At 40.6% G+C, this 115,669-nt stretch overlaps 2 protein-coding genes across 3 annotated transcripts; both read left to right on the top strand.

The window, feature by feature from the left end:
* The first annotated feature begins 1,205 nt into the window (after window positions 1–1,205).
* Window positions 1,206–78,068, top strand: si:dkey-247m21.3 (5-hydroxytryptamine receptor 4). The gene is made up of 7 exons (XM_015976742.3): window positions 1,206–1,478; window positions 24,330–24,410; window positions 24,820–24,993; window positions 26,255–26,455; window positions 27,266–27,419; window positions 28,384–29,048; window positions 77,562–78,068. The coding sequence occupies exons 2-7, from the start codon at window positions 24,388–24,390 to the stop codon at window positions 77,653–77,655; spliced, it is 1,311 nt and encodes a 436-aa protein (XP_015832228.3). The 5' UTR covers window positions 1,206–1,478; window positions 24,330–24,387; the 3' UTR covers window positions 77,656–78,068.
* A 14,124-nt stretch (window positions 78,069–92,192) lies between these two features.
* On the top strand, window positions 92,193–114,028 carry slc26a1 (solute carrier family 26 member 1). Of its 2 annotated transcripts, none has more exons than XM_015976728.3 (8): window positions 92,193–92,545; window positions 106,061–106,538; window positions 106,695–106,895; window positions 109,921–110,167; window positions 110,256–110,487; window positions 110,795–110,978; window positions 111,193–111,480; window positions 111,591–114,028. In XM_015976728.3, the coding sequence occupies exons 2-8, from the start codon at window positions 106,128–106,130 to the stop codon at window positions 112,170–112,172; spliced, it is 2,145 nt and encodes a 714-aa protein (XP_015832214.1). In that variant the 5' UTR covers window positions 92,193–92,545; window positions 106,061–106,127; the 3' UTR covers window positions 112,173–114,028. The 2 variants fall into 2 exon arrangements, with proteins under 2 accessions (XP_015832214.1, XP_015832219.1); XM_015976733.3 differs by lacking the exon at window positions 92,193–92,545 and adding an exon at window positions 101,244–101,630.
* The last annotated feature ends 1,641 nt before the right edge of the window (window positions 114,029–115,669 follow it).

Raw genomic sequence — 115,669 nt, 5'->3', positions numbered from 1 at the left:
CTTATTAGAGGAAACGTCTGAAATGAGGCTTGCTGTTCATTTTGAGAAAACATTTAGAAAATGATTGTTTAGTAATGAAGACAAGTGTCTCTGCTCAGAGTCATAACCAACAAGAAGCTGTTTTTTTCTGACAACATTGCTTCCAGATTTCATGTAAATTGGATTCAAGCCCTGTGTAATTCTAACTGTTGTCACCTTTTAATCCTTAAATCCTGACCGGTATGTTTTGGTTGTCTCAGTCATATCGCTCAGTGCTGCAGCAATGCCTGTCTATACTGTTCTAATAGATTACTTCACTTCTGAATAATTTGATAAGAATTTAATGAATATCATCATATCTGCTACTCTCCTTGCAGATTAAAAAAAACAGTTTTCCTTTTCTATTTATTTAGCAGGTGCTTTGATCCAAAGGGACATAGGTTCAGCAGACAAGTCAGTGGGAGGAAACCAGTGGAGTAACCTTTAACCCCCAGGGCCTGCACCACCACCTGCAGCCACTAGCTCCTCTGCATTTGCTTATACACACTAAACCTAATTATTTTCAATGGAAAAGTAATTGTTGCTTTTTAAATTTGGTGAATGTGAACTGTATAATTTACATCACAATTTACAATAATATAAAGTCTTAAAGAAAACTTCACTAAAGTACATTTTCATTGGAGATGGCTTCGGCTGAGTATCGTTATACACTTACAGTCATTTAGCCTCACAACTTCTCTTAAATGTAAAAAATAAAAATAAAAATACAGCTACAGTACAAAATAATAGTGCTGTTATGATTAGTGTTACCAAATATACAAAAGTACAGATTTTCTAACAACCAGTACAATACCATAAGAAGGAAAACTTTTAAAAATGGGAAGAAAATGTTGTTTCAAACTGACAGATATTTACACAATTCCTCAGTGACTACCTTGTAGTTGTAGCAGAGCAGCTGATACTAGTTATATATTATTACTTCCACATTGTTTCACAACCACCTAGCTTACTGTGTGTGCATCTATGAACTACTGTTGCATATAGTGTCCTGTCTCATTTTATTGTGGCATTTTTCGTCATTTTTGTACTCCTTTGTTATCTGTGCTGAGCTGTGGTAACGCATAAACTTCCCTACCCTGGGAATTAATAGTCATCTCATCTCAGCTTCAATTGCGGCATTTCATCAGTTGGCCACTAGATGGTAGCAACACCTCTCTCTCTCTCTCTCTCTCTCTCTCTCTCTCTCTCTCTCTCTCTCTCTCTCTCTCTCTCTCTCTCTCTCTCTCTCTCTCTCTCTCTCTCTCTCTCTCTCTCTCTCTCTCTCTCTCTCTCTCTCTCTCTCTCTCTCTCTCTCTCTCTCTCTCTCTCTGTCGCCGCATATATCGCGCTGAACGCATCAGAAGACTCGTGCGTGCGACAGTCTGGATTTTCTTCACTCCAGTCAGCTTTTACTCGGAGTCCAATTCTGTTGCAGGAGCGGTGGCGAGGAGCCCGCAGAGGTGAGGAAGGTTACATTATTATTTAGTTTGTCACCAGCTAAGAACAAGGGTTCAGTCATTTATTGGGTGATGTCTGCAGATATTTAAATCCCCTGCATGTATAAATATATAGATTTAGTTACCTGTATTTTAAATGTTATTTATAATGTTGCCACCTTTGAAGCAAAAACTAAAAAGTGAAACTTGAGAGAAAGAAAAACGTTTCAAACTTTTATTGAACTTCCTGCCATGCAGTTTAATGGCTTTATGGCATGAAGTTCATCATTTGACTTTCAGGCGTGTCAACCTGAATCTTTACAGACGTTTAAACACAGCCTGCAGCAGATATCTGTAAATGACCCGGTCCAAATGAGGACTGGTTTCCGCTCAGTCTGCTTCTGTAGACATCCAGTGAGTTTCCACTTGACCTCCCTAAAAACAGACAAATTAATTTCAACCTCATGCTTGAGTGCTTCTGGTTTCTTTTCAGCCGATTAAGTTTTTATTTGTCTGTAAACAATCTAATTACATCAGATAATTAGAACACGATGGATCATTTAACTGTGTTCAAATTATCTAAAGTGAGAAAGAAAGTTATAAAAATGACAACATGGTCCCTCTTTATTACCTTATTTGTTATTTAGTTGTTTAGTTATCTAAACACACAGTTAAAATGATGTTTTGACCTAAATCCAATCATCATCCGCCATGTTGATCACGTGCACTGTCCTAGTTCTGGGTTAAATCTCTAACATTTAGCACATCATTTCTGAGAGGTTCTGGCCCAGTGACATCATACAGCACCATACACATCCATGAGGTGAATCTTGCGTTCTGCCACATCTGCGCGTAAAAAACTGATCATTTAAATTTTAACAGCAAATTTGGGTTCAAATCTTCTACAGGTTTACGTGCTCACTGCAAATGCCCAGTGAGGCAATTTATGGTACTTTTACTGTGGGAAGATCCTTTTCTGTTGCACATTTTAATGTAGCTTAGTAAGTCAATGGGTTAATGAGACCAACATTTCATAAACAATAATAGGGCAAACGGAAAGTGAATTTTGTGCTGCATATATTAATTTCAGCCTGTTTTACACAGTTTTGTAACAAAATTAAAGATTGTCTGGGAAAAGAAATTAAAATAATTAGTTTTTGACTAAAGAGCCCTTAAAGGTTAGGCGGAAGATGTTTCTGAATTTTCAGGAAAGAACTGCCCTCTCCACGTTTTGAAAAAAAAAATGCACAAGAGAGAGAACGCCCCGTTATCTTCGCGCATGTTCTGTTTAGCTGCCGGCCTTGCAGCACTTCTTCTGCATCAGTAATCTGTAATGAATTTCTCCAGTTAGCATGCAGAACTTAAGCTTACCTGTCGAACAGAAAACTGGCAACAGAGGCGTCTGTGGGGAGCCCGACCTTCACTTTGCACATGCGCAGAAAGTAAAAACTACACAACAACGAGCACGTACAATGGCGGCCTTGCATCTAGGCCCAGAATGATTGACAGTTATGCGAATCAATGGTACAGATGATCCACCTGGAAGAACATGATTCTCTGCTATACCTTTAAGACCCTGTTTTAAAAAATGAACAGAAAATGCTATTACCGTAAATCCTCTAATATTAGCCTGTATTTAATTAACTGCCGGGTGTCATATTTTGGCCGGTGTCGGAGTCGGCGGAGGTGAATAATGGCCGGTTTTTTATTGTGGCTGGGTGGAATGTGGTAACAAGCAAGTACAGGGGGCGGTTGTGTCATCCGTCTCACTTTTGATTTGCCAGTGATAGACCGTGAGGGTAACTTTAACCGTGCGGAGACGAAGAGGAGGCAAAATTTTGATATCAAGTTCAAAGAGAACGAGCTGATTATGCTGCAGAACACTCTAGGGAGCAGTAGCAGGGGTTGTATGAACTAGTCACTAGTCGACTTCACCGCTCTATAGTGACTTTTTATGCCTGTCATCGACTAGTCGCTGTCACGTGATAATGACCGGCAAGATGCAGTCCTCGGAAAAGACAGCAGCCTGCTCTCAGCAGGTGACGAGCTCCTGCGCGTCGGGAGGCAACGCGCTGTGCCAGAGCGTCGGTACTAACACCCGCCGTAAAACGGACATTTAACCAAATTGCGACCTTTACCCTCTTACAATTTAACCTTCCCCTCACCCCCATCCTAACCTTAACCAGCTTGCGCATGCAAAGCTCTGATTGTTGATCCGCTCCACATATCTGCGTCCTGAGCATGGCCACAGTAACATTATCAAATCAGGTGTCGCCACCTCAAAAACTAATTTAACACGCAATCGTTCATGTCGGCTCATTTCCTTTTATGTTTTCTGTCTTTTATTCTTTTATTTGTTCCTGATGCGTTTCGCTGCTGTGGATCGGGGGGGCATCACCTGTTTTGTCCTCGGTGACGCACCACTGATTCGGCCGGCGTGCACTCCGCTGTTTTTGCGGTCAGTAGATCTTTTAGAACTGTAGTTCAAAGGTAACTCATAAGGTGAATATATATGAAGCCAGGTAGCAGTTTCTCTTTAGGATTGAGAGGAGATGCAGGAAGATAATAAACAGGCAGGACAGAAAAATAGTCAAATAAAAACAAGTTAGTTTTTGTACCTGGTGGTTGCAACAAACAGACACCATTGAAGGTAATCAGAAGTGAGGAACAGAAAATGAAATAATTATTTTAATGTTTAGAGCAGCAGGAACTCCGAAAGGCTGCAGGCACGTCAGTGAGTTTGCGGCCGCTGCGCAGGGGGAGGGGGGAGAGGGTTGAAGCAGAAACTACCGTTGTTAAAAGAAATGTGTTTAACTTTGAAAATGTGGGCACAATTTTAATTGTCAAAAACTCCAGCGATCCATTAGTTCATTTTGCTCAAATAGAAATTGAGGCCTGTCTCTAATTCTGGTCCTCCTTCCAATAAAGGCCTGGAGCTTGATGAGCTTGAGTCAAATACAGGCCCGGGCCTGTATTAGAGGATTTACGGTATTTTACACTTTGCAATATCCGTGATAGGTTATAGGAATGTAAGAAAATATTTATATGGCAATATATTGTGATATTATTTCCTGTGATATATTGATATTCAAAAGCTGTGTATCACATTTTTGGAAGAATTTACATGCAAACATTTGTGTATTTTCTTTTCTTTTGGTGCAATCCAAACACCGACCACTAGCAGCAGTGTGCAATGTGTTTTGTTTCCACCATTGAAATTTAAATCCCTCTATTATGGTGCAGATACCTCATGTTAAACCTGAAACGTATCAGTTTGGACAGTTTGTTGAATATATTCAGTCTGAAAAAATTGCTAATATCGCCTGGACGAATATCGCAATATATTGTATCGTCTCCCCTGTATAATGATACGTATCGTATCGCCAATATTTCACCAATACACATCCCTAATAGATTATGTGGTTTTTAAAGTTTCTTGTATCTATGAACTGATGAAAATCACACTTGTATCCAGTTTTGGACAACACATTAAGTATATAAATTTAAGGTTTAAACATCTGTAAATGCACTAAAATGTACATCAAACCACATTTTACTCAAAAGCAAAATTATTTTAAGTATCATTCTTGATCTTAGAAATAGTTAATTCCCTGTCACTGCCTGTGATTGCTGTTTTATTTTAGCCACTCCCTGCAGACGTATGAGAGACCCACTATCTTCAGGCTATTTTTGGGCCACCTGTACGAAAGCCAACTCATTAACCTGATTCTTAAAGCCTGTCAGAACTTTTTCCTTGTGCCAGCTTAGTCATATATGTTTATGCTTTGTGCATCTCGGTCCCTGGCTGAGGATAACCTCGACTCAATGCTGTCGACACAGGCAGAAGCATCTGATGCATGTGACATGCTTGTTTATGTTAGACTCAATCCCGGCTTGCAGTTGTTTAGTTTTGTTCAAAATCAAAACAAAGCAAACAACTGTGTTCAATCAGCTGCTTCCACCACACACTCAACTCGACTTAGACTTACAGTTAGCATATTGAATTGTTGTTACCCTTTTTGTCTTGGATTTGTCTTAATGATGATTTAGCAACATTTAAATATAACAAAACTATTGTTTTTATTTAATAACTGTGGGATTGGAAATGGTATGTTCTGTTCATACCAAAGATCAAAACCTCCTACTGTCAGGATCTGCTCCTACCCCTCTGACTCTAACTCTCTCCTGCCCTTGATTAGTTATTTATTGGACTCACCTGCCCCTTGTTAACCTGCCCATGTGTTCCTGATTGTTCCCTGTGTATTTATACCTTCCGTTTTGCATGTGTCCCTTGTCGGATCATTGTTGTTGTTGTTGTTGTGTCTCCACCTTGTCTCATTGCTCCTGCTGTATCCTCCGTCATTAAATCCATTTTATGTTATCTGAGCCTGCATTTCTGCCTTCTGGGTCAGCTCCACCACACACGGTCCGCCACCACCCACACCTCAACGTGACACCTACTAGGGATGCTCTGATCATAGTTTTCTTACCCCCAATTTGAGTATCTGCCAAGTGAGTTTCGATCCAAAGGTAACTCAGGCTCCAGGAGACTGCAAAACCTGACATTTGCAACCATAATCAGTCATCCATTGGTCCAGAATTGAATAACCCTGCTATACAGTAATGTATCAGAGCGGTTGGGATAACATGGCTATGTTATCTACTAGGGTTTAATATAAAACTTGTTGGAAAAACATCGGTTGTTTAGCGTAGTTTGAACTGCTTGATTGCAACTTATTTCTGAGTTATTATACAAGTAGTATTTCTTTACCCAAAAGTTGAATGAGAAAAATGTTTGGGCTGACAAGATCAACTGCTAATGTTAATATAAAAATGCATTTTACACATTTGTGTTAAATATTTTCAGTCAATTTCCTGTGGAACAAGAACTTTGGCTAGATGGAAACAGTGACTTCAGTGTTGAAAAGATGTAAAACATGTAGCTAAAAACACGAAGAATGCTTTAATCGCTTGAAATTTTTTAAAGAGTTTCTGTTATTAAAATTGATTAAAGATGATTTATTTAAAAAAACTCAGAATAAACCTTTCTGCAGACTGTGTGCAATGAGAAAGTCGAAAACATACCAGTATTAACTAAATCCATAGGGAAGCACACAGTGGGCGATAGCCTCGGGTAGATGCTTCATGTCCATGGTCTTCCTGCTTTGTGCACACATGGCTTCTGTGAGTGTGTGCACGCCTGATTGCACTAGTGTGCAACTTGTTTTATGCTCAATGGACTCATATTCTGTTCTTTCTTCAAAATGTTTAACGATTTCTGATTTTTACAGACAAAATGTATTCTTTGGTCAGAATACAACTGGGCAAATCAACACCTCTATGGAGCGTCTGTGTTTTTAGATCAAATAATGGTAACACTTTTCAATAAGGGTGCATTTATTAAAACTACTTAGTGCATTATTAAGCATCAATAAACGATGTAGTAACTACTTAACCATTTTATGTAATGCATTAATAAGCAGACACCCTCTGGCCCTTTGTCCTAACCTAATGGACACTTAATAGTTAACAGTAACGGTAATCAATTTCCCTCTGGGATTAATAAAGTATTTTTGAATTGAATTGAATTGAGTTAATAAAGGGACCCTTTGTTAATGCGTAATAATGTACTAAATAAAATGAATAAAGGGACCCTTATTGTAAAGTGTTGCCCATCCATCCATCCATCCATCCATCCATCCATTTTTTTCAGCAGTCGGGTCTTGGGGGCAACAGCTTACGTCGAGATGCGCAGGCTTCCCAGACTTCCATCTCCCCAGCATAACTAAATGACCAAGACATGACCAAGTGTTGCCCAAATAATTAATTCATTTCCCTTTTTTATATTTTTAGGATTTTGAGTTGATCATGTTTCAGACTAGTCAGCCTCAGGCATAAAAAGTGATACTTTGTCTGTGTGAATTCTGCTGAGTTTTCACCCTTGTTTGACGATTACGCTCAATTACCAGCTCACAACCCATTACTCTCAAACACACATCTTTATCTACAATAAACGCTCCATTTGCTGGAAGTTGCATCTTTCTTCAGTCATGCATGGATCAGGCTGATGTGAGCTTAGCTGCTCTTCACCAAGCTAGAAAATTAGAATGATTAGGTGCAAATTTTAGAGGACATCCTCAGTTTCATTTAATTATGCAATTTAACGCTTTGCTCAATGTTCTTAGGACAGCTGACCGTGTTGATATAAACTTCTGGAGAAAGATAGTTATGCCCTGGCTCTTAAAACTAAACATCACATTTTAACCTCATTTTTTTTCAGCCTCCTTTCCAGACTTTCCTCACAAGTGCCACTTTCCTGACATTCTTGAATGAGCTGAAAGTGTTTGTAAAACACATCAGCGTAGAGTTCAGAACAGATTTAAAATGTTTTCTTTCACGCTGGATGTTTTAATAATTTAGCAATATCCTGTTTTATTTAAGCTGCCAAATATGGTCTTTGTACAGAAGAGAATTGCGTCCAAGTGACCATTCAGCAGTTTGCTAGTGGTTATAAATTACAGTACATGCCACATGCACTTATACAAACAGAGAATTAAATTTTCTGCTCACAATGTCAAAAGGATCTGTCAGCATGAGGTTGATATTCATCAGAAGGTTTTAACCTCTGTGTTTGCTGCCATAAAAGCAGAAATGTCCTTTTTCCCCCCCTGAACTTATATTGTAGATAAGTGATTCCCTCAGGAGGGCAGGAAGAACAGCCCAGCTCTGCAATTTGTCAAATGTTTAAAAGAGGATTTTAAAATAATATTACATTTGGCTTGTTATATGTTTTATATTTGGGACAAAAGTGATGTATTGCTGCACAAATGTGCTTTGCTTTTTCAGAATAAAAGGATATTTTTACATTGAGCTCAGTATTGTAAATCTGTTTTATGATCAAGAGTAAAGCTACCGTTTAAGCCTTTGAGAATAATTTCATTCATTCCAAAACATGATGTAATGGTCAGAAACTCCCCTAACAACCATAGCTGCAATGTTACACAGGTTAGACGAGATTTAATGTTTGTTGGTTCAACAACCCTTCGGTGTACATTCAGGAAAACCTTCTTTCTTATGTTGATAGAGTCTAGAAATGCATTTCCAGATTTTACAGGTTGATTTGACCACCATTCTCACATCAAGTCCCCCTTGACTGTTGCCACTTTTGTCTTCAATTGACTTCCAACAAGATGGTACAACATCTCATACAAGCTGCGTAACACCATTTGTGGTGCCTGCATTCATAAAAAATGTTCCTCACAAAGTCTAGACCACGATTCAGTGGACGATTATGTTGGGGATTCCCTTAGAGATAATACTGTAAATGACCAAGTGAAAGGAGCACCATCTGAGTTGGAAAGCGAGCATGAACAACGCATAAAAACATTCCTGTTTTGTTTACTCACTATTGATGCATTTTATACTAAACTGAAAAGGAGGAATTCTGCCATTTTTACATCCTGTTAGCTCATTTGACACCAGTATGTGTTAGAGTTTGCTGGGAATCACTAAATTTGTGAACCCAGAAACTGCCCTGGAAGAACGAGATTTGACGTAAGCTGCATGCGGTCTCTATGGATAACATTAATCTTGATTATTACATACAAGCAGGAAATACCTCCAAAGTGCTGGCTGGCTGTTTTATGTCTTGTTTTATTTCTTCCAGAGTTTAGTAGAGAATGTTTGACATTTGCCTTCGACAGCACCTACCCGATGTTGTACTGCTGCCCTCTGATTATGTCCTTTTTTATTGTTTTGTTTTAATTAGTATTTTATTCTTGACCGAGTAAAATGTTTTAAACTGGAAGATCTCATTTTCAGATTATTGTATGACTCCAAATATTTCAAAAGATGGAGACAAAAACTTTTTTCAGTTTATAAATAATGTTCTACAATGACATGTTGAGCTTTTATGTCAAAGTGTTCTGTCTAGCGTTTGATTCTTGATGGTTTCAGTGCTCCGTAGTTGTCTGCATGTGAACCAAGCCAGTCCATTCTTGAAGGAAAAAGTAGTTTTCTTATTTACTGTAAATGCTTTACAGGAACACCAGATAGGGATTTTTTATGCTTTCAGTTCAACTCAGGGCTGATCGAAACTGAAAGGGATTCCGCTTTCTGTTCGAGACTCATAGTCACCATTTCTCAAACTGCTGTGAACCCAGTAGAGTGAACTTCTAAATCTGCAAGTGTATGAATGTGTCTTCAGTAATGCAACATGACTGGAAGGTCAAGCTTATAGAGCAACAATTCTCAGAGATCACATGGCTGAAGGCCAACTTGTTAAACCACAATAGAACAGGGATTTCACCAGAGAAATGCTAACCTCAAAACATACAGACCAGTCATTAGTGGCTGCTCATCTTGAAGCAGTTGTGTTCATCCACATGTTCAGATAGACAACATTTTTAAATAAAACCTACCAGATTTTGTTATCAGCTATTTGGAAAAGCACTTTGGTATAATTTTATGAAAGGTTTCTTACTTCAGCACTCAAATCCGCTTCATATTTCTCTTAAAAAATCAGCCTTGAGTTTTTACCCACCTTTGTGTTGTTATGATTAAATTTAAGGTGTGGTTGACTGAAACAGTTTTTATGCTTTTTTTCTGATTATAATCAGTCACTCTGATTTTTTCATATAAACTGAACATGAAAATAGTCTCCTACACCTATGTCCTGCATTAGCTTCTGATAGAAAATAGATGGTGAAACTCCAGGATTTGAAAATCCTCACAGATCTATGTCACACTGATTTAGCATTCATGGACTCACCTATCTAGACTCACGACAGGGAAGGCTGTTGTTGGTTTTAATGTCCGTGAATCAGCAGACAATAGCTGCGTTTTCATGTGGCAAATTTCCTCAATCCGATTGAAATCTTGGTTGATCGGAATTTCCGAATCTCTGTTCACATGGACACGAACTGAAATGATCCGATCATGCCGTGCGTACATATGCACCAAGCATTTAATCCGATTAAATAGGTTGAGCATGCGCAGAGTTGCCTTTCACGAAAGAAAAATTGTAAACAAACGCCATGAAACGAAAAGAAAAATGTAAAAACAGAAATAACCATTCTTCCTGCTTTCCTGATCCATTTATTCAATTTAATATTTTTATTTAGCTCACAGAAGTTACGTTTTCTTCAGTGAATAACTGCAGATATATGCTTTGCTGCATTTTATTGTTGATTAAAATAAGGGAGGGTTATGTCTGCCTCTTGATCAGCTGGTCCGCAGGTCTTGAATTGACAGCTGTTGCGCTGCGCTGCGACACAGAGCGGGGGTGGGGGGTGGGTGGGTTAGCCTCATGTTTTATTACTGAGCTCTGTTGTGGCTTATTATTAATAACATGTGACGATCAGCTGAAACTGTTGAGAAAAATCTGTTCAAACAAAATAACAGAAGATGTTCAGAAAGTTTAGAAGCCTGTGTTCATCATTAACGAACCGCATCTCAGGTCATCTGCGTTTACGTGCTTTTAACGAACACGGACTTTACTGTCGTCCAGAGTATTTAACCGAGGACGTTTTCCTACCCAACATCAGCCTCCAATCAGGTCTGTAAAACCCAGATTATCCTGTGTTCTTTACAAGCGCGTCGTCTCCATCACCTGCTGCAGAAGCTGCTGCGTTCAAAGCTGACAGAAACGGGGATCCGTGCGCTGCAACCCCCAGGGGCGGATTTAGGACTGAAGAAGATCCGGGGCTTAACACACACGCGCGCGCACACACACACGCGCGCGCACGCGCACACACACGCATGCGCGCACACACGTGACACGCACTAGTCAACATCATATATATATATATATATCTTGTACCACATAATGTTTAATCTGAAGCTACATATTCAGCATATTCAGGGCAGAGTATTGTTCCTGTTAGTGTTTAGTGTGAGATGATAGTGAATATTCCCTTTCTTTCTCCAACAACTTTACCTGATAGTAAGCTAACTTTAGGCAAACCAGCAGCACAACAAATATTTTCAAATAAGACTCACAAACCTGAGTCAACACCAGTCTCATCAGAGCTGGGGTTCTGTCGTTGTACTTTTGGTCTAAAAAAACGTCCTTATATCCATCTTCACTCATGCGTTTCAGACAGAGACTGCAGAAGCCAGCTGCTGAAGGGCTTCTCTTCAGTCTCAGGTAAACTGTATACTGACTAAGTAGCCTAGTGGTAGAGTGTCTGCCCTGAGATCGGGAGATCAGGGGTTGGACTCCTGATCGGGTCATACCAAAGATTTTGAGAAAAATGGGACCCAATGCCTCCCTGCTTGACACTCAGCATTGGATTGGGGTTGGATTGGGGGGTTAAACCACCAAATAGTTCCCGAGCGCGGCGTGTCAAAATCGGAGAATAAATTTCACCACACACCTGTGTGTGTGACGACTAAATGGGACTTTACAAACTACTGCCAGCTGCGCCCTCTCTGTGTGACTTTGGTACTGCATGTTACTTCCGCGATTTAGATCCGGGGCTTATCATGAAAGATCCGGGGCTTCAGCCCAAGTAGCCGGGCCTAACGCCGCCCCTGGCAACCCCCACGATAAACCTGCGTATTTCCAGTACAGATTTGAACATCTTTGTCGAATGATTTGTGCAATAATCAGATTTTTATTTTACTTCCACAAAATGCAAGTTCTGAATTAAATATTACTGAAACGGGATGGCTTGTCGTCGGATTTAAAAGCCGCCGCTCGTTAATTACACCGTCATTTTTGAAGTCAGGCAGTCCAAATGACAGCGGAGAGGCCCGCTGGCTGTTGCACACATGCGCAGTGGGCATTATTTTACCCCAACAATCCGAATGGCTGTGTACATGCACGTCAATCGGAATGAAGAACGGAATAAACCACCTCTCTCAATCGGATTGAAATTTCAATCCGATCGGGCCGAATCGGATCAGAATATTCTGATTGACATGTTTACATGCAGAATTTTCAATCTGAATGGGCATTCAATCCGATTAAATATGCGCATGTAAACGTGGCTAATGTCTCAGCTAGTTTAAGCTAACTGTTAGCATTAGTGACTCTACTACACAGCAGAAGCTCCTCCAGGCTGTTTTCCAGGTTGTGTTATTTGTGGAGATTATGGCTGCAGCTATCGAGTATTTTAGTATTCGAGTATTCTATTGAACCCTCCATCGATTATTCGAGTATTCTATTTGACGACGATCCAAGTTAAATGAGATCATGGTCTGCTGCTAAAAATATGAAAATAAAACAGCAACATTATCAAAGGCTCAATACTTGTGCTGTCTAGTTGCCTCTTTCCCAGCTGATGTTTATAGTTAATAAATATTTTATGGAACAAATTTTGACACACATTTCATGAACATTTTAGGTTTGTATTAATATCACTCATCCTAGTCCAAATAACATATTTAATTATGTTCACATATAAAAAGTAGAATTTCATTTATTTCATCAACATGTTCAGTAGTAAGCTGCTGGAAATGCTAATAACATTATTTCTACTGGTAACAATGTACTTGTGGTATATTATAATATATACGGGTTGGCAACATAATGTATTCTAAATTGTATTCAGTTGGAAACCGTTTGTGAATTATATGCACTACAATGGCTTGCCATAGAATTCTGTGGTGGATGGAGCAGACTTCAACAACCAGCCTTCAGGTAGCTGCAGCGGCTCTGCCCCACACCTCTGCAGACATCCACATATAAAAGGGATGGTGGGGAATTTTCTTCCACTTGTAGAGTTTAGTCGTTCACAACCATTTCCTTTTCTTCTGAACCACACTTGCTCATGAGAATGCATACCGCTACCTTAGCATTAGCAATTCTGCTTGTAGTTTAACTCTTGATGCCAAACTTAGGACTGTTTCTGCCAGTTACAATGGGTTGTGTCTTTGCTGGTTTCTCTTTTTGCCTCCACAGCACCCCGATCACCACGCAGTGCGCGAGTTAAATGTGTTCAGACTGTTGAGCGCACATTTCACGAAGCTTTGAATCAGTAAAAAATGAATCGAGAAATTTAATGAATCAAATCATTTGATGATTCGTTTCAGCTCTAGTGAAGATAAAACTTCAACGTTGAGTCGTGTTGCTTTTATCCTATCTGGGGGGAGATGTCCAAATATCACGAAGTAAGACTGCAAAACCTTCCATCTGAAACTCAGCTGTGATGTGGATAGGGATGGGTACCCTTGACATTTGAATCGATCCGGTACTAATTCCCGGTACCTACGAATCGATACCGGTACTCAAGGGCGTCAGTTTGTTTTCAGAATTGCTGGGGACAATAACCATACACTTGAGTGGGGTTTAAAAATTGCTGGGGACAATAAAGTAGGCTAGCACAGGGGTCGGCGGCTCTGTAACCGCATGCGGCTCTTCCATCCATCTGATGCGCTTGTAAAATAATGAATGGATATTTAAATAAAAAGCTTTATATTTTACTGCATTAATTTTACATCTGTATGCTAATTCTAAATGTAAAGATTGTCTGCGTAAACCTGAACAGGTCCAACCCGGTCTTACTGTGAGACCGGGTTGACGCGTCACGCTTGTGCGTAATCATATGCGCTTCCTGAGCTGGAGGATGTCAGATTCTGGGATTCTCCTCAGACGGCTCCTGGATGCGTCGCCACATTGGAGACAGGAACAAGCGCTTTTCAGCCAAAGTTTCATAATCAGGGAACATTTTCTAAGTGACAAGTCTCTGAGAGACAGGGTTTGGAAAACACTCGCTTCAGTGGGAGGAACCTTCTCACATGCGCTCTGGTTCTGAGAGCCTGGATTTGTATTCTGAACAGTCTAAACATGTTTTTAAAAGAAACGTATGACAAAAGTGGTACCTGCTCAGTAAAACCACCAACAGGGTGAAAAATATCAAAATATTGTAGCAGAGACGGGCTACAACTTCTGGATCATCTTTATATAAATCGTTTTATTGATTATCTTCTTATGAAAGATAACTTTGACGTACACGAGCGACCAGGCGCGTTGCAAGATTTTCAAAAGTGTGGGAGATGTTGTCTGTGCCTAAAATAATTTGATGTTATTCACCTTGTTATAACCCTTGTTTCCATAATAGCGGAGCAGGTGCGAATTTTAGACGCGTCACGCATGTCTCTGTTTTAAACATGTTTAAACTGTTCAGAATACAAATCCAGGCTCTGTCTAGTTAGATTGGTGTAACTAAAGTTTGTACTGAATGAAACTTTACATTAAACCATGTTGAAAAGAAAAGGATCCGATTAAATCATTTCCCCCTCATTTACAGTCACGACGTACAGCGCAGTGCGCATGGCTTTGGGGTTAATCAAGTTTAGTTGTTTCTCTTTGCAACAATCTTCACAAGAAGGCAAAACAGTTAAATGGCAGGTTACATATATTTCCATTTGACTGTATTTTGAGGGATAAACTCAAGGATGCTGGCTGTTTTGAAAGAATTACCCCGACGCACACTGATGAGCATGGATGAGCTTGGAAAAATGTTCTTTTTATGAAATTATTAAACTTTGGCTGAACAGCGCTTTTCCCGTCTCTAATATGGAGACGCATGACGCATCCAGTCTGAGGCAGAATAGCAGCGCAGAAAGCACCTGTAGAGACATTTGATTACGCACAAAGTTTATGTGGAGCAGAAGCGGTCGGGCCACGGCAGGTGAAATGTTCCTAGCCTAGATGAAGTGAAACTGTTTAATTGTAACATTAATATGTTACTGGACACGCTGGTCTGGTTGGAAGTGGAAAACACACACACACACACACACACACACACACACACACACACACACACACACACACACACACACACACACAATTAAAATAATGCTGATAGCATGGACTAGAAGACAGGTGATGGTTTTATTTAAATGATGATCAGGCTGCTGTAAAATGTAATCTCCATCCACATCCAGACAGAATGATCCTCTACTCTATCTGCTCTGCTCTTGTCTGGGCTGACGTAGCTGGCGGAGCGCGCGGCGCGCCTAACGGCTGTGGTGCACATTTTACGCATTTGGAGAGATGGGCTGGATGCTTTGCTTTCACTGGAAGATGGTCCACTTAATGCACGGGTGTAGACTACATATTAATGACAAATGAATGAAAATTAAATTGGGAGTTTTTACTTCATATTTTAGAAATAAAAATGATGGGGTAAAACATTTATGACGTATTTTAAACGAAATTTTCTAGCGGGACCTGCCTGCTTCACTTAAGTCACTGCTTATTAAGGTCCATCCAAAATTACCGTGACCCACCCAAAAATGAAAACCTGGCGCCGCGCCAGTTATAAACCGCTGCAAATTGTTGTTCTTCACTTTATCAAACTCAGACTTTGTACAGCTAATGTCAAGATGTAAAATGATGAATTCAGTCGAGCTCTTCCGTCCCTCCCTCTCCTGCTCTCCTGGAAACCCGACATTGGCTGTCAGAAGCGGGAGTTGAAGAAGGAGATGAGGCAAACAGAGTGAGTGTGCGACATAAAGAAACCAGACTGGTGTGGAGGTGAGCAAAACAGCTGGAAAAGTGTGGGTGTTGAATCCCCCACGGGTGCGATGTCCATGCGAGCGACCGGTACCTGCTGCTGTCACCTGGTTGTGAGCAGCTCTCTGCTGTCTGAGGGTAGGCCCCGCCCACAACGCTGCGGCTACTGCGGTGTTTTCTTTACTGTGGGAAACGGGTAATAATGGCTCTTTGATGGGAACAGGTTGCCGACCCCTGGTATAAGATCTGAGCTGGTAAAACAAAAATCCTCATCAGCAGGCTTTTTTGAAAGTGGGGGGGACACAGCTGCCAATCACAAATTTTGCCGGGGACATGTCCCCGGTGTCCCCGGTTAAAATGACGCCTATGCCGGTACTTAACAGTACCAATTTTCGATACTTTTGAGTGTTTATTATTTTAATTCTCTTTTACAATTAGACATATATTTTTCTCAATTTATAACCATATTTGATAAATATCACGATAAATAACATACAACTGTTTGTATTTTAACATCGTCCTTGTAGTTTTATAAGCTGATAATTAAACTGAAGCAAACATCTTTACTGTGAACTAAATTTACTGTGTATCTTCATTCCTTTTGCTGTCCTTTTTCAATTGATTTTTCCTACGGGGAAGTTAGAATTTCCGAGGAGAAAGCGAACGCACCATTAGATGATAACAGTGGTGGCATAGGAAGCTAACATATCAAGCAACATTATCTTAAACAGTTTATTTAACTGCTGGAGCGGATTTAAACGATGATGCCTCACACTTATATCGTTGTCACTGGTTTCATCTTCACCCAATCACCTGTCACATTTAGTAAAGTGAAGCCAAACTTTAGTGCGCATTCATGTTCTTCTAGTCGGAATTTCGGAGTTCCGAGGAGAAAGCGAACGCACCATTAGTGAAATGGAAGCTAACATATCAAGCTAACGTTATCTTACATTTTATTTACCTACCGGAGCAGATTAAGATGAGGATGTCTCACTTAGATCGTTGCCGCTGGTTTCATCATCACCCAGTTACCCATCACATTTAGTGAAGTGGACCCAAGCTTTAGCGTTCGTTCTTTCTACCACGCTGCTCTGTTTACAACTGGCTCGCAGCGACCGATGACTTAACGCTCTTGCGCATGCGCAGCTGTCTAGGTAAGTTCTCGTTGTGAAGGACGGGTACCGAAACGAGGCACAGTTTCAAATGAAGTGAATCGGTGCTCGGTCGGTACTGTGGAATTCGGTCGGTACCTTAAAAAGTACCGAATTCAGTACCCATCCCAGATGTGGACAACTTAGGTCCAAGGAGTCACCAGTATATTTGTTCCCCCCAAGAACGACTTACAAGGCATTCATTCCTACTAGAGACCACTGCAAATGTATTGATTAAACAAGTGTTCCACTCCTTTGAGAAAAAAATGATTCCCGATTTTTTCCACCTAATTTCACATTAATAATCATCATTGAATGAATTGGGCCTATGTTTTCATGAGCTTCTTTCTATCTGCCCTTTGTCTTGACCATAATTTCCAATTCAAGTAAGAGGAAGCAACATCGCATACAAGATGCTTAACACAAAGCACTGACATTAAAGCCTGGCGCATCTTCTTTTACAACTTGATTCATAATTTTATCCTTTTTATAAAGATAACTCCTCTTAAGGTGTATCTGTAAACAGGTCGCCCTTTGGAGCAGACAAAACAGACCGTCTGAAAAGAGTTTTCCTCTGATTTAGGGCATCGTGGTGATCTGTGTGGGACTGAGTCAAAGTCAACTCTGCTTGTTTATCGTGCTGAAAGAACATGTAATCCTGTGCAGCTGTGCGGTTTATCAATGATGTTTTTGGTCTTCTTTTGGGATTTACCATAAGAACCATACCGATTATGGCCAGACAATACACACAGTGTGCAGCAAATCTTCAGGTCATCTGTTCCTGAGGTAGAGATATTTAAGGGGAAGTCTTCTCTAGTCAAACATTATTGAAGGATAGACTGGAAACCATGATTTATCTCCTTGGCAACAGTACAGACTATGCTTCCCCACACAGACTAACAAATATGAGTGTGCATGAGAGGGGGCACACACACACACACACACACACACACACACACACACACACACACACACACACACACACACACACACACACACACACACACACACACACACACACACACACACAGATAGGCCCAGTTCAGCCAGCTCACAGTCTGAGGTGTGAGATAATGTGAGAAGTGTTTATTTAGCTGCGTGCATCAAGAATATTAGATAACGCCACAACTTTTGGACTTTTGACGCTTGGCGACAATCTCAGGCATCACATTTCAAAGTATTTGGGTTTAGATTTTTTGTATACAAGGTGAAAGATGTGTGTTTAAATAGCATGAGCTCTGTGCGTGTGTTTGCCCATGTGTGGATAAGAATCTGTAATCCATTTTTAGTAAAGGCCTACATTAATTTTTCAAAGGTTTGACATTTTTCTGTGTTCAGGTTTGTGTGTGACCTATAAAGAGCATTAGTCCCATTTTTTACAGGTCATGTGTCAGACACGCTAAATCCAGTACCGAATAAAAGCGAACACAAACTTTATTTTACAATAAAACAAATCTGTGGAATGATAGATTTAATGTTAGAATAATGTTAGAAATCCTTAAATGGTCATTAAAGGCTGTACTTGAGTATCTATAGAGCATTTTTTGTTTCTTTTAACAACTTTTTGAACACATAGGAGTCAAGTGGGATGAGGATTGTCCAGGTTTTCCATATTAACACACAAGAGGCAATTTCTGAACATTTTCTTTATACATAAACATAAACCTTAAGAATGACATGCATATTAAACACTGTTAACATGTTGCTGTTTAGCATAAAAAGTGGATCGCTACAGACACTCTGAGGCTGGATTGCATTTTATTCTTGCCCAACCTCACGTTGCAGGTTTGTAAGAGTCTGAAAAATTATTTTGTCAAACTTTGGCAACTCCAGCTGATTGGTAGATGTGCCCCCTTTTTTTTAAAGATCTCATTATTTCAATAAATTTGCTGTGGTCTCTATTATGAATGAATGCCTTTTGAATCGATCTATGTGGAACAAAAGAAGAACTGGGTGCATAGTGGACTGTTTCTACCCAGACCAATTTAGATGTGACACACTTTAGGCCTGATCAGTGCTGACAAAAACAGAAAGTAAAGGGCGATGACTCGTGTTGGGCAAGGAATTAAACTTTATGTGGCTCTAAGGTCTGCAAAGCGGACTGTGTGTGAATGGGTAAATAAGACTTATAAACCCCTTGAAAGTTGTTTACAGCCACACAACGCTGGTGGGAAAAAGCCCCGTCTCCACTCCCACCCACTGTAGTCCACTGTTGAGGCCACGGACAGTTGACATCCATTTTATTCTTAACGAGTGAATTGTGGGATCAATAAAGTTTATTCTATTCTATTCTATTATTGAGCCAAGAACCTCTCACACCAGTGGTGTTCTGCTGCTAAATATGTGTTTAATGAGTGGAGGACCCAGGGAGGTGTGGCAGCTTTAGTATTTTAGTCAAATGCAAGACAACCACTTTATTAATTTTTTTCCATTTTTTAAAAATCTTCATAGTATATTTATAGCTATACTATGTTGAAATATTGTGAAGTGGCATGAAAAATGAAAAAGTGGCATGTTAGGCCAACTTGTTTTCCAAATGAGCAGTTTTGAATCTTTGCTTGATTTTGAAGTGTTTTCTTTGTGAAAGGTTTGCTGGGTTTACTGTAGTAATTTATCCCGGGATGCACCAGAAGTGCTACATACTGGTGACTTGTTTGTCTGGGAATTCTGGTGAAGTTAGAATTCTGGGAGTTCTGGTATTACTGGTGAATAATGGATTATAAATGTTGAAGATCTGAGCCACTTTAAGATGGCAGAGATAAGCTCAGACTAGCCATCAGCTCATCTGCTCTGTTGGATGCAAACTGTATTTCTCAGTTTTTTCTAACTCACAAACACATTTTCCATGCTTTAGTATTTCATTAGCTTTAGATAAAAATGAAAATACTCAGAAAGAAACTGGACTGATAGTTTGTTGTGAATCAGCCAACATGCTTTGTAACACTTTGGAAAGTCTTCAGAAACTTAAGAGAGCTACTGATCAATGCGGGAAAGTCAGATAAAATATAAAAGTATTAAGGACGTAAGCTTTTTGCACATTTCTGTACATTCGATAAATTCATGTGCTGCTCTTTGGACACAGTAAATATCTTGGAGGTATAATTTATTTTTGATCTTAACTGTCCAGTTCCACCTGAAGAAAACCAGAGTAGAGACTGACATTTTAACGAAAACACCAAAGCAGCTGCGATGGACATTGCCATTTTTGATCAGACAAACTGACAACAGGGATGGGTTTGGTTGGGTCTTTGGACCTGAGTCGTCATAACAGTTTTTACAGTTTTTTTCGATAGCTAAAACGCGTTTTTCAAAACTGCACACACAAAACCCCAAACATAACACACAAATTCTTAAACCGTGGCTTCCCTTTGCAACCAAAACCTGCCACCACATTAGTGGGCCATTCCCACCTGTACCGGGTCGGCCCGGGCCGGGTAGCCCCAGTCGGCCCCAGCCTGGCCCGGTTGATTCCACACATCCTTGCCTTAAACCCATGTGGGCTGATTCTACCCACCAATCAGAGGCTTGCTCTAATGGAAGGTGTGAATTTGCTGTCAGCAGTGGGCGTGTTGGCCCTGGTCGGCCTGAAGCAGACCCCCTCGAGAAGAGGGCTGAGAATGAGCCTTGGTTGGCCCGGGAAAATTCCAGGCCACCCAGATATGTAAACAACCTACGCTACCCGGCCCGGGCCGACCCGGTACAGGTGGGAATGGGGCTATAGTAACATGTTCCCCAAATGGAACACATGTTTTCATTTGGTAAACACAGCCACATTTTCACGTGACACACACATACCATTCATTTCTTAAACACAAGTAGCCTTTGGATGAACACTACCAAGCATGGAAAGAACACTGAAGAGCAAAACTGAAAACACAATTGTCTAAATGGAACACGATGAATTACACACTGAATGTACGACAGTGCTCACTTTTCACTGAGGCAAACATTAGACGTCACACAAATTTTGAGACAAAACATTTTATTTTTACAGTTACCCCCCCCCCCCCCCCCCTCCCATTCAAGCATAATCATGGGGCATCATGCCTCCGGTCTCTGTCTGGCCAGAGGGCCTCATCAAAATCCTCCTGGTCCAAACAGCGCTGGAAGTACCGCCTCGAGTGCCTCATGAAGCCCTGACAGGCCTCAAAGGCCACATCTCTACAAGCCTCCTCCATGGCTTGAAGCGGTGGGACCTGGCTCTGTGGATTCCTTTCGTACACCTTCCACCTCCAGGTGGAGAAAAACTCCTCAGTGGGATTGAGGAAGGGGGAAGGTATAAAACAGAAAATCGTGGGTGGTCCTGAAACCACTCATGCACCTGGGTAGCCTTGTGGAAACTTACTTTTATGCTGCAGTCCCTGATTGCAGATTGCTCACCAGACCCGAAAGTTTAGAGATTTGAAATATTTGTGCGTTGTTGATTGAAGCTTTGAGAATTTATGTGAGAAGTGTGTGTAAACCTGAAAATTGTGTGTTGTGTTTTGACAGCAAGGTAATGTGAAATTGACATCAGAGTGTAAAGGAGGAAAATCAGAGTTCTAATATGATAAGGAAATCTTAAGTAGTGATAAACTGAGTCAAGCGATTGGGAACAGAAGTAGAGGTTGTGAAAATTGTGCCTCATTTTTGCTTTTTGAGTTTTAGCAATAGAATAAAACTGTAATTTTCAAGCTGGTTTTCATACACACAAATAATCATGTGGTCAGTTAAGAAAAAGTGTGGGTCTGACTGAAGTTCAGATTTAGATTTTATGGCATCTGAAAAATAAAGGTTCACAGAAAATACACGTTGAAATGTTGGTGGATGTAAAACCATAGGTCACCTGTTTTAGTGGGCAGCACTTTGGGACACCTTGACTGGTGGAGTGAAGGTGCTCAGCTCTATAGATAAGTAACTGGTAATAATGGTGAGGTCTAGCCTTCAATCAAGGGTAATTGTGGAAGTGGTATTGCTACTAGTAACTGTGGCTTACACAGCAAATACAAATACTAGAGACACAAAACTCAGCCAGCTTTTTCCTGCCCTCTGCTTTCCAAAGTTTATTCTGTTCAGCTCTGTGTCGGTCAGATGTGAAATGAACACAGTGAGCTGTGGAAACACTCCTCCCTGGTTACACATCACACAGAAATACGGCAGCAACGTGCTCAGAAAAATGGATTTTCCTGCCTTTTCTCATTCTATCTATCAATCTAAATCTGGTTTTATCCCTGCACCAAAATATTTTAAACATGATGCTGGATAGATTTGGTGTATAACTGAAATAAGTGTTCAGAGAAGAAAGGGCATATATAGGTTTCAGTAAAGACTATTAAAAATGCAAATCTTTAATAAGTTATACCAAGGCTATGGAAAGTGTGAGTGAAAAATGCAGATCTAATCATTTTAAATGTCATGGTGAGAAATGAAATAGCTTATTTTTATTAGCCTTTTGTATTTTAAACCTTTTCTCTTTTAACAATCTAACCCCCTGGATGCAGGCGTTGCAGAGTTGCACCGTTAAAACCTACCTACCTGGTTACTCCACATACGTATTTCATGAGCATTTTTTAACTCAGAAGTACCCCTGAAGGACTTAGTTGTTCGTCCTTTTATCAAAACTTATGTTGAGCCTGAGAGGGTTGAAAGTGATGGGTGTTGGTGTGCGTTACCTGATGTTTATTTCAGGATGGCATGATCGTGTACTGTTTCTACACACAAACACATATTCTACATATCTAACAGGAGCCTTTCCTTATATTCAATAACTGATTTGCAAACTTGATTGTTTTTCTTTAATAGGAAAACTAAGAGCATAATTTTTAATCCTGGGTAGCTAACTTTATTACTTTCATTCAATTTCGAAATTAGATTTTTGTGGAGGATGTCTCAGATTGTTCTTGATTATGAAATTAGATCATTGTGGATTTTCTCTGCAATGTTTGTGCTGTTTTAATAAATTATACTTCAAACAGTTGTCCTAATTCAGGACATTATGGTTGGATCTTTTGGTATAATTTTGTTTTGTACCTTTTGAAGACGTTCAACTCTGTTTGTTTGGCCCATTAGAAGTTATACAGACCTATTCCAATGTTTCCAATGTTAAGTTTTTTAAAAGTTAACTGCTTGACATTAGAGGTTCCATTTAAAAGTACCTTTTAAATCAAAATTGAAATATTTCATGGATTAATCAGCATCTGAATAAACGTCTCTTCTGCTGCACCTTCTGCACGCTTACTGGTCACCCTTTATCTTTGCATTTTATCTGATTCTTAAATCTGAACTTAATTTGATCCAAATGTATTTTTATATTTTAATTATGCAGTCACATTGATTTTCCTGTTCTTGCTCCTGGAAAGCACAAGGATTTGCTTTTGGTAATAAAATGTTAAGCCATCTTGCCTTTCATGAGGGACACCACAGCATCCAGTGTTGACCCAAGGATTGTGATTACAATTCCTTCCACGCTTCCCATTGTAGTTAGTCTTTAACAGTATCCGAGAACTACACAGAAGTGAGAGCTGGATGTGACGAGCTGTAAATGGTGACTTCTCTGCAGGAAGTAAGTGTTGACAGATTTGACTGCTCTCAGTCCATCAGGGATTGATACAGACCCTCAGATGTGATAACACCTGACAGCTGTCATAAAGAGGAGAGGTGGGGATGTGGTAATAGGTGCTTAAAGCTGATAAGACTACTTTAACTGAGCCAATAAAAGGCTCGCTGATGCTCATCCTGAAACAGACGCGTAATGTAACACGACAGAGAGAATTACTCTGACAATCCTGTTTATGTGTACTTTACGTGTTTTCTCTTTATGTTGTACAGTTTTTATATATATATATATATATATATATATATATATATATATATATAAGTAAAAGCTTTGCAGTGTCAAAAAGTCAACAAGAAATATGATGTAGTGACTCAGACTATCTGGTTGCTCATTTATGGTTTTTTATTTTGGGCTACTATCGCCATAATCCACACGTTACAAACTCAACTTTTCACCAGAATCGCTTGTAACGCAGCATTTTCGAGTTTACCAAAACTCTGAAAATCAAATCAACTTCTCCCACCTGCTAAACTCTCCTTCAAAATAAAACATCATCCCCGAACATTAACTATTCAAAGCGAGGTCTTTTGGCCGAAGGAGCTGTCTTTACCCGTTTCCTGATCACATGGGGGAGGTCTCTCCACACAAGCGGGATAAACAGAAAAAAGCAAACTCATTCCAGGAACTCAATTACAGCAAATCTGTATGCACCTGTGTATCACCAGGGCCGTAGCATGGGGTGATGAGGACTCCCTCGGCTGACATTAGTGCAGATGACTAGTGATGGCCACAGCATCACCTGAACAGTAAGTTATAAAGGGTCATGGCTGGTGTTTACTTAATTAAGCCTGACATTACTCTTTTCTGCAGAGTGTCAGATACGTCTGATGTTCTGTGTTATTCTAAATGTCTTTGATGTTTAAAATTCCTGAAAACAACAAACCACGATGGCCTGCTGTGACATTTCAGGTTCCTTTTGCTCCATCTGTAGTTCATATGAGGCAAACCTCAATATTATCAACACTATTAGAGTTGAATGTTCAGATGAGTGACATGCAACTCCCTTCAGGAATTTAACAGTACTCACATTTTAGAAAAACATCACATCAGCCAATTTAAGCATAACCTCTCACACACAGGTTAGATCTTGTTCATTTTGGCCAAAACATTGTGTTTTTTACACGTTTAATCTAGAAGCCTTTCCCCCTCAAACAGATCGTTGGATGACATAATAAACACAGGACAACAACAAGACCAAGAGGAGCAGCAGGAATTCTTCAGCTTGTTGGAGACTGTTGTTCTCACCATCCTCCTCTCCATCATCATCATCATAACAGTGTTCGGCAACCTGCTGGTTATGGTGGCTCTGTGTAAGGACAGGCACCTGAGGTATGTGTTATTTTGTTTTTGTTCTGCCAGTTTGGTTGTTGGTCCAATCTGGGCTAAAGTCCACACATTCATACTCATTTACAGCCAGATGAATCCCAACCACTCTTACACCAAATTTATGTTTCAAGTAATATAAAAATAAATATGATCATGAATTAATAGGATATAGTATTGTGCATTGAGCAGCATTTTTCAATGAAGTCACTGATTTGAAATTTTACTATAATAATCTTCAATTTGAAAAACTTGAAAACCATCCTGCTGTTTGTCTCGCCAAACCGCCACACTTCCCTGGGTCCTCCATTTGTTACATACTCAATTATATCAGAGAAGGGGAAACAGCTGGCTGCTACCACTTTAGGACAAGCTACCAGAGCCATTTGAAGTCACGGACAACAAAGACGTTTGGACCTAGAAAAAAGCAACTGGTGTTTTGCGCTCTCGTTTCCTCTGGTAATGTTGGTTTCCAGCAGAAGCGTCTCAGGGAAGATCCCCGAGGGGAGGTGTGAGTGTTCCAGGACCGTGTTTGGGTTCAAAACTTAGCTTGTTCTGTAGATTCGCTGAAGCAGCTTTAAGTCTTCACTATAAATTAGGTTCCATGTGGCAATTATTTCACTAAGTTTCAAATGAAAATGTATGACACCGCTAATGAATGCTGTAGTCAGATTTACAGGTAAAAGGCAAAATCTTCCCTAATGTTCAAATAGGAAAATAAATGTGGCAGATAGCCTACCAGCACAACGGTTCCAAGTGAGCTATGAAGAATCCAAATTAGGTTTTTCCTTTAGAATATTTAGCTCCTTGCAGACTGTTTCCAAAAATTTGCATCAAACCACTTCTGGCTTTACAGCGTCCAGATATTGTTATGATTTGTATTTTAAACATAAGCCTGGCATATCCAGACCCATACATGTCTGCTGCGCTCTGGGCGAGTGTCTACAGGTGGCAAGGGCCAATTTTATCTCTGTGTTACTGTTATATTATAATGTGATTACATAATAAAAAAGAGAAAAATATATAGTTGTTATATTAACAATGGCCAATAACTATTTTAATTAAAATGTTCAAACTTCTAGTTGTAAATCTTTATGTGAAACTTTAAAAAAACTGTTAAATGTCAAAACACTGAGATAACAATTAGAACTTGGAACCCAGGACAAAATCAAACTTTTTCTAAAAACAAAACAAAATCATAGTAACATAAAAAATAATTTATATTGGATGTATATTGAATTTTGTTTTCCTTTTTTTTTTCTTTTAGAAAGAAGAAAACCAACTACTTCATTGTGTCGCTGGCATTTGCTGATTTACTGGTTGCACTGGTTGTGATGCCCTTTGCTGCAATCGAGTTGACCACTGGCCAGTGGCTCTATGGAGAAATCTTCTGCTTGGTGCGAACATCCCTGGATGTTTTATTGACCACGGCATCCATTCTGCATCTTTGCTGCATTGCACTGGACAGGTTTGTGTATGAGATTAGGACAATTTTACCCCATTAAGAAGAACTCTTGACTTTATTGTAAAAAATAAGCATGTTAGCATGTCAGTTACCTCTGCTGTAGTGGCGAAACTTGAAAATTTTGAATATCATGCAAAGGTTAATTTATTTCAGTAATCCAACTTAGATAGTGCAACTAATGCATCAGATAGACTCATTACATGCAAAGCCAGATACTCCAAGCCTTAATTGGTTATATGTGTGATGATTATGGCTGATATCTTATGAAAACTCTAAGTTCTAAATCTCAGACAATTAGAATATTGTAAGAATGTTCAATATTCTAGGATCAAAGTGTCACACTCTAATTAGCTCATTCATCCAAAACACCTGCAAATGGTTCCCGAGCCTTTAGATAGTAAATGGTAAATGGCCTGTATTTGATATAGCGCCTTCTAGAGTCCTGGAAACCCCCAAGGCGCTTTACAAAACAAACAATCATTCACACACACATTTACATGCTGGTGGTGATGAGCTACGATGTAGCCACAGCTGCCCTGGGGCGCACTAACAGAGGCGAGGCTGCCGAGCACTGGCGCTACCGGTCCCTCCGACCGCCCCCAGCAGGCAAGCGGGGTTAAGTGTCTTGCCCAATGACAGCGATAAACTGAGTGGGGCTCGAACCTGCAATCTTCCGATTACAGGGCGAGCATCTAACTCCTGTGCCACCGTCACCCCAGTCTCTGTCTAAGTTGATTCACTTTTGCATCTTATTCTAATTTTCTTAGTTTCACCTGTATTTGAAAATAGAATTTACTGTGTGTGTTATTCCAGATATTATGCTATCTGCTGCCAGCCTCTAGTCTACAGACTCAAGATGACCCCAGTGAGAGTGGCGCTAATGCTCGGCGGCTGCTGGATCATCCCCACATTCATCTCCTTCCTACCCGTCATGCAAAGCTGGAATGCCATCGGGATCGAGGACATTGTGAGTCCTCAGTAGCTAAGATAAGAAACTGTGGAAGGGGAAAAAGGTGATACAGTAGTTAGTTTGTAAATGCTGGTTTTAATAATATTCTATATTGTTTTTCGGGGATGCAACAACAAAATCCTTGACAACAATCCCTTGAACAATCACATAGTAATGTGATCACAAAATAATTTGAATCCCTGTGGAGTCTTTTTGGTCACTAGCAATGAAAACAACTAAAAAAATGTTCTTTTTTTGTGTGGGTAAGTTTTGCTGTCAAAGCTATATGTAGACGTTGGTAGATTAACTCATTCATGCACATTTTGTGAGGTTATGGGCTGTTTCTTCTCTTGTTTTAATTCAAACAGCATCCAGGCAAAATTTGATCACTGACTTCATTTTATACCACCTGCAGAACTGCTGGCATAGGTTTTAGATTTTACTTTATTTAATGGCGGTGGTCTTAATTTCAACCATGTAACAAAATATTTCTATCTCTTTTTGACTTTTTTAAAGTGTTTGTTTTGTTTATTTTTGAAAAGGTAAGCAGAAATTGCAGATTCAGAATAATTATCTCAAAATCTCATTATAGATCTTAAAGAAGAAAAATGCATCGATGTTAGCACAATGTGCCTTATTGTTATCTTGCTGCACCAAAGCCCAACTGCTAAGATTAGATAAGGCTCCCCGTTTTTGCTTCAGGTGCTCCTCCACCTGTGGGTTTTTAATTTACTCTGGTTTCACCTCAGGATAAAGTTTAAGGGCAGCTTGCCAGACAGACTAAACTTCTTTTAGTTGAAAAGGATATTGCTAAGTACTTATTTATTATAGCATTTAGGGTAATAACTCTTTCTTTGGGATGTCTTAGGACAAAAATTGGAAGCAGAGAAAAACAGCTAGACTTTAAAGTTCCATTGTTTATTCTAAGCTAAGCGAATCCTCTCCGTACACCACACCTATGCTGTGTCCTTTCTTTTTGCAGATTGAAGAGAGGCGAGCCTTAATGGGAGGCTCCAATGACACCAGCTGTGTGTTTCTGGTGAACTGGCCTTATGCCCTTATCTGTTCCGTTGTGGCCTTCTATGTCCCGTTGGCTCTCATGGTCCTGGCCTATCAGCGTATCTACGTCACCGCCATGACTCACGTAAGGCAGATAGAGACGCTTCAGCGGGCAGGTTCTGCTCCAGTCACAGGGACCGACCCAGTTATCACTCTGAGATCCTCCACTTCCTCAGATCCACTGGAGCATTACCGTCCGAGGACAACAATGGGCTCATCTTCATCAGAGCATCCTCCTGTAGCAAACAGTCGCATGCGCATTGAGACTAAGGCGGCAAAGACTCTGGCAGTCATAATGGGCTGTTTCTGCCTGTGTTGGGCACCATTTTTCATCACCAATGTGGTGGACCCTTTTATTCACTACTCAGTGCCTTGGCAGCTGTGGACAGCCTGGCTATGGCTCGGGTACATTAACTCAGGGTTGAACCCCTTCCTGTACGCCTTCCTAAACCGGGCATTTCGAAGAGCCTTTCTAGTGATTCTCTGTTGTGGAGATGAACGGTACACTCGACAGGGCAGCTGGTCCTGTGGATACACCAACAGACCATACTCGGCTCCATCAGTCAATGGGACTTCCATGGCTTTAAGGTAAACACACACACATTTACAGCTTCTCTGATTTTATTTTTTCTGACAATTAAACCAGAGCGCCAAACCAGCCTGCTGACAATCGTCACTGCACCTTAATTTCATTGTGATGAACAGTGAATGTATGTGTGAGTGTGAAGGTGTAAATGGGCTTGTTAGAGTGAGCATCTGCATGTGGGTGTCTTTCTGTTGGAAGAAATCCAGGCCTCTGGCACAAAGAAAAGATCGTTTGTTTTGGCTCTTCAACTGACAAAGATCTACATACCTCCCTGACTTTATATCTGCAGACGATGACTCAAAGTTTGGATTTTCACGTCACAAGATTCAGTCGTATATAAGAATAGCAACAAGAATTTAAAGCTCATTCAGTTTGTAGAACCAAGAGTATTCATTATGAGTGACTGTCAGCTACTGGCAAACCAACCTGCCTAGTATTTGTAAAAGTGGCTGATCTAAACCACATTCTCTGTTTTATGAGGTCAATTGCAGACCATTTTTAATCAGAGCGTATCCAAGAGTTGTTCAATTGTAGATGTACAAACATTGACTTCTTCCTGAAAGATCCATCAAGCTGTTCATGTCATATTTAGCTAACAGGGTTGACTACAACGGTCAATGGTTGACCTCAGGGTACAGATTATACAGAGGCATCCAGGGGAGCCCTGTGAGACGTAGCATGTCAAGCACGAATAAGAGGCAGAAAGTACCAGAGAAAATGAGCAGACACGAACGATCGTGTGTTGATTCTATTTTTTGGCTGTGCGACTTTGAGAGTGATATGTGGCTGTGTGCAGGACGCAGCTGCCTGGAGCGCAGGGAACAACTAGACTTCTCTGTGCCCAAAAGAAGTCCCAATACACGCTTAGAGTCCGTATACATCATTTAACATGGGAAGAAACTGGATCTTTTTGGGCTCCCTCTAGATGTTAAGTTAGGGGCCTCCAGGGAAGCCCATCACCCTTTCAGGGGAGCCAGGCTCCCCTCAGCTCCCCCGTAATTCAAACCCTGGTTGAGCTAATGAAACAAAAAATATTCATTAGCAATTTGCTTTTCAAGTCCATGTTAGTTTATTCTTGAGTGCTAAAAACCAAATTTGAGCTCAAAAGCACTAACTTTATATATTTTTGGTTCTGCATGGGTTGAATACCCATAATCCTTCTCTCTGCAGCAGGGTAGGTTGACTCAGACCACAACTTCTTGCAGCCTTGGCCCAAAGTTTGTGTGCTTTTTTTACTTTAAGCTCTTTTGAGCGAGTAAAAACCAGTCTGATGTTTCCTTGTGTCCTGTCCCTTTGCCTCTAGTTCTGTTTTATTGGGTCTCCTCGCTGTATCTACCAAGACTTGTGTCAATCTTTCTAATTCTTAAACTCCTTTTAAACTTTTTTGTAATTTTCAGTCTTATATTGTAAAACACTTTGAATATCATCTTTTCCAGATTGGAGCAGAAGTTATGACATAAAAAAGTCAAAAGCTTAAAATGTTGCATTTCTTACATTTTCTAGTATATTTAACTGAAATTAGATTAAGATTCAAATGCTATCCAATGCACTATTCCTGCTAATGGTGCTGATTTCAGCTGAAAGTGGTGTTTTTGCTCTCAGCTCCTCTGGGTCAGGAGGATGATGAAGGAGGTGGCATTCTTGTGTCTGCACTGTTTAACTTTATCACAAGTGCTTCACTGCTGCAGAGAGCAGAAGTTCACATACAAACATGCAGTCAGATGACAAACGCACACAAATTCTTTGCAGGCAAGGGAATGTGCCCAAGACCGTCTGATAATGGTGGAAAATCCTGATTCACGCACATTTTTAGCTGCTGTTTTACAAAATAGAAAATTATTCTTTAGTCTTACTAATTTATCATACGCTTGCATGTTTACCCTATGCACATTTTTTTTCCATCTGCGTGTGTAGGAAATAGAAAGGCCAAACAGTGTTAACTCCAATCTGATGTCCTCTGCTAAAATCCGTCTGCGACAGAAAACAGAAATCAAATTACAGCCAACAGGACACTGGAAACTCAAATTACAGAAGGAATTCTGTCTTATTATTTTATCAGGGAGCACAAGGTTTGTGGCAGACTTTGTTAGATTGTCTGCTCATCTGGGGGTTTTGTTGTGGTTTATTTTCTGAAACAACAAGCATGTATCTTCTATGTCTTCTCCTATTTCTGTCCTACATGATGCTTTAAATGGTGCACACACTAAAAATTACATTCACAACTCATTGTAATATTTTTTATATTTTCTATAGGATACTATAAATGTGATTTTTCTAACTTTTTGTCAGCTATATGCTTCTGCATCTGACTGTGATGTAACTGCTGAAGTTAAACAAGCTATTTTTTTTATTACTAATTAGTTTGGTATGAAAAGGAATCCGAGACAGACTGAAATTTATAGCTTTAAGGGAAATACTAAAGATAGAGCAAAATGGGCATAAAGAAAAAGAAGAGAACAAAAGAGAAGGTGCAGGAGCACACGAGACAGTAAGAAGACAAGCAGAGAGAGATAAGCCAGAAATGTGGAAGAAAGTTAGGGAGACAGCAAAGTTTCATGGCATGTTTTTATTCACTGTCTGTATAAATGACAGGAAAGCTGTGGAAGATTTTTATTCAATTCAGTTCAATCAAAGATACTTTATTAATCCCAGAGGGAAATTAGAGTTTCAGTACACACAATTCTGAGATCAGGCATACATACATAGGCATAGACACATGACAAGAATTGGTGACTGTGGTCATTCGCAACCTGAGTGGCGCTATCTTAATAGAGATCAGACGGTTTATATATGAGGATTGAGTCAGATGGAGGAAAAAAAGGCACTTCAGAGTTACCCTCCACAGGGAGGGCAGCTTTGCTATGCAAAAAACACCTCAGACAGAAATGCAACAGACTTCAGACATTACACAACATAAGTGCCCACTAGGTGGGGAGGTAGGGTTGGGGACTTTCCGCACGTCAGTGCGTGCAGCCACGATAAGCGGCGCTCGTCACCTCCGTTTGGACGGGGGGGAAGTCGTAGGATTTAGAGGGCACAGTGACTCCTGGAATGAATCAGCGGCCTTCTCCGGTCGCAGTCCCACCCAGGCTGGGATAGGGAGGCAGAGTTGCCATGGCGACGGCAGCATTCTACATTTCTTCTGAGGGGGGAGTATTTGCTTCAGCTTCACAGGTTCAAGGGCACCAGATTCAGATAAGAAATTGTTTTGGGGCGAGAGATAATTTCCTCTCTGTCTTAGCGTTCCGTTGGTCCTCAACCCCTCTAAATCCAATAATGGCGTAATTAATCTATCCCAATCCACGCTGACCCATCAACTTTCTCCTTGATGGTATCCACCTTTTATGCCAGAGTCTGAATCTCAGCCAAAGTTCCAAGCTTACGATTCATCTCGACAATTATATGAGTCTGTAAGCTTACAGCGCGGTGTAATCCATCTCTGAGCTCCGGGAGCGAGCCAATATTCGACAGCTCCTTAATTTCCGGTAAGCCAGGTAACCGTCATGGTGGGTGGCAATTTCTTGACCCACGACATGCAGAATCACAACACGGAGAGCAGGAATGTAAGTAAAAAGGCTTTATTACTAAATAAGAAGAAATGTAAGAGACGGGAACCGACGAGAGGCAGGACTGGCAGCAGGAATCCAGGATGAGATTCTAAGGAGGGAGACAGAGTGAATATAAGGTGGAAGACAAATGGGAACTTATCTGGAGACTGGTCTTACTGTTATTTGGTAGTGGTAACTGTACAGGAATGATTGTCTGGTCCGGGTGAGCTGAGGAGATCCAAAGGTAAGGTATTGGTTGTCCAGAGGTGGAGGAGCAGGAATGGATGTTGGTAGGTAAGCGGCTGAGAGCGGGCAGCCAGGGGATAAAGCAGTGTGTCAGGTAGACTGAGATCCGGGTTTGTTCTGGAGCTGGTGAGGGATTAAGAGGAACCTGGAGGAGAGCAGGAGAGGCTATTAAGAGGTTTTCAGGTGACAGGTTAACAAGAGCACAAATACAAGTATCAAGGTCAGGTTGAGGCTAGAGCTACCCAAACAGCGTAATCATCCGGCGTGGTGAAGTGTCACACTGCTCCTTAAATCCCCTGGGCCTTGATGAGGAGATCAGCTGCAGCTGGGAGCTCTCAGACACGCCCACCTGTGGAAACAATGTTTAGAGGAGAAAGCCAGGTTACAGGCAGTCAGCTCACCACGGACCATGACAGTAACCTCCCAGGCCAAAGAGCAGGAAACCTGACACCAACACCACGAATATCCAGACACTTCAGAATCCTCTTCAGACGGTTGGGAGAAGCAGATCAGGTTCCACTGTTTCCAGGAGTCCATGATATGCCCAACTGGCTCTGTCCCAGAGGGGCACCTGGGAGCCCCTTCTCCCATTCTCATCGTTGAAAACATTTTGTCAGTCGCATTGAGAGACCAGCTGACCAGGTCTATTTTAGTAATTTCCAGTTTCCAGTTTTCCAGAAAAAATGCCGAAGCGCCATACACCCAGAGACAGACAAAGAGTCTTCAGATAAGATAGGGAGGAGAGGAGTAAAAAAGCATCTGTACTCTCCAAGAGCCGGAAGAAATGTGGAAAAGTTCTACTGAAACAGGCTAACTCTTCTCTGGTATAAATTATAGTCAGAATAAGGGTAAATGTAAATCCTGATACTGTCATTAGAAACACACTGATAGCAGCCTTTAGATCAGGGGTGTCAAACTCAAACTCACACGGGGCCGAAATGAAAATCTGGGACGAAGTCGTGGGCCAAACTTAATATTTTTTGAAAAAGTGACGGCAAATTTGCACATTTTCTTTATCAACATATATGCAATTTTGAACCTTTTGATTTGGAAACAAGCTTATTTTTGCATTAACACTGAATGTGGAATAACCAAATACACACGAGCAAGTCAATTTTAAATAAAACGCATCAGTGGTATTCATTACTTGTGGTATATTCAGCATTTTAAAATCTATTCAGGATTTAAGTTTTCTTGTTTATTCATTTTTCTTTTTTTATTCTCCTTTTTTCTCCTGTAATAAGTGTCATCGCTGCTGTGACATCTAGCTTTCCCCACTGAGGAACAATAAAGGGATTTTCTATTCTGTTCATCTATCTGCAGCCTTTCCACTTCCTGTTTACTGCAGGTTAAATCTTTTCTCACGGGCCAACAACAAAATAAAAATATCATTTTATCTTAAATGAAAATGCAACATCTCACCTGTTAACTTTCATGTTTTGGAGCAGAAAAAGAGCATAAAACCTAAATATTTAAAGCTCAGTTTACTCCACTGATTTACTGTGATGCTCACCTGTTCCAGCCAGATACCTGCATCATGGGGTTGAGCTCTTAGCTGAGGAGGAGACTCCTGTTGTTTTGTTCATCTTCATCATAATAATGACATTAGATGACAACAGGTGCTCACATAGGTTTGTGCTGGTGAACATGGCGAGCATCTGAGCAGCTTGACCACGTTGTTGTGTGTCGGGGAGGAAAAGAAAACGACAGCAGCCACAGAGTCATGCTGATTTGAGCGTGTCGCTACTCGCTGGAGTTATATCAGCTCTGTCCGGAAGTTAGTTGGAAAACTTTCTCTTTCAGTCGTGAACACATTACTGAGCGGTTAAAATCTCCATTTCTGGGCTTCAGCGTCGGCAAATAGCTGAGTAAACTTGGCGCTGAGTGAGAGGAGTGTTTAGTTTGTCCAAGACAGCGGAGCTGCAGACACCGGTACCAGACGCTGGAAAAAACACAAAGGAGAGGGTACTTTGGCTCGCGCTAATGCCGCAAAGCATCACGGGAGTTGTAGTCATTACGGTAAAATCGGCCAGCGGGTGAGTTTTAATATATTTTTGATATTTATCTTGCGGGCCATTCACGGGCCTTGTGTCTGACACATGTGCTTTGGAGTAATTTACAGGACCCATAATGAACTCAGGTCCAACAGTAAGACTTGCGTTTTGTTTAGTTGTGGTACAACCTTGTTGGGATGGAGGATGTTTTTTTTTTGTTTGTTTTTTTAATGCTTTTTTTGGGATTTTCAAATGGTAAAATTAAAGAATTGGGTACTCCGGGTTCCGTCCATCCATTTTCGGCCTCTTATCTGGGGTCAGGTCGCGGGGGCAGCAGCCTAAGTTAAGAGGCCCAGACTTCCCTCTCCCCAGCCACGTGGGCCAGTTTCTCTGGGGGAATCCCAAGGCGGTCTATGGCCAGCTGAGAGACATAGTCCCTCCAACGTGTCCTGGGTCTCCCTTTAGGTCTTCTCCCAGTTGGACGTGTCCAGAAAACAATCTTGTTTTTTTGGTCACCACCCAAAGCTTGTTACCATAGGTGAGGGTAGGAACGTAGATCGACTAGTAAATCGAGAGCTTTGACAGACCGGCACAACACCCACATCACTGCAGACACAGCACCAATCTGCATGTTGATCTCACGCTCCATCTTTCCCTCACTCAACAAGACCCAGAGATACTTAAACTCCTCCACTTGCAGCAGGACCTCATCCCTGACCCAGAGAATGTTGTCCAGGTTACAAGAACAAAATATTTATTCAAAATCTTCCAGGAGAGAATTAAATAATTTTAAATCACAGGTATTGCAAATTGTACATCTTGTACCCTTGAATTTTTTAAGGATTTAAAATGACAAGAAATTTTTTTAAACAAGCCCATAACGCAGAAAATGAATAGCTCCGTAAATATATCTATTTGAATATATTAGTGAAATATTTTTCAGGGTTAACTTAGTGGTTTCTTGGACTTAAGCTAGCGGGCTGTGCAGCATTTTAGCATAAATGTTTTTGCTAACAGGATGTTATTATGCTAACACCATGTTAATAAATTCTTCATGGTCCTTCATCCCCTCTACACACATCCAGCACTTCTAAAGGCTGATCTGTGATCAGTCATAACAAGGACCTTTTTGTTTTGCCCCCAGCAGAGAAAAGGGACATCTAAACCATCTGAGACTGTTGTGTAAATACAGTAGAACATTCCATTTTGGAAACTGTTTATCAAGATTTAAGCTTTATCTCTGTTTATATTTTGTTAGTTTTATGGTTTTATTTATTTAGTGTCGTCGTCGTCTTCCTCCGCTTATCCGGGTCCGGGTCGCGGGGGCAGCATCCCAACTAGGGAGCTCCAGGCCGTCCTCTCCCCGGCCTTGTCCACCAGCTCCTCCGGCAGGACCCCAAGGCGTTCCCGGACCAGATTGGAGATGTAACTTCTCCAACGTGTCCTGGGTCGACCCGGGGGCCTTCTGCCGGCAGGACATGCCCGAAACACCTCCCCGGGGAGGCGTCCAGGAGGCATCCTGACCAGATGCCCAAACCACCTCAACTGGCTCCTTTCGATCCGGAGGAGCAGCGGTTCTACTCCGAGTCCCTCCCGAATGTCCGAGCTCCTCACCCTATCTCTAAGGCTGAGCCCGGCCACCCTACGGAGGAAACTCATTTCGGCCGCTTGTATCCGCGATCTCGTTCTTTCGGTCATTACCCAAAGCTCATGACCATAGGTGAGGATTGGGACGTAGATCGACCGGTAAATCGAGAGCCTGGCTTTCTGGCTCAGCTCCCTCTTCCCCACGACAGATCGGCTCAGCGTCCGCATCACTGCAGACGCCGAACCAATCCGCCTGTCGATCTCCCGATCCCTCCTACCCTCACTCGTGAACAAGACCCCGAGATACTTAAACTCCTCCACTTGAGGTAGGACCTCTCCCCCGACCCGGAGGTGGCAAGCCACCCTTTTCCGGTCGAGAACCATGGTCTCAGATTTGGAGGTGCTGATCCTCATCCCAGCCGCTTCACATTCGGCCGCGAACCTACCCAGCAAGAGCTGAAGGTCAGAGCTGGATGAAGCTAGGAGGACCACATCATCCGCAAAAAGCAGAGACGAGATTCTCCTGCCACCAAACTCGACACACTCCACACCACGGCTGCGTCTAGAAATTCTGTCCATAAAAGTGATGAACAGAACCGGTGACAAAGGGCAGCCCTGGCGGAGTCCAACCCTCACTGGGAACAGGTCCGACTTACTACCGGCTATGCGGACCAAACTCACGCTCCTCTGGTAAAGGGACTGAATGGCCCTTAACAGAAAGCCACCCACCCCATACTCCTGGAGCGTCCCCCACAGGGTGCCCCTGGGGACACGGTCATAAGCCTTCTCCAAATCCACAAAGCACATGTGGATTGGTTGGGCAAACTCCCATGCCCCCTCCATCACCCTTGCAAGGGTATAGAGCTGGTCCACAGTTCCACGGCCAGGACGAAAACCACATTGCTCCTCCTCTATCCGAGATTCAACTATCGATCGGACCCTCCTCTCCAGTACCTTGGCGTAGACCTTTCCAGGGAGGCTGAGGAGTGTGATCCCCCTATAGTTGGAACACACCCTCAGGTCACCCTTCTTAAAGATGGGGACCACCACCCCGGTCTGCCACTCCCTAGGAACTGCCCCCGATGACCACGCAATGTTGTAGAGACGTGTCAACCATGACAGCCCCACAACATCCATAGCCTTGAGATACCCAGGACGAACCTCATCCGCCCCCGGGGCTCCGCCGCTGTGTAGTTGTTTGACTACCTCAGCAACTTCTGCCCCCGAGATCGGACAGTCCATCCCCAGGCCTCCCAGCTCTGGTTCCTCCTCGGAATGCGCATTGGTGGGATTGAGGAGCTCCTCAAAGTATTCCTTCCACCGTCCGACTATAGCCTCAGTTGACGTTAGCAGCTCCCCATCCCCACTGTAAACAGTGTGAGCGAGTTGCTGCCTTCCTCTCCTGAGGCGCCGGACAGTTTGCCAGAACCTCTTTGGAGCCGATCGATAGTCTTTCTCCATGGCCTCACCAAACTCCTCCCACGCCCGAGATTTTGCCTCGGCAACTGCCACTGCTGCACCCCGCTTGGCTATCCGGTACCTGTCTGCTGCCTCCGGAGACCCACAGACCAGCCACGCCCTGTAGGCCTCCTTCTTCAGCCTGACGGCTCCCCGAACCTCTGGTGTCCACCAGCGGGTACGGGGGTTGCCACCACGACTGGCACCGGCCACCTTACGACCACAGCTAGCAACAGCCGCCTCGACAATCGCAGAGTGGAACAAGGCCCACTCGGACTCAATGTCCCCCACTGCTCTCGGGACGTGGTCAAAGCTCTGCCGGAGGTGGGAGTTGAAGACCGTCTTGACAGGTTCTTCTGCCAGGCGTTCCCAGCAGACCCTCACTATGCGTTTGGGTCTGCCAGGTCTACGCGGCATGTTCCCTTGCCATCTGATCCAACTCACCACCAGGTGGTGATCAGTTGACAGCTCCGCCCCTCTCTTCACTCGGGTGTCCAAAACATACGGCCGCAGGTCAGATGATACGACTACAAAATCTATCATCGACCTGTGACCTAGGCTGCCCTGGTACCAAGTGTACCGGTGGGCATCCTTATGTTCGAACATGGTGTTCGTTATGGCCAAACTGCGGCTTGCACAGAAGTCCAATAACAAAACACCGCTCGAGTTCTGATCAGGTGGGCCGTTCCTCCCAATCACACCCCTCCAGGTCAAGCTGTCATTGCCCACGTGAGCATTGAAGTCCCCCAGCAGGACAATGGAGTCCCCTGATGGAGCACTATCTAGCACTCGTCCCAGGGACTCCAAAAAGGGTGGGTACTCTGAACTGATATTTGGCCCATAAGCACAAACAACAGTCAGGACCCGTTCCCCGACCCGAAGGCGCAAGGAAGCTACCCTCTTGTCCCCCGGGGTAAACCCCAACACACAGGCAGAGAGTCTCGGGGCTAACAAAAAGCCAACCCCAGCCCTCCGCCTCTCACCCGGAGCAACTCCAGCAAAGTAGAGTGTCCAACCCCTCTCCAGGTCTCGGGTTCCAGAGCCAATGCAATGTGTCGAGGTGAGTCCGACTATATCTAGCCGGTACCGCTCAACCTCTGCCACAAGCTCCGGCTCCTTTCCCGCCAGCGAGGTGACGTTCCATGTCCCAAAAACTAGTTTTCTTGTCCGGGGATTGGACCGCCAAGGCTCCCGCCTTGGTCTGCCACCCGATTCACATTGCACCGGACCCTTCATGTTCCTCCTGCGGGTGGTGGGTCCACAGTTGGACGAGCCCATGTATCCGGTTCGGGCTGGGCCCGGCCGGGCCCCATGGGCGAAAGCCCGGCCACCAGGCGCTCGCTCACGGGCCCCAACCCCAGGCCTGGCTCCAGGGTGGGACCCCGGTAACCCTCCGGGCCGGGTACTCCGACTCTTCGTTTTCACCGCCATGAAAGATCCTTCGAACCGTTCTTTGTGTATTTAGTGTGAATTATTAAATTGCTAGTTACTGGAAATGTATTTATTTGTTTTACACGACTATTACTAAAGGTAAAATATTGTTGCTGAATCTTAAACTACTTTTATTTAAATCTAATAGATATTATATAAATTGTTTCAGCAAGTGACATTTTCAAAAGTTATATAATTGGACTTAATCTGCGATAAAATTGCAAGTAGTTGAAGAGGGCAAATCATTCTACGGTTGAGCAACGAGTTACTAGTAAGAATTTAGTGGTTGGTTTTTCCATGTTGTAAAACAATGACAAGTATTTTAAGAGGTACTTTGACTAAAAAAATCGTTTTTGATTGCCCTCATTTGCTCAGGTTTACCATCTTTATGTCCCTTAGAGCAGCTGACTATTCCTTTGGAGAGTGTGGGCAGAATGTGAGAGCTGAAGCTCAAAAATAAAAGCATGAGAGTGAAAATCAGGCTTTAAAAGTGTTTGTATGAAATTAAAAATGCTATAATTACTGTGTTGTTCCACGTTTTGGGAAAGTGAAAGTGCTAATGAGATTGTTTGTCCCGTTGAGTGTTAGATGTCTGGTGAGAAACCTCAGGCTGTCAGATGGTTCCTGTAACTCGTTCATTGTGATCTTCAGAGTTTCCCTTCAGCTCTGACCTCAAAAGAGTGTTAATCACAAAATAGAACAGCTTAGCAGCTCTGTGACTGTTACCAGCATGTGTGCCAAAGGAAAATATGAGTCTTAAATGAAAAATGAAATATTTTTAGATATACTCTTGAATTCTTCAAAGGTGATTACTTAAAGCTTCAACACAGGCTTTTCCCCATTCAGGAAGTATGTATGATTTCTTTGAGAAACCCTTAAAAGTGATTGTCTTATCATGTACTGTGATAAAATGTAGGAAATGCATATTTTTTTCATTTATTTTTTTTGCCAAGCCCGCACCCCTTCCTGTAGAGCTCCATGCATTATGAACTGAGCGCCGGTCAGCACTAACCAACAGCATTAGACTACCGCTTACGTACAGACGTCAGTCACAGAGCGTTCTTGAGCATTTAAGGTCGCACCTTGGCTGATGCAGAGTTGGCGACCTTTCTCACGAACAAATAAGTCTTTAAATTACTTGTAAAACAACATGTTTTAGCTCTGTTTTGTTGGCTAGAGGAGCTCCAGTGTTTCCCCTACAGGCTCAGATATGGCGCTGCGCCACAGCAACAAAATCAAACCAATGAGATCAGGGCTCTGTGGGGGTCACACCATCACTTTCAGGACTTCCTGTTCTTCTATACGCTGAAGATGGTTGTCAGTGGCTTTGGCTGGATGTTTGGAGTCACCCACTTTGAATTTTGTAAACTGATAAAAATAAACAATCATTATATTTCTAAAAGCATTCTTGGTAACACTTTACAATGCAGGTCCCTTTATTAACATTTCTTAGTGTATTATTAAGCATTAATAAACTATGAAATAAAGTATTAACAGCTGGTTAATATTAAAGTTAATTAAGTAATGCATTACTAAGCAGACACCCCCCCCCCCTTCCCCGGTCCTTTGTCCTAACCTAAAGGACAATAGTTAACAGTATTAGGAAGATTACTAAAGATATTATTTGTTTATTAATGCATAATAATGCACTAACTAACTTAATAGAAGGACCCTTATTGTAAAGTGTAGCAGCATTCTTCGTTTACAACATTGTTTCCACACCTACTTAAACCTTTTGCAAAACACTGTAGATGTAATACTTAAATTACAATAGCACAAAAATACAAATGGCAAATGAAAAAGGTAGGAAGGATTGTCGAACTTCTTATGTTAACAATAAACACAATCTATACCAGATAAACCTTTGCAAGTGGGACACAGTTTGGCAAATGTGTACAGAATTTCACAATAATAGTTGGAGGTTGGGGAGGGTGGGTGGGGGGAATCTACATTGACAACTGTAAACAATTTTCTTGTCAGAAGAATTACTCCCCGACAAGTCAAAAATATAAGTTTCACCATTTCTGGAGCAACTTTGTGAAACAAACACCAAAGATGATGTCACGGTGATTTAATCATTGGTTTGGTTGGATTTGATGAGAGTCAAAACATTTGTCTCATATTAGAGGCACAGAGGTTGCTGTTGGGGTAGGTAAATAGAAATATATCAAGTTACATTTAGTGTACATGTAATGTCTAATGCATCTGGAGCTAGACTCATTCCAGGAATCAAAAGACTTCATTCATAAGCTGTTAGATTCTACAGCGATGATGAATAAAGCTCCTATCTATTTTGTTTGCTTTTTAATGTCCCTGAAGATTAGAGTCAAATCTTTGGTGCGTCTGCTCCTCTAAAGTGAAAATTTAATGTAGCACCACAGAAATGATGGTTAGAGTGGGAATGAATGTGTTGGTAGTTCAAACATCAACACAATTCACTGATGTGTCTCGTTTAAATTCATATGGGGTTTATGCTAACGTCAGCATAAAGAAGGCTCTCCAGGATGCAGATGTAGGTCTTGTCCATATGGAAACAGTTTTCACCCCTTTTCTTAGATGTTATTTTTTTATTTGATAGTTTGAATCCTGCAGCATTCAAATTTTAGTATTCCTGTTTTTTGTTTGAATGCTTCATCAGCATTTCCGTCTATTTGCTTCTGCTTGATTATGAGCATGTTCATATGCAAGATTCTAGTGAGAAATTAATGCAACAATGGATGGAAATAAATCTTGACATTGCAGAAACTTATCAAAACAACGTCACAGTGAATATGTGCCATAATCAAAGCTAAAAGCGATCCAATGAAATGTTAGAGTGTGACTTTTGGGGGGGCTGGGCTGTGTGTATGCATGCACAAAATGCCTGGGGCGTTTATTAATTAGGGAGATGGGACCTGTGAATATTGGTGGGGACAAGCCTGTAAAAGAGAAAAATTTCAATTCAATTCAAGTTTATTTAAATAGCGCCAAATCACGACAAGAGTCGTCTCAAGGCACTTCACATAATAAAAATTCCAATTCAGGTCAGTTCATTAAGCCAATCAGAAATAATGTTTCGTATATAAGGAACCAGCAAATTGCATCAAGTCACTGACTAGTGTCAGTGACTTTACAGCAATCCTCATACCAAGCAAGCATAAAGGGAAAGTGGAGAGGAAAACTCCCTTAAATAAATTCTCAGATCAGGTTTTTTGCTGCAGATCACCCGTACCAAATTTCAAGAGTGCCGATTATCAATGCCAATCACTGACACCGATAAAGCCATACATTTTTTTATTCAGTCATAATAAGTGCTACAGTCAGAATACATAATCTGGGAATAAAGGAACAACAACATCATCTAAAATGGTCTGCATTCATTTAGACAAAAACATGTTTTTATTTTTTAAAGAGACAAAAATAATGTGTTTGGAAAATAATTGTGTTTGTTTTGGACCACAACTTCTACACCTCCAACTCACAACCCAAGGTTTAGAAATGAAGGTGCCTCTTGGATAAGAGGCAAAACGTCTTCCAGATAACCAGAAATTAATTGTTTTTGTTGATTTTCTCCGTTTTTATGTGTCACTGTGCAGCACTTTGGTGGCATGCCTCATGCCAGTAAGGATCAATAAATAAAGGTTGATGATGATGATGACCTACATCAGTGATACCCACTCCTGGTCCTGGAGAGGCGGTATCCAGCATGTTTTAGTTTTAACCCTGCTTCAGCACACCTGATTTCAATTAGCAGGTGATTAACAGGCTTCTGCAGAGCCTGATGAGGTTTCTCTATAGGAGCGTCCAATAGAGAGTTTGAGGGGCCACAGATCTGCCCCCTAAAGATGTGCAGGAGATGGAAGGAGCTCCAAGTCTCAGAGATCTAGGAGCTGCCCCAGAGTGCAGGGACCCCAGGGAGACTGCAACCAGAAAAGCCCCTGCCCCTCTCAAGAGGCGCAGAGGATTGCCCCGGGGGGGGGGTCACAACCAGCAGCCGGCAGAGTCCCGGGGGATATCAACGGCAAGCCCACAGGCCCGCCCGCAGCCTGTGGGCTTGCACATACACAAACAACCTGAGACATACAAAAATGCATGCCAGACACCCACTCATGCTCCCCATACACACCCTATTCACGCTGGTCCCGGTACTGCTGCACAACCTGCAGCTCTTGAAGTTAACCCAGAAAGCTATGCATTCAGGGATTTACAACTAACCCACAGTTAGAGACTTCTGCTTCTGCCCTTATCACAGAGGGTGGATTACCACAGATTACGTAACTCCACACGTATCAGGTGAGTTACTTCATGCAGCACACATGCCATGTCAACCAGAAAATTAGTTCAACTCAAAAGTTTGTTACTTTTGGCTGGATATGGCAACCACCTTCCACCAACGTGCAATGACTGCCTGTTACCTTTTCTCTGACATTGTATATTTTCTGTTGCTCGGCAACTGCGGAGCCACTACCAGATACGTCAGGTATTGCCGGTAACTGTTACGCCTACCATTTACTTTAACCTGTTAATATTGTGGTAACGCTGTGTTCCGTCTGCCGCTAAATAACACAGGCAGACACAAACACCCAGACTTGAGCCATCTCTCTGCTTAAAACATTAATTATCACAGCGCTCAAAGGATCAGTTCATACAATCTGATGTATTTCACAGATGCAGAATATTTCATATGAGACGTTCCTCTGCTCATCTATATTTTTGCCGGCTTTGAGATTGTGTGGCAAAACTCTTCCTCTCAGCTGTCATGGGTTTCCCTCAGTTTTTGACCCATGAAGGTGGGATTTGTGCACCAATTTCTTGGTTTTTGGTCCATAATCCGGTCTGGGGCTGGCTGCAGCTCGGACAACTCACTAACTTTAACACAGCAATACTTTATTAAATTACTGATATTTCCTTATTTAGCAACATCTTAAGACAGATGTTATATTTATTTCTGTTGTTCACAAAATGCAGCCAAAGCTTTTGTTTCTGGTATTTTTTTAGTCTGTAAACTCTGACAAGATTTGTTGTACAGTGGAGGTAACATTGCTGGGAAAGCACCAAAGTTGTACTGAGTTGTTTTATTTTGGTTACCAGAATGTTTTTGTAATGTCGCTCTGACGGTCAACAATAATAAGTAAAAACCCACGGAGTTCCGAAACGGAATCTTTACTCAGCCGTGTTCTGAATACCGACGCTAGCCGGTTTTGTGGTGCGTTCAAGCGCTCCCCCTACATAGGAAATCTCATACATAACAGTTTTCAGTCGGCACTAAAGAGGTATAGGGTTTGGGTACCCAGCCCTATTCTGTGTAGATTGAGGAATCACAGAATGCAATGCTTACCGGGCTAGGAAGGTGTTAAAAACTTGCAGCATTCACCTGGTAGTTGTGTCTGATTGAAGTCAGGTCATGCTAACGTTATAAACAAAAACTCTGGGGTTTGTTTGGACCACCTCCTCCAAAAGGTCTTGGTCCACATCCTAGTGTGATTACAGAGTTCACATGGACCAAAATGGAAAACAAAACCTATTTAAAAACATTAAACTCTACAGAACCTTCTCAGTTTGTACAGGACAACCAACAAATTTGACCTTCTGCTGGGTTTTATTTGTGGAAATATATATTTCATCCACGTGAGAGACTGTATACTACAAAAAACTGTTCAAAGCTAAAAATGAGAGTATTCTGGACAGTCATAGGCTGACAGGTCAGGCGAGTGTAAACACGGCACTCTGCACTTTATTGTGACTCTTGGATGATTTATTATTGTTTGATAGAAACTTCAACTGCTTCCTTTTTCACCTCGCTCTTTCTTCCTTCAGAGTTTGATCTTGTTTCTGTCTTCTTTTCCCCCACATCTTGATGATGATTGAATTGTTTCCACTATTCTTCTTTCTTCTGCTGCATTTCGTCACCTACTACAATCTTTTTTATCCTTTGGATGAAACTCAGCTGAAATATCCAGGTGATAAATTAGCAGGTGTCAGCAACTTTGAAGTGAAAGAATCACAAAACAAAATAAACCAATATAAAACTATCAGGATGCTTGTATGAGGTGATTTACAGTTTGGGGTCGAGGAACGAGCTGTTAACACTCATTTATTATAATATATATTTATTATATATATTTATATATCTATATAGTACTCATCTGCATCCATTTGACAGATAACATTGAGCATTAAATGGCTGTTGTGTTTTGCCCATTTTACCCACCTGTTGAGGCAAAACTTTCCCCCACATTTAGTCTTTAACCCCTTTTAGAATAGATTAGTGTCAAATTTAAAAGAAAAAGTGTGCAACAAGTACCTTCTGTTTGCTTTCATCTGTGCTACTCCACAGGTCATTAGCTTAGCTAAGGAAGAAAACAAAGAATAACATTATAAAACTGAGACTATCCCAAATAAACTTTTTACCAACAATAATGCTGTCACTCGTAGCTCCATGCAGCCTGCCTGTAGTTGTAGCTGTTGGCAAAAGCTGAGTGCCAAAAACACTGTGTGTTTTATGAGTTGACAAAGAAGCAAACAGGAAGCTGTTCTTTGCCAGGGGAATATTACTTTTTTTTATTCCTGTGATTTGATTCTTATCTTGGACCAATAACTCAGTAGGCTGTGCGGCTACCCATCACCCTTTGGTCGGACTGAAATCTGTTCTGAATTATCACATTAGAGACCGTTTCCTGTGTGTCTTTTACATTTTTGGAGCTATTCGCTCAGCCACATTCTTTTGCTCTTTTTTCATGTTTGCACATAATGCCTGAGCAAATAAGGTCAAATAGCATCATCAGGGAGTAGTTTTTTGTTAAGTTTCCCTCAGTAAATTTAAGCAGTCGGTTCTCATTAACCCTTCAACTTCCACACAGAGTTGAAAGCTATGCATTTGTTGTCCATTTGGGCTAGTACGGGTTAGAATATAATGAGGTATATATAATGAGTAGATATTGAAAAAAGGTCATAAATAAAGACGCAATTGTAAATGGTCTCAGGATGGCTGAAACAAAAGAATTCACCAGAAAGATTTTTTTTTACAACATTTGAGAACATGCATGTGGAATCCTGGCTCCGTCTCTACAACAGACGTGTGAAACACACAGTCTGTTGATTAAAGGGTCTTGGTAAGGGCTTGAAAGAAAATGTGGTATAAATGCCATTTCTCAGGCCGATTTGAGTTGAGAAGAGTCTCAACTCTGAGCTACGTCAGTCTAAGACAAAAATAGCAGGACAGAGATAATCTAGTACTCTTGGGGGTTGGCCAGGCTGAGTCTGGTAAACATGAAGGCAATAACAATCCAAACCTACAGATCTATGAGGGGTGAGGCCAGAAGCCCTAACCCATACACACTTAGCTTGATCAGGAATTTGGACAAAAACACTTGAACGTTAAAGCAAGACTGTAGATGATCTGGCCCCGAGTGAAAACAGAGAGGACAGTTTAGTCTGTGGATCTCAGGTGAACCCTAACCCTGCCAGGTTTGATCACATGTCAAGTTTCATAACTATGTTGTGCAGAAAATATGATTTGCATGAATTTATAATGAGTTTGATTACAAGCTAAGAGATGAGTTTATGTAGCAGTTTATGTTAAAGAGGAATTGTTCACATTTATCCTCGTGTGACTTTAAAAATGGAGTACATGAACAGTTAAACTAAATAAGCTATGAAGTTTTTGTTAATTGTCTTAATCAAAAACATCTTCCAAAGTATATATATATATATATATATATACATATATATATATTTTCTACAACATTGTATGGATGTTTTATTCTGAGTTTCACACTAAACAACATAAACAACCATGTGTCTTTTGGTAGAACAGCAACCTTATGCCTAGAAACAAATGAGTAAGGCTGATGTTCTTACGCCGACGTTAGAAAAAATAAAAACATAACAGATGATGTGGTTTCCTCAGACAAGTCCGTCTAACCCCGGGTTTCCACGGGAGCCGTCAGCAGCACGTTACTGCAGCAGCACGTCTTGCTCGCGTAAACTGCTGCTTGGCCCTTCCCACGAGACGCGAAGCAGCAGGGGAGCAGCTGTCACCGACCGAGCACGAAGTCACACGAGTGACTTCGTCAGTAAACACAACAACAAGCAGGAGAAAACTACAACATGGTTTGTGTTTTATGTTCTGTCCGTTTTATAATCGCCAGTACGGACCTGAAAAACAAAGGAGACCGCTAGCTAGGTGATAACTTCTCACGGGGACGCACAGTTAGTAACTTTTTTTAAAAGTAAAGCAAACGGAAGGCAATACGTTCTTTATTCTGAAAATCTCGGGAGCTTCTCTCCATTTCCGCGTCCGATTTCCTGTCTTTCCTTCCCCAAAAATGTCGAACTTGACCCGTTTCAGAGGCGTCGCGCGTAGAAAATAGAACCGGCGCATAAAGGCCGCGACATGCTGCTCCTGAGACGCGGCCGACTCGCGCTGCCGACGGCTCCAGTGGAAAAGGTTCTGTTGACCAGAGCGGTTCCTATCAGCAGCCATAACGTGCTGCTGCAGTAACGTGCTGCTGACGGCTGCTGTGGAAAGCCGGGGTTAGTCTCATCTTACATAATGTTGGTGCCAAAGGTGTGAGTCAGGAAATGATACACTGAATATTTAATCTGCATAATTTTAAAACCTGAATTTGGGATGGAAGTCTTACTGTTCTGTTGAAACGGCCTCTGTGGTCTTTTACTTCTTCATCCTGCAGGGATGAAGCTGATGGTGACACATGGGGCTGGGACTCCTAGTGACAGAATGCAAAATGCATTTATGAAGATGTTTTCAAAATGTCTCAAAACTTTCATCAAGGTTTAATTCCCTCACTTGACTACAGGTTCAGATCATTAAGCAAAGTAATTGTCTGTCAGATTAGTTGTGAAGTGTTGTGTTTAGGGGGATTGTATGAGGCTCGAGCAGAAATTCCAAGGAGAAGAGATCAAGAAACGATAATATTCATTCATAATTTTCACATGTGAAAATTGTGGGTGCATACCAGGGTCTGGAATGGGGAGATGTTATAGTGAGATGTGTAAAAGGATGAGAGTAAAACAATAAAAAGATCTAAAGCTCTGAGGATTCTGGAATATGTAGGAGTTGAGATGAAAGAGGAACAGTGATGTCTAAAAGTTGCAGAGCTTAGTAGGGAAAACTCTAAATTGCATCAATCAGGCACAGAAATGGTGGAGTTCAGACCAAATTGGAAAGAAAATTTTGCATGACCCTGATGGCTTGTTTTAAATTGCATCTTATGGTCTCTCATGACACAAGGTGCAGGTGAAGGAACGGCAGGAGACAGACGGTAAACTCAAAATAGTTTAGTTAAGAAAGAACCAAAGGGGTAGAAACAGGCAAAGACTCAACTTGGCAATCAGGACAATAAGTTTATCTGTAAAAGGACGATGCATATTATTCACCATCTATTTTTGTATACACATGCAAATACATGAGATTATAGCCAGGACTAATTTCCACTTGCTGTTCCAATGTCATCTGTGCATATATTCAAAGAAAGAACCAATATACTTGGTTCTGAAAACTAACATAGCACATTAACAGATACCAACATGAGGTAAAATGTTACGATTATAACAGGATTATAACATGCAATGTTTACTAGTGAACAAGAAATGACTCTTGCTGTGATTCAGCACTATATAAATAACAGGAGGATCAAACAAGAAGCGAATGAAAAGGGGGACATTAAAGGGGACATAATATGCAAAATCTTTTTTCCTTTTGTGTTGCCATGTGGGTCTCTACTGCCTCTATGGACACTCAAAACATGAAAACAATTCAAACCATCTATTTTCTGTCAGTGTTTATGTAACCGGATTACAGGATACAATAAGATAATTAAAAGAAAAAATAAACAAATGGGCCAATAATTAGGTTCGGGGAGAATTGGAGGTTGTTTAAGAATGACTGGAGTCACGGGTATAGCATGAAACGGTTTATATACTAAATTTTTATAATAATGGGAAATATAACACATAAAGATAACACACAAAAACAGATGAAAACAATCGACAATAGTAAAATGCTCGGTATGAGATTTGATCATATGAGTCACAAGTCAGCCGGCGTCAAGTCAAATCCCCACGCTTGGGGTGAAAGTCAGAGTCCGGTGGTGCGATTTTTTCCTACCGCACCGTTGAGATTGTTCACAGAAGAGAGCAGTCTGATCTTCAGTTACTTGAGATGTCCTGGTTCGTTCAGTGGTTAAGGCTCGCCATCTCCCTCGTCAGGAAGAAATCCAGTTCTCGTTCCAAGTGAGTGATCATAGGAGTCGGGATCAAACCCAAGGAAAAAAAAAACCCAGCCTGTAAACAACAGGACTGTTAGCAAGTTGGCATCGACCCTTCTCGTCACATCACAGCATAAAGTCTTACAGACTTAAACAAATGCTTCACTCTATTGGCATAGCCAATCATGTTTGGGTTCACAGTTCAACTAACATAACATCAATTTGATTGTCTATTAAAATAATTCTCAGTAGCTCTGGAAATATAATTACATATGACAACAATTGTTCAGCTCAATAGGCTCAGTTAGATTCTATTACTCTACACTATTCGACAAGAAATACATTCATGACAACAAGGATACATTTAGTTGTGTTTCTATACAGCATTGTGACACCTTGTATATCTGTAACACAATAAATAAATAAACAAACAAATAAATAAATAAATAAATAAAATTTTCTATAACAAAATTAAACAAAATATAAATTCTGGTCCTTTGGTCCACCTTTGTAAAATAATTCCTCCCTAATCAGTTAGCTTTTATTTATTTTTATTTATCTATTTTTTTTATTATTAAATGTTTGGTTAAGGGACGCATTGCTAATTCTATGGCGTTAGCTATAACGCCCCTGAGGACCTTGTACATCTAGGCCGTACCACCATTAACTGGCGGTTTGAGCCGTTAACTCCTGGGAATCCCATATGCCGTACCGCCGTTAACTGGCGGTTTGAGCCGTTAACTCCTATATGCCCTACCACCGTTAACTGGTAGTTTGAGATGTTAACTCCTGGGATCTAACGTCTAGCAGCCCACTGCTGTCACCTCGGTTGCTGTAATTAGCTTTTTGAATTTAATAATTTACTGAATTTAATCTCATTCACTCACCAACGCGCTCCAACGGTTCCCTCCTACAGAGGATTGGTTCACTCTGTCGTCTCCACACAAATCTATAAGAATGGAATTAATTTGATAAGCTATTTAAGTTTCCTTTTTTTTTTTTTAAGTTGCATCGTTAGCTTTTTCTCTTCTTTTTTCTTTACTCACCGCGTTGGTTCCAAGTTCCTAGCTCTTATTAGAAGGAGTCAAGTCCGCCTCTCCCTCTATCTATGCGGCACCCAAATCAGGGTTCTTCACGGCCTCGACCGTTGTTTTTTTTTCTCTCTCTCTCTCTCTCTAACCGCTCAGTCTTTGCTTTCTGTATCTGCGTGCTGCACAGCCGTTTGTCTCTCCTCTCGCTCAGCTGCGTCGCACGGTTTTATTTCGCGGAGGCGGGACTTATTTCTCTCAGCCAATGAAATTTCAGATTCCCACCTGGACCAATAGTATACAGCTTTCCTCTTCTGTTTCTGTTAGTGATGTTCAAGATTCTTGTTTTAACCGATGTTTAATATTAAACTCGTTATTTTAGTTATTCACCCTTCCAATAATTCATTATGAAATTATCTATTAGTTAATTAGATATCTATTAATTAGTATTGTTAATTTCCTTAATTTATATTTTATATTTTATCTAAATTGAGGATGGATCATATTAGTAAGCCAATTAGTTAATACCTCATTAAGGTTCTAGCTTCTGGGTTACATCCTCCCCCATTAAATATCATGCACGTCCCTGTGCATTGTTTCTACGGGGTACACAACTTCTTGAGTAAGAGAGTCAATAAAAGCTTTATTAAGTCCTTGGAAAAGGGACCTAACTACGGTCACTAGTGGATTGCCCAATTGAGAGTAAGTTAGTCTTTGAGGAGGCTGACTACTTCGTTCAGATCTCCTGACATACATCTCTGGTTGCACAGTATCATGCTCATCCGTTTCGGTTTGATTCTCAACTGAGACAGGACGAAGTGAGCTCTCTGTTTCCGACAGAGCTGATGAGCTATTCTCTAAGACTTTGGTCTTTTCAGATGTATGTGTCTGATCGTGTATGATGGGTTCAAAACTTACATCACGTTGCTGCGACTTTAGGACACCATCCAATTGAGGTAGGTTTGTGTTAGTTTCATCCCCCGTTTCTACGTCAGGTAAGTATACTTCGTTTTTTTTCGTTTTTTCAGGTAAGTATGTTGCTGCTTCTTTCACTCTTTCAGGTAAGAATGTCGCAGTTTCACTCATTCTGTCAGGTAAGAATGTTTCGGTGTTGATGCCTTTGTCAAGTAAGGACAATTCAGCATTTTCATTACCAGCTAAGGTTGGTTCCTTGCGATCCCCTGTGTGTAAGGATAGTGTGTTTTGTTGTTGAATATTATTTACCGGTCCTGAATCTGCTATGAGTTCCCTATTTGGCAAGGTGACCGCTATTTGATAGGATGGTCGGTTTAGCACTTGTGGAAGATCAGAGTAATAAAACTCATCTACCTCTTCGTCAAGTGGCTCATCTGGATCAGGTTCTAAGGCTGAACTCTGTCTTGTATGAGGTCTGCTAGGTTTCGTAACGCGTTCTGTTTCATTTTCTAATGAAGAGAGAAAACCACAAGGCAGTAAAAGATCTCTGTGGAGTGTTCTGTTGGGTCCTTCTCCATTCTCTGGTTTTACAGTGTATACTGGCAAGTTTTCCATCTGTTTGAGAACTATATACACTGTTTGCTCCCATTTGTCTGCTAATTTATGCTTTTCTCTTAAGCGAAGATTTCGGACTAAAACACGATCTCCCACACCTAGTGTGGACTCACGAATGTTTCTGTCGAACCGTTCTTTGTTCTTCCTCGCTGTTTTTTGAGAGTTTTTTATGACAATGTCATAACTCTGTTCCAGATGACTCTTCAGTTCTTTAACATACTGAGAATGAGTTATAGAGGGCTTGTTCAAATGCGGTAACCCAAAGGCAATATCTATAGGCAACCGAGGCTGCCTACCGAACATTAGCTCGTAGGGAGAGTATCCCGTCACGTCATTTTTTGTACAATTGTACGAGTGAGTAAGTGGTTTTACAAAATCGCGCCAGTGATGTTTCTCAGTGGCTTGTAAAGTTCCCAACATGCTGAGTAATGTACGATTGTACCGTTCAACGGGGTTGCCACGAGGGTGATAAGGGCTCGTTCTGACTTTACGGATACCAAGTAAAAAACAAAGTTCCTTGATTGTACGTGATTCGAAATCCCGTCCCTGATCACTATGAAGACGCTCAGGAAACCCGTAGTGGACTAAAAAATGTTCCCACAGGTTCTTCGCGACGGTGGTGGCTTTCTGATCTTTGGTTGGGATGGACACTGCATACTTTGTAAAATGGTCTGTAATCACTAAGACATCTTTAGTGTTCTTACTGTCTGGTTATATGGAGAGAAAATCCATGCAAACTAACTCCATAGGTCTGGTGGTGGTAATACTCACCATTGGAGCAGCTTTGTCAGGGAGGGCCTTCCGACGGATACATCTTTCGCAAGTTTTAACTTTGATTTCGATATCACTAGCCATTCTTGGCCAGTAAAAACGGGACCGAATGAGATATGTCGTACGTTCAACCCCAAGATGCCCCATATCATCATGTAGGCTTTGCATGACTGTTGAACGTAATGAATCAGGCAAGACTAACTGCAATGATGTCTCTGGTCCTAATTGGCGTCTCCGGTACAGTAAATCATTTTGAAACTCAAACCGTTTCCACTCTCTCAAAAGGTTAAGAACCACCGGGGGTTCTGCAATAGTATCAGTTGGCGGTTTATTGTCAGTCATAAGCAGCTGAATGACTCGGCCAATGGTTGGATCTTTCCTCTGCAAGGAGACAAGGTCAGCATGGTTATACTTGGGCACAGCAAAGAAACTGTCACTATTGTCTTCCAACTGGAATAGGTCTGGAATGGCCGCTGCAGACATGGCAAGTGACTGAACTAAACCACAAGGAGAATCAGTCTCATCCAAGACCATGTGCTTTTGGCATGTTGCCTTCACTGCTTCGGCTTGAAGTTGAAGCTCGACTTCTTTGACAGAGGATAAAAGATGAGATCGGAACTCATCTAGTCGTTGGCATTCCTCAGTGAATTTTGAGTTGTCTTCAGGTTTATCATGCAGCCTCCTAGACAGGCCATCCGCGTCAACGTTCTGTGTACCTGCACGGTATCTGATGTCAAAATTATAGGTGGACAACGCAGCTAGCCAACGATAGCTCGCTGCATCGAGTTTTGCCGTTGTTAAGAGGTAAGTTAACGGATTATTATCAGTAATGACAGTGAATGTGTTCCCATACAAATAGTCATGAAACTTATCTGTTATGGCCCACTTTAAGGCTAGAAACTCCAACTTGTGCGCAGGGTACCTAGTTTCACTAGAGCTTAAACCGCGACTTGCATAAGCGATTACCTGTGTGACACCGTTTTGCACTTGGTATAGCGCTGCACCGAGTCCGGTCGTACTAGCATCTGTGTGTACTAGATATGGGAGTTTTGCGTCAGCGTAGCCAAGAACTGGCGAAGTGGTAAGTTTTTCAATAATAGTTTGAAAGGACTTCTCACAGTCTTGGCTCCAACGATTCCCAAAGGGTTCTTTGGGGTTCAAGTACTTTGATCTACATGGTGGTGTTTTAAAGTTTTTCCGTTTGGGTGGATAACCAGCCGTGAGAGATGTTAGTGGCTTGACAATATTTGAGTAATCTTTAACGAAGCGTCGGTAATAACCGGTAAATCCTAAGAAAGATTGGAGTTCCTTCAAAGTCTGAGGCTTCGGCCATGTTTTGAGTGCTTCCACCTTATCTGGATCGGTTTTTATGCCATCTCGAGATACTATATGTCCAAGATAACGCACAGATGTCTGGAAAAAACGACACTTATCTGGTGATAGCTTGAGTCCGTATTCTCTAAGCCGTTCAAGAACGTGAGAAAGTCTGGTTTCGTGTTCTTCCAAGGAGTTGGAAAAGACGATCAAGTCGTCTAGGAAAACTAACACTTCCTTCAGATTAATGTCCTTCATACACTTTTCCATAACCCGTTGGAAAGTGCTTGGAGCATTTGTTATTCCTTGTGGCATACGGTTAAATTCATAAAACCCAAACGGGCAAACAAAAGCAGTTTTAGGTTTATCCTTTTCACACATCTCTATTTGATAGTAACCTGACTTGAGGTCCATCACAGAAAACCACTGTGATCCAGCGAGAGCAGAAAAGGACTCCTCCAAGTTAGGCAGGGCATATGCGTCGCGAATGGTTTGCAGATTAAGCTTTCTATAGTCTATACATAGACGTACCTCACCATTCTTTTTCCGAACTACCACTATTGGTGAGGCAAATGGAGACTCCGACTCTCTTATTATACTGGTTTCCAAGAGGGCTTCCAAATGTTTTCTCACGGCTTCATAATCATGTGAATGGATCGGCCGAGATTTCTGTTTGAATGGGGTCTCGTCTTTTAAGTTGATGTGATGTCTTATCTGTTGTGTATGACCAAAATCAAGATCATGGTGCGAAAACACATCGGAGTAAGTGTTAAGTTTGTTGGTGATCCTCCCTTTCCATTCTTCGGACAAGGGCGAAGTACCGAAGTCAAAACTGAGAGGAGGGTTTGAAGGTGAATTCTGTTGCTGCGAACTACACGCCGCAAGTACTTTCTGATCACTTTTGTCAGGTTCTGGATATGGCATAACACGATCGGCTTTAACTAACTCAGCGATCACACAGTTAGTGGGTAATGTGATGTCATGGTTAGTTTCGTTTCTTAGTACAACAGGTACTTTGTATGGACCATGTGAAGGTAAGGAAATGAGGCAACAGTCTACAATTATACCCCCTGGTAGAGAACCATTGGTGGGTTGTTCAATGAGTGCATAAGGCTCATGCTTGTTTTGGCTGGGTTGCATAAACCCTTCTAGTAACAGTTTTTTATTTGCAGGGAGAACTTCTTGGGTTCTCCCTCGAAGCTTCACCACACCAACTCGTCCATCTTTGCTTTGTTTTTTTCTGACTGCTAAGGCTTTTAGCACGTGTTGGTACCCATAAGAGAGTGCCTTGGAATCAGGTAAGTTATTGGCAGACAATTGCTCATACAAAGGATCGAGTGTGTTTGTGCCAATGAGTAGTGGTGTATCAGAGTTTGAGCTTATATCCGGAACCACTAACGCAAGGGTAGGTAACTCAAGTCCAGACTGATCGAGCTCTTTTGGAAATGTGACACTTATCTCTATGTATCCTAAATAAGGAACTGCTTGACCGTTTGCGCCCTCGACTTCTAACAGATTACTGATGGGTTTAATTGAGAGGTCAGGTAAGTGTTCTTGGTAAAAAGAATTGGCAATGGTGGTTACCTGGGACCCTGAATCCAGTAAACAATTACATTCAACACTGTTAACTGAGACTGTAGCTGTGCATCGCCCACCCACTAATCTTTTGGGAAGTTTTGGCACTGAATGAGCATGAACTGGCTTGCAAAAAAGTCTCTCTGTCCTTTCCTTAGAGGGACTTGGTTCTACTTTAGCACCTATCTGTCCCACGATAGGAGCTTCTACCGGTTTAAAGGAGGAGACTGAGCAATTGGCTTTGACATCTCCCACTCGCGCTGCTTCTGTCTAAGAGCAAGTCTTTTAGTTGCAACTAGTGCTGGATTTGGCTCGTTGCTACAGCTAGAAGCTATGTGCCCATCTTCTCCGCACTTAAAACAGTATCCAGGCTTTGGTCTGGGCACCACTGCTGTTATCTGCTGAATCTGTTTGGGCTCATCTGGAATTTTAGTCCCCACACGGGGTTTTGACTCTTTTTGAGTTTTCTTTGCCTTTTTATCTGTGTTGTTAACCTTAAGCTGTGCAATTTGGCTCCTGAGCTCAGCGATTTGTTTGCGTAAGTCATCACAGTTATCATCTATTTCCAGTTCACAAGTGTTTTTACTCTGAGAGCATGTTGTTTGCACATTTGAATACACTCTAGTTCGTTGTGCCCCTAAGTGTTGTTTCATGCGTGCTGCTTTAGTAGCCTGTTTGTCTTCTTCAGTGCGCAGTTTGAGGAGAAGTGCTGTAAAATGAGGCGGGTTGTCTTTCTTTTGTTCGAGTTGCAGGTTTGAAATCAGCGAGCTGTCCCAACAGCCTCTGCAAAACTGCTTGAGCAGCTGCTGGTCGGCGTCACTGGAGGAAATTCCATTCCTCTGAATAACTAGGTTTAACAAGGTGTATAACCTCTGAAAGTAATCGGAAGGTTTTTCACCACTGTCCTGGTTTGTGTTTAAGAAGCGAGCAAAGAGCTCGTCGCCGTCTTCGACAGCTGCGTAAGCTGAATCGAGATGTTCAAGGTACGTTTCCGGGTCGGATTTTGGACTAAGAGCTTTAACGATGCTCGCTGCTGGGGCTGACAGACTCTCCACGATTCTTCGTACAATTTGGGACTTGGTGAGTGAAGGATCATTTATGCATAACACTACACTACTACGCCAAGTATCATAGTCAGTTTCAAAAGAAGGGTGTGGAACTCGCCCTGAGAACGGTTTTAGTCTGTATTGTGAAGTAGGCGGAGGGATAACCTCACTGCTTTTAACAATGTGTTCCACAATAACTCGCTGAACCTCAGGTGTGTTTAAAAGATTTGGTGGAATGCAAGGGTTTTGTTTTCCAGTCTCTGTAGGTGGACAATTGTCCTTTGAGTTGTTCATATAGTTAACTTCTGGTGTTAAAGGCAGGGAATATGTAACTTGGTCACTATGGAGCATTGGCTCTGGTTCAGTGACTGGTTCAGATGCATGGGTATCCCTTCCTAAAGATTCCCCAATTTTTGCCAGTTCCTCCATTAGAAGGTCTTTAAATGATTGATTGCTACGCGCAGCTATGTCCCTGAGCTCTGACAGATAGGCATCAGTGGCAGATGTGCTAGTTTCTAGACTGTACGCGCTGGCTAGGTCTTGAATATGAAAGAAAACATCTGGGTTCCTAGTACAAGGTTTGTCATAGGGTAAACATTGTTTCTTTAATTCCTTAACAGTGGCTTCATGTTGAAACTCCACAATAATCTGATCACAGTTTGGTAACTTAATGCGCCTGTTAACTGGTCCGAATCCTTCCATAAACCCAAAGACTTCGTTATCAAGGTCTGTATCAGTTAACCCACTGATTAAAACAGCATTTGAAACTTTGACCTTTTCTGTTTTCACAACTTCCATTTTAAAACACTCAAAAGTACCAATAATGCCAAAATGGCAAACCACTGTGACCTCCAGGCACTCTTATGATGTCAGTCAATGGTTAGCTAAGGTAACAACTCTACAATTCTCCTGGCTGGCTCGCCAAGTTTTATGTAACCGGATTACAGGATACAATAAGATAATTAAAAGAAAAAATAAACAAATGGGCCAATAATTAGGTTCGGGGAGAATTGGAGGTTGTTTAAGAATGACTGGAGTCACGGGTATAGCATGAAACGGTTTATATACTAAATTTTAATAATAATGGGAAATATAACACATAAAGATAACACACAAAAACAGATGAAAACAATCGACAATAGTAAAATGCTCGGTATGAGATTTGATCATATGAGTCACAAGTCAGCCGGCGTCAAGTCAAATCCCCACGCTTGGGGTGAAAGTCAGAGTCCGGTGGTGCGATTTTTTCCTACCGCACCGTTGAGATTGTTCACAGAAGAGAGCAGTCTGATCTTCAGTTACTTGAGATGTCCTGGTTCGTTCAGTGGTTAAGGCTCGCCATCTCCCTCGTCAGGAAGAAATCCAGTTCTCGTTCCAAGTGAGTGATCATAGGAGTCGGGATCAAACCCAAGGAAAAAAAAAACCCAGCCTGTAAACAACAGGACTGTTAGCAAGTTGGCATCGACCCTTCTCGTCACATCACAGCATAAAGTCTTACAGACTTAAACAAATGCTTCACTCTATTGGCATAGCCAATCATGTTTGGGTTCACAGTTCAACTAACATAACATCAATTTGATTGTCTATTAAAATAATTCTCAGTAGCTCTGGAAATATAATTACATATGACAACAATTGTTCAGCTCAATAGGCTCAGTTAGATTCTATTACTCTACACTATTCGACAAGAAATACATTCATGACAACAAGGATACATTTAGTTGTGTTTCTATACAGCATTGTGACACCTTGTATATCTGTAACACAATAAATAAATAAACAAACAAATAAATAAATAAATAAATAAAATTTTCTATAACAAAATTAAACAAAATATAAATTCTGGTCCTTTGGTCCACCTTTGTAAAATAATTCCTCCCTAATCAGTTAGCTTTTATTTATTTTTATTTATCTATTTTTTTTATTATTAAATGTTTGGTTAAGGGACGCATTGCTAATTCTATGGCGTTAGCTATAACGCCCCTGAGGACCTTGTACATCTAGGCCGTACCACCATTAACTGGCGGTTTGAGCCGTTAACTCCTGGGAATCCCATATGCCGTACCGCCGTTAACTGGCGGTTTGAGCCGTTAACTCCTATATGCCCTACCACCGTTAACTGGTAGTTTGAGATGTTAACTCCTGGGATCTAACGTCTAGCAGCCCACTGCTGTCACCTCGGTTGCTGTAATTAGCTTTTTGAATTTAATAATTTACTGAATTTAATCTCATTCACTCACCAACGCGCTCCAACGGTTCCCTCCTACAGAGGATTGGTTCACTCTGTCGTCTCCACACAAATCTATAAGAATGGAATTAATTTGATAAGCTATTTAAGTTTCCTTTTTTTTTTTAAGTTGCATCGTTAGCTTTTTCTCTTCTTTTTTCTTTACTCACCGCGTTGGTTCCAAGTTCCTAGCTCTTATTAGAAGGAGTCAAGTCCGCCTCTCCCTCTATCTATGCGGCACCCAAATCAGGGTTCTTCACGGCCTCGACCGTTGTTTTTTTTTCTCTCTCTCTCTCTCTCTAACCGCTCAGTCTTTGCTTTCTGTATCTGCGTGCTGCACAGCCGTTTGTCTCTCCTCTCGCTCAGCTGCGTCGCACGGTTTTATTTCGCGGAGGCGGGACTTATTTCTCTCAGCCAATGAAATTTCAGATTCCCACCTGGACCAATAGTATACAGCTTTCCTCTTCTGTTTCTGTTAGTGATGTTCAAGATTCTTGTTTTAACCGATGTTTAATATTAAACTCGTTATTTTAGTTATTCACCCTTCCAATAATTCATTATGAAATTATCTATTAGTTAATTAGATATCTATTAATTAGTATTGTTAATTTCCTTAATTTATATTTTATATTTTATCTAAATTGAGGATGGATCATATTAGTAAGCCAATTAGTTAATACCTCATTAAGGTTCTAGCTTCTGGGTTACATCTAGTTTTAGGAATTATGTGCTTAAAACAAGCACAAAAGTCCCAGTTTGACATCACAAACGGGGAGATCAGAACAGAACCACCTTTCACATGAAAAGAGAGCTGCTGCTGGGGAATGAGCTACTCTACTCTACTCTACTCTACTCTGAGCCCATCCCAGAATTCAGCCTGAGCGGGGGAGGGGTGGACTAGGCCAGCGCCAGCTTGAGGCTCATTCTGGAAGCTACTGAAAAGTTCCAGATTTAAACTGCAAAATTCGATTTATGTGTGAGGGATTCTGTGTGAAAAACTTCATAAACGTGTTTTTTTATCGAACAAAGAACTATTATAACCTAAGAAAAAATGTGATAATATGTCCTCTTTAAATATGGGATGGCAGTTGCAAAAGCTGCAACAGGTGAGGTGATAGCTGATGGGAAGCAGATGTGCTAACTAAGTGACCCGGGATCTGAGAGACAAACTAAATTAAACCAAAACAAGCAGGTCATGACCAATTCAGTGTGGTTTAAACTAAAAACAAAGTTTATTTTCTTACAAATATTTGTCTCTAAGTGATATTAACTTTGCAGGGAGATCAATGGACACTTGTCCATTCATCAGCACAAAATAAAACCCAGCAGATCAAACATTTCCCTTAACTCATAGAAATTTAGACTTGGACTAAAGATGTTTTTCTTGGTTTTGCACTTATTTTGAATAATGTTTATATTAACTCATTCACTGCCAGCCGTTTCCTGATTAGTAAAGCCCTTCGTTGCCAGCGTTTCTCACCGTTTTTAATGTTTTTTTAAGAGTCGCAGAATGTTGCACGCTAGGATGATGTCGATGCCAAAACAAAGTGGAGACTCACCTCTTACATCAGGAAGAATCCGCTTGTTTCAAGCGTTATCCGTTCTTTCATAATCTGTTGTCAAAGTGTGATCGGCAGACACTTATCCGGTTCACCCCTCACTTTTTTTACAGGAACGACCCAAAACGATCTCCTAACACATGTGTTTTCTGCTTCCTGATCATGTGACGTGTGACGTATGCGGATGAAGATCGGCTTCAGAGCTGAGATGTTTGTTCTCTCGGCGCGGGGACTCGTTCCAATGCCCAAACAGTAAAAACATGCAAATGACACACCAGCTCAGTGGCCTAGTGGTAGAGGGTCCGCCCTGAGACTGGGAGATCAGGGTTCGATCCCTGGTCGGGTCATACCAAAGTCTTTGAAAAAAACGGGACCCAATGCCTCCCTGCTTGACACTCAGCACTAAGGGGTTGGATCGGGGGGTTAAACCACCAAATGGTTCCTGAGCACAGCTGTGTCTGCAGCTCACCGCTCCCCCAGGGGATGGGTCAAATGCGGAGAACAAATTTCGCACACACATCAGTGTGTGTGACAACTAATGGGACTTTAACTTTGACTTTAACTTTAACAAACAGTAAAAACATGCAAATGACGACTTTAGTTGTCTTTGGTAGTGAACGGTTGGATTTAAAACGACGACTTTAGTTGTCTTTGGCAGTGAATGAGTTAATTGTAACAGAGATGAAAATCAGCTCCTATAATATGAGTTGGTGTTCTTTGTATTCCTCTCAGCATGTTCTTTGTCCTGTGGTTTTAATGGAGGTCACTAGTCAGTGTTTAACTGCTGTTTTGGCTTCAGGTGAACTGCATACTTTACATTTCTCAGTCTGCAGAACAAAAGCCAAAAACACCTGGTTTCAGGGCAGAAACAGTTTAAATCTGTTTAAATCTGACAGACGCTGTACATTGTGTGCATCTGAAATTAAATTTTGTGTTATTTTTAGGATTTGCCCATTTCATGTTTTTATCGATTCGAACATAAAACTGAACACGTCTTTCTATAAGGAACAAAGACGGACTTCAGCTCAGTTTGGGTTAAGTGTTTTCTGGGAAATTCGTCATTTTCTTCTCGGTATTCCAGTTTCGTCTCCCTGCTAAATAAGACTTTACAGCTCATTAAAAGGAAACCTGCCTCTGCTTTCTGTCTGTGTGAGCAGATGGTGTGTGTTCGCTCAGCGCTGTTTTATAAGTTATAAAATCTGACTCCAAATAAATGTCAGGGTAAAATGAGAGGCTTAGCTGGGTTGGATTTTTATTCCCGCAAAATGCAAAGAAAAAAAAGTTTGTGTTCAGAATATTGCATAAATATTAATTTATTATCGGCATGATGCCTCTTATCACCCTTTGATTCTCATGGGTTATGAATGAAACCAGTCTGACTAGTTACCAGCTAGTTCCCTGGGTAAGATGTTGATTAGTCTGAGTTTGTGTTTTTCTGGTGGTCTCATGATCAGGATGTTCAGTTGCTCCACAAGAAACTTTTTAAAAAGAAGAAAATGTCCTAAAACACCTAAAAACATAAAACAGTACACCACTGCTGCATGAAAACTTAATACCACTTTACAAAAAGGCTCCTCATATAAATGGCTTATAAATTGTTCATAAATGTGTTATTAATTAATTTGTAACACATTATGAATCATTAAAACTAATATAGCGAATCTATAGAACAAGCTAGGTTTTCAACACTCACCCCTCCCCTTGGGTATCTCCACTGAGACGCTTCTGCCGGAACCAGAAACCTACATTGTTAGAGGAAACAAGAGAGCGCTAAACACCAGTAGCCGTTTCTAGGTCCAAACATCTTCAAATGGTGTTTTTCTTTTTGGGATTCTGGTAGTTTGTCCTAAAGTTGAAGTGGTAGCAACCTGCTGTTTCTCCTTCTCTGATATAATTGAGCGGAGAACCTCTCACATCAGTGATGCTCTGTTGGTAAACACATGAGTGCATAATGAGTGGAGGACCCAGGGAGGTGCGGCGGATTTGCGAGACCAACAATGGAAGGTCCGGTGGTTGCTTTCGGTCCGTTATTGGTGATGAAGGTTTTTAGACAAATGCGAGACAACCTCTTCATCAATGTTTTTCATTTAATCTCCACAATATATTTATAGCTATACTAAATTAGATCATTGTTAAGAGGTATGAAATCAATATTTTAAGCTAATTTGTTTTCCAAATTTGCCATAGTAGCTTTAATGGGTCTTTATACATTAATTAAGGGTGAGAGAGAGAAAAAAACAATCAGTTTCATGCAAATGTGAGCCATATATCTGTTCTGTCCTTCTTGCCCTTCTTTAATGAATAATAAACACATTTTAGTGATTAATAAATTGTCAAGGTTTAACTTATATCAAAGCTATGCACAGTCCATTAGCCATAAGGGAAGTCTCATTATAAACTTGTATTTGCTTCTTAGGTGTGTTCTTGCTGTGTCTTTCTAAATCCATGCTTTCGTTCTTTTTTAAACACAGAAACAGTTTTGTTTACCTGTTTGTAGCTACAGTTTCACCGACGGCTGCCGGCTTCTTCAGGCTGACGCTGATGGTGGCGCGTCACTTCCTTCTCCGTTTATCTGCGGGCAGCAGAGGACGTTGTCGCCCTCTACTGCCCGCTCTCCCCTCTCCGACGATGCAGTCCCATGCGTGGTCCAGCGTGTAAACTCCGTCGTCCCTGTTCATGGTCCCACATCCACGTCTCCTTATCTCGATTGCTTCCTTGATCCATCTTTTGTATTTTTGTTGTTCGGTGGTTATGATCCGTGTGTTGTCCCAGTCCATTATGTGGTTTTCTCTTAAGCAATGATCTGTTACGGCTGACTTTTTTATTGTACTTTCTGCTTCTTCTTTTGCTGCTCTTGTGTGTTTACGATTTGCCTCTTTCTCGCACTCCTTTCTGTGTTCTATTGTCCGTGTATTGAGTTGGCGTCCGGTTTCTCCTATGTATGTTTTATTGCATATTTTGCATGGGATTTCGTAGATGACTCCACATTTTTGTCCAGCTGATATTTTGTCTTTTGGGTGTACTAGTCTGTTTCTAACTGTTGTGTATGGCTTTGTTGGTGTGTTTATGTTGTGTTTTTTCATTGTTGCTCTTATTTTTTCCGTTATGCCTTTGATGTATGGTAGGGTTATCATTGGTTTTGGTTCTTGTCTTTCTGGGTTTCTGGTTCTTTTTTTGGGTTGTTCTTTGCTTTCTGTTTTTGTTTGTTGTTTTCCTTTGTTTATTGCCCATGTCGGGTATGCGCAGGTCTTTAAAGCGTGTTGTATGTGTTTGTCCTCTTGTTTACGGTCTCTCTCTTCTGTTATTATGTTTGCTCGGTGATATAATGTTCTGATTACTGACATTTTGTGTATGGTGGGGTGTTCTGATGTCCATAATAGATATTGGTCTGTGTGTGTTGGTTTCCTGTATGTGTTTATGTTTAGGGTCCCGTCGGTCTGTCTTGTGATTTTCATGTCCATATGGACCCCACCATACCCCACCATACACAAAATGTCAGTAATCAGAACATTATATCACCGAGCAAACATAATAACAGAAGAGAGAGACCGTAAACAAGAGGACAAACACATACAACACGCTTTAAAGACCTGCGCATACCCGACATGGGCAATAAACAAAGGAAAACAACAAACAAAAACAGAAAGCAAAGAACAACCTAAAAAAAGAAACAGAAACCCAGAAAGACAAGAACCAAAACCAGTGATAACCCTACCATACATCAGAGGCATAACGGAAAAAATAAGAGCAACAATGAAAAAACACAACATAAACACACCAACAAAGCCATACACAACAGTTAGAAACAGACTAGTACACCCAAAAGACAAAATATCAGCTGGACAAAAATGTGGAGTCATCTACGAAATCCCATGCAAAATATGCAATAAAACATACATAGGAGAAACCGGACGCCAACTCAATACACGGACAATAGAACACAGAAAGGAGTGCGAGAAAGAGGCAAATCGTAAACACACAAGAGCAGCAAAAGAAGAAGCAGAAAGTACAATAAAAAAGTCAGCCGTAACAGATCATTGCTTAAGAGAAAACCATATAATGGACGGGGACAGCACACGGATCATAACCACTGAACAATAAAAATACAAAAGATGGATCAAGGAAGCAATCGAGATAAGGAGACGTGGATGTGGGACCATGAACAGGGACGACGGAGTTTACACGCTGGACCACGCATGGGACTGCATCGTCGGAGAGGGGAGAGCGGGCAGTAGAGGGCGACAACGTCCTCTCCTGCCCGCAGATAAACGGAGAAGGAAGTGATGCGCCACCATCAGCGTCAGCCTGAAGAAGCCGGCAGCCGTCGGCGAAACTGTAGCTACAAACAGGTAAACAAAACTGTTTCTGTGTTTAAAAAAGAACGAAAGCATGGATTGTATTTGCTTGTTGTATTTTTTTTCCAAGTTGGCCCAACTGTCATCATCACATGTTCACAGAACAACAGACCTCACCCCTTAAACTATCCCTCTTTTATGTGTAAAACGGCACTTTTCAAAAGATTGTCATCAAATTGGGTCATACTCTAATTCCACACGATGACAAATAGACTAAAAAAGGCAGGTCCACATGTGACAGCCTTTTGAACTGCATCAACACGTGAAGATTTGGATCAGCCAAGACAAATTAGTCCCAGGCCACCCATCTGTTTAAAGGTTTTTCTGACTGGAAGAATGATGAAGAGCACCGTGAAGCTTCCAGATATTTCTAATTCATCCGTGCTTGTGTTTTTCTCCTTAAGTTTTCTAGACAAATTTGAGCTGCTTACAGCTTCTTGCAGGTTAAAAGACTATCTGTCAAGCACACAAAACAAAGTCCTGTGATTCTGCATGCAATAACCGAAAGTGCCGTTTTTATCCCAGTTTATAAAATCTAACTTTCAGTGTTTGTCATTCTGAGGCTGTTAGTTCTTGAGTCAGGGTTAAATAAGCAGCTGGATAAAACATTATTGGGAGCGCGAGGACTTAGTTCACTTTATTAAATACTCAGCTTTAAAGTATACACACACATAAGTACTCGTGCTTTGACATTTAGTTTAGTCTCTTAATTAGAATATTAAAGATTATTTGCTATGCCACTTGATTATTTGTTAAATTTAAAGGGCAGGTCAAGCCAGCCTATGAGTCCTTTTCCACCCACGTATCAAATTTGAAAATTGCAACATTAGTAGGCGTTGCCTCGCGGACCGAGAGGGCGGAGCCGCGGCAGTGACGAAGATGGATGTGTAACAAGACGAAGCTAGCTTTTTTCACTCTGAGCAGTCATTAGAAGTGGAGGACGTTTCCCCCCGTCCTTACCCAGACACTCAAGAAGAAAGGGACCAAGTCTATTTGGAGGAGACAAGCGGACCTGAGCCTTATTGTTTTGAGCTCGTGAGTTGCCTGAAACCACCGGAGCCGACCCAACAGAACCAGCTCTGAATGGTAAATAGCTGTTAGCCATAGCATTAGATTAGCTGCAGGGTTTGGCTCCACGGCCCTAGAGAGCTACTATCCAGCATGTTTTAGAGGTTTATCTGCTTCAACACACCTGGTTTTAATCAGCAATAAATAGCTGAGCTGCTGAACAGCTAATCTAACCTGTTAAAGCAGGAAAACCACTGAAACGTGCTGAATAGCAGCTCTCCAGGAGCCCTGGGCTTAAGTTACTGTCTGCTGCAGAGAAAGTCATGAAAATACCCAATGAGAAAATTATTCTGTAATGTGTCCATTTATGTTACACAGTCACAAACAGCCCACTAAAATTGTCCTGATTTCATTATTTATTTACTGATATCAGCTGCTCTCTTGGTCGTAGGTGATCCTCCGGTGTCAGCAGCTGGCCCTCCTCTGGTGGTGTAGTCAGGATCAGGAGCTCCCAAGAAGATTTTGTCTTTGATTCTTTCCCCCTCTAAACAGTTATTTGTTATATTAATTAAATAAATCTCAATTTATATATTTCCTGTTTTTGTTCATGTCCATAAATACTTAAACATGCTTGAAATTAAAACGAGCTTTTAACCGTGAGGTGCTAGTTTAATTCATCACAATAGAACTAGTTAAACATGCAACAATGTGATAATATAATTAATGCAATATATAAATATCCATTAAAATATAAAAACTAAAATTTAAATGAGACATTTGGCAGCACAAAGAACTTGTCAAACACAACATTTATTATAATAATTGTAGGCAGACAGGCGACAGAGCTGAAGGAGGTTCTCAGTCATCGAAGGATGGCTGAAGGCTTTCCAGGAACAGGAGATGTGGTGTTGTCTCTTCTCTCTCTATTCTGCCAGATGAGCTGATAGGTTACAGGTGTGTGAGGACATCCTCATGCTGTCATAACCAGATGACAGGAGTTATCAGGTGATCAGCCAGGCTAATGATGAGATGCAGAAAGAAAAATCATGCAGAAAGAAAACAAATCCAGGACAGTGTTCAATAATAATAATAATAATGATGATGATCTGTGGTGTTGCTTACCAAATGTGCTCTTATAGACTCTTGACGTGTGCCTGCCTCATGGTGTAGCTTTCATATTTTGCTGGGTGTCCTGCAATAATGCAGGTTATTTAAGTTACCTTTGATTGCAAATAACAAAATATTTAATGTAAAAGTTATTTACCAGGTGAATCAGCTCACTCGTCACCACCAAGTAGGACCTGAATCAGTGGCCTCCTTCATGATGTCATGATGTAATGTAGCTCCAAGCTCACAGCAGCAACACACGTGTAGCAATAAGCTATGAAACAAAAACAGATGATGTTAAAACTCAAAGGCTGTAATGAAGATTACGTGATGATTAAAAACAACTCACCTTTACTACACCTGCAAGGCTCCATGTTAGTCTGGACAATTTGTAGCTGCAACAATCAGTCTGACAGCAGATTTCTTGGTTCATTTAGCCTGAAAAAAATATTATATATAACATCACAGTATTGTGAGAAGAAGCTTCCAGAGATGATGGGAAGCATGTGGAGAGTGGAGCGAGGATAGAGCTACAGGTTTTTATGTTAGAAGATCAGGAGGCCCTGAGGTAAAATGGGATGTTAGTGTGAGTCTGGGAAGATACTCCTCTCCAGTGGTGGTGGAGTAGCAGTGTGTCAGCCAGGCTGAGATGTGAGAAAAAAACAGAATACAGAGTACAATATTATTATAATAAGCTAAAATAATGACAATGTTAAAACTAGAAGATAAAGGTTAAAAAAAATAATACCTGCAAGGCTTCTAGCCTGGACCGGTACAGGCTGGTGGAGGAATACATCAGCATTTAATTTTTCTTGCCATCTGGAAAAACATCTCCTTTTGCCCCCCTTTATTTGACTTTCTGCCCCCTTTATTTTGGTCCAAGATCATTACCGGGCTGGCCATATTAAAAACATTCTACACCCCTGCTTAGTAGACTTAATGAAGTATTTTTAAGCCAGTATAAAAATGACTGAAATACAAATTTACATATTTGGCATTATTGACCAATATATTTGATTTAATTTATTTGTTAAGAACATCAAGATGCATTAAAGTGAACATTATAATAAAGTACATTTTTCTAGTGCAGAGCAGAGACAACCCATAGAAGAACTGATTTGATCTCGTTTCAGAGAAAACGAGAACAGGTCAAATGCACCTAATAAATAAAATTACTAACATAAACTCAGGAATCTGTTTCTTTGCTTCATTGTTCTGGTGCTGAAAACATCACTAATGCAGATCAAACACAGATGAATGCACCTCTTATTTATTATTTGGAAAGTAGTGGGTGTGGTTTACATCAATACATTATTTTAAATCTGAAATTGATATGGATTGATCCGAAGTCGCTATGTGTTATTGTTTATTTGAAAACTATTTACAGAGCAGCCTCAGAATTTAGGTAAAAAATTTTTGATCACAATAGTAAAGAAACTATTACAGAACAATTTTTTTCAATAAAATCAGAACATTAATATTTAAGTGCATGAATTAATACATCTGAACTCATGCAGTAGGAACTAGGAAATATGAAATACTAGAACCAGACAACTTTTAAATTTTTTTTTACTTTAATTTGATTAAACTGATTTTTTTCCTAACGTTGTTGGCATTTTTCCCACACACAGTTAAACAAAACAATGTTGATTAAGGTGTGTGTGTGTGTGAGAGAGAGAGAGAAAGAGAGAGAGAGAGAGAGTTGATTAAGGTGTGTGTGTGTGTGTGTGTGAGAGAGAGAGAGAGAGAGAGAGAGAGAGAGAGAGAGAGAGAGAGAGAGAGAGAGAGAGAGAGGGAGAGAGAGAGGGAGAGAGAGAGAGAGGGAGAGAGAGAGGGAGAGAGAGAGAGAGAGAGAGAGAGAGAGAGTTAAAATATATATTTTTTTAAATCCCGACCGGAGAGGAGGCAGTGTCCGACACATGCACGAGCCGTTTTCAGCTCTGTCTTGTCAAATGCATCACATACGTTGCGAAAAAAGTAACTTTAGATATTGAACTGAAAAAGAGGCGAGCTGAAGAAAACCTAGGGAGCACTGAAGAAACGTGAGCAACAGTGAAGCAAGCACAGAGAGATCCGTTTCTGTCTGTGTGTGCGTGTGGATGCCTGGGCCGAGCTGACTGCGCTCCCGGCTGCAGAGTTTTGTGTGTAGGGAGGGCCGGGCGCTCTATGTGACTGGCCAATCACAGAGCGTGAAGACACTCAGTTACCCAATGAGGATTTTCTTTCAGCACGATTAAAGATATTTACGAGTTTTACACATTTCATGCTCGTATTTGTCAAAAATGCTTCATCCGTGCCAGATCTGAAACGAGTATCCGGCTCATCCCTAGCTGTAACCACCCTGCCCTGCCTCCTCCTCCTTGCTGCCTGCCAGCTGCGATCACAAGCAACAACAGAGTAGTTCCCGCTGCTTCTTCGGGAAACAGCGCAAAAAAAAAATAAAATTAGTAAAAAATCAATAAAACTTGGGATCTTGTAGGCGTGGCGCTGGGATTTCAGCCGTGGCGGCCAGCCACGGCTACACCTATGTAAGGGAAACACTGATATTAACAGCCAACAGCCAAGCTACTGGAACTAAATAATTGTAATACTAGAAGCTTTCCTGGGACCCTGACTCAATGCTAATGCTAACTACAGCTAAGCTACAGCATAAACACTCACTTGCGGCTAATCCGAGTCCACGGCTACAAGCCTGGCTGAGACCGCGATGCGTTTATAACCTACAGCCACAGGCTGTGACACCTACATTGGACCTGGTTACGTTGCACGGGACATTTCACCCATTGGTCAGACAGATTTCAAACTGCTGTTGTAAATTTGTGTAGAATGTTTTTGGGCTGAATTTTAAGTTTTTAAAGAAAATTCACCAAAATGCAAAAATAACAACTACACATGTCTACAACACTATAATACAGTTATTTATACAAATGATCAGCAAAAAAAAAGTTTATTTTGGGGTGACTTGCTCTTTAAATATTGAAAACATATTCTAGATGTCAGTTTATCATCTTGTTTATTTCTAATAATTTTTATTGGGTCATTGATGATCTGTAATGGTAACAAGAACCATGAACTAATAATTTTAGTTGACTAATTACATATTTTTTTACAGTTTTTGTTTTTATGGCATTTAACTGATTCATAAAGTTGCAGGTGCTGCTTTGAAAATGAGTTATGTGCCTAAAAAAAATAATTGATAAATAACACAAATAGAGGAGAGGACAAATGCCAATAACTACGATAAAGGTAGGCTTGTAGTTTTATAAGAGCATCTGAGTGTGTGCACGTAGGAGGCACATTACTACTTTTTTCTCATGTTTATCCAGAGAACCAAGTTCATAACAGAAGGTCTGAACTGCATCTAGGATTTCAGAGAACACCTCATCCTGTAAGTTTTGTTGGTGCATGACTGACCCGAACCTCCAGAAAATGGTGCCAACCTTAGTTTCAGCAACGACAGATGACTTCCACATGAAAATACTTCAGTAGATGAAAGATGTGAGGTCATTAAATACTTTGAAGCTGCATGTGGAGGAAAATATGAGGAAAGGCTGCTGTGACCTAAACATGGGACTTCCTGTTAAAAGTCATCAAGGTAAACTTGAAAAATTAGATTATGGTGCGAAAGTCCATTTATTTGTGTATTTTAGCTTAGCCTGTGAGACCATCTAAAGGCTCTTTGCAGGTGTTCTGGATTCATTAGCTGATTAGAGTGTGACACTTTCAGTCTAGAATATTAAATCTTTTCACAATATTCTAATTGTCTGAGGTTTTGAATGTGGGGTTTTCATAAGCTGTAAGCCATAATCATCACAATAAGAACAAATAAAGGCTTGAAATATCTGGCTATGCAGGGAATGAGTCCATCTCATATATTAGTTTCATCATTTAAGCTAAACAAACAAACTTTTGCATAAAATTTTATTTTTCTAGATTCACCTGTAGTTCTGTAGGATTGTAATTCCCAGAAAATAGGTGCAAAAATGTGCTGTTTTAAAATTGTTATTATTAACATGCAGAAAAGTTAACTTGGGTAAAATATAACCTTGACTGAAAGGAAAATGAGAATGATTAAACAAATGCAAATGAAAGCAACCTTTAGTTTAATGTTGTAATTCACACACACACACACACACACACAGAATGAAAAAAGCAGCCTCTCTTTATCCGGTGGTCCATCTTCTATCAGGAAGTGAGGCGATTTAACTTCAATGGAAAAGGAGAGGATCAAGTCCTAAGGTCAGGCTGATAAAATCGTTTTTGGTCTTCACTAAGAAAAGCACTACTGTCGAGACAGACGAGGATTTTCCAGGAGTTTTAGAGGTTGGATTTTGAAATGCGCCAGGAGACTGCACAAACATCCTGAGACATGAGTGGGGAGCATGTGGAGAACTTTAACATCACATCAGAAATGATCCAAAATTACATAACCTAATCCTAGTGAGCTGTGAAGGATTCAGACTAAAAAGGAGTTTTTCACATATTCATTGAGTAAAAAAGGGCCACCTGCTAGTCACACACACTCATCCACTTCATCCTGCTAAACTGTCCCTTGTCGTTATTTTGGGAAAGCACATCATGTCTGTTATTTTCCCATCAGCACTCCCTTCCTCACTGTCTGACCTCTGAAAGTGAAGAGGGAAGATAACATTTGATTAATTAATGTCCACAAAAGATAATGGAGCAAAATTAAAGGAACACAAACCTCTCCATTCATTCCCTCAGCATGGTAGAAAATAACTTATGTGTATTTGCAGAGACAGAAAAAAAACATTGTGATTAATCTTACAAGGCGGTGCTGCATTTGAGTGATTTATAGGGTGTTGTTGTATTAACTACAAAATAGTTCTTCTTCTGGAAAATGTGATGTTTTAGGGGCTTTTAAGGGATCATAGAGACCCAGTTGCTACTTATAGTATCAGAATTAAAACAGATGTTTTCCCCATACGACAAATTAGTGACATACCAAACAGTAGAGAAAGAAAGAAAGAAAGAAAGAAAGAAAGAAAGAAAGAAAGAAAGAAAGAAAGAAAGAAAGAAAGAAAGAAAGAAAGAAAGAAAGAAAGAAAGAAAGAAAGAAAGAAAGAAAGAAAGAAAGAACACTGGACCTCAGGGACCTGCTGGGGGTGCAGGGACTAAGAAGATCACCAATGTAAGATGGTGCTTGTCCATGTAAGCCCCTATAGACCAGAACCAGGATCTTGAAATGAACCCTGAAGTTGACTGGCAGCCAGTGAAGCTGGAGGAGAAGCGGGGTGATGTGGGTGTGTTTGGAGGACTTGGTCAGAAGTCGAGCACAGGCATTCTGAACCACCTGTAGATGGTTCAGGGAGGTTCTGCTCAGACACGTGAAAAGAGAGTTCCAGTAGTCTAAGCGTAAGGAGATGAAGGTGTTTCAGACTCAAGTTCAGAACGGGTTAAAGGGTCATCAAAAAAGTAAATTAAAAACTTTTTTCCTTTCTCATTTTTTCTTTTGTGTGGTCCTGTTGGCTTCATCAGAACGTGATCTCCGGTTCTCATTGAAGCAGTTTGCAGCCAAGTGTGAAGCAGTTGGGATGAGAATCAGCTCCTCTAAATCTGAGACCATGGTCTTAAGTCGCAAAAGGGTAGAATGCCTCCTCCGGGTCAGGGAAAAGGTCTATTGTAGGAGTTTAAGTATCTCGGGGTCTTGTTCACGAGTGAGGGAAAACTGGAGCATGAGCTCGATAAGTGGATTGGTGCTGCATCTGCAGTGATGCGGGCGCTGTATCAATCTGTCGTGGGGAAGAGAGAGCTGAGACGGAAGGCAAAGCTCTCAATTTATCAGTCGATCTACATTCCTACCCTCACCTATGGTCACGAGCTTTGGGTAGTGACAGAAAGAATGAGATCATGGATACAAGTGGCCGAAATGAGTTTTCCCTGCAGGGTGTCTGGGCTCTCACTTAGAGATAGGGTGAGAAGCTTGGTCATCTGGGATTGGCTCGGAATAAATTCATTCTTCCTCATCATCGAGAGGAATCAGTTGAGGTGGCTCGGGCATCTAGTTAGGATACCACCTGGATGCCTCCCTGGTCAGGTTTTCTGGGCACGTCCAACCGGGAGGAGACCTAAAGAAACGCCCAGGACACGCTGGAGAGTCTATATCTCTCGGCTGGCCAGGGAATACCTTAGGTTTTCCCCGTAGGAGCTGGCCCAATTTGTCTGCGAGAGGGAAGTCTGGGCCTTCCTGTTTAGGCTGCTGCCCCTGCGACCCGAACCCAGATAAGCGGCCGAAAGTGGATGGATGGATGGATGGATGGACGGATAGACTGGTAAATGTAATTTGAAAATCTCTTAAGATGACCGAGTTGTCTTGTGATGTATTTCCAGTTCCTATTTTGGTGCAGCAATCTTTACACTAGACCTACGCTATAACTGGTGCATGCGTGCTGGATCCCCTCCAATACAAACATTAGTAGAGCATTTGGCCGCATAGGTTTGTGACTGTGTAATGAAGATGTTAATTACATTTAATTAAGGACCATAAGACATTAAAAATTCATATCGAGTATGAATTCCATCTTATGGACACTGGGTTATTTAAATCAGAAGATTGGATCTTTTTATTGCAGGGAATTTAGATAACACTTTGTATTAACTGACAGACAAGATAAGAGAGAGAGACCTTCAAACGTTTAAGGAAATTTATTACTAAATAATTTTATACAATTTAACAAGACTAACTCTAATGATGGATGCTCTGTTTGAATGAAGTGTGAGGTGGTTGGTGTGTGTGTGTGAATGATGTCAAATTCTGAGCCCTCGCATCTGGAGAAACAAAGTCTGAGTGGAAGATGATGTTTTGCTCCTAACTAATCAGAGTTTGAGACTCGTAGTCATAAACACATGAGACGCCATTTATGTTGCATCCACATACCCTCAGTGAGACCTCCGTACAGATCCGGATGCCAGGTCCACCGACCCTCCTCTGGTACTGGAGCCGATGAAGCAGCATCAACAGTACGACAAACCAGTCTTTGGATAGTCTCCAGGTAAAAAGTGACAGGTGTTTCACAGCATCGAAAAGGGGACCCTCCTTGGGTCAGCGAGTTCAGCTTTTATTCTGAAAGGTACTGTTGCTTGGTTGGTAAACAACACAATTTTCCCAGCTTGAATGGTTCTCAGCTTAAAAAGAGGAGTACAGATGGCCTGTCCATACTTCACTTCACATGCGGTGAACTTCATGGGATCTTGAGAACGAGATCTTGAGAACTGGACTTAAGATGGCGTTGGAACTGTTTTATTAATCTGGATGTTTTTGATTCTGGACGAATCAAAGCTGACAGATTTAACAAACACCACAGTAGGGGTTGTACGAACTAGTCGACTAGTCGACTAGTCGACTTCACGGCTCTGTAGTGACTTTTTATGCCTGTCATCAACTAGTCGCTGTCACGTGATAATGACTGACAAGATGCAGTCCTCGGAAAAGACAGCAGGTATGAGCCCCTGCGCGTCTGGATCGAGGCGGAGGCAACGCGCTATGCGGTACTGACACCAGCGGTAAAACGGACATTTAACCAAACTGTGATCTTTTCCCTCTTGCAATTTAACCTTCCCCTCACCCCCATCCTAATCTTAACCAGTTTGTGCATGCAAAGCTCTGATCGTTGACGTGCGCTCCAGACATTGCGTCCTGAGCACCGCCAAATCAGGTGTCACCACCTCAAAAACAAATTAAACACGCAATCGTTCATGTCAGCTCATTTCCTTTCATGTTTTCTGTCTGTTATTTGTGCCTGATGTGTTTCGCTGCTGCAGAGCGAGGCTCTTCACCTGTTTTGTTCTCCGGTGACGCACCCCCAAAATTCCACTATCTCCACTCCGCTCCACTCCGGCACGAACTCCGCAGCAAAAACTGTCCCGTTGTAGTCGGCCGGCGAGCAGCGGCACTCCGCTGTTTTTGCGGTCGGTAGATCTTTTAGAACTGCAGTTCAAAGGTAACTCATAAGGTGAATATATATGAACGCAGGTAGCAGTTTCTCTTTAGAATTGAGAGGAGATGCAGGAAGATAATAAACAGACAGGACAGAAAAATAGTCAAATAAAAACAAGTTAGTTTTTGTACCTGGTGGTTGCAACAAACAGACACCACTGAAGGTCATCAGAAGTGAGGAACAGAAAATGAAATAATTATTTTAATGTTTAGAGCAGCAGGAAATCCGAGAGGCTGCAGGCGCATCAGTGAGTTTGCTGCTGCTGCGCAGGGGGAGGGGGGAGAGGGCTGAAGTAGGATGCAGAAACTACTGTTGTTAAAAGAGGTGTGTTAACTTAGAAAATGTGGGCGCAATTTTAATTGTCAAAAACTCCAGCGAACCTACCGACCGACCCGACCCCCCCCCCCCCCCCCCCCCCGCTTCCGGCGTATGACGTCATCAACGACTAGTCGAAGTCGACTCGACTTTCATTACTTGACTGTCGACTTTAAAAAAAATAAAGTCGTGCAGGCCCTACACCACAGAGACTCGCCACGCTTCAGACAGGGAAGATTCTGATTGGATCAGCAACAGCAATGTGTCATGTTATTGTTTTCCTTACGTATATCAGTGTGTCTAGTGACTAGATTAAGTCATATTACTTATTAAAACATATTAATCAGAATATTGTAATTTCACAGATCGGTCACATTGTATTATTGACTAACAGTTGTTTTGATTAGCTTTATTGAAAATAGAGTTCTTTGATTTGATGAAAGAAAAGAGTCTCTTCATCTTGTGTCTTCATTGCTGGAATGTAAACAGTTTAGAAGCGAATGCATGACCTTGAGGCTGTTTCATGCACTCTGGCGCTGTGTCAAAGGGAACTGTGGAAAAGGTTAAATAACCTTGGAGGAATAGCTCCTTCATCACGTTACAACTGAAACCGGGCAGTCTCAGCTCACCTCGTGGAGTTTTTTTTTTATTTTATTATGAAGAACCGGAAAATGATGGAATGTGGCATCGGAGACTTGTAAACACTCTCCAGCAGGTAAAAAAGCCCAAAACAGTTGAATCAACTCAGTGTGACATTGGAACATATGAATTACACAAACCAAACTGTGGATTTTTTTTTAAATTATAACATGGGTTAATATTACCATAAACCAGCAAAGGTAAGACTGAATTTACGCCATGACTTCACGAAATTAGCTTGGGTTGGTTTGGCTACTTTTGCAATATTGTCATTTTCTGCTCGATTAGATAGTGTAGGGATGGTTTATGTTTTTGTTTTTTCTTTCTTGGAAGCTCTTCATATGGGAAGCAAATCATCTTCACAAAAGTATAGAGGTCAAACTGATTTTTTCTTGAACTTACAAGTTTGAATGAGATAAAGCCATTTTTGTGGTTTATAAAGTTAATTCGTGGTGGTGGTTAGTGCTGGTGCCCTGCAACAAGAAGGCCCCGGGTTTGAATCCCAGCCTGGGGTCTCTCTGCAAGGAGTTTGCATGTTGTCCCTGTGCACTCGTGGGTTCTCCAGCTTCCTCCCACATTCCAAAAACATATGACTGTCAGGTTTACTGGTCTCTCTACATTATCCTTAGGTGTGAGTGTGTATGCGCATGGTTGTTTGTCCTGTTTGTTTGTGTGTCTCTGTGTTGCCCTGCGATGGACTGTCAACCTGTCCAGGGTGTACCCCGCCTGTTAGCCTGAAGACCGTCACAGATAGGCACCAGCCCCCTGTTGAACTATTTTACAAACAAATAGCGTGTCTATGAGCATTTGCCTCACTGTTTCTACATGAAAAACGGATCATATGAGATTTAATTAAAGAAATGTTCCAGAATCCTCCTCATCTTTTCTCTTACGATAGGGCCGATGGGTTGTTTCAGTCCTGCAGTGAGTATCTGGATCAGCTGATCTATTTGTGTGATCTATTTTAGGGTTTCAAGGACATTTGTGTAACAATTAAATTAAAATAAACTCAATAAAGCCTCATCTTCTGCAGCTGCTATTAGAGGCTAGTTTAAGACTTCCAAAACCATCACGTTCAGAACAAAGCCAGGATATTCTGTAGGATATTGTCCCACATCGAGACCATCTCTGCATGTTAGTTCTCTTTTTATAACTAGTCCTAATTAGCATTTGTTTTGGAGCGTGACTTGACATTAAAAGCAGTCCTGTGGGTACCTCTGACCTATTTGTGATTATGTTTATTTATGTTGACTGCCCCATTTAAAATAGCACAAAGCATGATAAGTAATAACTGGAAAACCAGAACAGTTTTTGTTTACCAGCACCAAAGGACCTGCAATATTTCCATACATGTTTCAGACTCCTCTTATAAATAACAACTATAATTGTGTTTGTTTTGTAATTTTGCAAACATTTTAATGGTCTGGTTTAAATCCTCTTCTTGTTCTTCCTCTTGTCTGTTACCCACTCACTCACACACACAAACACACACACACACACACACACACACACACACACACACACACACACACACACACAAACTCCTTGGAGATGCATGAATACACATATTAGTTCTAAGATAACCTTCAATGATTTTTCTCTCTCTTCCAGATTGTCCTTCTTACCAAACCGGAGCTACAGCGACAACGGTCGGACAATACTCGCCAACGAGCAGGAGTCCCAGGACTCTCTGGGACCACTATGAGTGGAACAAAACTAATGTGATGGACATCTTGACCTCAACTGTTTACTTATGACTAGTCTTATTTATGCAGTTTACCTGGACATTCAGTTTCACTCTCTATATGCTGCATAATGTTGATTCTGCTCGACAAAACCTGAATGTTTGTGGAAAAGTTACTGCTCATCAAGACTTTAATGTGTTTAACTGGCATTTGGACAACAAATGATTACTTCCATCAGTGGACTAAGTCGTGATTTCTAAATTTAAGTCCCAACAGTTGCACTCAGCAGGAGATGGAAAATACCAACTGGTTTCACCTCTTATGTATTCCATCACAGCTTAAACTTTTATTCAAATCTTGGTGGTACAAGAGAGCCGAGCTCCATTTAGTCACACAGATGTTTGGTTCCTTCAGTAAAGAGTCATTTACTGTACAGATGTGTTTATTTGCATTCAATCTGCATCAGCCTGAGAGACATACAACCATCCATTCATCCATCAGTTCATCCATCCATCCTTCTCCACATATCTAAGCAGGGGTGGGCTGGGAACAAAATTCGGCCCTGGCTTTTTTACGAATCGTTGGCCCTCAGTCGGCCCTCCCTATTGGGAGAGCGGTGGGGGTGGGGGGTGTTTCCACCCGCGGACTCGTCTCTAGGCCGAACGTGAGATCCAATATGGACTGGGACTGTTAATTACAAGCAGGGCCAGACCGCTGCGACCAGGAGCCCTGGCCTTCCAGATCAGCTCATTCTCCACGGGCGGAGATCAGTGGGACATTAGCTACATGCTAACAAAGTAAAAAACTCCTGCATCATCGCTCTACTGTGTTTTTCTTGCTAAAAACGCCTGAAAAAACTCTGTTAGCTTCGGGTTACCATGTAGCTAATGTTCTGCAGATCACCAACTGTGGAGTAGTGTTGGCCCAAGCTGGGCAAGCAGCCCACTTGGCTAAGCAGCCCACCGGGACAGTGCCAGAATGCCAGATAGGCCAGTCCACCCCTGTATCTAAGGCTGGATTGCTGTGGTCAGGAAAACCCAGACAATATTCTCTCCAGCTTCCAGTGCAACAGATAATCTCTCCAGTTAGTTAGGTGATCAGCCTTACACCCCCTTCACACACTCACACACACATTTGTCTTTGGTAACGCTTTCTTTTACAGTCCCCTAATTACTAAGTACTTACATGGTATTTACATAGTAAGTTAAAGTGTATTATTGTTTCTGAGTTCTTAAACCGTTATTACCATGCTACACAGGTTCAATTTTATTTTTTTATTTTTATTCATCTTTCCCAATACATACTGCTTTACACAATAATTACACTTCATTACATTTATACACTTTAATTACACAATAAAACACTTTAACTTACTATGTAATTACCATGTAAGTACTTAGTAATTAGGGGACTGTAAAAGAAAGCGTTACCTTGTCTTTCTAGTGAGGACAATCCATTGACTTCCATTCAAATTTGTACCTATATTATGCCTAACCCATACCCTAACCATAACCCATTCTGATCTATTCTTAATCCTAAAACCTAATTCACACCACACCTATAAAACCGACTGGTAGACATTTTGAAAAAATGAACTCACTCTGTTGGTTAAAACCTCATGGTTCTCACTAGGTAGTAAGTACAAGAACACACACACACAAGCACACCTTTCAAATTATGTTAAAAGTTTTCATTGACCACAAAAAAAAATCAAAATCTATAAACATTTTTGTGCCAAAAATTGTTTTATTGTGATTTTTTTCATTTGTATTGCCCAAAAGGCCTAAAATAGACATATTGGTAAAGATCTGAACACAAAATGATTCTATATGTTGATTAACATCAACAGCCTTCTGGTGAGACAAAATTCCACCGAAAGTTATTGGTGGCCACACAAAACCACTTTGAAGGACACACAAAAAAATAATGAATTATCTGGTTGTTAAAATATAGCAACATAAAAACTTAGTGATCTTCTCAGTCCCTACACCCCCAGCAGGTCCCTGAGGTCCAGTGATCAAAGCCTACTGGTTGTGCAGCACCAGGCTAAAGACCAAAGGTGACAGATCATTTGCTGCTGTGGCCCCCAGACTCTGGAACTCTCTCCCCCTGAGCCTGAGATCAGTGGACTCCTTTAAAAAGCAGCTGAAACTCACCAGTTCAGGCTGACTTTTACATTACCTTCGTCACCTCCCTCTCCTTATTCTGCTCTTATTCCGCCTTTCCTGGAATCCACTGATTTCCCTCTCACCTTTTCATTTTCTGTCTCCCTTTCTTTACATTTTTTAAATAACAGTTTTTTCTCATTTAAAATACACATTTAATATTTTTTTCAATCTTTTTTATACTTAAATTTATTATTATTATTATTATTATTATTATTATTATTATTATTATTATTATTATTATTATTATTATTATTATTATGCTTCTGTGAAGCACCCCATGGGTTTTGTCTTGAGAAGCGTTATATAAAATATCGTTTTATTTATTTTCTTCTCTTTCTTTCTTAACCTTTATTTTCTGAGAAAAGTAGTGTTGCAGTTATTGCTGTTAAAAACAACGTTTTTAGAGCAAATTTTAATGCCAAAATGTTATTTCTACTCAGATTCAGTATTAACTTACCTTGTGTGATTTTAACACAAGTTTAGAAAGGTGTTTTATCACTTCAATGGGTGAACTGCATGGTTATTCCTTAACCACCAGGTGGCAGTAAAGCCCCAAACCTATCCCAGAAGGTCAGGTCCGATTCACTTTTATTTTAAAACAGGATGACAAATCCAATGTTGATCACACCTCTGATTTATCCACTTATCAGTTAGTGCTTTTTTTTCCTTAAAATTTTTTATGTCAGATTCCAAAACACTTTTGGAGTTAATGCATAAACTACAGAGAAAATGTGTCAAGAAAGAATTTCCTATTATTTTTATGCAATTATGGTATTTTTTTCCTCTTTAAGTTTGATGGAAAACTTTCAAACTGACTGAATCTTTGGTTGAAGACCTAAGCTCTGATGTTTTCTCGTCTTCTGTAAGAAATATGAACAAGCACAGGTTGAGACTTTGAAGGATCTTATACGAAAGTTGGACACTTTTGGTTGGATTTCCTGACAAATATGAATCTTTTGAAGAAAGATCTTCGAGTTGATTTGCTGCACTGATTAGAAATGAAGAAAAGTATGTTGTCCATTAACCAATCAGACAAGAAGGAATTTGCAGCTCTTCTCCAAACCTCTTAATTCCACCACAGTCTCTTTGGAATTATATTTTGTTTAAAGCCTTAGAATTTCCAAACCTGGTCTGATACAGCACCAGAGCTGAACTTAGGTTTGGCTCTGGTTAAGACAGAAAATTGTATTTTTTTCTGAGATATTTTTATCTGCCCAAGCCACAGATCTAATATTTTGTCCTTCTATGGACCCAGTGGAATGAGCCACAGATGATATTTTTCCTGTGAGAATCGAGACTAATCTTCTTTTCTAACGGATTGGTCCGTTAGGGACAATGTATTTATTCCCTCAAAAAGGTAAGAGGTTTTTTTGATCCTCAAAGATGTACAGAGTTTAACCACATTCGACTTAAAAAATCAGTCTTTAAATAAACTAATCTACATTAACGGTCTTGAAGAGACAAGTCTACTGTCCTAGAAATGCACTTAAAAAGCTGGCTAGGAATAAACAAAATCATAGATCTTACTGTTACCCACCCACTACCCCATAGAGATAGTGTCCTGCCCACGGCCAAAATCACACAGATTAAATATCAGGCTTAATAAAGCAAATTATGGAAATCTCATAAATATTAGAACAAATTCTACTGAGCAGAATATTAGAAAAATTAAATGTGGGTTATTGAACATTAGATCTATTTTTTCTAAGACTTTGTTAGTTAATGACTTGATTTGTGATAATCAGATTTCTTTGCTCTCTCTCACAGAACCCTGGCTGCAGCAAGAGGACTATGTTAGTTTAAACAAGTCAACTCCTTTTAATTATTTAAATCATCATATTGCTTGAAGTACAGGGCGAGGAGGAGGAGTAGCAACCATTTTTCATTCTGACTTATTAATCAATCCCTTACCAATTAATAGCTACAGTTCGATCGAACATCTTATTCTTGGTTTTCCTAATCCGGATTGCAAAACTGTAAAACCACTCTTGTTTGTAGTTTTATATCGTCCACCAGGCCCTTACTCTGAATTTTTGGATCAGATCTCTAATTTTTTATCTGATTTGGTGCTAAATACTGATAAGGTCATTATTGTGGGGGATTTTAGCATTCATGTGGACATTGAAAATGATAGCCTCAATGTAGCCTTTAGTAATATCTTAGACTCAATTGGTTTAACTCAAAGAATACATAGCTCCACCCACTCCTGCCATCACACTTTGGACCTTGTGCTGACTTATGGCATACAGTGTGAGGAAATAACGATCTTTCCACATAATCCAGTCCTCTTGGACCACTTTCTGATAACCTTTGAGTTGTTTATAACTGAGTTCTCGAGACATGAAAGTAAATTTCACTATAGTCGGTCTCTCTGACAGCACTGTTGCATCTTTTAAATCAACTGTTCCATCTTTACTGTCCTCTGCATCTCAGAGGAACGTAGCAGAGGGCAATATTTTCATTTCTAGCCCCTCACAAATTGATGCTATTGTTCATCATGTTAATTCCTCTTTACGTGTGGCATTAGATGATGTTGCCCCTTTAAAAAAGAAGGTAATTAGGAACAAGAAGTTGGCTCCCTGGTTTAATTCTCATTTACGAGCTTTAAAACAAAACTCTAGGAAACTGGAGAGAACATGGCGCTCTACGCACCATGAGGAGGCCTACCTATCCTGGAAAAATAGTCTTGTGCTTTATAAAAATAAGCTTCGACAAACTAGAACTGCTTATTTCTCAGCGTTAATTGAGGAGAATAAGAATAATCCTAAATTTCTTTTCAGTACAGTTGCCAAACTTACACAGAATCATAGCTCTGAACCATCTATTCCCTTAGCCCTCAGCAGCAATGACTTTATGGGATTTTTCACAAGTAAAATTAATTCTATTAGAAACAAAATCTTTAGTATCCTTCCTAATGCGATTTCTTCTTCCTCAGTAAGTGAGGCAGCGTCAGAGGTGACTGTAGAACCTCATCTGTGTTAGAACCGTTTTGATCCAGTTGAGCTTTCAGAGTTATCAAAAATATTAGCTTCATCTAAACCTTCCACTTGCATTTTAGATCCAATCCCAACCAAATTATTTAAAGATGCATTTCCTTTGGTTACTGCCCCCATTCTAGATATAATCAATCCATCCTTAGTAAATGGATATGTACCTCAGGATTTTAAGGTTGCTGTAATCAAACCTTCACTTAAGAAGCCTTCTCTGGATCCAGATTACCCAATGAATTATAGACCAATATCTAACCTTCCATTTTTATCCAAAGTCCTGGAGAAAATAGTGGCTATCCAAGTATGTGAGCATTTAAACACTAATGCTCTGTTTGAGGAATTTCAGTCTGGTTTTAGAGAGTATCACAGCACTGAAACTGCATTAGTGAGAGTTACAGATGATATTCTCATGGCCTCAGATAAGAATCTTGTGTCTGTTCTACTCTTGTTAGATCTCAGTGCTGCTTTTGACACAGTAGATCATAATGTTCTTGTAGAAAGCCTTGAACATGTAGGGATCAAAGCAACAGCGCTAGGCTGGTTTAAATCCTACCTGTCTGACAGATTTCATTTTGTAAATGTACATGACAAATCTTCTTCATACTCCAGGGTTACTTGTGGAGTACCACAGGGTTCAGTGCTTGGACCAATTATTTTTACTATATATATATATGCTCCCAATTGGTGAAATCATTGGACAGCATGGGATAAACTTTCACTGTTATGCTGACGATTCTCAGTTATGTGTATCCATTAACCCTGATGAACCTGATTGGTTAGGAAGATTACAGGCTTGTCTTGAGGACATAAAAAATTGGATGACTCTAAACTTTTTGCTTTTAAAGCAAGACAAGATGGAAGTTCTCATCTTTGGACCAAAAATCCAGAAAAGGAAATTGCTTAGTCAATCACCTGACCTGAATGGCATTAAATTAGTCTCCGAGAACAAAGTAAGGAACCTTGGTGTTATTTTTGACCAGGACATGTCGTTCAAATCCCAGGTTAATCAGGTTTGTAGGATTTCCTTTTTCCACCTTCGGAATATTGCTAAGATTAGAAGCATCCTTTCCAGGAGTGATGCTGAAAAACTAGTTCATAGATTTATTACATCAAGACAGGATTACTGTAATTCATTACTCTCAGGAAGTCCACAGAATGTAGTTAAAAGTCTTCAGCTTGTCCAAAATGCAGCAGCTAGAGTTCTGATGAGACTTAAAAAGAGAGATCATATCTCTCCTGTCTTAGCTTCCCTATATTGGCTACCTGTTAAATTCAGAATAGATTTTAAGATCCTTCTTCTCACCTATAAAGCTCTTAATAATCAAGCTCCATCATACATCAGTGATCTGATTGTTCCATACGTTCCTAACCGAGCACTTCGCTCTCAGACTGCAGGTTTACTGGTGGTTCCCAGAATATCTAAAATTAGGATGGGAGGCAGATCTTTTAGTTATCAGGCTCCTCTCCTGTGGAACCAGCTCCCAGCCTTAGTCCGTGAGAAAGACACCTTGTCTACTTTTAAGTATAGGCTCAATCTGGACAAGTGGGGGAGTAGAGGGAGGTGGATTGTACAGTCGGTAAAGATGGTTCTCCCTTGCCCTGCCTCCAATATGCCTACATCTAAAAAGGCTAGGTTATCCAGAGTTATCTCTGTAGTTATGCTGCTATAGGCTTAGACTGCTGGAGGATAGACTGACCACTTTTCACCCTCTACTACTTTCTTCTACAATCTGCTCTTTAACTGTATTATTTCCTGCTACTTCAGCTATTAATTTTATTTTTTCTCTAAGTGTTTTTCTCCCCCAGAAGAAGCTACAGTGATGTTCTGCTGAGCTGTGGGGGCCTCATGGAGGGGGCCATCGTCTAGCACACTGCTGCTAACCACTTAAACATTCTCCCTCTCCTGATAATAACTTTTTGTTTCCTTGACGTTGGATGTGCTACTGCTAGTTTACCCGTTTAACAATAGATTCACTAGGATAAATACAATAAAGTTTATCTCTCGCCAAATAGAATATTTACTAAGCAATCACGGTGTAACCATGGACACATTGCTTGGTGTGTGTGTGTGTGTGTGTGTGTGTGTGTGTGTGTGTGTGTGTGTGTGTGTGTGTGTGTGTGTGTGTGTGTGTGTGTGTGTGCGTCTGCTCTGTCTTCTCGATCCCCAGTGAGTCGTGAAGGATGGCTGCTTATACTGAGCCAGGATCCTCTGGAGGTTTCTCCCTAATAAAAGGGAGTTTTCCTCTCCACTGTCACTATATGCTTGCTTAGTATGAGGATTGTTGTAAAGTCATTGACTTGATGCAATTTGCTGGGTTCCTTATATAGGAAATATTATTTCTGATTGGCTTAATGAACTGGCCTGAATGGGAATGTTTATTATGTGAAGTGCCTTGAGATGACTCTTGTCATGATTTGGCGCTATATAAATAAAAATTGAATTGAAATTCAATGAATTGAGGGGCTGCGCAGTGGCGCAGTGGCACAGTGGTTAGAGCTGTCGTCTTACAGCAAGAAGGTCCTGGGTTCGCTTCCCCGCCTGGGGATTGTTTGTCCTGTGTGTCTGTGTTGCCCTGCGATGGACTGGCTCTCTGTCCAGGGTGTACCCCGCCTGATTGCCTGTCGACCGCTGGAGATAGGCACCAGCCCCCCTCCCACCCCTACCCCCCACCCCCACGACCCCGCATGGACAAGCGGGTTCAGAAAATGGATGGATGGATGAATTGAATTGAATTAACCACTGTGTACCACTAGATGCTGCTACAGCACCAAAGAGAGTGAACATCTGCCTCTGCTGCTGATCGTGTTATCAGGATTACCATAACTTTGTTGGGACCAAATGCACTTGGCTGTGTAATGTCCAGAAATGGTCAAATTTCACCTACAGATTGACCTATATGCCCCTGGTCATCTGCAGACCTAATTCTATTCTCCAAGGTGAATTTTACACTCTATTTTCCTACAAGCTTAGAAGGATACTGCAACCTTATTGACATTTCAGGAGGAACACGTAGTCAGCCTGTGTTCCCAAACAAAGCCTTCTTTGATAACACCGCAGGAGTGCCCACGCTCTGAATAAAGTGAACGTTTTCATTAAATGAAATTAACAAATGTTATATGGATAATAATAATGTTTAGATTGATTTGTGCTTGAGTTACTGAAAGAAATTAAATGAATTATTATGTTTATGTATTTAGCAGACGCTTTTGTCCAAAGCAACTTACAAGTGATAATCGGCATGTTGCCCTTGGGGCTAACAACAGCAATAACAACAACTTGACATCAATCATGGAGAGGAGGGAACAAGGAGTGGACGGTAGAGGGGGGACGGGTGCAGGGAGGGTGCTAGTTAAGAAGATGCTCTCTGAAGTGCAGGGTCTTCAGGAGTTTCTTGAAAATTGAATAGGAAGCCCCTGTTCTGGTAGTGCTTGGAAGGTCATTCCACATTTGTGGAACGATGCATGAGAAGAGTCTGGATTGTCCTGAGCGTGGTGTAGGCACTGCTAGCCAACGATCCTGTGATGACCGGAGCAGCCGGGCCGAGACGTAAGCCTTTGCAAGAGGATTCAGGTAGATGGGACCCGTACCAATGACTGATTTATACATATGGTAATCAGTAATGTTTGATATGGCAAGGCAATCGTCACCTGCACTCAGACACAAGGACAAAATAAAGTTAAGTTAAACTCATGACACATAGATATTTCTTTACCCTAGATCAGAGCATCCGGTAACTCAAGGCGGCGTGATGTTTTCTGTTCTTGGTAAAACTCTTCTTACATGGCCAGTTCTGATTTGTTAGTAAATCATAACATGAGAATGTTAAAACAGAATCACCAAGGTGACTCAGTGGTCGCGTTCCAGCTTTCCATCATTCAGCATTTAGTTCTAGAGAAAGAGCTACGGAACGGCCATCCGGAGCAAAAACTCTTTAACCCAGAGCATTTTTGGCAAGCTGCCAAAACCTTGCTAAAAGCTGCCTACTGCTAACGCAGCAAATGGTTCCTGCAGAACAAAGCACATTGTTCTGACTCCCTGAGAGTCCTTCTACTGTAGACGCAAATGGTCCCATTCATCTGTTGTGACCCGGAAAACATCTCTGGACTGGAGAGTCGGTGCTGCGGTCATTCTACAACCTCGGTGCCAGAGGTCATCCGACCTCTCTGACCTTCGGATCCATGAAGAGGGTCTTCCAAAGGGTGAGGTAGACACAGCATGATCACGTCTGATGTGGCTTTGATCAGAATCAACCTCCTAGTTAACGCAAACCAAATTATTTCCTTTTACACCCAGAACTCAGTTCATCTAGATACGAAAGTTCTGATAACATCATACTCACACATAGTCACCATACATCACATTCCATCCACCTACAGTAGATCCATCCATCACAGTAACTTGTCATGTTTTTAATTGTTTGGAAAATAAATTCTTGCTTTTTATAAACCTGACTCTTTTCTTGATTCAAGATGAAGTGTTCTACAATCCCTGAATAAACAAAAAATCCTAGAATCTTCTGATTAAGCATCCAAAGACCAAGCAGGTTGATATTCTATATTTATATAGAGTATCACAGCTTTTTAGTTATAAGTAGAGGTAATATATTAAGCTCTTAAAGCACTACATTTACCAACTCTACAGCTGCTTCAGAACAAGCTGGCCTAGGGAGGCTATGTACCAAAATGTCCCCACCACAGGACAATAGAGGGATTTTCTAGTTTTTATTAAACATGATATTTTGTTGCTATTTAGTTTTTTCTTAACTATTGTATCCTAACAAAAGCTGCAATGAGTGAAGCTCTGGTCAGGCTTTTTGTTGCCGATTACCGATACCAATCTCCAAGATTGCCGATGCCAATCACATGGATTGGCCATAAATGTTCTATGTAGTTATCAATGGATGTTTAGAAAAGTGGGCTTGACTCCATCCATCCTTGCATGCCTGTTGAAGAGCCCTTGCAACGAAAGATTATGGCGTTGGGTAGCTCCGTACCGCAGAAGCATAAACTCTTACTCACAATGCAAGGTTTAGAACTGAGATGCCTCTTGGACAACAGGCAAGAAAACCAGAAAAGTCCAGCTGTTTTAAATGAAATTTCTCCAGATGATCGTGTCCAGGATGATCACCTTGATCATCTAAACTATAATGAAAGTCAGCCATTTTGGATCAGAATGCCATCCTTTGGCCCAATCCCGATACTTGCAACTCTTGCACCCTTCAATTGTGCGTTCCACTCCAGGGTTACGAGTGCGTAGGGCAGGGGTAATCAATTCTGGTCCTGGAGGGCTGGTATCCAGCAGGTTTTAGTGGTTTCTCTGCTTCAACATACTAGATTCAGTGGTTGAATCATCTGTGTAGCAGCTCATCAGGCTGGCAGAAGCCTGTTAATTATTTGTTGATTAAAATCAGGTGTGTTGAAGCAGGGTTAAAACTGGATACCGACCCTCAGGGCCTGGAATTGAATACCCCTGGCGTAAGGTGTCCCGATTCTTAAAGGCCCCGTGTGTGAAATTCACAGAAATCATAGTAAAAAGATCCGACTCTTTAGCACCACGCAGTTTAGAGTCGGTATTGCAGCTATTGGAGCCCCCGAGGATCAAAAAGGTTTTTTTTAATCATTATTTAAAACTTTATTAACAAATATAACAAATACAATACAAAATCGTGTTGCTGTAAACGGCAGCATGTCATCATCTAATTCCAGCTTTCAAGTCAGCGAACAGGTTAGTTGTTTTCATCTAACTTATTTTATTAATTTAATCTAAATAGGTTTTGAATAAGAAAAACTTTTTAATGTCAGTTATGTTTGCTAATAGCAAACGGCAGCTAGTTAGTGATGACTTCTGACTACAAAAAATTACAATATTTTGTTCATTTTATTTGAGAAATGTTATATTTCTATTTGCCATTTTGGAAATATACAAGGTAGTGTAGTCTGTAATTGTTTTCTCTCCGTAAACAGAGTCAGATATCATCCGATGGTTCATCAGTGAAGACAGACAGAGGACGAGGGAGAGGAAGAGGGCGAGGAAGAGGGAGAGGACAGACGTGTGCCAGCGCACAGAGAGGCAGAGGTGTTAGACATGCGACAGAAGCAGGGCAAGCATCCCAAGATGAAGGAGCCGAATTTGCTCAAACCAGCCGCAACGTTCCACGCACAAGAGGAAGAGGCAGAGCTGCAATAAAGTCTAGAAGATCGGCGCTTTCAAGCGCTTTCAAACTATCCCGTTTCTCAAGTTTGCTTGTAGAATATGTGTGATCCTCCATCGCTAGAAGTACGGTGTGGCTAGTTTCTTCTTCTTCTTAGTTACTTTGTCAGACTGCATGCTTACAAGGCGCACTTCTGCCCCCTGCTGTTTCTTTGAGGTTACATCATTTAAAAACGCAAACATCAAATGCGAAGCTTAATATGTTGTATGTCCCTAAAAGGTCACTGTATTTTAAGATGGCGCATGCCATATGGAGCACCGGTCTGCTTCTTTTGTCTAAAATATTAAAATATAAAGCTAATAATAATGCTTAGAATAAATGCTTGTTTGAATTATCATTAAAAAAAAACAAATTTGAGAATGTGATACAAGAAATTTGATACCTTATAAGATGAAATATCACACATTGGGCCTTTAAGTGTGGAAGTTGACCACGCCCCTTTTGCACCCGTGACCCGCATTTGGTCCAAGTCCACATCGATGCAAACTTGGGCAAAGTGTATTACCTACAACCCATTGCTGCTTGGGAATTTTGAGAAGAAGGCGGAACAATGGCTCAAGTGCCATTTCTGAAAATGCATATTTTCAAGTGAAAAAAGTAGTAGTGTTCGTGTTCTGGATGTTTTAGACTAAGATTTAATGTGAACAGCAGTGAATGTAAAATTTGTCTAAAAATTGTTTGAAAGTTGTTGAAGATTTTTTTAAGGTAGCACAAACAGTGACCGACATGCGTTGCGGTCGATGATGCAACACTCTGTCCCAATTCAGCAATTATTTGCACACTTGTGTACTACACACTTGGAGCCTTACTGCACACTTCCTCTAAGTGCACTTTGCTGAAGACCGTAGGGTGAGTATTGAGATTGGTTCTTGCACAGAAGTAATGGTTTCAATGAGGCATTTTAAGGTAGATTTAATGTGGTCATCGTTTAGCCAAACCAACAACAAACACATAGATTAACTGTTACTGGAGTTTCTTGGTGCTTTGCAGACGTTTGGTTTTGGACCACAAATGCTAACAGACGACAACGAAGAACTTCTACAACAACTCAAAGGCTAAAATGAAAGGATGAAAGAAAGCTAACACAAAGCTGACTGCATTAAATTTATAACTGTTGGGTGAAGATTTGATTCAATTTTGTTCCTTTTTGCACATCAGGTGTCCAGCGAAAATTTCACCTCTTAGCTGTGAAATTCACTCTGGTTGTAAGTTGATATATTTCTGCTTCAACATCATAATTTCCGCTGCTTGTAACTTTTTAACAGAAACTTGATCACTAAACACTCTTTCAAGGAAATGTTTGTAATATATCTTCCAAAAGATCCAAGGTGGGTGGAGCTGCACAGACACATGTGCACAGTTGTGCACACTCAGCACAAATTCAAAAGTGGGTCACTGAAGAAATCGCAAAACTTGCTTGCTGAATTATGAAGTTTAAAACCTTCACGAAACCTATTCTCCACACCCAACATGCCTTCTTAAACATTTACATTCCTAACAGGTAAGTGAATAATTTCTGACTTGCAGAGTTAATAAGTAGATTATGGGGCCCTTAAATGAACTCTTTGGTCATTCTTCTGGGGCATTTGTAATCCCTGAGATTTAGATTAAGAGTTGGAGTGGTTAAACGTTCTATCAGAATTTGTGTTTGTGGTCAAAGAAAACTAATAATTTTTTTTAATGTGGGATCAGAATCAACAGGAACACGGTTAAAAACACGCGCACAAAAAAACAAGTGGTTAGGCGGTTTCCCTCTTTTAGCTATGACTTTCTTCCTTGTGTTTAATCCTGCAAGCCAGATTGTACAGGTTTTCTCTGTTTGTGTCATTATTTAATAAGTAAACAACTGGATCCTAGGAGGGAGGAGCGGCTCCACTTAAATCAGTAATACAACAAAGTCCTGAACCCCAGGACATTTGTCATACAACATGAATAAACAAGCCCAGAGTCCCAGAAAATAAAAAAACCAAAACGGATCTGAGGCAGAACCCATTTTGTAAATATCAATTATTTTTTTAAAGCCTTCTCAACATTATGCCAAATTGTCACCCAATCAGATTTAAGGCCCTAAGTGGACAAATCATAATCCCAGGCAGAGCCGGATTAACGCAAAGGCAAAGTAGGCACGTGCCTAGGGCCTGATTGGCTGGATGGGGCCCAGACAGAGGAACAAAATTAAAACTAAATAAATTAAAAATTAAATGTACAAATGTCCCAGGCTTTCATTCTTGAGGAGGACATGGCACGATGGGACAACTGCTTGTTGTTTGCCCACAATAATCACTGAACTTACATTCAGTTTTGCTTTGATGCAAACTTGATATGAGTTGTATTTGCTGCTTTTTGAGGTAACTTTGGTTGCGTACTGGTGCAAAATAAATAAACTGGCCTGGATTCAAATCAAAAAGATTTAGTCTCCAATGAGAATCCTGCTAATGGAAGTACTTAATCACACAGTTTGGTGCTAAACTTGCTTCATGGTTGGAGCTAGTTCACGTCAGTAATGAAAATAACAATCACAGATGGTTTAAATTATAAAGTGTGGAGGTCAAAAATACAAACATATTTGAGCTTCATGTACTTGGATAGTGAATCTGAACAAAACAGGATTTTTAAAGCCATTTTTCATCCAGACATTATTTATCTTCATATGTTTTTCTTTAATTTGTGTCTTCAAACATTTGTTTTCCAGTTTCTTGCATTACAACCATTTATCAAAATAAAATCCAGCTCTGTTGCTTTGCTGGGTCTTTGTGAATTGATTTATCTGTCCTTCAGGATGACCGCTGACCTTATCCTGGGTGCACTCAACCACTTGTCCACTGAAATCTATGAAAAACAAACAAGAATACAAAACGTATCTTTGATTCTGCTCATTAAATATTTACATGGCACTAAAATGATTGTTATTTATCTTCATGCCCCAAATTGTTTGTTTGTTTACCGCTTTGTTTGGAGTTGTATGGGAAACATGCAGGTGCTTTATAAATAAAATGGCAGAATCAGGCTCCGAGTGTGAGTGTGAGTGTGTGTGTGTGTGTGTGTGTGTGTGTGTGTGTGTGTGTGTGTGTGTGTGTGTGTGTGTGTGTGTGTGTGTGTGTGTGTGTGTGTGTGTGTGTGTGTGTGTGTGTGTGAGGGTGTGTGTGTGTGAGGAGTAGTTTGAGCAGCTTGTGAACACACACCAATATTAAGGTTTTTGTGTGCTACTCTGATGATTCAAACAGATCTGTAGATTTTTGTTGCCATGGTGATTCCCATCTTCACCCAGTAGCCCCCTCCTCTGCTCTCCTCCTTTCTCCCTCATCTCCTCTACCCCTCCCCTCCGTGAGGCTCAATGCAACAGACAGAAATGTTGGGTTGCTCCTCCCATCATGCTTTGCACTAGGAAACAGGAAGAAGCAAGTAGCACCAGCATCAGCTTCAGGCAGCAGAGTGGAGAGCAGCGTCGAAGCAAACAGACTGATGGTGAGAGAGGGGGGACTGTACAGGGAGGCATGGCGACCCTCACCTCCAGGATACACTACAGCTTCCTCCTCCTCCGTGAGTTCCCTTTCTTCTGATTTAATTGCATTTTTTAAAAGCAACCCATGCTGTGGCATGCACACAGAGGAGGAGATTGTCAGACAGGCGGATGCTGCCGGTGGATTTAAAGGGACAGTAATCCTTTCAGATGGAACAGGATAAAGAGGTGTTTTAGATTAAAGTCAAAGACAGACACAAAGGTGATAATGCAGGCAGGCGGAAACCACTTTCGGCTCACAAAATAACTTTCAGTTTTATTTCTCTTTGATTAAAAAAGAAGTGAGATTGCAGCTTTACACTTTAGGTTGAGATGGTGTGATGATGATGATGATCATGACTGGAGGAACATAAAGTGCTTTAGTCTGTGCACCAACAATGTTCACATTCATCCCATCATAGACAGACAGACACGCACGCACACACACACACACACACACACACACACACACACACACACACACACACACACACACACAGTCAGATCATCTCTATTTATTCCCATTCACTCCCTTAAGTTGATTTGTTCTTAACTCAATGCTTACTTTTAGAACAGACGTATCTGTATGTTTTTTCCTTCTTATTCTGGATAGACTAAATGCTTTCACAAAATAAGAGGCACTATGAATGCTAATTTAACCAAGACAGTGATACTTAAATTTATTTGACAGCAACAATTAACAAACCAAATCATATTTAATAACAGAGTGTTTTCTTTTATTCTGTCATATTTTAGGTGACATTGAACCAACAAGAATTATTTCTGATAAATAAGATACATTTCTGTATTTTCCCTGGAGATAGGGGGCAGTATAAACCGAAATCCTTGCAAGCAAGCAGCATTTTTGTGGTCGAGTAAGACCTTATAAACGGAAGGCCATTAGGGTCAAAAATCTCTTGGAGCACTATTGTCAAACGAGTACTTTGTCAGATCGTTCTACCGCCAACGAAACAACAAGCACATCAGACTCTTTCATCACTGACAACGAGTGAAGAGGTAAATGTGTAAAGTAAAGTTTATGACTGGTGAAAGTTTTGTAATAAATCAGTAAATGCATTTTGTCCTCACAGGTTCCCATTGAAGGAAACATGGCGTCTAAAATAGAATAGAATAGAATAGAATAGAATACAATAGAATAGAATAGAATAGAATAGCCAGGCTCTCGATTTACCAGTCGATCTACCGCCCAGTCCTCACCTATGGTCATGAGCTTTGGGTAATGACCAAAAGAACAAGATCGCAGATACAGGTGGCCAAAATGAGTTTTCTCCATGGGGTGGCCGGGCTCAGCATTAGGTATAGGGTAAGGAGCTTGGACACTCTGGAGAGACTCGGAGTAGAGCCACATGCTCCTCCATAATGAGAGGAGTCAGTTGAGGTGGTATGGGCATCTTGTTAGGATGCCTCCTGGACGCCTCCCCAGGGAGGTGTTTCAGGCATGTCCTGCTGGCAGGAGGTCCCCTGGTCGATCCAGGACACGTTGGAGAAAGTACATCTCTGAGCTGGCCCAGGAACACCTTGGGGTCCTGCCGGAGGAGCTGATGGAGGTGGCCGGGGGAGGACGGTCTGGAATTCCCTAGTTGGGATGCTGCCCCCATGACCCGGACTCGGATAGGTGGAAGAAGACAAGACGAGACAAGAATAGAATAGCCTTTATTGTTCCATGCTGTAGTTTTTTTTTTTTTAAACACAGAGCAGTTTTGTTTACCTGTTTTCCCGCTACGTTTCATTTGCAGCCGCAATGATGAAACAGTAAATATGTGGTTCAGGTTAACAGGTTTATCTGGTTTTGTGGTTGTTTACTATGGTGACGACTCTGTGACAGAAGCTATCCCTGAATCTGTTTGTCCTGGTTTTATGTGACCTGTACTGTCGGCCTGACAGTAGCAGGTCACACAGATGGTTCCTGGGGTGAGAACAGTCCTTGATGATATTGCCTGCTCTACTGAAGTAACGAGAGTTGGCAATGTCCTCCAGGCTGGGCAGAAAGCAGCCAGAGATCTTCTGGGCTGTGCTGATGGCCCTCTGCAGTATGTTCCTGTCTGCAGCTGAGCACCCTGCACACCATGTTATGATGCTGTATGCTAGGATGCTCTCTATGGTGGCTCCGTAGAATGTGACCAGCAGCCTCTCCTCCAGGTCATTCCTCCTGAGCACTCTCAGAAAGTTGAGACGCTGCTGGGTCTTTTTTTTTTTACCACCGCTGTGGTATTTGCAATCCAGGAAAGATCATCAGAGATCTGCACACCCAGAAACCTCATGGAGTGTACCCTCTCCACACAGTCCTCGTGAATGTAAAGTGGGGCCAGGTCAGCTCTGCCCTTCCTAAAATAAAACATCTGTTGAATGCCAGTCTGTTGACCTCATCTCTGTAGTCCGACTCATCCCCCTTGAGATGAGTCCAACCACGGTGGTGTCATCCGCAAACTTTATGATGGTGTTTGAGAGATGGGTCGGGGAGCAGTCAAATGTGCGGAGTGTGAACAGGAAGAGACTCAGAACACATCCTTGTGGAGATCCGGTGCTGAGTGTGATGGTGGTGGACAAGTGGGGGCCGAGTCTAACAGGCTGTGGTCTATTTGTCAGAAAGTCCCTAATCCAGAGGCAGATGGGGATGGAGAGGCACACGTGAGACAGTTTCTTGACCAGGATCTCCGGGATGATGCAATGAAATGCTTAGGTGAAGTCCAGGAAGAGCTTTCTCACAGCTTTTGGCATCACCCAGAGACGTAGACCCGCTTCCATGTATTTTAGACCCAATTTTTATTGTTATATATTGAGGTCGCCATTATTTTTCTACAACTGGGCATCATTTAATTAATTTTCAACTACTTTTTGATGAATATTGTCTCTTCAAAGATGTCTTCAATTAAACTGACCAAACTTTCTCCTTTAGGTAAGTGGAAAATATAAAATCATAGAGAAAACATTTTGACTAACAGGGGTCATTCCAAACTTGACCAGTTGATTCTATGTTTCTGATTGGATGTATCATCTGAAAAAAATATAGTCTGTTTCAAGGTAAGAATATCAAAAGTCAACAAAATCATACTGGCATATAAAGGGTTAAAATTTAGAAAAATATTCAATATTTGATTTTTTTTTATCAGAACTTAAGCTGATCACAAGATTTAGACCCAAATAGCAGAAAAAATATTAATCTGGACCATTTTTAAAGCAGTTTTAAAAGAGGACATTTTTGTCCTCTATAGTGGTTCAAGTGTGTAGTAAATCTTAAATGTGTTGCTATGTAAAAACTATGAATGCAAAAAATTCCAAATTTTAGATATTTCATAACATAATCCAGACTGATTTGTAACAAACGGCCCAGGCCAAAAAAAAATGTTTATTTTTAGAAAATACCTCAGTTTTTGTGTTTATTGTTTTGTTTTGTTTTTTTCCTTTTTTTCTCATAAATTATAGCAATGACTTTGAGTATTCAAACTGGCATGTGAAGGGTTAAAAGCCTCAAAATGATTGAAATTTTTTTATGTTTGAGCAGGGCTGAAGTTGTTCAACAGATCTATATTAATGTATACATTTTTATAGCCACTTTTACAAGTGAACGTTTGTGTCTAATGACTCTTTTGTATAAAAATTAAAGTGAAGCCTGAGGGTTAAGAGAGTTTTTTGTCTATTTGCTAAAGAAAACATGAAATACTGACTGATGGGATTAGAACTGTTTTAAGTGAGAAATTATTAGTGTCTACATTTGTGTCTTCACTGATGATTGATTATTGAATATCACACCACTCTGGTACCAGCCAGCTCAGTGGCCTGCTGGTTTGTTTGTTTGCTATTAAAATGCCCATTAGACACTGTTGCTGTTCTTCCTGGGGTCCTCTCGTCATCAAATGAACATAAGTAATGCATCAACTCTGGGCAAACAGGCAAACAAACTAGTTGAACATACAATATTCATCCCTACTATACAATGTGCCAAATACCACAACAAAATAAGAACATTTCAAAACAAACAACAGACAAGGCAAATAAACAACAATAAAACTACACTATAAATATATGTAACACCCGTTCCGTATAATAACACGACTTTGGTTATAGTATAGAGGACGGGGCCCTGAGCTCGATATATATATGGAAAACTGTATTACCTGAGGAAACAAGCGATACAAAGAACTGCTAAGTAACCCACTTACCAATAACCGTCTGTATTTTATATAGCGGTGCCTCCATTTAACAGGACCACAATAAACATGTAGTACCTTGTAAAGAAATGTTGCACTTTAAACACTTTTTGTTACTCAGTACTTTTTAATCCTCAGTTCAGCATATTATACTTAACCTTTTTTATCATGGGATTTACTACTATTTCTAATGTTGTAGTGTTTTTCCTTTCCTACTCCTATTTATTCATATTTATATGGCATGTCCAAATGTTAACACAAACTTACTTAACTTAAGCTAAACTATTTACCTGGGCTACATATATATATATGTATATATATATATATATATATATATATATATATATATATATATATATATATATATATATATATACATATATATTATATATACATATAAGAAATTCCCATCTCACCCTCCGCGGGTGGTCTCATCCGTCCATGCTTGGGTCCTCTACCAGAGGCCTGGGAGCTTGAGGGTTCTGAGCAGTATCTTAGCTGTTCCTAGAACTGCACTTTTCTTCTTTGAGGCCCTGGTACTTCTCTAGTTCCTCATGTTTGTTTTTCCTGATGTTTCATCACTTGGTATTGCCACATCAGCTACAATGGCTGTCCTCCGTTGTTTGTTCACCACCACAATGTCCGGTTGGTTCACCATCACCATTTTGTCAGTCTGGATCTGGAAGTCCCACAGGTGCTTAGCTCTCTTGTTCTCAGCCACCTTAGAGGTGTTACCGACTTTGACCTTGGGGCTTCTAGTCCATACTCTGCACAAATGTTTCTGTACACGATGCCAGCCACTTGGTTGTGGTGTTCCATGTATGCTTTCCCTGTCAGCATCTTACACCCTGCAGTTATGTGATGGATTGTCTCAGGGGACTCTTTATATAGCCTACACCTTGGGTCTTGTCTGGTGTAGTAGAAATTGGCCTCTGTTGCTCTCATGTTCAGGGCCTGTTCTTGTGCAGCCATGATGAGTGCCTGTATGCTGTCGTTCAGACCAGCTTTTTCTAGTCATTGGTAGAATTTCTTGATATCAGCCACTTCAGTTATCTGAAGTTTTAATTTATATACATATATGTATATATTTATAAAATGTCAACTGGAAAGCTCTGCCGAGCTGCTTTGTTTTGTGCTACCTGTAGTTTGTTTAAATTAGCTTCTGTAGTAGTGGCCCAAATTACTGAACAATAGCCCAAGTGACACAGAACATTAGATTCAACTAATAATTTTCTACTTTGATACAGAATAATCTTTTTACCATGCTGAACCATTACCATGTCCTTCCCCATTTTAATTATTATCTGTTTGACTTGACTATTCTAGCCCTTTGATGCATAATGGTCACTACAGTGGACAGGTACTCAAAACTGTTATTTATTTATTTATTTATTTTTGCTATTAAACACAGCTATTGAAGACTTTGTTGCATTTCAGCCTCTCCATTTGGACTTCAGTAAGTCAAGCCAACATATTTCATGTTCAGAATGCACGCTGTCCACTGAGATGGAAATGTAATAAACTATGTGTAAATTAAATGTTACAAAAAATATGTAAATATGAAATTTGTTTCATTCACACCTAAAGATGAATGAAAAAAATTGTTTATAAAATCATGGTTGAAGATTTCATAATTCATGCATCAAAGGGTTAAATGAGCGTTCCATCAATGACTGGACATAGCAACTTGACTTCTGTTACTTGCTCAAGGAGAGTTCCCCCTATACTTGACTTCAATACAAAAGGATCTCTCAAAAATGAGATGATCCCATAATCATACATTTAGACTTATCAACATTAGTAATTAACTTGTTTTCATTGATCCAACATTCTGCTAATCTTAATTCATTTTTGGTTTGAGTGTCTGTCCTGAGACTTGGACCCAATCCCAATACTCGCACTATGCCCTGCGTTCTTCAGCAAAGTGCGCTGTAAGGCTTCGAGTGTGTAGTATACAAGTGTGCAAATAAATGCAGAATTGAGACAGGGAGTATGCCAGGGTGTTGGTTGGTGTGGTACTTTTAAAAAACCTTTATTAACAACTTTCAATCAAACAACCAAGCAGTTATTTGAAATACATTTACATTATTGCTGCTTTGCCTAAATGTTTCAGATGTAATGTGCCCAGTGGTCAAATTTTCACCAACAAATTGACCGGAAAGCAACCTTTCATTTGCAGACACAAACACACCGTCTGTATGGCCTCCAAACCCAAAACAGAACTCTGCCTCTGCTCTTGTTATTAAACAAAGAAGCCATAACATCTTTGCTCAAGGCCTCAAGTGAGTCTCCTTCATTTTCACTCTGAGTAAAAGTCTTCTTGAATTGTAAATAACTTTACAGCTTATAAGTTGGTATAATTGTATGTGTTGAATGAACGAGATGTTTGAATAATCTGTGCTTTAATCAATATCTATAGTCATACACATTATAATAAGGCAATCATTAATGTTAACATTCACTTCACATAAGTATTTTAAAACATTCCCATTCCCACAAAGAGTTAACCTCGCTGAGTAACTGAAGGAAGGAGTGACATTTGAGAAATGTTTTGGTAAAATCCACAAACATATCAAATTCTGATGCCAAATTTGTCTAATTTATCAACAATGTGGTTTTAATAAAACATAAATTATTTCCCAATTAATTCAGTTTCCAGCTGACTCCGGATTCGGCCAAATCTGGGAAGAAGCAGTTTTGAAACCATCCTATCTTTTGACCTCGGGTCAAAGCCTCTCTGCAACGCTGCGAGTGATACAGACACAAAATGGCTCTTCTTAGAGCCAACAACAGCAAACAAGCATTCCAGCTTCTTACAGTCACCTGGAGAGATCTCAAACTAGACGGGACATATTGGAGTTAATCTACAGGTTCCTGATACTGAGAGGTTCACTCCACTGGCAGTGTCCATCATGACCTCTTGACCCCCTGGATCGCACGAGAATCCCCACACAAGTGTGCGCATACTTGGTACGGATTGCGATGGATGGCTTTTATAAACAAATCTGTAGTTTAACAAGCATACAGCCAAATTCTTTTACAACCCAGACTTCACTAAGTCTCTCACATACTTAAGAACGGTTTTGCTAAAACATCTAGCTTCCACTGCAACATTTCACACATTATATTAAATCTCTTCATATCCTTTACATTACATCATTATTCACACCTTGTCATGTATAATTATTAGTTTAGGGAAAAGAAAAAAATTCATTATTATAAACTATATACTTGTCTGAATTAATACGAAGTGTGTTTATGGTCACTGAATAAGTAAAGTAACTAGAATCTTCTGACTAAACATTCAAAAATCAATCGGATTCATATTTATATGAAATTATCAAATCTTATTGGTCATTTTAATAAATATGTAGTAAATCATCAACACTACACAGAGCATCAACTAATCATCCTAAAATGAACTACTTTCATTAGAAGATACATATTTTCAGAAAAGGCACTTGAGCCTTTTCTCCTGCAGCAACGGATTGTGGGTAATACTTGCAGCGATGCGGACTTGAGTGAAGTGCAAAAGTGGCGTGATGAACTTCTGCATATGAGAATCGAGATAACTTACGCATCTGCACCCCTGGTTGGGATCGCGCAATTGGAGGGCGCAAGGGTGGAAGTGCAAGCGTTGGGATTGGGCCTGGGAGAGTGTGGGTTCAACTGCACAGTTGGGTCATACCAAAGACTGTAGAGGGGTTTTACTGCGGGGTTAAACCACCAAATGATTCCTGAGTGTGGCCGTGTCTGCAGCTCATTGCTCCTCCAGAGATGAGTCAAATACGGAAAAATAATTTCACCTCACACCACTGTGTGTGACAAGTAATGGGACTTTAGTGTTTAATCTTTGAAACGTCCTCTGACATGCAGATATAATTGTTCATGTAACGGACTGTACCTGCCACTAGATGGAAATGAAACAACAGTGAATTCCATTACAACTTAAACTCCTTCGCCCTTCTCTTCAGAAAGAACAGTATGTTCAGATCACTGCAACATTCAGAACTAAAGCAGTCTGCCCTGTGCTTCATCCTGGTGCAGCGTCCTCCTCCCCTTTACACACATTCATCTTTTAACCAGAAACCATTAATTATTGTTTAAGATGGAAACACCTTGTCCAGTGTTCAGTCAGGAGAGCGCAGCTGCTGAATGCTTCAGATTCATTTATGAAATCAGTATCATGAAAAATTAAATGAAATCTATGAGCAGCAAAGTTAAATGACTGAAAAAAATGTATAGTTGAAGTGATTGATGCTTCATTTTGCACTAATTAATTGGTTTTTACTTTCTTTTCTTTTAAACACCAATGTGCATTATTTTTTTCCTGAAAAGTCTGATTAGTCATGTGTTTTTTTAATGATATGCAAAAGGAACACTTTCAATAAGCTGAAAATGTTTGCAGGAATGGTGATCAAAGTTGATTTATCTATCTTTTCTGATGTTGATTTGTTTATAAAAGACTGCTAGATCCTTTTGTGTCAAACTCACACAAATGGCTCTTGCCTGTTTTGGTCTTATCTTCTGTTTGCCATGTAATCCACTGTGTCTACAGAAGGCATTTAAACAGCACAACCTGTTGACACACGGCTATGTACCGCTTTTTCTTTTAGCAATCACTACCCCAGACCCAAACACTCGACAGGAAAGATAAACATTGGGATCTGGTGAAAAATTGACTTGATCTAACCTCTTGATCACAGACACACATATAAATGGAAGTTCCGCCCTCTCCCAGCTGATCGGGCCAATGGAGAGAGGTGTGAGCGTGAGCAAAGGGCTGCTCTTATCTTAACTTTATATTCAGCAGAGATCAGGCTCATACTCCCTGCAGCCTTGAGACACCGTGGGTGACACCTGAGCAGAAACAGATTATGAGAAAAGATTAGGGCTGACAGCATTTCAAACAAACATAGAAAAAGATCCGGTTTTGCAGAAAGCAGCGACTCTGCAGGTGAGTGCATCGTCAGTCATTAACTGAATTGTTTTGAATGTGACGCTGAATGCTAGGTCTCCATTCATCATGATGTTATTTATGTGCTTTTTCCTTTCAAGCCCGCAGGAACGTTCAAGCTTCATCAACATGTTCAAAGTGCAAAAAATGTATATACATATATATATATATATATATATATATATATATATACAAGGGCGGAAATCCCATTTCAATTTTTTTGAGGGGGGGGGGGGGGGCAATAAACTGTAAAACTTCAGAGAGTAATTTTTTTGGGGGGGGGGACATGAAAAAAAATGCTCTCTACATACAACACTGTATGTCCTTATAAGAGACTGACCTGAGACTCTGTACCTGTGTCTGACAGGCTCTGGCTGCCTGTGCTCAAGTGACTGGACTTTGCCAAATGAAACCATTTAGAAACAATTTCATTTCTTTCTTATAGATGTCTTTATCAAAATGCAAGTTTCTACTTACTTGATATTCTGAAGCATTAAAAAACGACCTGATGTCTGCCGTTTTTCGTTTCTCTGCCATTTCAACTGACCTGGTCTGCTGACAGTTGGACAGCAACACACACACAGATGGGATGTTGTCATTAGAACGGAGCTGGAGGATATTGATAAAAAATAATATCTTGCCAATTTTGTACATCTCCATAAGCATCCTTTCTTTTTGTTTTCATTTCAATAACAAGACTGTGGCCTAAAACGGAATAAGCAATGCAGAATAAAGATTTAAAAGTAGATCGTTAATAGTTGAAGCAACATGTCCTGAGATGACATGGCTATTAGCTGACCAACAGCTACATGTGTGGACGGACGAGAAGCATTAATTTTAAGTACTAAAACACATCTAACTTTTTCACAACAAAGAGAAAGAACATAAATGTCAAATTAAAATTTTATTAAATCACATAACATGAAAGCTACTAAAATCCAAATAGTTCCATATTGATTTTAATATATTTGAAATGTTCCTTCTAAATATGTCTAGAAAAAATAACAACCTTCAAATCAGCTTTCACAAGTCAAGTATCAAAGTGACTGAAATCTCTTTAATAAATCATTGAAATGTTTGTAGGCCATTAGAGAATAACTCTGTAATATTTAATAACTTTATCTAAGTCCTACTGAACAAAAAGATACACAAAATCTATAAATATATAATTTCTCAACAATTAAAAACACATTGTTTTGTATTTGCAGACTAACTTTTACATTGTGGTTTTAGAAGAAAATACAGGTTTACTGATAGCATTTATGTGTTTACAATAACTTTTGTGGGGGGGACAACTTTGTGTGGGGGGGACGCCCCCCCCCCCCCCCCCCCCGGGATCTCCGCCTATGTATATATATATATAGTGTGTGTGTGTGTGTGTGTGTGTGTGTGTGTGTGTGTGTGTATGTAAGTATACAGCATATATATACAACAAGAGTATTTCATAATAAAAGCAGGATGTTTAATTTTTTTCCTTTTTTTAGCTTCTCTAGAGACGGAAAAGGTTTTCCAAACATCTTGTTCTTCTAGTGAAAGTTTTTTTCCCTCAACTATTACTCTGTCATGATGACATAATGTCTTCACTGTTGTGCAATTCAGTCATCATATGAACCGCCAACAACAGGTCAATGTGTCACGATTGTTTAGCTGAGAATTTTAAATCATTGCAGTGGCACATTACCTCATAAATTCAGCCAATGAACCCCCATCACACGCCCCATCTATGTACCTGCCACCGGTTAAAGGCCTCTCCGCTCTTAACGTGTCAACGTTAAAATCAAGGACAAGACAATTAAGCTGAAACTTCATGTCATCGTAACACAAATCTGATTTAAATTTTGATAAAATATGTCATTTTCTGAAGCGATGTCAGAGGCTGAACATTGCAAACTGTTTTGTGTGACTAATCAAATGAAAAGAGGCTCTCTCTCTCCTCTCATGTGCTTTTCTGAGTAACTGTGGGGTGCTCTTAAGTCAGGTGTAAAAGGACAGAGAACAGTGATTGGAAACGGTTGGCAAAAAGCTTTAATCTGTTGCTTTTTTGTTGCATTCAGGGCTGACACTCCAGTAAATTTCATTTGTTTGGCCTCAAAAGGCTATCCCTGTGAATCCAGTCATGCTCAACAATTAATGGAGACAATTTTTATCTGTTGCTGAGGGTGAACCAGGTCAGAACAGAAAGGATGCTTTTAACTTGGCTTGATGAAAAAAAAAGGGTTGTGATGGTTTCTGTCATTTAGAAACAGCAGATAAGACCCATATGTCCCTTTTTCCAACTCCTGAGTACAACTATCCTCAAGAATAAAAACAAAGACTCAAGTCTGAACAACTGTTAGTAAAGATATTAATCACTCCTCACATCAGCTCATGATAGCCTGTGCTGCCCCAGGAAGTCTGGAGCGAAACACATACCAGTGTTGTGTTGGCCGAGGAAGATTACATGTCTATTAGAGAGCTTTATGGCTTCCCCTGCTGCACAGCTGCTACTACAAAATCATTTGACCACCATGCAATCACAACTTTCATTCATGCATGTGCTGATCATGCGATCAGTGAGACTCTTTAATGTTACTTAAAGGCTGTAGAGACCAGGAAAAATCTTCAACATAGTTATTTTACTTCAGTGGAGAGCACAAGAAACAGATTAAAGTCAGAAACTAACACCTGAAATTTAAATAAATGATTGATAGTAAAAGGTGTTTTTTTTCAACAGCCAGACAGCTGTAATTTAACAGCTTTTTGAAAAAGGACCAATCATCAATATCATCTTCATCATCATCGTCATCTTCATTATCATCAACAGCAAAAGAAGAGAGATCTTCCCTTGTCTCGAAGGCATTTGTTTGCACATAGATATTATTTACATGTACATCTACAGAGTACAGTTAAAAGTCAAATAAATTAGTATAGATTGATTTTTTACAAGAACTGGTTAGCGCTGTTGCCTTGCAGCAAGAAGGTCCTGGGTTCAAATCCCAACATGTTCTCCCTGTAGATGTGTGGGTTATGATGAATGACCCACACTTGCATAGCGCCTTTCACAGTCAGAGGACTCCAAAGTGCTTTACACTACAGTGTATCGTTCATCCATTCACACACGCATTCACACACTGGTGGGGATGAGCTACAATGTAGCCACAGCTGCCCTGGGGTGCACTTACAGAGGTGTACTCCAGGTACTATTCTTCCCACAGTCCAAAGACATGACTGTCAGGTTGATTGGTCTCTCTAAATTGTCCTTAGCTTGTTCGTCCTGTGTTTCTGTTGCCCTGCGATGGACTGGCAACCTGTCCACCGCCTGCTTGGCCAAAGACCGCTGGAGATAGGCACCAGCCCCCTGCAACCCTGAGTGGTTACGCGGGTATAGAAGATGGATGGATTATTTTTACCAGAGTGCAAGTATTTTTAGAAGTTTATTCAAACTTATGATAAAAAAATTAAGCGAATCAGCAGAAAGATTGTATCAAACATGACATTTTAATCAACAATAAACAAGCTTAAGCCTTAAAACAAGTTATTTTGTGGTTGGAATTATATCTAAATATTAGCCACTGCTTCATTGGTAAAGCCACTTGATGATTTCCAGATTATTGATCTAGGAATTTCTAAAAGATCATTAGCTTTTTGTTTTTACACACTGGGTGGAATATTGTAGTAAGTTCCCAAACTGAAGGGAAACCTAAAGGTTTACCTTCACTGTGACATTTAACAAGTTCAGTTCTGTGTTTATTTTGATTTGAACCTATTAGCAAAACCTCTAAAATTACTTTAAAATGTGTCATATTTTCCATTTTTAGAGTTTTTTCTTGTTCCCGGGCATCACAAAGTTTATTTATAAAGCACCTTACATGACCTTATCAGAAGCCCAAGGTGCTGAACACAACCACAAAGCACACAGTATATCATAAAAACAATAAGAGAAAACCCAATATAACAGGAAAGATCCTTAAAATATGTTAGACAGACAGGATTAATAAAAAAAATTGAGGTCAAAGAAAAGGACTGCAAGGCATTTTATACATTATTTATAGAATATATTGTAACGTAAATATCTGTTGACCTTTTGGCGACCTATTTTTACCTTTTCCTAGGAACAGAGTTTTCTGTGTGAATCGCACATGGGGGTGCCCAAAAAGGATGTAAAGAAACTAAAAATCAAGTGTACGTCCCCTACTTTTAGCTGATTCTGTTGTTTGCTTAAATTAAATATTCAAAATGGTGTTTTAAATCCATATGGGTTAATGAGCTGGACAGAAGATGGACAAGGTTGTAGATAGTAGTGTGAAAGTATGAAAATAAAGTTTTGGATTTGAACATGAAAAACCCAAAAATGGTGTTTTTTTATTAACTCATGTGCTAAGATGTGTGTTTAGAGCAGTTAAGAACCCCAAAGATCGGATATTGAAGCAGTTTCTGTGTCTTTCTTCCAGGAGAGCAGCTGACCTACTCATCCTCTTCTTCCTGTCACTCTGCTTCCTCCTCTTCCTCTACAAGACCATGGATGAGGAGGTCTTACGAGACACTGAAACCCCACAGGCAGCGGCACCTCTGCTGGAGCGGAGGGTTCGCCAGAGACAGTCCACTGCATCAGTCCTCAAATCCAAGCTGAAAAAGGGTGTGGCGTGCTCGGGTCCAAAGGTCCGGTCCACCCTGTTGGGCTTCTTCCCCGTAGTCCAATGGCTACCAAAATACAAGCTGAAAGAGTACATCTGGGGTGATGTCATGTCTGGGTTGATTATAGGTATCATCCTGGTACCGCAGGCCATCGCTTACTGCTTATTAGCAGGAGTTCAGCCCATCTACGGCTTGTTGACGTCATTCTATGCTAACATCATCTATTTCCTGACGGGGACATCCAGACATGTCTCCGTGGGGATCTTCAGCCTTATGAGCCTTATGATTGGACAGGTGACAAACTGTTAGTCTTTTTTTTAAGAGGCAACTGGTATTTTACCAGTGATGTAATGCCCTTTTAGTTTAACTGTTTGTTTATTTTAAACTTTTAATAGTGGTTTGTCTTCCTTTTCTAATCAGTAGTTTTTGTTGTGTATGTTGTCTCTGTAGGTGGTTGTTAGGGAGGTTTTCCAGGCTGGGTTTGATCTGAATGAGGACTCCACACCATCTGGTCCTGATGTCTTTAATGAAACGTTGGGCACCAACCTGACTGATGTGTTCACCGTGGAGCTGATGGGTGTGAGGTGTGGCAGGGAGTGCTACGCCATCAGTGTCGCTGTTGCTGTTACATTCCTGGCTGGTGTTTATCAGGTAAAATAATGAGCATGTTTGTTTAGGGTGTTAAAAGCTGCCTTGTGTCATTTGTTCTGAGTTGTTTTCACTTTTTTCTTTTCAGTTTCATTATCATTAAATAAAGGCAAGGCAAGGCAGCTTTATTTATATGGCACATTTCAAACACAGGGCAATTCAATGTGCTTTACATTTAGCAAAGTGAACCGATAAAATCATGTCCAGTGTTATTTATCTTTATTTGGAGATATTTTTATTTTTCAAGGCAGTATGGCTGCTATAATGTCCGCATACACACACACACACACACACACACACACACACACACACACACACACACACACACACACACACACACACACACGTGTTGTTGGTTGATTAGTTGTTTTGTTGGATTGGACCTAATTTGGTGGTGATATGTTATTAAGAACATGCCATCATGGAGCCATTACTGAAGAAAGCAGGCTTAGACCAAACTGACCTCAGCAACTACAGGCCTATTTCCAAGCTTCTGTTTCTTTCTACTATTCTTGAGAAAGTGGTCTATGAACACCTGTCTACTTTCCTGAACCAAAGTAACATCCTTGAGCTGTTTCAATTTGGTTTCCGTAAATACCATTCAACGGAAACAGCTTTACTGAAAGTGTCCATTTACATTATGATGGCTGCTGATTCTGGAAAAAGCACTGTTCTGGATCTCTTGGACCTTTCTTCAGCCTTCGATACACTTGATCATCAGGTTCTGCTGCGGGATCAAATAGGACTATAAGGGACAGTGCTTCAGTGGTTCTCCTCTTATTTATCAGAACGTAGCTTCAATGTTACAGCAAACCAAATATGGTATGAATCTGCAGATGTGTTGTGTGGAGTGCCCCAAGGCACTGTCCTGGGTCCAGTTCTTTTCTTGCTGTATTTGACCCCTTTGGGTAACAATATTCAAAGGTTCAATGACGTTTCTTTCCACCTATTTGCCAGTGACATTCTGCTATATCGCGCTTTTATGCAGTCTGAGCTGAACAAGTTATATTCTTTGCTCCACTGTTTAGTAGAGATAAAGAAATGGCTTATTATAAGCTCCCTGCAGCTAAAGGGTAACAAAACAGAAACTCTGGTTGCTGCCCCTGTTGATTCTATCCCAGGGATTAAACAGTACCTGGATGATTTAGGCATGTCTGTGAAGTCCAGCCTTAGATACTTAAGAGTCATCAACAACAGTGAAACGTTATTTGTGCAGCACCATAAGCAGCTAACCAGAAACTGCTTGTTTCAACTCAGAAACATCCCGAAACTTAGAACTATGGTGTCAAGAAATGGTTTGGAGCTCCTCATTCATGCTTTTGTGTCATCCCATTAGGACTATTGTAACAGCTTGTTTTCAAGTCTGAACAAGAAGGAGCTCCACTGTCTGCAATTAGTGCAAAACTCTGCATGGAGAATCCTGACGCACACTAACAGGAGGTCTCATATCCTCCATTCTAAATGAACTTCACTGGCTGCCAGTGTCTTTAAGGATTATGGTTCTGGTTTTCAGAGCCCTGCATGGACAAGCTCTCTCTTACATTAGAGATCTGATGCAACCATACACCTCTGAAAGGGCTCTGAGGTGCAGGGATCTTCATTTGCTTAGAGTTCCTCGCACTTACTTTTGCACTAGAGGTAATCGTTCCTTTGAAGCTGTAACTCCTAGGCTCTGGAATGATCTACCCACCGCTCTGGATGTAATTGACTCTGTCGACAAGTTTAAGAGTGAACTTAAGACTCATTTATTTGTTCAGGCATTCGTCTAGTTTTTTATGGGCAGTTATGTTTTCTGTGTGTTTTGGGCCTTTTATGATATGTTTTCATTCACTGTTTTTATTCTACTTATATATTGTTAAATCATTTTACAGTGTTGTGAAACACTTTGTGGCTTATGCCTGCGAAAGGTGCTATACAAATAAAGATTACTTACTTAAAATAATTGAGGTAATTGGTCTGTATTCTGAATCAGATAAGGGTGGAGGAGTTAAAGTATCTTGGGGGGGAGGGTCTTGTTCACGAGTGAGGGAAAGATGGAGCATGAGATCGATAGGCAGATTGGTGCTGCGTCTTCAGTACTGGTTCCAATGGAGTATTCCTAGACCAAACTTTGCAATACAAGAATTTGGTCTAGTTCACGAGGCTAGAGTTTGCTCTGATTGGCTTGTTTCATCGGCCTGAACAGGCATCCACCTCAAGCTATTGAAATTTGAAATGTGTCTAAAATTTTCAGTGTGTAGAAGACAAACAAGGACAATCAATTTACATCACACCAAGGATCATTACTCATACCATGAAGCTGAAAGAAATCAAAACGCCCTCTGGTGGCTATTTAGCGATATGCGTCAGTCCCCGCCGCCTCCATGTGAATAACCATTTTTAACAATGAACCAAATTGTTTGAATCAGAGTAGAACTGAAAAATGCCTCACAAAACATTTTCCAAGTATAGCCTACAGTTTATTTATGTAGTTTTTGCTGCTATATTTTTAAAAATTTGCATCTGTAATATATGTATATAGATGTTATTATAAGGTATTTAATGATTAAAAACACCAAGATTGTCAAAAACACTTGCAACCCCACAACTCTGGTGTGCAAAATCTAGCTCCAAAGACACAATACCTGTACATTTAGCCAATAGTCAAGTAATCCATTGATTTTTACTAAAAGGATGAAAATAAATTCTTGGGCGGTACATTTCCTGGCCGATATTGGACCACATATGGTTTGAATGATATTTGATGGGCTACAGAAAAGTTAAAATTTGGTTTTCCTGTTGACAAACTAAAGTTGTAGTTTGCAATTAGAATTAGTGCTTATGGTCCTTCAACTTTTAATCAAGTGCCTTTAAATGGTTATGATTGAAACCTGCAAAACCTAACAACCCTGAGGTAACTTATGAACTCAGCATTTTTACAAACTTGTTGAAACTTTGTTAACTGTAGCCAGTCAAATTTGTCAGAGAATGTGATCTTATTTTCCTTGCCCTCTCCCTCCACTCTTCCATTTCCTGTATCCCTCTGTAGATCATGATGGCTGTGTTTCAGCTAGGATTTGTCTCTGTGTACCTTTCGGGGCCCATGCTTGATGGTTTTGCCACTGGGGCCTCTGTCACCATCCTAACTGTGCAGGCGAAATACCTTTTGGGACTGAAGATTCCTCGTCACCAAGGCTATGGCACCGTAATTGTTACATGGATCAACATTTTTGCCAACATTCACAAAACCAACTTGTGTGACCTCATCACCAGTGCTATTTGTATCTCAATTTTAGGTCTGGCATTCATTTGTTTTCAACATAAACCCTACCTTTTGCTTTTATTTATTTCTTTGTAAGAATAATTCTACACTTTTCTTTACAGTGGCAGGGAAAGAGATCCAGGAGCGCTACAAGGATCGCCTAAAGATCCCTTTGCCAACAGAGTTGGTTGTAGTAGCAGGAGCTACGCTGGCTAGCCACTTTGGAGAGTTCAACACCAAGTATTACTCCAGTGTTTCTGGCCACATTCCCACAGGGTTTATTGCTCCCCAAGTTCCGGCCTTTAGCCTGATGCCACAGGTAGCCCTGGATGCCATTCCTTTGGCAGTCATTAGGTAACCTGCTACTATTTTACAGTATGTTTGCCTGATATTGATGTGTGTTTCTTATCTGGTTGTCACAAATACACTTAAGTAGCTGTGTTATCTTCAGTCTGTGATAGCACATGTCCACACTGGGAGCTTTTATTGTACTTTCTTTCCTAAATATAGAAAAGCTGGCATATTTCCCACCCTTGATTTTCATTCTCTGCCATTCCAGCGTGTCTGACCAACATCCATGCCCATTACATAATTATGTGTCTTATTTGACTACAGGGGCAACAATGAATTTAACTCTCTTGTTTGACATGTTTCTTTTCAGTTTTGCTTTCACCGTGTCACTGTCTGAGATGTTTGCAAAGAAAAATGGCTACACCGTACGACCCAACCAGGAGATGCTGGCCATCGGACTCTGCAACGTTGTTCCTTCCTTCTTCCATTGCTTCACCACTAGTGCTGCTTTGGCTAAGACCATGGTGAAAGACTCTGCTGGCTGCCAGACTCAGGTGAATTTCAGACATTCCAAAATAGTCCAACATAAATATGTAAGTAAATTCTAAATTTTAATTGATCAAATTAAAGTAGTAGCTACCCATGTAGTAGATTTATAAAGTTTTTCATCTTTATTAGTTCCTGTATCTACATCAGCATCTTCTTGGTCAGTGTATTCACAATGATGTTTCAAAAACTTTCTTCTTTTTGTTGTCCTCCTTCCCCTAGTTATCGAGTTTGATCAGTGCCCTGGTAGTCCTCCTTGTCCTCCTTTTCTTTGCCCCTTTCTTCTCCGCACTTCAGAAAAGCGTCCTTGCTAGCATCATCATCGTAAGCCTTAGAGGAGCCCTGAGGAAGTTTAAAGACGTACCTGCTAAGTGGCGTGCCAGCCGAAATGATGCCACTGTTTGGCTTGTCACCATGTTAGCCACAGCTCTGATCAGTGTGGAGATTGGCCTACTCGTTGGCATTGTCTTTTCTATGATCTGCGTAATTTATAAAACCCAGAATCCAAAGGTTAGTAAATACCTCAAGTCATGAGAATACATTTATATTCTATAATCATCTTGTTAGTGAGTTTGCTGAAAAGGCTGCCATAATCTGGAAAATTTTGTATTTGATTTCAGGTTTCTCTCCTTGGTCGGGTCAGTGACACTGATCTTTATGAGGACATTGATGAGTACAAGAACCTTACACCACCAGTTCAGGTTAGGATCTTCCGCTTCCAGGCTCCTCTTTACTATGCCAACAAGGATTCTTTCCTTAAATCCCTCTACAAAGCTGTAGGGGTCGAACCATTCTTGGAGCTGACCAAGAGGAGAAAAGCTGAGAAGAAATCCAAAGAAATGACCAAAAAGCAGGCTACTGCAAACGGGGAGAAAAACAATGGTGATATCTTCATAGGGCTGGTCCAAAGAGAACTGGAGGTCCACACAATCGTTTTAGACTGTTCTGCTATTCCTTTTATAGACTCAACTGGCATGGCCACTTTCAAAGGTCTGGTAAAGGAGTATAAAGAGATAGGTGTGAACGTACTGCTTGCCAGCTGTAACACTTTGGTCCTTGATGTTCTGCAGAAGGGACAGTTCTTTGGGAAACATAACAAAGACATGAGTAGTCTCTTGTTTTATACTGTTCACGCTGCTGTTCTGTATGCAAACAGAATGTCAACAATAGAAGAAAGCAGGTCTGAGAACTCTACGGTGTAGACTTATTTTAGCTTAAAGGTATGGCGGAGGATGTTTCTAAATTTCAAGAAAGAACTGCCCTCTCCACGTTTTGAAAAAATTGCACAAGAGAGATCGCCCAATTATCCTCGTGCACATTTTGTTTACAAGTAGCTGCAGACATTGCAGCACTTCTTCTAGCAGTAATCTGAAATTAATTTCCCCAAATAGCATGCTGAACTTTAACTCACCTATCGAGCAGAAAACCGGTGACAGAGGCGTCTATGGGAAGCCCAACCTTTGTGCATGTGCATGAAGTGACAACTTCACAGCAACGAGCACGTACGACGACGGCTTTGTGTGAATGGTTTACCAGAATAATGTTTATGTTTATGTATTTAGCAGACACTTTTGTCCAAAGCAACTTACAAGTGATAGACTGTTATGCAGACCAATGGTTCAGGGGATCCCCCCCAGAAGAAAAAGATTCTCCGCTATACCTTTGAGAGATAACCTAGGCTGTAACAAAATGTTTTTATGGATGCTTACTTTGTCTGAAAGAACACATGCGTACAAAACGTTTGAGAGATCATTTCTATTTTTGACTGTTAAACAATTTAAGTACCCATCACTTTTAAAGATCTAAATATTTTCCCTGATCAACAAAAACAAGGTCACCAATTTGCTTTTTATTAAAAAAAATCTATTTTTATACATGACTAGAAAAGGAAAATGGACAAAGTGTCCCTAAAGTAAACAATTCATCCCTCGATCCTTTGTTTGCTCAGTTTCAAAGTTGCTTCTGTTATGTTTCAACAAAGTCATTTGCAATGTAAATGCTTGGTTGTAAGTTGGAGCTATAGGCCAGTGTCTATTCTGTGTCCGCCTCTCATGAACTCCCCCCCTTACTTTTTGCACAAGAGAGAGGAAATGAGTGGCGAGCCAAACCGAACACACCCACGGCTTTGTACCATTCGTCATGACTTTGGATAATTTTCTGTCTTTAGATCTAAATCGTAGAAGTCACATGTCCTCATTGCAGACAAGGTTCTGACTAGAGATTAGGTAGAGTGGTATGTAGGCAGTTAGCCAGAACATTAGAGACGTCAGATGGGTTTGCTTGTCTCGACTAACTGAACTCATTAGGAATTTGTTTTAGTTGACAGAAACAGGATTCCTTCCATTCCCAGTCCAGTTATCTTCTAGTTGTTGCTTTATGAATTCTAAATAAATACCTGTGTCACTATAAAAGGGATTTCAAGTCAACACTCAAAGTCCGTAATAGCTCACTGTAAATCCACGGTTCAGAGTCCAGACTTCAACATTTAGCCATCATTTCCTGACTTGCCCAATGCTCACCAATGCCTTTTTTATTTAAGTATTTCCTTCACTTCAAGGTATTCATGCCTTTAGAAAATGGGTCATTTGAACATGTTTGTATTTCTGCAGAAGTGATTTTTTTAAATAAAGGGAAATGTCACATCTGCGATATTTGCTCACCTTTGCTGGATGTAAACTAATAATTTTTATTCTTTTAAAGTGTCATTTTGTACTGAAGAATCCAACATTCACAGGTGATGCTTGAGTTTTTCTTGGAAAAATCTTGTAAAATGTCTGCCTTAAAAAAATCTAAGTTTATTTGAAAATAAGCTCAAAGTGCTGTTTTTTTGGTAAACTACTGTATGTTATTGTTGTCTTTTAACCTGCTATCTCCAAACATGATTGTGTTTGTAACATTTTTGTATAGGCTGTCATCAAAAACCATTGAAATAATATAGATTGATGGTAAATATGGAAACTGTATTTATAGTTTTTTAATTTAATTTAGGTTCTAACATCTTTGTTATTCAATTTAACTTGAATCAGATGAGTAATTAAATAAATCTTGTTTTTTCACATAGCGTTTGCATTCAACATCCACAGAAATGTGTTGAACATGCAGCAGTGTGTGTGTGTGTGTGTGTGTGTGTGTGTGTGTGTGTGTGTGTGTGTGCGTGCGCGCGTGCATGTGTGTGAGCAAGAGAGACTTTTGGATTGTAAAGGAGAGGTGGTGGTGGTGGTGTAGAACCTGCTGTAGTTTCTTGAGCAGCAAAGGTCCAGGATTTGAACTCGATGGAGACCAAAAACATTTCATTATTTTAAATGACATGTGAGGATGTAAAGCTGCAAACATCCACCATGTAAACAAATTAACTTCTGATAGTTTAAAGCAATGGTTTCCAACACTGTTCTTTGTGGCCCACCATCCTATAGGTTTTAGATGTGTCTCTGCTCCATAAATGGGTGATTAACAGAACTTTGCAGAACCTGAGAATGTGCTGGACTGGAAATCTAGTCACTGAATCAGGATGGAACAGATGAACATCTAAAGTGGCATGAAAGGCAGCAAGCAAAGTGCATTCCTTCAAGTAATGCTTTAACTTCATATTTAAAACACACACACATTCTCATCTTACATGCGTTGTGAGGACTGTCATTGGCTTCCATTCATTTTAGTGACATGATTGTGCCTAACCCTATCGCTAACCACAACCAGTGTACTCCTGACCCTAACCTAAACTAAAACTTAATTCACACCATACCTTTAAAACTAACAAGTAGAGCTCTGTAAAATTGTGCCAAAGTGAGGATCAGTCAAATGTCCTCACTTCACTACTAATGTCCTCAGTTTACAGGTAAAAAGCTTGTCATCGGTCCTGTCTTTGATGTATAGACAAGTACACACACACACACATTAATGTTATGTGCCGTGACAGCACTTCCTTTCCTACAACTCATTTTCTAAAAAAGGCTAGATCCATGCTCTCCGCTCAAAGGCTTACCCAAAAGCTGTTAAATATTCACGAGAGGTTCATCTTTTACTTATTAACTGTAAACAAGGTATAAAAAACAGTTCTTGCCCCAGAAAGATCAATGATTGAAAACGCCTACGTGTGACATACAATTGTACGACTCCATTCACAACACTGGGATGTACAGTATGATGTCGACCTCTTTACTGAAATTACAAGTCAGTGAAAACTATAGAGAAACAACTCAAGGATACACTGAATAAAATGTCACATGTCAGCTTCTATTCCATTCATTCTTGGTGAAATACTGCAAAAGACTTTATGTGTGTCTAATGTCTTCATCAAAAGATGGAGGGAAGGACTGTGACCATGTGACATGAGGTCAAACTGGCTGAGTGGCATCAATCGCTTCACTCAGCCACTAGAAACGCTCTCGTGACTGAACTGAGCTGCGGTCTGTGGAAAATATGCTGATAAAGTAAAAATCTTTATTTATAATTTAAATAATTCATCTCAACATCAGATGATCAACTAAGGACATATTATACGGTTATTCGTTTTCTGACCAAAAAACAATATGCAAAAATGTTAAAAAATGTAAACTCTTATGAAATACCAAGGAAACACCTATTGTTACCCAATCACTAACGCACATGCATGTACGGAATGGATTTATGATCTTTTGGCTCACACAGGAGGATGTGGATTCCCAGTAGAGATAATAAATGGATGACAACACTTAATAAC

This window comes from Nothobranchius furzeri, chromosome 6 (genome assembly GCF_043380555.1).
Source record: "Nothobranchius furzeri strain GRZ-AD chromosome 6, NfurGRZ-RIMD1, whole genome shotgun sequence".
Lineage (NCBI taxonomy): Eukaryota > Metazoa > Chordata > Actinopteri > Cyprinodontiformes > Nothobranchiidae > Nothobranchius > Nothobranchius furzeri.
This window is presented reverse-complemented; position numbering and strand designations above follow the sequence as displayed.

Bases quoted from the DNA above. Each gene is read 5' to 3' on its own strand.
- si:dkey-247m21.3 (XM_015976742.3), top strand. From the start codon at position 24,388: ATGGCCACAGCATCACCTGAACA. The intron at 24,411-24,819 runs GTAAGTTATAAA...CCCCTCAAACAG, and splicing joins GCCACAGCATCACCTGAACA to ATCGTTGGATGACATAATAA. The intron at 26,456-27,265 runs GTTTGTGTATGA...GTGTTATTCCAG, and splicing joins TGCTGCATTGCACTGGACAG to ATATTATGCTATCTGCTGCC.
- slc26a1 (XM_015976728.3), top strand. From the start codon at position 106,128: ATGGATGAGGAGGTCTTACGAGACACTGAAACCCCACAGGCAGCGGCA. The intron at 106,896-109,920 runs GTAAAATAATGA...ATCCCTCTGTAG, and splicing joins TCCTGGCTGGTGTTTATCAG to ATCATGATGGCTGTGTTTCA. The intron at 111,481-111,590 runs GTTAGTAAATAC...ATTTGATTTCAG, and splicing joins ATAAAACCCAGAATCCAAAG to GTTTCTCTCCTTGGTCGGGT.